The 144,179-nt window shown below is 45.0% G+C and overlaps 2 protein-coding genes across 7 annotated transcripts in view; both read right to left on the minus strand.

The window, feature by feature from the left end:
• The window catches only part of FRMD4A (FERM domain containing 4A), a 407,020-nt gene extending 382,251 nt beyond the window's left edge, over positions 1-24,769 (minus strand). For 3 of the 5 annotated variants that reach the window (XM_077935685.1, XM_028745665.2, XM_077935682.1), the window contains exons 1-2: positions 24,488-24,769; positions 23,887-24,024 (exon numbers count right to left, since the gene is read on the minus strand). In XM_077935685.1, the coding sequence (XP_077791811.1) occupies positions 23,887-24,024; positions 24,488-24,754 (405 nt within the window). In that variant the 5' untranslated portion in view covers positions 24,755-24,769. Of the gene's footprint in view, positions 1-23,886; positions 24,025-24,487 lie in introns of those variants that run through there. The other 2 variants (XM_077935684.1, XM_077935683.1) reach the window with 1 other exon arrangement.
• Positions 24,770-57,503: 32,734 nt separating this feature from the next.
• On the minus strand, positions 57,504-112,503 carry FAM107B (family with sequence similarity 107 member B). Of its 2 annotated transcripts, XM_077935689.1 has the most exons (5): positions 112,370-112,466; positions 109,951-110,049; positions 76,124-76,307; positions 63,264-63,417; positions 57,504-61,997 (listed from the first exon to the last, which is right to left on the minus strand). In XM_077935689.1, exons 3-5 carry the CDS (start codon positions 76,249-76,251, stop codon positions 61,881-61,883), a joined length of 399 nt encoding a protein of 132 aa, XP_077791815.1. In that variant the 5' UTR covers positions 76,252-76,307; positions 109,951-110,049; positions 112,370-112,466; the 3' UTR covers positions 57,504-61,880. The 2 variants fall into 2 exon arrangements, with proteins under 2 accessions (XP_077791815.1, XP_077791814.1); XM_077935688.1 differs by lacking the exon at positions 109,951-110,049 and having other exon boundaries at positions 112,370-112,503.
• Between the last annotated feature and the right edge of the window lie 31,676 nt (positions 112,504-144,179).

Raw genomic sequence — 144,179 nt, forward strand, 5'->3', positions numbered from 1 at the left:
CAGACAATGTCAGGTAGAGCCAGCTCATTCTAGTTTAGTCCCCATCCTCCTCCCTGCTGAGATAGGATAGCCATCTTCAAATCTCTCAAGGGCTGTCCCATGGAAAGTGGAGCAAGCTTGTTTCCTCCTACTCTGGAGCAGAGGGCCGAAACCAGTGGCTTCAAGTTACAAGAAAGGAGATTCCGACTCAACATCAGGAAGAACTTTCTGACAGTAAGGGCTGCTTGACAGTGGAATGATCTCCCTCAGGAGACAGAGGCTGGATGGCCATCTGTCAAGTATGATCTAGTTGAGATTCTTGCCTTGCAGGGGATTGGACTAAATGACCCTTGGGGTCCCTTCCAACTCAAATTCTGATTCTATAAGTTCTCCAAGGGGCAACATCCACAGAAAGCCCAAAAGTCTTCTGTTCTGTCAACTCCTTGTTCCTTTCATTTCCTGTGTTTTAAACATCCTAAAACCTCTCTCTGTACAGACCACTTCTACTCTGCTGGCAGTAGCTCTCCATCTACTAAAAAATGAGACCCCTATCCTGCTCCAGGCCACATCCCACTACAATAGGAAAGGCACGGGGGAAAGTGATGACTGTGCACAACTTGGGCATGGCTGGGAATGAACGTTAGGAGGTCAACCTTAATTAAACAGGCAGGTTTTAAGGAGGGATTTGAAGGAAATGAGAGGGGGGAAGGCTTCACCTAAGTGTTCTGGGAGAGAGACTCAGATGTGGTTTCACTGCAGAATTTACGTTACATACCATTGGCCTTCTTGGGATGAAGGTAGATCACTCCTCCCTGGAAAGCCCACCCTAACCAGCTGCAATATCAGAGAGCCAACACAGTGCCCTCCTAACGCTCTGGACTATAAAGCCCCATGCCCACACTAGCAAAACTGCCCAGTGCAGACTGAGCATGCTCAGCAGCTAAAGGATCATAGGATCATAGAATCATAGAGTTGGAAGAGACCACAAGGGCCATCGAGTCCAACCCCCTGCCAAGCAGGAAACACCATCAGAGCACTCCTGACATATGGTTGTCAAGCCTCTGCTTAAAGACCTCCAAAGAAGGAGACTCCACCACACTCCTTGGCAGCAAATTCCACTGTCAAACAGCTATTACTGTCAGGAAGTTCTTCCTAATGTTTAGGTGGAATCTTCTTTCTTGTAGTTTGGATCCATTGCTCCGTGTCCGCTTCTCTGGAGCAGCAGAAAACAACCTTTCTCCCTCCTCTATGTGACATCCTTTTATATATTTGAACATGGCTATCATATCGCCCCTTAACCTCCTCTTCTCCAGGCTAAACATGCCCAGCTCCCTTAGCCGTTCCTCATAAGGCATCGTTTCCAGGCCTTTGACCATTTTGGTTGCCCTCCTCTGGACACGTTCTAGTTTGTCAGTGTCCTTCTTGAACTGTGGTGCCCAGAACTGGACACAGTACTCCAGGTGAGGTCTGACCAGAGCAGAATACGGTGGCACTATTACTTCCCTTGATCTAGATGCTATACTCCTATTGATGCAGCCCAGAATTGCATTGGCTTTTTTAGCTGCCGCGTCACACTGTTGGCTCATGTCAAGTTTGTGGTCAACCAAGACTCTTAGATCCTTTTCACATGTACTGCTCTCAAGCCAGGTGTCCCCCATCTTGTATTTGTGCCTCTCATTTTTTTTGCCCAAGTGCAATACTTTACATTGCTTGGCATCTGCTTGTGGGGACAGAATATGGGGAAGAAGGGAAGGAATGCCCTGCCCTGGAGCAGCGCATGACTGGCACACGGAACAAGAACGCCACTGGTAGAAGGGAGGATGGGCTGCAATGTTTTGCTGCAAGTCCGACTGATCTTAATTTAAAGCCCTAAGAGATGAAATTATTCTTTAAGGTAATACTCAAAACAGAAAATTAAACCTGAGAATGCCAAACAGTAGCCTAGACCTGAACCAGTGAGAATGAAGAGAAATGCCTTCAGGCTATTTCAGCAGCAATATATTAATGTTAATTTATGTGTGTGAAACTGGAAGCGCAGGCTGAAAATTAGGACCTTTCACCAACAGATAAAAAATAGAAAGAGCCCTCTTCTCACACTGAGGGTCACTGCCTGGGCACACCCCCACCCCCCACCCCCCATTACACATGGCCAGAGGCACAAGTCCTCCTGCTCCATACGGCATTCATTTATTCTGCATGATTTTAAAAACAAATTGTATTCCTTTAAAGATGTAAGAGGAAAAACAGAATTTCCCACAGTGCAAAAGGAACCTTGTCAACTGCAGCACATACAAAATGGCAAGATATTCACCACATGGTGTATCCGTGTTCAAGCATGCACACTTAACATTCATGAACTAGAAAAAAAAACCACACACCCCCCTCTGAGCCATTTAACTTCTAGAGACCCTGGGAAGGAGTCCCAAACCTGATAAATAATGACAATTCTATAGCAACTTACACTAACCTTTATTTGACTCCACCCCAAAGTCTGCCTAAGTGACAAACTGGATCCAAAATAAGGGCAATGACTTTCCACAGAAAGGTGCTGCAAGAAAATCAGCAATATTCTCTGATCAATAAGAAGAGTTAGGACAGTTAACCGTTACTTCTCAACTGTATATAAATCCCAGTTGTCCAAACAGGCTAGAGAGAAACCTTACTCAGAGCCTTCAAAGTGACTTCAGCGATATAATTTATCACCAAATGAAATGTGGAGATCAGATTGAGGGTCTGGCTACATGTTACACGTGCAACAAGAAAAGCAGCCAGGCTCCATCCCAAGAGTCAAAGAAAGCTTGCCTTGAAATTCTCTTGTTATCCTGATCTGTTCATTTCTACTAAATAAATGCTATCCACAACCAGTGACCATGACCTGTACTATACAGGAGCTCAGATTATACCAGAACAGTTCCTGCAGATCCTATACCCAGCAGCCTGTAAATCTATCCACTGCAGGTCTTGTTTTCCTCAGGCCGGAATGTGATCATCTGATATTCCATTGACCTTCACTTTCTGCAACAAGGCTGCTTTTATCCTGCTTCAAAAGAAAATCATACTTGAATGGATGGTTCATTTGAAGCATTTGCAGCTGTGAACACTAACCAAAGGCTGTGTTTATTAGTTGAATTAGCATCAGATATAAGACTTTCACTTTATGCCTCCATCAGAAAGTGTCTTGAGGTGGGTCACAGACTCTTTTAAGCTTCCAAGTGGCTCCGTCACATTGGATATAAAAAAAAAATCATGTCCGTCACCCCCCACCCACCCAAGAGATGACACCCAGCTGACCTGGGAAACACTCAGAGCTCAAGGGAGGAGCTGTGGAGAGATAGGAGATATATGTTGTCTTGACAGACATGTCTAGCTTTTAATCACAGTGAATTATTTTGCCAGGACACTCTAATCAAAGTGAAAACTGTTTTTCAAGTCTATGCAAGTCACACAAGCCATGATAACAGCTGCAATTATTTGGAAGCTCAGGAATGCAATTTCTGACTGCATCCTGCATCACTGACAACAGGCAATGCCACATTTTTAAAATCACACCATACATACATACATACATACATACATACATACATACATACATTTCCATCTTCACAGTTACATCAGCTTGAATACCGAAAAGTTCTATTGAACCCAATGTAAATGAGTTTATTGAGCTGAACAATTTAGAAAAAAAGGTTTCTCTGACAGCTCAAAATATTTACACGAAATAGTGTGCAATAGGGTCAAATCTGCGTTGATAAAAGTACCAAAAAAATTGCATTGTTCCCATTGGCTCCAAGTTCACACAACTGATTGAATTGTGGATTAAGTGAGTTACACTAATGATACATTAAATCAACTCGTTTGTGCTGGGGATTACAGTGAGGCAATGAAACAACGAGGACAAGGCCATTGTTCACGGTTGCACATGAAGCAAAACATGAATGGCAAAGGCATGCAGAGCCCACCTCAAAACTATCACAGTGGTTCTCAAACTTTTTCCCTGGGTCACACTTTCAGAATAAAAAATTGCTTGCACCACATCAAATTTTTAATTGATAAAAAAATACATTGGATTTATAACAGAAGTCTGGAGTGCAGCCCCTAAGGCCTTGTGCACCTCCTTCCAGCAACTCCTGCAGCCAAACATCTTGCTCTGCTTTCCTTTGGACTACATGGGGGGGGGCATGTCGTCTGGGCAGCCCAGGACCTCCAGACACACTGTCCAGGCTCGGGCCCCAAGGAGGTCACTTCTGCATTTTAGTTGTCGAATTGCTTGGTTCAAAAGCTGCACATTAGGGAGGTTCTCATTAACATGCAAACTGAACAGAATTCCTCTCCCATCCCTAGGTCCACATACAGGGCTTGGCTTTCCTGTTAAAAGGACTGGGTAGCAGGGAGTGGGAAAGGCCTCTGGCTGAGACCTTGGAGAGCTGCTGCCACTCAAGGGGGGCGGCTTGGGGTCAGAGGAACCACCCAGTAGGTGTTTCCCTATTACATAAGTGACAAGAGCTCTGCCCTCCCTTTTGCCTGGTGAACTGGCTTTGCCACCAAGATGCAGTGACATCAGAGAGTCTGCCAGGCAATGTTACGAGGCCTTCAACAAATATTTTACAAAATGCAATCTTTACTATACAACATCCTCGGCAAACAACAGAGGAAGGGAACGAGAAAGCCTCCAGTTTGCATCAGATTACTTTATCCTGCTCACTGTGGGGTGGGAGGCTGTTCCCCGATGACTTTGACTCCCTGTTCCATTTCCTGCACTAGCAAATGCTTTGAACATTCCTTCCAGAAGCACTTTGTTTGAGGACATAATGCAAATGGGTGAGGAGGGGAGGAATACCCTGGAGTTTCCATAAATGGCACAGCATAAATAAGGCATGAGCAAACAAGCTTGTCTGAAAATGCGATGCTACTACAAAAGGGGGAGGGAGAAGCTCCCTTTCCACAAATGTTGTGGCCTCTACTGGAAGTCTTAGGGAATAGTGTCAGAGACGTATTTGGAGCCAAGGTATTTGAAGGGGTGCTGCTTCTCCAAATCCCACAGGTCTGCTGGGAGTAGCTAAAAATATCCAGCATAGCTAGCATGCAAGTGGGATTATTTGTATGTGCTTTTCACCCCAACAGCTAAAACGATGTTGTATAAATCATAATGAAATAACAGGATTTCAAGTTTTAAAATTGGTTTCATTTATTAATGTTAAGATTGAAACAGATTAAGTGAAATGTGAGGACACTCAATCAGAAAGACTGAACAAGGGCATCTCTCTTGTTACGTTTAAGAGACTTCTGAAACACCTGAGTAACACAGAGTTCATTTTTAACAGTCACAGGCTGTGTAAAGGTGAACAGATAGCAAGTCTGTCTTCACTGTCAGAGTTCAAGCCTGGAACAATTTCCCCCCTTTTTTAATAGAGTGGGACAAAAAAAGAGTGAGAATAAAAAAATGAAAAATACTGTTACATTACCATATATTAATATACAGATGTAGATACAGTGGTACCTCGGGTTAAGAATATACCATATTTTTTGCTCTATAAGACTCACTTTTTCCCTCCTAAAAAGTAAGGGGAAATGTGTGTGCGTCTTATGGAGTGAATGCAGACTGGGCAGCTATCTCAGAAGCCAGAACAGCGAGAGGGATTGCTGCTTTCACTGCGCAGCAATCCCTCTTGCTGTTCTGGCTTCTGAGATTCAGAATATTTTTTTTTCTTGTTTTTCTCCTCCAAAAACTAGGTGCGTCTTGTGGTCTGGTGCATCTTATAGAGCGAAAAATACGGCAATCCGTTCTGGAGGTCTGTTCTTAACCTGAAACTGTTCTTAACCTGAAGCACCACTTTAGCTAATGGGGCCTCCATTGCTGCTGCGCCATCCTGAAGCAAAGTTCATATAAGCAAAGGTAATATTTCTGGGTTAGCGGAGTCTGTAACCTGAAGCGTATGTAACCCGAGGTACCACTGTATTCTTGTTATCCTAATACAAATATAATTGTCAATAACCTAATATATTATTCTTTGCAAACTCATTCCAAAAATCATTGTATTTATCCAAAGAAAGTCTGTGTCTACAAACTGTCCATTCATATGTTGCCAATGTTGTCATGTTGTCAAGCCATTGATTAAGAGGAATCAGATCTCGATTCTTCCAATTCCAGGCTACCATGTTCCATCCTGGAAGATAAGGACACTAGATGTAACAGGAGCTCTGTTTAGATGCTGAGCCCAAAAGCGCCAAGTGGGACAAAATATTGGGGGGCGGGGAGCTCAGCATGCCACATTCCTTCCCAGCCGGGGAGGTCGGGATGGCAGGCGCCAAGACAAGCGCAGTGAGCGAAGGCAGATGGTGGTGGTGGCGGCAGCATGGCAAGGGCAGTCACTCTGCCTGCCTTCTTCCCTCCCCCAGCTGAGCGCCCACCTCTCCTATGCTAGAGCTGAATGTGGCGGCCGCAGGGCTCCCATGGCTGGTGGCTCTGCCTCCTCCTCCTCCTCTTGGCGCCACTGCTGGTGGGAGGCTGCTTCAAGCCTCCTTCCCTCCATGGCAGGAGGAGGAGGAGGAGCCGCCAGCCACTGGAGATGCACCACGGTCGATTCTGCACTTCGCCTCCACGTTTTTTGGACATGGGGGAGAGGCCTCTTTCCCCAAAATGCAGGGGGCCCAAAAGGCCTTGGCCCCCAGGAGCTGGCACCCCTGGCTCAGATGCACTTTGTTCTTTAATTTAAATGTTATGTATTTTGCACCTTCTATAGATCTTGGGGCCTTCGTAGAAAAATGAAGTAGATCCAACAAGCGAAAAGTTTGACTGTTCCGGGTTTATGGGGAAGAGCTTCCTCAAAGCCCTTGCATGGCGACTCTTTTTTTTCATTTTTAAAGAAAGAAAACACTTTAGAAAATAGCTGCTAGTCCTACAGGCACAAACAGTTAATTTGCAGTTTGTGCTTTATAAGATTTGCAAGTGGGAATATAATTAGCATAGCCTGGAACACCTCTTAGAGTCTCCTTCTGTACACATAAATAAACCAAATGAGTGTGTCTTACTGGACTCTAATTCCATAAATAAAACTGGAAGGCAGGACGATAACAGGAGAGGGGAAGGTATAAGGACCACCAAAGCCCGATTCTGATCTCCCCCCGCCAGATGGAGCAGGCCGTGGGGAGACATAAAGTTTCCTGCCTCTTCCATATTTATGGCTCTTGCTCATCATGGCTCTGGCCCTCTCAAGCGTATGAAGTGAGGAAAGAAGAGAGAGGGAAATGAGGCGATTGCTTTCGGAAGGCAATGCTTAAGAAGAGGAACCATATGGTTTTGAGCTGGCTCCGTTGTGGAAGCCAGGAGACTAATAATCCCAGGGTTTATTGGACTTGGCAAAAAGGCACCCAGTGGCACCACTTCTTTCATTCACTGCCAAAAGAAGCCCTCTATGGCGGGAAGCTGCATAGTGAACAGCAGTTGCTTCGTGGGGCATATTGAATTCACGTCTGCCAAGAGCAATGGGAAGATTGTCAATTTGCAATTCAAATTGCCACACCGTCTTCCCTTCATCAGCTCCAATACGGTGAGAAGGCTTTGTCTAGTTTTGCAATGGACTCCCATCTTCTAATAAACTTTCACTCTTGGTTGAACACAACTGCCAATAGTGTTGTGCCAAAATTTTCTACCACTCCCCTCCAGACCATTCTCTATTAACAGGAAAAGAAATTGCAACTGAAAATTTTCAAAGGGGAGAGAAAACTTTGGTTAAATTCTCATGGGTTGGTGGTAGAAATCATTTCATGTGCATACTTAAATTTCAAGGTGGGCCAAGGGGTGTTTGTGTCCTTTCTTACATTCGACAAATCATCTCTCTGGTGGTCTGCACTCTGCAGCCTTCACAAGAGCCTGTACTTCCTGAAAAACTCGTGATGACCTTCCAGATGTTGAACTACAACTCCCATTATCCATTTGGCCATGCTGATAGGAATTGGAGTCCAGCAACATCTGGAGGGCCACAACATACCCTCCAACATTTCTCCGATGAAAAAAGGGGCATCCTAAGGAAAAGTGGGACATTCTGGGATGAAATCAAAAACTGGGACTGTCCCAGGAAAATAGGGACACTTGGAGGGTGTGCCACAAGTTCCCATCCCTGGGTGAAGATAATGAGCATGAGCACACACTCACAGATATTACCAGCTTTAGGGCATAATCTGATTAATGATTATCATATCTCAACTTTAAATACTGAGTAGGAATTCCTAGTCAAGGGAGCTGAATTCACCATACCATTTGTATTTTGAGTCTGCTATTTTCAAATGTTGGCAATATCACTACATTTTGCATTATGGATACATGGGGGGAGGGGGAGAGATCAGAATCTTTAGGGTTTATGTTTCAATAAGCATAGAGTTAGATGGAAAGCATTGGATTCATATCTGTTGATATTTATTTGGTCTAAGTCAAGTTGCTGCATTACTGAAAAGCAACTAGATAGATAATGCGCATTCTTACAGCCAAGGATCCCTGCTCTGTTAATGGAACTGCACATCATTTCCAGTGGCTCTAGGTTTCTGGGGAAGCCAGCAAGAGGTAATGGCACATATGTGCAAAATTTAATTATTTCGGATAAATTTTGTATTTTACTACTTTAAATTATCAGTCTGCACAGAACAAGTGATAAAAGCCAGAGTTTGAAAATAAGTATGTACATGCAAAAAATACAGTATATGAGACGGTATATTGTACAGGTGGAAATGGCACAAAGACACCTGTCATTGCCCACATTCTGCCATGAGCCCTGGCCCCTGCTTATGGGCTAATGATACACAGCCATCCTCCCCAAGTCTCACTTCTCTGAATTTTGCAGTGCAGTTTTTGTACAGTCAAGTAACGTGTACAAAAATGCATATGGTAGGGGGACGTGCATAAGAATATATATATTAGTGAAAATAGCATATAAAATGCACTGTATTAGGGGAAATTACTCTGCAAAAAAATGTATACATTTGACAAAATTACACACAAAAATATATTTATTAGGAAAAATCAAACTAAAATGCTGATGAATTTTCATGAGCATTTTTTTTAAAATGCAAATTGCTGTACAAATGTGAAGATTTGAATTTAAGATAGATAAAATGAGAAACGCTGAGAACTGAAAAGGACAGATCCATCCATCCTTTGTTGGGGTTCCCTTTTGCGTGCACACTTACTTAGGTATGCTGCTCCATTAATGTGTGAAACAGCCTATCATTAATTAATGGCTAAGGAAGCCAATGAGGGGGGCAGTGAGCCATACAGGACAAACAGTTATAGTTGTCTTGTATTGCCTTGCCACTGTTTTATTTCCTTAAATATATATATATATCTAGGACAACTTGCGGAATTTACCACAAATGGTTTCCAGCACCTCTTGACACTCCCTAATGAGAATGAAGGAATTGGATTGTATTTTGCAGATCTCCAGTCCAAGCTATAATCAATAAAGATTGATTTCAACTTGCCATGTCTTCATTACTTTAGCCACAGATGTATTAAGTTCTACAAATAGTTCTGGATATTATCCACCAGCTTAATAAGTTGCTGCAAGTGTCCTATTCATTTCTTTCCTTATTCATCTTCATCATAACAGTACAAGGAGAATTTTGCCATAGTTCTCTTTCTGCCGCTCTTTCCAGAAATATTGATTCCAGGAAATAAATGGAGGAAGACTTAAAGGAATCAACTTCATTGGTTTTAGTAATGTATATGGGGTTATATGACCAGAGCTGCTGGTTTTTTTTTAATAGCTAAAGGCATGCAATGAACAAGAAACCCTGTCATGAAATGATTAACAGGGCAATCCTATACATACTCAGAAGTGGGTCCCATTTAGCCCCGTGGGGCTTACTCCCAGGGGAGCGTCATTGGATTCAACCTAAGTGGCCTTGGGCACACTCTCAATCCCCTTGAGTGATACGATCTCCCCTTGACCCATGTCAAGGCCTCCTTCTCCTCAGGGCAATGCCCCATTGCCAGCAATTGCTTGTTTACTTTAGTTTATTACAGAATATATTTCTATCCTGCCTTTCCAGACCCTCAAAGTATCTATCAAAAGAAAGAAGAAGATCGTAAAATAATTAAGAACAGAACAAACAAGCAAAGCCCAGAGCAAAATAATAAAAATACAAAATACAAAACACCAATGAGAGGTATTACAAATCAATTTTAAAGTAATCAAATGCCTCAGGAAAACAATTAGATTTCCATCGATCACTGAGAGGGTATGAAACCAGGGGCACATCTCTTCGGAGGGCATTTTATATATCTGAAAAGTGAGAAAACATATCTGGTTCGGAGCTTTTGTTCACAAAATCCAACTGGGAATGCCAGCAGTCACCAATTTTGGGATACTCTATTATTTATTTTCTATCTATTCACCTCACCCTTCCATCCATTTGGGTTTCCAAGACAGCTCACAAAAAAATCAAACAATAACATAAATTAGGGAGATGAATTTGCCGTGAGTCCTGGAGGCAGGGGCGGAGGAAGGGGGCGGTGGGGGTGGTCCGCCCTGGGTGTCATCACTGGGGGGTTGGCATTTGGCGCGCTGCCCGCCCGCGACTCCCAAGCCTACCCCGAGCCGTCAGGGGAAGGGGCGGAGCTGCGCCGCCTTGCCGCTGGCCTTCCCCCCTTCCCCCTTCGTTTTGACAGCTCAAGGGAGGCTTGGGAGTCGCAGGGGGGCGGTGTGCCATTGCCCCCCACTCCTGGGCTGCTTCTGGGGTGGAAGCCTCCTCCAGGCTCTCAAAAGGAGGAGGGAAGAGAGGAAGGCTACTGGCAAAGTGGTGTGGCTCCCTCCCCTCCCCCCCAAGAAGCAGCCCACCATGAGCAGCTCATTCTGCCCCCATGGGTGTCTCACCCCTGGGATGCTTGCCCCGCCCCATGGCCCCACCCCCCGGGTGCACAGCATGTGCGCCGCTCCAGGTGCCAGAGCAGCTAGCTCTGCCTCTGCCTGGAGGATCAGCTCCCTGCCTTGCAGGCCCGGACTGACTCCAGCTACAAAAAGCTGAAGTGGCTGAATAGGGGAGGATCTTTGCGGGATGCTATTGCTGTTTTTATTTATTTGATTAAATACTTGTATTCTGCTTTTCCAACAACAATGTTGAGCTCAAAGAGGCTCATAGACATAACAGCAGAATTTAAAAATTAGGAAACATGACAATCACTATGATCATATAAAAAGCACAACAGCACATAAATAAGGCAAAAAAAGTCATCAAATTAATACATATTCAAACTTGTAGTGATTTAAAATACAAAAAATAGCTGCTGATAACCAGCCTCATGGCAGCTGACAGTCTTCCACACATGCCCATCAAATGAGGCTCAAACGCACTTTACAGTGGTGCCTCGCAAGACGAAATTAATTCGTTCCGCAAGTTTTTTCTTCTTGCGAGTTTTTCGTCTTGCGAAGCACGGTTTCCCATAGGAATGCATTGAAAATCAATTAATGCGTTCCTATGGAAACCGACTTCAGACCAAGTCCGGGGACAGGGCTTTTCTTCCCACCCCCAGCATTAAAAAAAAAACCCCAGGACAGCGGAGACTTCTCCGCTGTCCGGGGTGATCTTAAAATGCTGGCGGGCGGCAGCGAAGTCTCCGCTGCCGCCCGCCAGCATTTAAAAAAACCCCGGGACAGCGGAAGACTTCTCCGCTGTCCGGGGCGATTTAAAAGCCCCCGGGAAGGCAGGCAGGGGGGAGCAAAGACTTTTGCCCCCCGCCGGCCTTCAGAAGAAGGCCGGCGGGGGGCGAAAGTCTTTGCTCCCCCCCGCCTGCCTTCAAAAGCCGTCCGGGATAGCGGAGAAACAAAGGCTGACGGCGGGAGGAGGTCTCTCCGCCCCGCCGCCAGCCTTCGGAGGAGGTCCGAGGACAGTGGGGAAGACGCGCTGCGCTTCCCCGCTGTCCCGGAGATTTCCCTATGGGCTTTCGTCTTGCGAAGGAAGCCCATAGGGAAATTCGTTTTGCGAAGCGCCTCCAAAACGGAAAACCCTTTCGTCTAGCGGGTTTTCCGTCTTGCGAGGCGTTCGTCTTGCGGGGCACCACTGTAAATTAAATCTGTCTAGCACACCTGTTTCCAAATCCAGTAATGGACAGGATGGTGCACAGCAGGCAGAGAAGTGCCCTCAGCAATGCCCAGCGTGGAAGGAATTTGAGAAAGTGTCCCTATTTCCATTTGCAAAGTAAATGGAACCTCGGGTGGTACCTCGGGTTACATACGCTTCAGGTTACAGACTCCACTAACCCAGAAATAGTACCTCGGGTTAAGAACTTTGCTTCAGGATGAGAACAGAAATCGTGCTCCGGCGGCGCAGCAGCAGCAGGAGGCCCCATTAGCTAAAGTGGTGCTTCAGGTTTAGAACAGTTTCAGGTTAAGAACGGACCTCCGGAATGAATTAAGTACTTAACCCGAGGTACCACTGTATTGGGGAATATGAAAGTGTCAAACCACCTATGCCACGTCATGGATCCATTGTAACCCAACCTCTTCACCTTCCAGTGCATTGTGGTTGCCTTCAGGCTATCGCTATTTTGTGGGAGGGAATCAAGCACATACTGGAAATTTAAGTTTGCACAATTAAAGGTGTCAGGGGTTCAGGAGCAGAGGGACAGGATAGGGAGGAATTAGAGACCGAGGGGGAGGAATCCGAGGGAGAGGTCAGTGATGATAGCCATCCGAGGTCTCTAAGTCTCTCCAGCGAATCAGAGGATTCACAGAAAGGGGCTCCCGTGGTCAGAGCTAGGGGGTTGCCAGAGGGAACACCTCAGGAAGGAGGGGCCAGAGGGGACTCAGAGAGCAGCAGCTGGAAATCGGGACCAGCTTCCCCACCGGAGAGCAGTAAGGGGGAGGAGTCCCAAGCATCGGCAGCAGGCAGCTTTCCGTCAGCGGAAGGACATGAGTCAGGGTTAGCCACGCCTGCATCAGAGAGCGAGGTAACGGTCAAAAGGAAGGTCAGGGGCAGCGCGCGCGCGCCAAGTTCAAATGTACAAGAGGGGGGCGCAATGAGCAGCCCGGAGAGGGAGCCGGGTCCCAAAGCCCGCCGAAGAGAGGGGGAGGAGTCCGAAGGGTCCGCTTCCGAGGCGTCCAGGAAGGAAGGCACCCAGGGGAGTAGTAGGACCCAGAGGCGAAAGGAGAAACGTAGAAGGTGGAGTAAGGCTAGAGTCTTAAACTGGTGTACAGGGGGCGGAGACTCAGACGAGGCTTCGCTGGTCTAGGGTCTAGACGTAGAGACGCACGCTAGTGCCTGAAAATGGAAACTAAATGTCAATAAAGACTTCTGTACAGTTCTAATGGCTAGCGTTGGTCTTCTGTGAGCTGGGACCTGGAGGCCGTCTCTGACAAAAGGTGATTTAGATTAACTACCAAGGCCGAGTGACAGAAAGGAAACAGGCCGTATCAAGGAATAGTTTGATTAAAAACAATCAATAATATTCAAAAGGGTCCAAGCAGGCAGGCAGGGGGCACTGGCAATCTGGGGCTATATAAATGGGAAAGACTGGGCTGCCAAAAGGCACACCAGGCCTCGCTCGCGTGTTCTGCAGCTGGGAGACAGACTGAATTATCAGGACATGCTTGGGCTTTCAAAGCAAATGCAATAACACTGCCAAGCATTGCAATCCACAGCTCACTGACCCCTGACTAGAGAGAGGTTTGCATGATCCCTTCAAGCGTATAGTAATCATCTGCCCCTGATTCTGTGGGATGGGCAAGTCACCAAAGGCTGCCTAGAAAAAGGAATAGCGTGACGACTCTGGGCATGTACATGCAGTTTTTGTTTCTAAACACAGGCCACCCTCTCGTAACCTGTGGACACTGCGTTGTTGGCTAACAGGGAAGGCGGCTTCAGGCTCCCCATCCCATGATAAAGGAGTGACGCACAAACCTTCACTCTATGGCCTCTCCACCTTCTCTAATGCATGCAGTTCAGTCTGGTTTCCCCAACACCTCAGATATCTGAGCTCTGCCTTTAGAAGTGAAGAATCAAAAGTCCTGATTTGGAAATCTGTGGTCTGGGCAGCTGCTGTACCATCAATGGCTAGTCTACTTAGCTAGTTGCCCCACACAGGCGGGTGGCGCTGTGATCTAAACCACAGAGCCTAGGGCTTGCCAATCAGAAGGTTGGGGGTTCGAATCCCCACGACGGGGTGAGCTCCCGTTGCTCGGTCCCTGCTCCTGCCAACCTAGCAGTTCGAAAGCACGTCAAAAGTGCAAGTAGATATATAGGTACTGCTCCAGCGGGAAGGTAAACGGTGTTTCCATGTGCTGCTCTGGTTTCACCAGAAGCGGCTTAGTCATGCTGGCCACATGACCCAGAAGCTGTCTGCGGACGAACGCCGGCTCCCTCAGCCAGTAAAGTGAGATGAGCGCCGCAACCCCAGAGTCATTCGCGACTGGACTTAACTGCCAGGGGTCCTTTACCTTTTTTTTACAGTAACACACCAGAACCAAAATAGCTTTAGAAAACAAACCAAGTGGTCCTTAAATTCCTATCTCACAAGTAACAGGTGTGAGAGAGCAGAGGGAGGGAACTTTCACTGGTTGGTGATGAAGTTTTAGTAGAGTTTAAAAACAATTAATTGTACCTAAATGCTGTTTATATCATTGCAGCCAAGTGACCACCAAAGCCGCCCTGACCCGCCATGTTCCATAATGCTAGGAAAGGTAGCAATTCTGTGTACAAAGACTATGCAAAGCGATGACTTAGATGCACACTGAGACTTACGATGTATACGGTACATAAAATTCAGCCTTCCCTTTTTGCAAAAAAGCAAGTGCAGCTCTGCAATGACTATCAATTGTGCATCTGCTGCATCGCTGAGGCAGATGGCGCATGGATGGCGCTCCCTTCCTAAGGGTTACAATTGACACCAGCCATTGAAATGGGAACGGTGTCACCTAAAAATATCAGCTGAGGGGGAGGAATCAGCTGTCCTATCATCTTCCTCTTTTTTGAAAGGCATACACCATTGCCTTGCCAATAATGATCTCACTATTTCACATCCCATCTGAACCCCAACCTGCTGTCATAAACTGCAGGAGAAATGCTAATTGACTGAAAGAAGGAAGGACTCAAGGGCTGGGCTTTGTCATATTATTTCCAAAGATGATGTAATGTTGCATTAATAGGAATAATCACTGCCACCAATCCTCAAATAAAGCTAACTCTTCATTAATAAACACACACTGCCAGTAGTCCTGCACATTAAAACAGAGAGGGTGGTGAATAGCTGCCCTGGGTGCCCATGGCAACATATTCCATATAGGAGCCACTAAGATGTCCTTGATGAGTCCCTTCCTTTAGAGCTAATGGTACAAAGGTAATGGTCCAAAGCATTGTTTTTAGTCAGCCTGTGATTAATTAGAAAATGCATTGGGCTTTGACCATTAAGGCTTCATTTGTTCATGTTAATCAAAATCAGGGAAGGAGATTCAGGCTCAATTATTCCAAGGCTGTGTCCTTGTTCCTGCTTTAATATATTAGCTACAACACACATTTCAAACAGGTACTAGTCCAAACATATGTTCTACAACAGTTTCTCATTATATTTTCACAAATTATGAGGAGCAAAATCCAAGGAGCTGCAGGAATAATACAGCTTGGTGGGTTAAAAAAAGAGTTTATATCATTTTTTAAAGAAATATCTCTGGGTAGGCAATTTCTAGTAATAATTTCCCCCAGGTGGGGCTTTCTAGTGTGAAATGTTATAGACAGTAAAAGGTAGCGAATCCATTATAAAAGGAAAATATGAAAAAACACCCAATGCTTTTCTTTTTATTGAACAATTCAATATACTTCATAGGAACACAGAAAGCTGCCTGGTACCAAGTCTGTCTAGTGGTTCATTTAGCTAGACTAGAAATGGGTCTGGGGTCCTAGGAAGAGGTTTTTCTCACCATCTGCTACTTGACTATTTAATTGGAGATGCCAGAGACTGGACCTGGAACCTTTTGCATGAAAAACATCTGCTCTACCACTGAACTTCCATCCCACCTGCAAAGGTGTGCCCCTCTTTTCCCCCTGCAGGACTTGGTCTAAGTCAAAGATGGGGAATTTGTAGCCTTCCAGGTGCCACGGAACTCCATCTCCCATCAGCCCCCACCTGCATAGCCAATGTCAAGGTGATGATGGGAGTTGTAGTCCCACAACACAGGAAGGCCCCTCGATTAGAGGGTGTGCAGCCATGGGGCGCTGACTCACAGAGAGCATGACACCTCTGGATCAGCCTGGCCTACCTGCTGTGAGGCCAGGCAAAAACAAAAAGGCCACAGAGCAGGACCTTTTCCTTCCACAGCATTCGCAGATGTAGCTCCTCAGGGACCCTGGGACAGAGAATACCCTCTCCCAGACCAGATTCCGCCTCAGTACTGTTGGCACTTTTAGGCAGGAGCCATCTCCAGCCACCCCCAGAGACATCAAGGCTTGAACTATTCCAACCTGGGACCTGTTGGGTGTGAAGCACGTGCTCCGACACTGAGCCCTTCCCCAGATAGCAGCATGAAAATCCGTCCAAAGACTTGGGATCATGAGAGGTGAATTTTAAAAGGAGGCCACAGAATCAGGAGATGGGGATCTATTACTCATATACAAAGCCAAGGGCAACTGTTGAAGACGTGAGCAGATCACCCCAAACAGCAGGATTTTAACTCACTGGGCCATCAGTGAACACCTTTATACTCTGAACAACTTTCATCCAATAAATACCAATTAAAAGGCACATTAACCTCTGGCAGTCTAGAGGTCAGGCCTCTCGGATCTCATTCTGCCAGAATGCTGCAATGCTGTCGCAACCAAGCCCAACTGACCTAACTTACAGTGCCATTCAATACCCTTTGATCAATACACGCTTTTTTATTTGAAAAGCCTTCAAAAGGGCTTTATGTGGGCAGATAAAATGAAGCCAAGGAACCAGGCTTCCAATTGCGAGTCATTCCCATCAGCGTTTTGTATTCTAACCACATGAGAAATTCAATAGCCCCTCTGCAATGAAGCTGCAAATACAAGAGCAGCCTAAACACACCATTCAGGTGTCAACCAGCTGATGATATAAGAGAGTAGCTTGTGTTATTGTAGCTGGTCTGATTTCCCATCGCCAAGACTGAAGCGATGCTGCTTATCTCCTGTAATCTGAGCAATATATTATAGCTCTCAAGTGGGGCGCCAGTGCTGGCCTGCGCATGCTTTCGGCTATGAAGTCTGCATAACTGGACTATGAAATGTGCCCATCCTATTTGTCTGACATTTCCAGGATTCAGAACATGACAGCACATTGTTTCCTTTTCAGTTCCATGCCATCTATATTGTGGCAACAGGAGAAAGAAAAACCTTTACGCATCTGTCTGGCACCCACAGTATACATCTAAAACACTATTATGGCACTTGGACAGTCACAGCTTCCCTCAGAGTGTCCCAGCATCTGCTGAGTGTCACTTGCCTGAAGTCACATGGGGAGAAAGACAAAAGGGGTCATTTGGGGGCTTCAGCAAAGTACTATATTTCAGCCCCATAAGCATATTATCTTCAGCAAGTCAAATAATGCACTTTCATTTTCTACAAAATGGCACACACTCACAGGAGTTGTTCACCTAGGATCCCATCTCAGCCCACAAGGTTGTATCTGATATGCAAAGTGGCAAGCCATGCTTTCCTCTACCTTCCCTCCATGCTTCAAGGCAAACAATCAAGAACTTCCAGAGGTGGACCAGTGTGAAACAGTAACTGAGCAAGTTGGGTTTAATTATGGCAGACCAGATTCAAATCCCTGCTCAGGCCTGAGGGTCTTTAGGTGGCCTTGGGCAAGTTGCCCTTTCTGGGATTGATTGGTTTTAAAGGAGGGGTGTTGTGAGGTTAATACATGACTCAATGTGTGTGTCCCAGAGTTCTCAGTGGCAACAGGCTCCCAAAATAGTAGGGCAGATAAAGCAGGGAAGGTGCTCTACCATGCTGTGGCAGTGCCATCCCAGCCGCAGGTATAAACTAGGGCAGGTGTTCTAGATCAATGGGTGGCCAATAAGGTGCCCTCCATATGTTGTGGGCTATAACCCCCATCCCTGCCTAGGGCTGATGGACACTGTCGCCCATAACATCTGGAAGGCACCACATGAGCTACATCGACTCTGGACACGGAGCAGCCATTGTTCTAAGCAGCTTGTGTGCACGCCAAAGCCATTTTGCTTCAAAAAGGGAAAATGCTGTTGTGTGTCAACTGATATGTGTTGTTGTTGCAATAAATATAGCAATGCTAAAGTATAAAAATATAGCTGCAGCAGATGCTCTTCTTCAGATGCAGAGCCCTTGTGCCATTTAGTATGGGAATAGATTCAGGAGCCCCGCTGAGTCAGGCCAAAGAGCCACCCAGACAAGCATCTGGTCCTCATGGGTCAGAGCAGACGCCTCTCAAGCAGGATCCGCAAACAGGACAGCAGCCACAGCCGCACTCTTCCCACTGGCCCTTCCCAGCAAGTGAGAAGCACCCGGCCCCTGACAGGGGAGGGAGAAGATAAACAGATCCTCCGCGATTTGGTCTACATCCGCTGTGAAAGCCATCCAGGTTGGTAGCAATCCCTGCATTGAGAGGAATCTGAATCTTACCTAGAATCTTAGCACACCAGCAACAAGCTAACAAACCTCTCAGACTGCAATCAGAAAGAGAAGCCAAAGGAAGCCCCAAACCGACTAAGGAAGGGTGGGTGGAAAAGGACCTCTTCCAGACTCCCTGGAGCATGCAAGCGCCACCCATGGGAGAAAGCACCTTTCTCTTGCTCAGCCCTTCCCAATCCATATTCCCAGCATTCCTTCCCTTTAGCCAAGAAAAACAGCCGGGGCGGGGCTATGCAGATAAGGGGGAGGGGGAGTCCCAAAGGGAGCTGGATTAGCACTCATTTAAATGTGCATCTCTACTTTCTCCCATATAAGTGAATGGTTGCTGTTTGTTCCTGTGGAGGAAAGAGAGGGGCACTGGGGCAGACTGGGGCAGACCCTGCCATAGACCCACCCAGACCCTGGGGGATGCCACTCTCACTGGCAAGAATTTACCCAGCAAGGGATGATGGCAGAGGTCCTTGCAATATTAGGGCACATTGAATTTTTCAGCTTTCCAATTCCCAGAATGAGGGGTGCTAAAAAGTTGTAACGTGACTTGGGAATTCAAAATATATTTGGGTTAAATCAATATAATTTAGTTTTGCTTGGTAAGTAAAAGGTGTGTAAAATTGCATAGAAATCATTACAAATGGTTGCCAAATGTTTCCAGTTGTTTGTCTGTATTACACAGGCGGAGGAAGGGGGTGTGGTCACCCCGGGTGTCATCCCTGAGGGAGGGTTACATTGCTGCACCGCCCCCCTGGGATGCTCGCCCCGCCCCAGGGGCACCAAAGCAGCTATCTCCACCTCTGTTGTATTATGTGACATTTTCAGAAAGTAAAATTACAATTTTGGGGTTTTCCAAAGGCAGTTTATGTGCTTCTTCATCAAACGTAGACTTACCAAGCTAAATGCTGCCCAGTCGCAAAAATAATAGCAGACAGGAATTCCTCACACCCAAAAACAATTTTTTTAAGATCCCCTCACTGTAGAAATTTGCAAAAATTAAGTTTCATTCCCTAAAATGACACGCCCTGTTACAATATGCAAGGCGACTGCAGGTTGTCTCTGTGTTGGGTTGCCTTTGATAAGGGTCCAGAAGCACCAGTCAGCAACCTGGTCAAGACTGGCCGCCACACTCTGCCTTGTCAGCTGCACCATCTTCCAGTCTATTTCTGGGCTGGTTTTAACCTTTAAAACCCCAGACACCTTGGAGACTGCTTATATGAAGGATCACTCCCTTCCGCCTGTGCTGGTTCTGGACGCAAAGGTCACTGCCCAAGGTGCTTCTCCCAGTGCCACCCCCAAGTGAGACTTCATGGGCAGAGAAGACTGACTAGCACCTAGGCTGTGTTCCCCCTAAGTCCAGCAAAACTTTTAGTTTATTCACCCTGGCTTTTTATGGGACCTTTCAAGGACTTAAAAAGATTTGAAGCTCTGCTTGGTTTTATTTTGAAATGTTAAGACGTGAGTCTGATGTTGCTGATCTTTCCTTGCTGCAATATGTTTCATTGCAATTGCATTTTTAATTGCTCATATTGCATTTCAATCATTTCTCTGTATGCCACCCAGAAAATGCCAGCTATGCGGTGGTACAGAAACACAGTTCATAAAATGAATACAGCCTTCCCTTCGCAAGAACACCACAATGATGAGCATTTTGCTAGTTGCTAAGTAATGTCTCCCATGACATGAATTGCCCATTTTGTTATTAAAAGCCATCTTCCTAGACCTTTCCCTTGGGCCAGGAATATAATATCCGTATTGCAGGAGTCTGGGAGTATAAAGAGATTCTATTAGTGAATCTCACTGCTAAATGAATTATGGAAACATTGTAAAGAGAAAACTATTTAGAGAAGTGTTGGAATGAGATGGGAACTAGGAAGATAAATAGACAATTTTGCTCAGTTTTTACAGCGCATTGGAAAGGAGTCAGGGGCAAAAGGAAAAGAGTTAGGCAGGATTTCCTCTTCGCTGAAATGTGCATGCCTTTCATAATGCTCATGTAATTATCAGTAGTAAGTGCTCATCCCAGCTAAACACGTTTCCAAAGAAGAAAGTCATACTGAGTTCAATGGGACTTGCTTCCTAGTAAATATGATTTGTATTGGAGGCCTTAGGGTCAGTCCACAAATGCATATTCATCACTTGGTGACTAGCTAAGCTACCAAAGGTCAAATACCACTTTCACAATATGGTCACATTGGGTACAAAAGGCAACAATTCCAAATATAGTGGTACCTCGGGTTACAGACACTTCAGGTTACATATGCTTCAGGTTACAGACTCCACTAACCCAGAAATAGTACCTCGGGTTAAGAACTTTGCCTCAGGATTAGAACAGAAATCGTGTTCTGGTGGTGCGGCGGCAGCGGGAGGCCCCAGTATCTAAAGTGGTACCTCAGGTTAAGAACAGTTTCAGGTTAAGAACAGACCTCCAGAATGAATTAAGTACGTAACCAGAGGTACCACTGTATGTGTTAATTAGCTGACCAACTGCTTAGAGGTTTCGTTATCATCCAGTGGTATACAAATTTTGTATGTATGTTTGTGGGAGGGAGGGAGGGAGGAATCAGGCTAGAGGACCCATCCAGTCCAGCACCCTGTTCTCTCAGGGGCCAACCAGATGCCTGTGGAAATCCAGGGAGCAGGAAAACACCAGAATCTCTGTTCTGCCTTTGACTGTTTCTTGGAAATGGCTCCCTTCCCCACTAGAGGAGTTAATGCAATAATCTCAAGCCATTATCACCAATCTGCTACTGTAGAAAAGTTATGGTATAGCTACTTATTTTATTTTGTAAAATTTATATACTTGTAAAAAAACACACACCCTCAAACCAGTTTATAAAGAGATAAAATAATTAAAAGAGAAAAATTCACAACTATACTTTAAAACCTACAAAAATTAAAATACTAAGACTTCAGCTTTCTAAGCATTTGGGCAGACTTGTCTATTAAGAATGTTTTCAGCCGGGGCCAAAAAGAGTCCAGTCAAGGTCCTTGTTGAAGCTCTAATGGTCACTGACTGTGTCTTTGCTTCTCTTTGCCACTTAGCTTCCACCTCCATAGCTTTCTCACTTATATGCCTGCCAAAGACGGCTTGAGTCTAGGAAAGCCTCTACCATACTAGATGTGTTGGTGTTTAAGGCGCCACCACACCCTCCTCTTGGTTTGTGCTTTTCTATGGAGTCACTGGAGTCCAGTGAGCTTAAAATAGCTTGAATGCTGGTTCTGCAGTGGAGCTTGGCTGTGGATCAGGCAGCTCAAGAAGAGAAGGAACTGAGAATGACTTAACACTTCTACACTCATTTCAATTCATATTCCTTGAAGGACAGGCTCACGTCAACAGCACAATCTCTACTACTGCTACTACTAAAGGTGCAACCAGTAAAACTATGCTATACTACACCAACCACTGAAGACGAAAGCGGCGGGTCAGTAAACTGCACACTCATTTGCCTAAGCTATGCACAAAGGCATCCCACATTGTCTGGGTAGTCTTTCAAGGGCACAACTCAGCTATCCAATTAGTTCAACATATACAATAAACAATAATTGGGGAAGTGATTGTGGGAGACGGGCAAAAGACAGACCAGCCCCTCCAGGCGGGGTTTTATGGCAGGTGTATTTATTGGCATTAAGGGTGTCTATACCATCCTGCTTTCGTCTGTTTAGTTAGTTTGCTTCTACAGCATTACTGTTCGGAGGGGCTAAAGTGCAATAAAATGGGACAGAAATAAACCATAACACTTGTGGTATAATAAGTTATGGGGGGTTCAGCAGAAAGTTAGGGATCCTCATTGACTGAAAAGGAAGCAGTGTGACTGTCCCCAAACCTTCACAGGCACAAGCAGTGATGGAAGTCGGGTCACCTGTGATTGCCCGCAAAGCATCATGAATACCAATCACCTTGAACGTGCAACAGGAAGGCCATTTGGAGAGGCCCACAGATGTCTTACTTGTACAGCAATTGCATCCATCCCAGCTCCCTTGTCCCCCCATCACTGAGACTGAGGCCCAAGCCCCTGCTCCTCCAAGCATCATCTGAAGTGCATTGCAAACCATTCTTGCCATTACTGGGTTTTGCACTGGCAGAGAGGGCGCCTTCTGCAGATTTAAACAGGCCAAGCCCAGAAGGCAACCATTTAAAGAACCATGGAAAACACTGAGAAAGAAACACACTGCTGGCTGCTTGTTATGACAGCCGCTGATAAATATAAAGACAAACCATCAGTAAATTTAATAGAGTATTTAGTAATGGACATAAAAGTTGTTCTTCTCCGCTTGACCTTTGCTAACCACTCAAAGTGCCAGGAGGCCATTAGTCTACGGCTGCAAATGCCAAGTTCCAGGAGACCATTTCTAGCACCATCAGAAAGCAGAGATCAATATGTATATACTGCCATTTGCAACCCTCTCCATCCCCTGCAAAGGGAGAGGTGGGAAGGAGGATTAATTCAACGCTTGGAAAAGCTCAGGACTGAAATGATTCCGGATGGCAAAAAAAGAGTGAAAGATGCAAAAGAAATGTATAATCTGGGGAATTCAAGCCCACGGGCTTTGTTTTAATAAAAGCAAATGAACAGAAAGTCACATCCTTCCAGGATTCAGCCTCCTTGGCAGAACTTTGAGGAGTAGGTCAGTAGGTCGACGTGTTGTGGGCAGTGCCTGAAACCCACACCCTACCCATCCCCCCCCCGAGATAGGCAGGTCTTGCATGGTCATTAGGTGCTCCATGCAGCCCCCGAGATGGCATCCTCTGGGTGCTAACACCATCATCTGCGAAAGGCACTCTGAATTGTCATTGGGGACACATAGGGAGGCAGGCAAGGGCACAGGTCCAGGGGTTCACTTCCTGAATGATGCAGAGATTCAGGAGCTGTTCTAAGAAACACAAACAACTGCATGCTAACTTGTTGTGACATGCAGGCTGTTATCATGATCATTACAGTTTATCTACATTTGATGGCAGTTCCCTCCCTGCTCTAACCTACCAGGAGCACCTTAACCAGAAGACAACAGGAGACAAATATTTTTTAAAATAATAATAATAACAACAGGGCCACAAAAAGATGACATCTGTAAATTTGAAGTTCATTCTAAATTGTGATCATTAGCGTTGAGTGGGGTGGCCATAGAAAAGAAGAAAAAACACCTTCCTTGTCCATTTTGTTAAAAAAGCACAACAGCCAGCCCTCCCCACCACTGCCAGCAGCACCACCACCACCAGCAGCAGCACAATACCAATATAATCCATCAATTCCTTGACATGATCTTCACCCTCGATCCACCTCAAGCTCAACATCCCCTTAAACCACTCACCATCAACAAGCTGAGAGCAGATTCCGGAGCTCGCTGCGTAGCCATCGCCTTGTCGTCTTGCATATAAATCCTCCCCTGGATTCGGTCGGCTCTTGGCCCTCTGTCAAGGGCAAAGCATCCGCTGGCCCCTCCTGCAGCCTGGAAACATCCAAAATCAAGCTCAGGGAGAAAATGCTCTGATTTGAGTTCTTTTACCCAAAAAACAAAATCTGCAGGGTTGAAACAAGCTTCAGCTAGGCCAAACTTTACACTCAAGGGAGAGAGAGAGAGAAGAGGAGATGCAGTCAGGAATCTGGCTAGAGAGACGAAAGATCAGATTGGAATCTGCAGGATGGTTAAAAAGGAGGTGCAAACGGCAACAGCAACATGACATTCATCCTAACACAAACCTTACGGCAACAAGTTAAAAATACAGGAATGCTGCAAAGCCCCCCCCCCCACCTCTGCATGAGGAATAATATCAATTGCTTTTAACTGTCAAGAGAATAATCTGCACTGTGGTTCAAGCTTCTACAGCCCAGATTTTGTATTATTCTAGTCTTCCACACCCCCCCTCACAATACTGCAGAAACAATGCAAAAAGATAATAATCACAACATACCGCTTGCAAAACAAATGGTCTTCTCTCTTCCTCAAAGCAGTGTGCTTCCCTAGTTAGAAAGCAGCCGTCTGCATAATCCAGACATGAGGAATGACTGAGCAAAAGCAAGGCGAGCCAGCACTCTAGAGCAACAATTACCTTTATTATATTTGAATGGCAACTAGGATATGCGATGACCCTTTTCACCTTACTGAAAGGGGGGGCTATTTCTCCTTGTCTCCAAATGGACTCAGCTCCCCATGGAGCTAACACACTTACAAGAAACATGTAATTACACAGCCTGCCCTGTTAGCGTTCTGATCACGCCGGCTTCCCTGCATGCCTGCTGCAGAAAGGCTTCCTGTTCTCCTCCGACTCCTCTGCTTCCATAGAGGGGTCTGGTGAGGGGTCTGGTCCCCTGCGATGCTCAGGTGGTCGTCAAAAGGCTAGAGATTCTGGGGGCAGGAGACCATTAAGGGACAACGATTAATTAGCCCAGATAATGAGCTCCTTGTTTAAAGAATAGATGTAAAAGGGAGAGCAGCACGGGAATCTAAATAAAGCTCCTTGCTTTCGAAAGCCACTCCACTGGTTTTCATTTCAATTATTTATCTAAAGATCCCTTGGGCCAAGTGGATTATCTCAGGGAAATTCTCGTGAGACGCATCTGCTTGTACATGACTGTGGCAAAACCCACACATCCTCATTAGCTTCTCTACATGTAGAAAGAATCAGGTGAGCATCAGCTTTATGCTGTCAGATCATTGGTCCATCTCGCCTGCCACCATCTCCTGCTGGGAACTTCTGCACACAAAACATGTGTCCTGTCACAAAGCTATGACTTTAGTGTGTCCATGAAACGGACTTTTTGGATGGGGCCAAACTGATGGATGGGGTCGAAGCAGACTCAACATTTGGCGAGGGAGAAGCAGGTAAGACTGGTGGGGAGCAGTTGGCCCTGCTTCTTACCATGTGTTGAATTACACATCTGCAATGTGTGTCCACACATACGTATGACAGCTGGGCTCCATGCAATTGCCAACTGCTTTTTCAGTCACATGGAGTCCTATCATTGCCACACATGTGCTTCTACATGTAAATCCATGTTGCAGCACAGGTGAAGCATTCATTCATTCTGCACATGGAGTAAAGGTCTGAGAACTGGGGAAAGGACTACAGTATAGTTCTTCCTACATTCAGATGATGTGTGGAAGTTGGATCAAGATGTGTGATGCTGTTGCCACTGTCCATGTGTTCATTCCATATGGAATCATATGAATGGGGCTAGATTTGTCTCTCTCTCTTCCACACCCACCAGTGCACACAAACCAACACAAGCCACACATTCATTTCCTCCAGAGGCAGATTTAGGGCAGAGCAACCAGATCTGCCACATTGGATGCGCCATAGGGCACCACAACTATGATGTAGTGAATTCAGCGGAACAGAAAGCAATATGCAGGGGGTGCCAAATTTTGGGCTTGGACAGGGCATCACTGAAATTTGAAAGACCAAAGTCTGCCCCTGCTTCCCCTGTAAGAGTAAGCCGACAATCCAATACACCAGTGGTTTTCAACCAGTGTGCTGTGACACCCAGGGGTGCCTAGAATGATGGTCGGGGGGCCGTGGGCAAGACTGGCCTTTGTCCCTCTTTCTCCTCCTCCCTCCTCTGATGCCCTCTTGTATCTCTGCCCCCCAAAGGCTTGCACAGCTGTTTGTTGCAGCAGCCCTGGCTACAAGTTACCCAGGCGAATTGTGTCTCTGGGGCTGGCCAGGGGGTGCTGGTTGCCAGGAGCTGAAGCGGCCTTGGAGTAGGCAAACAAGTGGGCGAGGGAGCCCAGTCCACCAGTCCACCAGTCCTTGCTGTTGGGAATGGACAGACAAGTCCCAGTTCCCTGTGGGGCAGTGTGAGGAGGCATTTCTTTGGGGGGTGGGGGGACAGCTTAGAGACCAGGGGCAGCGGCAGTGGCTGCCTGGAGGACTCCCAAGGAGAGGGGAGAGGAGAGGAGGCTGAGGGAACATTGCACAAGGGAGGGTGTTCGAAAAAGGGTGAGAGGCTGCCAGCTCTGCAGGCAAGGGGTGACATAACTGGGGTGACGCAGAAAGAATGTACTTGGTCAGGGGAGGCACGGACTCAAAAAGGTTGAAAACCTCTGCAATACACCCTCATTTAGAATTAAAGTTTGGACAAAGCCCTGGTCAACCTCTGGTCCAGGTGGTTGACATAATAACTCCAATGCATCTTCTCTCTCCTGATGGAGCCATGTCGGTGCCTTGTTCCCTGGAAATGACCTCTCAGTGGCCTGTTGTGACCAATTTTTCTAAGCACATTGTGAATAAATTCACTTGCATTCATCCCAGTTTGGATGGTCTTAACTGTGGGCAAGTACTTGTCCTTGTGTTATGGATACTTTTCGATTTTTACAGCCCAAGAATGTGGACAAGATCCTTGGAGCCAATTACCTCCAAGCTCAGCCCTTGCTCTTCCAGGATTAACAATGAAATCAGCCCTGGAGACCAGCTGTGGAAACATTTTTGTGTTCCTTTAGACGTGTAGCTGTTACACTGCTGTTCCAAAAACCTGTTTCCTGGAAAATTATACTTTGCAATTTAACACTCTGATTTTGCTCTATTTTCCTGTCTATTTTGACTATCTATGGGGCAGTGGTTCCTTTAAACAAAAAATAAATGCTGACAATTCTTGTTTGGAAACTGGTCTTTCTTTATTTCAAGAGCCATAATTCTGCAAGAGGTGCCTTTCCAAGGTCAACTTGGGCATGGGAAATCACGGCTGTGTCATTTTTATAACAGAGTTTATTGGTCTGTAGGAAAATATTTAAATCCCTATAAATCCAAAACTGAATTGTAACATAAAACTGGCTAAGAAGGGTGTTGGTAAGCTAGTGAGTAGAGAGAGAGAGGAAAAATAGTGTAGAAGGTTTATGGCTAGGCTCTAAGCACATCATAGCTGTTAATCACATGGCCATCTCACTGCTAATTAATTGCCACATGATCGCTTACTGACTTAAAGGCTTTTTATAGGGTAACAGAATAAAGCAGACCAACAATTTCAGAGATTTAATTAACAAGGAGGGAATTTAGTTCCCTTTGTTAGACTGGTCAGAGACAGAATGTGTCTTTCTTTGCTCAGCTGGTTTGGGGGAAAACTGGGCTTCCTTAGTACGTAGAATGGAATTTGCCCAGTTCTTACTGGAAATTCTAAACTTGGTCATAGGGTAGAGGAAAGAAAAGAAACTTTTCTTCCTCTTAGGTGTCTCTATCAATACAAACAGCAGTACAAGAAGAACTGTGATTATTATTTTTCTCACCACAAAAAATGGGGACTTGCTCAAGACAGGGGTTATCTTTCCCACAATGAAAGGCATTTGCCACCCTGTAAGTGTTAAATTCACATACCAGGAAAAATAGTACTAGTTCCAATGACTGTTACTGTGAGGAGGTCACACTGTTTTAATTGTTTGCATTGCGTATACATGCTCTGCACAGAAGGCAGATGGGACAAAAGTGATGTTTTCTGTTTCATGGTCCATTGGGCTCCTGGTTTGCTAGCTCTTTTGCCTCTGAGTCAGTGTGTGTGTTCACTGCGAACTTGAGCCCCCCCCCCAACCAGAGGCCCTCCCTTTGCAGAAGATTCTGCTGGACCCAAGCCCCTTCCCTGATGCAAATGTGCTTGGAGCAATGGCCATTGTGCTCCTGGAGGGTAGGCATCTCTCTTGCAAGCCTCTCTCTCTTGGAATCTCAGGCCCAGAGTCAAATGTGGTCCTCCAGGCCCTGCCATCTGGCCCTCAGGACTCTCCCTGACCATGCCCCATTCCTCACACCAACCTTCTCCAAGCCTTCTTTGTGTGTGTTTGCCTGGTAGGCAATGTCCTTTAACTGTGATAATGACTCTTGGATGAAGTCTGGAGTGTACAGAGACTCTACGCTACAAAGGCTCATAGATTCATAGGATTTTAGAGTTGAAAGGGATCCCAAGGGTCATCTAGTCCAACCCCCTGCAATGCAGGAATCTCAGCTAAAGCATCCCTGATAGATGGCCATCCAACCCCTGCTTTAGAGCCCACAACCTTCTGAGCATCTCCTCAATTCCAGGTCGTTTATAAAGATGTTTTATAACTCCCCCCACCCCCAGATAACGAGGAACCATTAGTGAACACCTTTTGTCAATCTGCTGCAAATGCACCTAACAGTTACCTCATCCAGCCCACATTTTCCAGCTGCATCAGAAGAATATCATGGTGGGCTTTCTCTAATGCCCTCCTGAAATAAATATACACTACACCCACAACATTCCCCTGATCCACCAAGCATGTAACCCCATTAAAAAAAGGAAGGAGATTTGACTGGCATGACTTGTTTTTGAGAAACCCCTGCTGGTAATCACAGCATCCTTTCCTAAGTGCTCACAGACTGACTATTGAATAATCTGTTCTAGGACTTTTCCTGGTATTGATGTCAAACTCACTGGTCAGTAGTTACCTGGCTCTTCCTCCCCTCCCCCCTTTTGAAGATGGGGACAACCTTTGCCCGTCTCCAGGGACCTCACCTGTTCTTCAAGAATTCTCAGAGACCATAGACAAGGGCTCTGATATCACACCCACAAGCTCCTTTAGTGGCCTTGGGTGCAGCTTATCCAGGCCTGGAGATTTGATTTCAATGAAATTAGCCTGGTGTTCCCTTATTACTTCTATTCCTATTTTGGGCTGCAGTTCCCTCCTTGCGGCGTTTGTTCCATTATCATCCAGTTTGGATTTGCTTTCCTTTTAGGTAAAGACAGAGGTAAAGTAGGTACTGAGCAATTCTGTCTTCTCTCTGTCACCCAATAGCATTTCTCCATCGTCTCCATGCTTGTTCTTCTTGCTTTGAATCTAGTGAGGGAGAAGGGCCTCTGGGGTGAAAATGTTTTCCCATCCCTGGTTTAGAGCAAGGATTGCCAACATGGAACCCTCCAGCTGCTGAGGGACCACACATTCCAGTTTCCCTGATCACTTGTCACACTGGCATGAGCTGGTGGGACTTAAGAGTCCATATCATCTGGTGGACACCCCATTGGCCAGCCCTAGTCTCATGTTCCTTGCATGAGCCCATTCACCTCTGCCACATTGGTTTTAAGTATGGTTTATCCACACAAACCAGGATCATAAACTGAGGTTTGAAATTGTTTGGGCCAACTGACTAGTTTCGATATAACAGCAAATTGAGTAGCCAAAGGGGGAAGCAAGTGTCAAATACTTCCAACCTTCTCCTTGTGGCCACACCAGAGGGGAGGAAGGAGTAAAGTCATAGAACTATAGAGTTGGGAGGTCACCTAGTGCCACCCCCTGCATTGCAGGAATCACAGCTCAAAGATCCAATCAACCCTGAGGCTCCTCCTTGTAGCATTACTCCATCATTCAGTGGTTTGTCCAACAGCAGTTATGCAACTGAAGACAACACTTCAGTACATCTGATGAAATGAGCTGCATTTCATGAACATGCATTCCACTATAAATCTGTTATACATGAAGGTTCCACTGAATTTCCTGTCTGTTTTTGCTATGAAAGATGAGCAGAGCCACAAGTTCTTAAATTTGTGATTGTGAAACATCAGCTGTGCACAATGCAATTGTATAAACAGCAGTGACAGAAGAATGTTATTTTACTCATGTTTTCATTCCTCTTATGGTTGAATGGACAAGGATTTACATGCTTCCTTGCAATAATGTTTACTCAATCCTAGCAACACTATTTTAAAAAAAACCATGACTGAAAAACAACAAACATGTAGCATAGAGCTTCATGCCATGGAATCAATCACTTCAAAGGGATTTGTTTTTCTACTGAGCAATTTGTAATTATTTGAAACTTCTCTGTGCTGAACTGTTACATAGGGTACCTGCTGTACTTTAAATATGAAAGGGCCTGAAATTTGCTTTAGAACATTTCCCCCAACAACGATGCTCAGAGCAACATACAATAATTAAAACATTCCAACAAACATTGATTGGGGGATTGCAAAACTTCTAGAACCCAATTGACATAAAAATAACAACACCCACAGCATCTACAATTAAAACAGCAGCACCACAGTGAGTTTGCTCTGCCCAGGTAGTCTTAACTCTATGTGGAAAGGCATTCCGTGATGCATCCCATGTCTGAAAAGGTTCTGTTCTACTAGACTTCGTTTCCTGAGCAGCAGACACAAGGAGCTAACTTGTGTTTGGCAATCTAAACTAAGGGGACGAGAAGGTACTTACAGGAGAAGATGCTTCCTAGGCCTGGCCTAAACACCCACCCACCATAGGCCCAGTGCTTCTTCCTCAAGGCTTCAGCAGCCCAATTAAAGGCTGCCCTCTTCAAAACGTTCCTTTCCCCCAGTGTTGCTCTCAAAGGCCACATTAGAGCTTACTCCAACTGGGCGGTCATCACCCCTCACCCAACAAGACTATCTACCACCAACTGCCAAGGTGAAAGGAACAGAAGAATGAGAGACAGCAAAGACAAGCCTGCCGCTCCTTGACAGCTCCCTTCACACCTCTGCAAAGCCAACTGATGTGCTCATATATTTGTCTTATTATGATTTTATTACTGTATTTTGATTTCTGCTTATGAGCTGGAGTTGGGTGTCCAGGTTCCTGCCCAGATTGTAGCAACATAGACTCTTAACATCTCTTTGTTAAAGCAGAGAAGTGATATGGGCTCAGTAACCATTCAAGAGCCACAGCTGCCACTGCACTCAAGCTAGATGACAGGAAATGTGAGGCTGGCCAGGAAAGAAACAGCCGTCCAAGATTAGGGCAAGGTCAGAAGTGCACAGAAGCAAAGGAGCTGTCCCAACAAGTTGGCAAGCCCATATACCAAGCTTTTACATACAGGACAAGGCTAGCTTATTCATAAGGCTTGTGTGCCTTCTGAGACCATCTAGCCTGCAGATGCTCACTGCATCAGGGAGGCTACATCTGCTCCCAGCACTGCTGGGAGCACTGGTGGGTCCCAGGTGTCATGGATTAGTTGGACATTGGTTGGGAGGAACCAGCTGGAAAGCCCCCAAAGGTGCCTCAGTCTCTCCTGTGGTAGCTTTTAAGCAGAGGCTGGATATATATTTCTTGCATTGGCAGGGGTTCCTTCCAGCTCTCCGAATCCACTCTCCTGAGGAATACCAGTTCAGCTACCAACCAAAAAGCAAGAGAACTGATTAAGGGCTGTAGCTCAGTAGCACAGCACAATATTTGCACACAGAAAATCCCACATTAAATCTCCATCTCCCAATAGGGCTGGGAAAGACCTGTCTGTGAATCCCCAGTCAGCTGGTGTACATACGGGTTGCCAACACAGTGCCCTCCAGATGTGCTGCAGTACAACTCCCAGTAGCCTCAGCCAGCCAGGCAAATGGAGAGGGGTGATGGGAGACCACAACTTCTGGAGAGAACCATATCGACCATACCTGGTGTAAACAGTCTTGTTGTAATGTGAATAGTAGCTTAAACTGCACAGGGCTTGTCCCCATGTCTGGATGTTCTGAGATTAGGGTGCCAGGTGCACTGGGTTACCATAGCAACACCAGTGAAGTCAAGTATAGGACTTGCAGAATCCCTCACCCTCCCATTGGTTCAGAAAAACATGCCTATGTTTATAATAGGGGTATAAGAGTTTCCAAGGCAATGCTTTCATTATGCCTGGTCCTGACCTGTATGCTGTCAGAATCTGTGAGAGTCGGGAAAGTGGCTGTGGGTTTTACAGCAGTGTAAGCTAGCATAGAATCATAGAATTGTAGAGTTGGAAGGGGCCCTGAGGATCATCTGGTCCAACCCCCTACAAGGCAAAAATAGGCAGCTGTCCCATATGGGGACTGAACCTGCAACCTTGGCATTATCCGCACCAGGCTCTCACCAACTGAGCATGGTGTTTGCATTAACGGATCTCTCCGTATATATGTATCATTATTCCAAAGATGAGAAGAACTGCATCTAGTACACAGTACTGTTTAGCTTTGCCTCGTGTCTCCCCCCTTCACTGGGGACTCTGCTGGGGACAGGAAATCCCTAAAGACTCTGTTGGGGCTCCAGATACTCCGCAGCCACATCGCACTGGCAGAAGTGTGCTGAAGGGCCAACCCACTTTCACAAGTCCCTGACAGACGACACAGCGCTAGATGCAAGACTGGTCTGACTCCATTTAAGCAACATTCATGAAGGAACCCACTCTGAGGAGGGCGGCAGCGGCATTTGCTCACCCCCCCACCCCCCAGACTCTCCTCAAAGGGGCCATCATGGAAAACTAGTTGGTGACCAGGATAATAAATATGGTTTTTTCTTTATTGATTTCTTCCGTTCCTGAGCATTCGGGAAAAGCATAAAGCTATTCACACCCAGCTGTTCCGATTCATAATATATTCCAGGCAACTAGGTCATTCTTGCCATCTAAATATAGTTTAAAAGAATAATTATATTGAAAAGCGGGCAAAGTGCTTTGTTGGCAGGATGCCATCTATACGGAAGCATGTATGAATTAATTAGTATAAATCATCCTCCAAGTGATTGCACGATGTTTACACCATTTCCTGTACTCTGCAGAGGGCTCACGCGAAAGATGGAGGCAACCACTGAGGTTTGTGGAAGGAACACATTAACACTCAGACATAAACAGAGGGACTGATCATTTGTGCTCTGAAAAAACGAACTGATGCTAAGATCAAAATAATTTCCAAGACATCTACTGTGTTTTACATATTTTAGCAGGCAACTGGGCATTTAAACAATGATTCTCCTATAAGGGCAGCTTTATGGCTAAAGTAGTGTCCGGAAAACACCTGTCCCTCAGGTAAAATTCGCCTTCAAAAGGGCTGCCAGTTGGACCTGTCCTCTTTTGTGTCTATGCCTGTTCCCTTTTCATAGCACACAGAGCTATTGTCGAAAGGCAGCATGGTGTAGTGGCTAGAGACCCTCTGGATCCTGCTGGACTCCAACTCCTGGTGTTAGATCAGGGGCCATTGGAGGGGGCAGACGAGAGTTGGGAGTCCAACTACATCTGGACAGGGATGCCAACATCATCTCCTGGGCCTGGTACACTATGGACGTGAATGAGGCCTCCTGCAATTGCTGTTTTGTGCAGAGTGTAGACTAACTTAGCCCAGCCTACCTACTGGAGTGTTGCAAGGATAAAAGGAGGGAAGGGAGGATCCCACACACCACCTTGCGCTCCTGAGTGGAAAAACAAAGATACAAACCATATACCATAGGCAAAGAAAAAGAAGTATGCACAAAAACAGAGAAGCAGCCCCTCTTGCTTTAACGGCAACATTTTGTAGTTTCATATGTGCCAAAGCCAAAAAAAAAAAAAGTTTGCTAACCCTGATAAGGAGGTGTGTGGGGGGGGGGGGGAGGTTGCTTCTTGTTAGTTAAGCATGTGCAGCTTTTTTTCAACATTTGTGTCTGGACCACCAACTCTCAGCCAAGTCTACCTCACAGGGATGTTGTGAATATAAAAGGAGGGAGGGGAAGACAATGGACACAGCCTGGAGCTCCTGGGAGGCAAAGCAAGACACAACTACAGTGGTACCTCATTCCGGAGGTCCGTTCTTAACCTGAAACTGTTCTTAACCTGAAGCACCACTTTAGCTAATGGGGCCTCCCACTGCCGCCACGCGATTTCTGTTCTCATCCTGAAGCAAAGTTCTTAACCTGAGGTACTATTTCTGGGTTAGCTGAGTCTGTAACCTGAAGCGTCTGTAACCTGAAGCGTATGTAAGCCGAGGTACCACTGTATACAACAAGCAACAAATACTCTAAACATGTGCTTCACAACTCTCAGTAAAGCACACACACACACACAAACATTTTGCCAAACTTAATAAACAAAAAAGTAACCTTGCTTTATAGGGAATTTTAACTTGCTGCAGTTGTAAGCTATTTGATGATTTCATAGTTTTATTTGCTGATTCATTTTGTGTTTTGGTTTTATGGATACTATATTATGTGTGTATCCATAAAGCCAAAAAGCAAATATATAGTATTTTGTAATACACACACACACAAATATACTATATATATAATATAGTATTTATTATAAATCCATAAAGCCAAAGTACAAATCACCATATAACACACACACACACACACACACACACACACACACGCACACCTCAATGCTGACCAGCAGCCCAGAAGCGGCTGGGTGGCAGACAGGGAAAATGGAGGAGTGAGAGGGGGACACAGACACAGCAGTTTCACATATTTCTCTCATTTATGCCAAGGGAATTCCTTACAGGTAAAACATACCCAAGCGAGCCAGTTGGGGCACGCAAGGCAGCCTGTCCTCTGCGCAGCATCTGGCTAGCAGGGCCAAGCCCCTTCTGCCATCCCAGCTGAGGCTGCTCAGCATTCCTTCCTCTGTTGCTGAGCAAGGGCATTTAAATGACGGAGCCTCCTTAGCAAAAGCAGCTGCTCCATCTCTGCAGCCAAAGAAGCTTGCCTTGTTTTGCTCTAACCTTCTCTATAAATCTCCGACTGACTTACTCTTTTTTAATGGAAAGCTAAGAGTGTGCATCCCCTGCTGGCAAGGGGTCCCCATACATGTGGAACCACTGTGCCCCTTGCTGGCAGCCCTGCCTCTGGTGAGGGCATCACTCTGGCTACCCCAGGGCTTGAGAAACCTGGTTCAAATCTCAACTAAGCCATGAAGCTTACCTGGTGACCCTGAGCCAATCACTCTCTCTCTCAGACTATGCTCCACATGGCTGTCCCAAGAAAGAAAGAAAGAAAGAAAGAAAGAAAGAAAGAAAGAAAGAAAGAAAGAAAGAAAGAAAGAAAGAAAGAAGAGTCTGCAACTCAACATTTGTCAGGAGGAGGAAAGGGAATAAGAAGGAAGTCTGAGCAACTCATTCTTTTGGTTGGGGCTGAGGTCTAAACTGGCACCTTGATCCAAAAATATGAACTGGGCCATTTATTTTTGTTCAGCAAGATTTATATCATGCTTGTTAAAAAATAGCAAACCTCTAAGCCTCATTGCTGACTGTTTTTAAGGAAAGGGCCAGCCTGGTGCTGTTATGTTTTCATTGCGATTATCTGTGTCCTTAAAAGATCTTTCTTTCTTTCTTTCTTTCTTTCTTTCTTTCTTTCTTTCTTTCTTTCTTTCTGCCTCTTTTAATTTTATTAGTGTTTAATTGCTTTTTAATGGATTTCTGTGGAAATGGCAGGATATAAATAAATACTGTATAATAATAATACTGTTAAATGGTCTAAAATATTCATTAAAATATTAGAATTCAAAACAGTAAAAATGGGGGCGGGGCACGAGGCTATGGAGCGGAAGTCCCATTGCGCAGGCGGAAGTCTTTGCCTTAATGGGCCAACTTGACACAGCCTACTAATATCTGCCTCTGAATCTCCCAAGCTAATGCAGAATAGAAGCAAAGGCATTTCTGAATGCATTTCCCAGCTTTGAAGGGGTTTTAACAGAAGCCTGTGACCTTTCAGAGTACTTGGCTGAAGCAAACTGAAATGGCTGCCTTTTAACGTCAGTTCAAATAGCTCTTTCTGGATGGAATAATGATAATTTCCTCCAAAATGTCAGATTCACTTAAATCAGTTTAGTACCAAGGCTGGAATTAGGATTCCATTCATCTGTGGCACAGGTCCTATTTAGTTAATACATATGGTGTTGTGTTTGCCATAAGCAATGCTAAATGCGGCCCTTTTTTCCTGGCATTCCAGCGGACGGATGATGAAAATATCATATATTTATTCTACCTGTCAAACACATTTTTAAATATCATGCCCAGAGCTGGGTCTTATCAAATGTTTGCACAGAGCTCAATTAATAAAAATAATATCTGAGCAGACTATGAAATGATGCTGTTATTAAATTTATTTTAGGACTTTAATTTACCACAAAGCACAAAGTTATTCCTCTGGGACCAAAGCCCCTGCTGTAGTAGTCAGATATAATTTTAAAACGAATGCCAACCTCTGTGAAGAATTTAAGACATGTGAAATGTATTGGAGAATGTACATTATGGGATTCTGTGAACTTCCTCAAACTGGTGTGTGATGCTGCACATTTTAGAGCAAAAGGCACCTTGGCGTATTTGAACATGAACATATGTCGAAGGAGAACCACTGTGGTGACTAGGGAGACCCGGGTTCAGATGCGCCTTCATGCATGTGACTCACAGCTGGCGGACCTTGATCTAGTCATGACAACAAGGTTCAGAGGCAATGGGACGCCCACAGAAGCAACCCACATTTTCTGTGATCTGAATAAAGATGGAAGGTTCTCTGGTGAAGAACAGGAGAACGCATATTTTATTATCACAACATCTTGCAGATACCACATAAAAACGAGTGGGGGGAAAGGGTGGCTACTCCTGAGCACAGAGTTGGTATGGAAGCATTCACAGGAGTGGGAAGAGAAGGCAAGGGTGGAATGGCTGGAAAAGTAAGAGTGAAGGCAAAGCGATATAAAAAAAGTAGAGAACACCCTCTCATTGCCTGGCTAGGTCACTTCTAGGTTCACCTTGAGAAGCTATTTTAAAATGTCCCCAAGGATGAACGTGAGAGAAACCCATAGAAATCAAGGGGGAAATCCAAGATTTTAATGTAACCGAGAATTGGATGCCTGTATCTCTTCATGCCTGCCATCTCTCTCCCAAATTTAGTGCCATGACCAGGCCTGAAGCCAGACTGGAATGGATCCTAGGAATGGGTCATCTACAGGCCCCAGAATTATCTGACGGCAGAAATGTGCTTCAAATATCCTTTATTTTTTTTATTTTTTTTTATTTTTTTGTATTAAACCTTTATTTTTATTCCAACGATTAAAACCATATGTACATCATCCATAAAAAACAAAACAGAAAAAAAATAACAAACAAAACCGGAATCAGATTCCATAATGTTTAGGTACTAAATCATTATACAGATCTGTTACGTTATTTGACTTCCCATCACCACGACGTGAGCTGTAACTAAGTAATATATTCAGCAGTGTCTTTTACTAATCGTTATATCAACCTCGCAGTTTTTATATTGTACCTACTGTGATTTTGATGTTTCCTAAAACCGTCTCCATATATGAGAGAAATTTATTCCAATCGCTAATAAATTTGGTGTTTTTCTGTTGCCTGATCTTCTGTGTCATCATTGCTAGGTCAATATATTCAATGAACTTGTTCTGCCAATCTCTGATTGTTGGGATGTTAGGTGTTTTCCAATTTTGGGCTAACAGTATCCTGGCGGCTACCGTAGCATACTGAAATAGGGTTTGGTCATCTTTCTTAATTTCGTCCCCCACCATTCCTAGAAGGAATGCCTCGGGCTTTTTAGGGAAGGTGTACTTTAGGATCTTTTTTAGTTCATCATAGACAGAGCCCCAGAACCTTTTTACTTCCTCGCAGGTCCACCACATGTGGTGGAAGTCTCCCTCTTTCTTCTTACACTTCCAGCAGGTCTTATCCCCGGTCTTATACATTTTTGCTAATTTTGTTGGGGTGATGTACCAGCGGTACATCATCTTTTCCATGTTCTCTCGGAGTCCGACACAAGCTGAAAATTTCATGTCCTTGTTCCATAGTTTTATCCATCTTTCATAGTCTAGGGGGTAACCTAGGTCTATAGCCCACTTAATCATAACCTCTTTGACCTCCTCGTCCATCGTATCCCAGTCTAATAGTTGGTTATACATTTTGGTTAAGAGTTTGGTCTTCCCTTCAATTATTTCTAGCTGAAATTTAGACTTGTTCTTACTCATTCCCACTTTTTTATGTTCATTCCATAAGGAATTAATTTGGTGGAATTGTAGCCACCCCGTTAGTTTATCTTTTAATTCTTCGTAGGGCCTAATTTCCCATCCTTTATCAGATCTTATCAAAAGATCAGCATATGTCCACCTTTTACCTTCCATGTTTAGTTTCTTAATTGTTAGGATGTCAATGGGTGACAGCCACCATGGGGTGTCCTTTTCTACCAATCTCTTACATCTATTCCATACTTCTAGCAGCGCCCCTCTTATAATGTGATTGGAGAATCCTTTATGTACTCTCCCCTTATCGTGCCATAAGTATGCATGCCACCCGAATCTGGCATTAAAGCCCTCCAAGTCCAGTAGGTCGGTGTTATCCAAAACTATCCATTCTTTAATCCAGCAGAGGCACGAGGCCTCGTAGTATAATTGCAAATTCGGGACCGCAAACCCTCCTCTTTCTCTTCTGTCAGTGAGCAGCTTGTATTTAATTCTGGCCCTTTTGCCCTGCCAGATGAATCTAGACAGGGTCCTCTGCCAGTCCTTGAACATTGTTGTGCCCCTGACGCTTCAAATATCCTTTAAAGGTATCGTGCATACACAGCCGGTACAGTATGGAAAGAGGGCGCACTCCCCACAGCAGCATTCATTTATGCCAGTTCCACTTGTGTAAACCCTGCATGCCAACAAGAAAGGGCATGCTGGTACCTCTGGCTGGGGTTATAAGTTCAATGATGCATTAAATAAAAACACACATTGAAAATATGTGTATTATGGATCCAAGCATGGCATGTATTTCAGGTTCTGAAATACTGTTTCATGGAAGAGGAACGCTCATTCTGTGTGTGCTGGAAAACCTTCAGAAATCCCTGTGTATCTTGAAAACATTGCAAGTAGTTAAAAATTTGCTATCAGTTTAAACAAACAGTCTCGTTTATATTTCCTTATGATAGAGTCTGTTGATTGGCTTGGAGAGTTGAAGGTGTGCTCAGAGACTCCATGAAGACAGGGAGGCCCTAGCAATCTGTCAGTGCTTGGATTCCAGAGGTCACCTTCGGGTTTTTATCAGCATTGCGTCAATGCCTGTCCTTCCTCAACAGATTCAGGATGCACTTCTTATAACACCCTCCTCTTGGACCCATAGCCTAGGCTAGGCTAACATGAAAAATTGCTCTAGGCTCCTGAGCTGCAAACAGCCAATCTCTTAGGCTGGTGGCAAAAGTGGTGCAATTATAATAGTCTTACATTTTCCTGTTAAGAAAACTTTTTATAATGGAAACTCATTTTTCAAACATTTGTGTAAGAAAAGAAAAGCACAGAAGGAAGGCTAGAGTGTTAGTGTATCACTCTAGTGGGATTTAGTTTTGGATTTTAATTACACTGTACAAACAGGATACTGCCCCATAAGAATTCCTGACCAGAATGACACATCAATATCTCTCTCTGGAAGACTTTTAGCCAAGAGCTTGTTATTCACAAACAAGATTAACAGATACCCATCACCTGCGAGACAGCCCGAGTCCCCTTGATTGTTACAGGCAAGAATTGTTGATCCACCTGCTAATGCTAATGCTGTTATAAATGGCACAACTCTATTGCAGGGGAATCCTAACTTTTCTACTGGCATACTGCTTCAGGTTTGTGAGACACTAGACCTTCCCTGCTCAAGCAGTGACCCACCAAACTATAACACAGATCACAGGTCCTGTGCACAGTGCCCTCAGCCCGTCAGAACCTTTGCCAACACCCTTGTTTTGGCCATCGCAGGCAGGCAGCCCCATCGTCCACCCCCATCATTCAGCCCGGACATGGGGGTCCAGCTCTGAGGGCCTTCTGGCAGTTCCCTCCCTGCAAGAAGTGAGGTTACAGGGAACCCAGGCAGAGGGCCTTCTCAGTGGTGGCGCCTTCCCTGTCAGATGTCAAGGAAATAAACAACTACCCGACTTCTAGAAGACATCTGAAGGCAGCCCTGTTTAGGGAAGTTTTTAATGTTTGAAGTTTTATTCTGTCTTTAATGTTCTGTTGAAATCCACCCAGAGTGGCTGGGGAAACCCAGCCAGATGGGTGGGGTAGAAATAATAAATTATTATTATTATTATTATTATTATTATTATTATTATTATTATTATTATTATTAATCCAGGGGGCTTCCACACATAACTGCCAGGCTTTGTCTGCAGTGGTGGCCACGAGAAAGGAGTGAGGACCAGAGATCAGTGGCAGAGCATCTGCTCTGCATGCAGAAGAGTTCAATCTTGAGGCAGGACAAGGAGAGAATCTCTGTCTGAAACTCTGCCAGGGGTCCCCAACCTGTTTGGGACTTTGGGGTTTTTCAGTGAGTGCTGTGGGCACCATTCTGTCTAGACACTTCTGGCAGAATTAACCTCACTCTTGAAAAGTGTGTAAGAGTGGAAAGATGAAGTGGAGATCTGGCGTGGGGGCAGGGGAAACATGCTGGATATTGCATGCCTGACCATAGCATGGCTGGGCTTTGTAAACTTACTTGCTTAGATTGGAGGGAACCTGCAAGGAATTTCATACTTAGACCTGCAAGCCTTCCCAAAACATTTCTGAAAATAAGTTAATAAGGCAAAATTAACATCTTTCCTTCTGTAGAAAGGGTTTTTTTGCCACAAGACAGTGGAAAAATACAGAGTTTGGAGATCTGGCACAAATTTTCTTGGAATATGGGCAGGAGGGGAGGAAGGTGTCTTGTTTGCAGCCTAAAGAGGACAGGGGACACTCCCCCCCCCAAAGGACAGTCCCATTTTTGAAGGGACGGGTGGCAACCCCACCCACTGCAAACATCACATCTGGGGAGGTTAACTCTGAATATGTTTCGGAGGTGGATAAATAATTTGAAGTGACCACAAGAGTTTATTAGGTTTGCAAATGTACCCCTAGGCTCAGAAACACTGAGGACCCCTGGTGCAGACAATGCTGACCCAGAGGGACATGAGAAGAATCCTGCTGGTTCGAGCTAAAAGCCCATACAGTCTATCATCCTCTTCTTCCAGTGGCCAAAGTGGCTGACTTTGGGCTCTCAAATTTCACCATCGCTTCATTCTACAGCATTGTTGTGGCACCTCCTGCAGCGCAAGGCCCAGGGCAGCAGCAGCAGCAGCAGCAGTGCTACCCTAAAACCGCCTCTGATCTATCAAAAGTCCACCAGCAGGACTTGGGTACCACAGCACTCTCCCCTCTTGATTCTGGCATTCAGAAGACCCTATACGACCGTGAAGGTAGCCATCATGGTCTGACCAGTGATGTGACTTTGTAGGGTGTCATTTCATGGCAGCACATGGGGTGGGAGGAGGATGCTTCTGCATAGCAACCCTGCCCAGCATACAGTGGGCAGGTGTCTCCCCAGAACAATGCTTTAGGTAAGTACAAAACTCTCAGCATCAGTCACATTCATTAGAGGTTTATCAGCTGCCAAAACAGACAGCCTTCATTAACTATCCTTTGGCATTTGGGAATGGAAACACTTGTAAGCTCTGCAGTGGCAAATTGCTTTGACCAAATTAGTAACATTAAGAGCGATCTACCTCTCTGCGCTTCTGGTAAAGTCATGTCTATGTTAACAATCTCAAAATATATTCATAAATAAAATCTGCTCATCAATCCTGTTTTAGCATGTTCACTAGATTGCCGGTAGCAATGATTAGAAATGATCTCTATGGAAGCTAAACCAAAGTTTCAGGGAAAATATCTCTGCCTATATTAAGGACTGCTTAAGGTTGAATAACCCTAATTGTATGCTTAGAAATGGTTTTTAATCCCCCCCCCAAAAGTCTTCTATAAATAAATGCTGTATAAATTGGTACCTGAGAGTTTCTTTTCCAGGACAGTAACTGTATTTTAATAAGCAGCATGCAGAAAGATTCAGCAACAAGGAACCAGCATTCTGATGTCAGCATGGAAAAACTTTAATATTTTGAAGCAAAAAAGAAAAACAAGAAAAGAATAGATAAAATAATAGGGAATTAAACCAAGTGAGGGAAAACCAGAAAAGTTTTTAACAGTATGCCAAAATGCCCATAAAGCAGGGAACCAATTGGGCTTCCTTGAGGAGGGAGTCCCATGTCCAGGCCTCCCTCCCAGCCTGACTTGGGACGTCTCTGGGATGCAGAGCAGGAAGCAGCTGGGCATTAGCAAGCAGCAGCAGCAGCCTGTGCTCAGCTCAGAAGCACCTCGGTATCAATGTGCTTGCTTGGCATGCTTTCAGCAACAACATTCAAAGAGTTCTCTCCAGCCCATAATGCTCAGTCGTGTGGCCTGATAATGTTTCATGTGCATTGGTCTTTGTGATCCAGTGAAGTGTAGTTTGCTTGGTATCCCATTCAAGAATGGAGAAGCCTCGGGTCCTGACTTGGACATTTTGACCGTTTCTTTGTTCAGGCAGCAGGAATGTCTTTTGTAAATTACATACCAGTTTGCCCACAGTCTGTTTGGGACTGGAAGCTCCTTGGGATCTGTGTTGCTTTTGTAACTCCATAAAATGCCAGGCACAGTGACAGCATGGGAATAATGTTAACCCCCCCTCCCAAGTAAGGTTGGATTTCCTTAAGATTCAAACAAGAGTATATAGGATGATGGTATTAAAAAACTTTGCTATGTTTTAGAAATCACTAGCCATGAATGCACATAATTTAATAAGGACTAAAATAATCATCCAAATAACATTTCAAAGGGAAATTAAGCAAACTTAAAATAGGGCTACGTATAAAGACATCAGTTAGGTTGAAGTTTTGGGCACTACTTTCATCTTCCATAAAATGATCCGATAGCGACCTTCTGCCTCTGGACAGGCTTGTATTGTTAAACTACTGAGCACTAGATACAGTCAATAAGCCTGGAAGCCATCAGTTCTGATAGAAAGGAAAGGAATGCAGCGTCTTGTGTTGCAGAAGGAGAGCTGCATCTGTGCCTGCCATTGCCTGTCCACCTCCAGCTCTGGCCTTGGTTCCGAAGTATTTATCAGAAAGCAAGCTAATACCAGAATCCATCATGACATTCATTTCGCAAGCTTGGTGAGAAAAAATGCCTGCTTAAAGAAATAAGCTTTATTATATTGCTGCAAAGTCAGGACAAAAACACATGTGCCGCTACACAGCTGGACTTCCAGATTCTTCTCAGAACAAGGCAATGGCAATACAGTGGTACCTCGGGTTACAGACGCTTCAGGTTACAGACTCTGCTAACCCAGAAAAGGTACCTTGGGTTAAGAACTTTGCTTCAGGATGAGAACAGAAATTGTGTGGCAGCGGGAGGCCCATTAGCTAAAGTGGTACCTCAGGCTAAGAACAGTTTCAGGTTAAGAATGGACCTCCAGAACGAATTAAGTTCTTAACCTGAGGTACCACTGTATGCAGACGCTGAGAAAATAGCAGCGCACCATCTACTGGCTGGAGGCGCTACAAACTAATTCACAATATCTTGACATCCAACGCAACAAGAAATGGGGAAGTCTGCTACAGTCTGCTTTGAATCAGTTTGCCTATGCAAACAAATCAGATTTCCCTAGAGAAAACATCCTTACACAGAGACATAAAACAATGATCCCAGATTCCTGATACTTCACCTTTGTCCCTTAAAAGGTTCAGCTTTAACGTGTGAATGAATAAGTATTAGCCACTCTCATGCTATTTCTCTCTCTGTGAGGGTCTTTATAGCAGGGGTTTTCAACTTGTACTACAGCTCCCATCATGCCTGATCACGGACCATGGGGGGGTTGAGGGGAGTTGGAAGTCCAACAGCCTCTGGAGGGAACCACATCAGTTGTCAACCCCACTTTATGGTACTCATAACTGCACACTGAGCACCTGCATGCTCTGACGCCCAAGGATGCTCGGGAATTGCTAAGTGAAGCCTTTTGAGTCCAGAGCAGAGAGAGAGGGTGGGGAAACTGCTGTTCAGGTGTGCTGAGCCCTCTCTGAAGCTGGTAGACCCTGGGCCAGCGTTCACTTTGGCAAGAGGGCAGTCTTCAAAGGAGCTGTACCTTTGAGAAGACAGGACTCTTGTGCCCTTACTAGAAGACAACATTTTACTTCTCCATGTTATTTACTGCAATTAGGCCCCAATTCCTGCAAGGAGCCCAAGGTAGCTTACATGGTGCTTCCCGCTCCCTTTTATCCTCACAACAATCCTGTGAGGGAGATCAGGCTGAGAGGTAAGTGGCCAGCGCAAAGTCCTCAGATCAGCTTCACAAATCACAGTGGGGGGGGGGGATGAATCTGGACTCCCCAGTCCTATTCTGATGCTCTAACCACTATACTACACAGACTCCCAGTTTAGGAGGCTGGAGCTGGAAAAATTGTGTCAGCTGCAGGGGTCTTTTTCTGCACAATTGCTATAAGGTGAAGAAGTCCTGCTCCTGGATTCCTTATAAATCAAGATAGTTGGTGCTGGAGAGTAGCTTTGAGGTCTGGGCTGTGTGCATCATGTCTTGCTATTTTTACTAGGTATGTGCAAGTGCTGTAGTAGACACACACACACACACACACACACACACACACACACTTAGACCTATTCAAACTTGGATGATTTAGGCAAATAAGAGATGGTTATGAATAAACCCTGAGTCTATGAATTAACCTAATTCCTGCAATGCCTCACATCAAAGCAGAAATAATAAAGAGAAAATACACCCGCTCTAAATTAACTTTCAAGTTTAATGCAATGTTCAGAATTTAGTATTTGTTCTTTGAAGCTTTTTTTCTGCAAAGTCATGGAGAAAAAGGTCGCGTGAAGCAAGGCAAGCAACTTGTGAGAACTAAGGACTTGATTGCAAGGGCCAAGAAGCTGATTGTCTCTCTTTGGCATTATCTTCCCCTCCTGCCCCCCCCCCCCACCGCTGCTTTTGGTTCTTGGCTTTTGGGGAACTTCGAAGTTAATTGCTTAATCTGTCTTTTCAGTGGTATTTGTGCCTATGTCTAAACACTTTATTGAATAAGGATGAACTTATGACTATTATGAAAATTTAGCACATATTCTCATGCTTTGCCTCAAACCAATTACATTAAGGCAATGCTGGGGTAAAAAAAATCCTAAAAGTGTGCCTCCCAAATCATGAATGTGAGAGATACCACGGGTAATTTTCAAAAGGCTGATGAAGAAACATCTTGGCAGGAGGGCGTTGCCCTGCTTGGCTTGCATGAACTCAGTGACCATGATGATGATGATTTATGAAATTTGTAAACCGCCTTTCATCCCTAGATCTCAGGGTGGTTTACAGCAGGGGTCAGCAAACTTTTTCAGCAGGGGGTCCACTGTCCCTCAGAGCTTGTGGGGGGCCGGACTATATTTTGAAGCGTGTGTGTGTGTGTGAACGAATTCCTATGCCCCACAAATAACCCAGAGGTGCATTTTAAATAAAAGGACACATTCTACTCATGTAAAAACATGCTGATTCCCAGATCATCCGCGGGCTCGATTTAGAAGGCGACTGGGCCAGATCCAGCCCCTGGGCCTTTGTTTGCCTACCCATGGTTTACAACAGGGATGTCCAAAGTCTGTTTCGGGGGCCTAAGCTGGCCTACCGGTTGGTTCAATCTGGCCCTTTAGTTCAATCCTTAAAAAAGCTCTACAACATTGGGGTAAAATTATAAAAAAAAAAGCTCAACAACTTCAGTCCTAAAACAAGATCAACAACTTTGGTCAGGCCTTTGGTCAGCCCTTGCAGCCCTTCATCAAATCTGACCCTCTTTGAAAAAAGTTTGGACACCCCTGGTTTACAAGATACAGATTCAAAAATGATATAATCAGGTTGTGCCATCATCTAAGTTTTAGCAATCATTCAGGCGTAACCACCATAGTTGTTTGACCAAATTTTATGGCCAAAGCCCTGCTGAGACCTGGAAGGGAGATTTGCTCTCTTAGATCTAAGTGGAGACAGATGACAAATGCTCAGGTGATCTGTATAAATGTGCAACACCATGAAGGATAGCAGGAGGCAGCGCAGGGTTCAGGGCAGTGCGGGAAGTTCTCTTACACAGGGCGCCTAGTGGGGGGTGGGGGGCAAAATAAAAATAAAAATGCCTCCATTTATACTGGCACCTACTCAATGTTCGGTCCTGGTCAGACAGGCAACTATGACGTAGTGCACATGAGAGCATGCGCAGAAGGCCTTCCGTTCTGTGCATGCCCTCAAGTGCTCTATGTCATGGTTGCAGCAACTCAATCACCCGTCTGACCAGGCCCTTCTGAAAGTTAGGACCAGCGGAGGAAAGGAGAGGGGAGCAGGGAGCTGCTGTGAGGACGTGGATCATGATTCTGCCACCGGCCAAATGCAGATGGCGCTTTGATAGCTGCGTCACACGTCTCAACTCAGAAAGCAGCATTCCGGAATCACTACCACTTGTACCCAAAGGGTGCCATCTTACCAAAGTCTGTGCTGCTGGAGGTGGAGTTAAGGTGTTCTCTTCCGTCCTCTTCTGCTAGGTTCAGTATCATCTGGGATTATGTGCAGGTTGTAGCTGGGGATCAGGGATCGAAGAGCAGGGAACTGTTGCACAATACTTGCCTACGTACAGTCTGTCTTAATATGTTTAGAAGAAAGTTCTATCATGTTAATACAATTGATATTTGAATAAAATAAAGAAGTGACAAGTGCTCCATTACCCCAGTTCCTTTCACTCCTCGTCAGTAACACGAGGAGACAATGTAGACCACAGTAAGAACAGAGGAAGCTGCCCCGTAGAGTCCGACCCTTCTCTAGACACTGACTGGCAGCAGCTCTCCAGGGTTTCAGGCAGGGCTCTCCCCAGCCCACTTGGAGACGGTGGGGGCTACAACTGGGAGCTATTGCATGCAGAGGCGGGGGGGGGGGCTGTGGCCCCGGGCACAATTTTGTGAGGGGGCACAAAAGGCTCCTCCACAGCAGGCTGCTTCATTGGAGCCTGGCTCCATGTGAGGAGCTGCACCTTGGCTGTGGCTCCGCCCCAGGACAGGCCTGACCCAGGGCAGGAGAGCCGGTGGCAACACTGCTGCCCACCCTCCTTGGCCACAGGGCACCTTGCGCCTGGCTGCAGCAGCTCTGCCACCGAGTCAGGTCTGGGTCACGGTGGCAGAGAGCATACCTTCTCGGTCGCAGGAGTGAGCTCACCCTAACCATGAACATTCAAGTATGTCCCTGGTCATCACAGGTCTCTCCTGTTAGAACGACCCAAGATACAAAAGGAATTTAATCCATTCCCACATTTCATTCAAGAAGTTTTTCATGTTTGACATTTTATTATGTTTTTATATGTGCTGGAAGCAGCCCAGAGTGGCTAGGGAAATAAATAATAAAAGTATTATTATTATTATTATTATTATTATTATTATTATTTCCAACCACCATGTTATAATTTCACATTTCACCCACCAGAGACACTTCAAGAAGTGAATTTTTGCATGCTCTTTCTAACCAGACCCAGACATACACAGTTGTGTCTAGTTCTGTCACAGAAATCTGAAATTGGTTGCCAGGATGCAGGCTGGCATTTCCCCCCGCTCCCTTCCTGACCTGTTTCAACAGCCCCGGCTGCCAGACATCCTTCTTTACAGACAACTGCCTTTCTTTGAAAGGCTCCCAGTTTAAAAGCTAAGAGAACTGTGCAAAGGGAGAACAGTGGCCTTGAAGTTGCCCACCAACACTTTTCACCTGTGCAAGGCTTAGCAGGCACACAGGTCCCCAGAGTAGTCCTCCTTAGGTAGATTTCTAAATGAGGTTAATGCTGTCTAAATTTGTGGAGCACAAGCGAATCTGTTAAGCAAATCTTCTTGTGGCAGTACAACTTTTTTCGAGGGGGGTGATACGCAGGTGCTCATCTTAACTAAGGAAGTTACAGGCTCCTGATTCCTCTCTCTCTTTCTCACCAACTTCCTCACACATCTCAAGGCTGCAAGGCTGCAAGAAACTCAACTGCAAAAATAAAGCTTGTGAATTGGGTCACAATAAATTGATTTCCATGCACTTTTCCAATAACAGAATGGGGTATTTTTGTTCAGTCTTACAGATATGTTTTATTTCCCTCCCTTCAACTGTATCCGATTAATCACACTTTTCTCAGGACTGTGGCCTGAGAGGTACATTTCAACATATATGTTACCTCCATTTATTGAAATATGTGATCATCCCATTCAGTGTCTCCTATGCTATTCAGATAAATCAGGTTATGCTACGTAAGATAGTGTGGAAACAGGAAAGCCCACACTCAGAAAATCTGAATTCAATCCTAGCATGGAGCAAAATCTGAAAGCTCAGAAGCATGTTGCTGAAAGACTAAGCATCACCACCTGTGCTTTAATATTAAAACAATAAACATAACTTTATCAAGGCTATGCCTTGGATAGACTGTGTTTGTCTATGACAAATTATCAATTAGAGCAAATGTGCTTCCATTATTAATTGAAATATGCTCTCAAGCTGTTAAATCTCACAGTCCACTGATCACGCTTGACCTACATCTGGAGATGGATGCAGAGGAATAGAATTCCCCCCGTCCCTGCGGTCCTTCTAATGAGGGGGTGAGTCATGTCCTTCTTCTTCAGCAGATTGGCAGTCCCTGCAAATTCCCACTTGTGCATTTGTGTCTTTGAGCTCAGTTGGCAGCTCAGCACAAGTTGCTATTGGAATCCCTGCGTGACGTGGGGGAAAGAGGAGAAGGGGGATGTTTGGGTTTCATGTGGGCTCCTCAGGAAGCGCCTGAGGATACTGTACGAGATGTTCCTTCCCTTATTATTTTAGTAAGCGTGACAAAGAAAGAGAACATCCATGAGCAGGAGCACTGTAGCTTCAGGTATTAGGTACTGGGGGTGAGGAATAATACCAGGTGATGGTAATCACATCCCTGCACCATCGACCTCACAGTACAGAAGGGCTGCAATATGAAGTGTGCTCACTCAATATATTTATATTTATATTTTAAAATAAACTTTTAAATTGTGATCGTTCCTCAGAAATTTTGGGCATATGCACGTGTACATTTAAAGAATCATCCAAGTCATATTTTGTTCACCAAGCAACCCTAGTTTAGAGCAACACACGCTGGCCATAAGAGAACGTCACCAGCAAAAACGGGGCAGAGTTTTCTGGTGTCTTACCTACCTCTGAAACACAGGACTTCGGTCAAACAAGAAAGTGAAATAATCATATCCTCATCCAACTGCAAGAGGAAAAATGAAAACACTGTTTTATTGTTTCTGTCTTGTGGCAGCAAGTGCCAATTAAGTGTGCGTAACTCTGCTCTGAATTGTGCCCAATATCTGTGTGGGTAGAATGGAAGATTAGAGTGAGAAACCACTGGACTTTTTTACAACCTGCATATTGTGGCCAGGGTGCAGTTACCATAGTGACCAAAAAAATGACAAGATTGCAAAAAAATAAAAATATCAAGCTGTCATACTCTGCCTCAAGGATCAACACACTGGCTCAACAGACCACGTCGCACACAAGACCACGGTTAGTCAGCTAAGCTTTCATTTCCCAAACCAATATAGTAATATGGTACATAATGGAAATCACAGAATTATAGCAACATTGTAGAGCTGGAAGGGACCCAAGGGCCATCTAGTCCAACCCCCCGCAATGCAGGAATAAGGATTTTCTGCCTTGTTGAAGAAAACAACCAGGTATCCAAGAAAACACAGTTCTGATCCAAGATATCTCACCACATCATCTAGTTTCGACCCTTTTCAGTGTGATTATTTGTAATATGGTTTTAACAACAAAATCCTCAATTTCTACTGAAGTGTCATGATAGTATGACTATTTCTGCAGAAGGGCTTGGGGATATTTTGGTTCCCAGGGCAGAAAATCCACACAGCACTCCCACCAATCTGGGCTGGCTGGAGACATTTTGCCGCTTGAGGCAAAACAGAAAATGGCGCCTGTCCTCTTGCCTCCTTCTCCACGGCCTCCTGAGGCAACTGGCACCCTGAAGGTTGTGGGGGAGAAGCAGGGGGAGGCGGAGGCAGCAGCATGGCTCTTCCCAGGTGGCAGCCACAGGCGACAAGCACAGGAGCCAGTGGGCGATGCGCTCCTCGGGAGTCTGAATCCGCCTCCCCTCCCTGCCGTCCCCACAACCTGCCACCTGAGGGAACAGCCTTACCGAGGCTAATGGGCCAGCCAGCCTTGTCACTAGGCAACACGGTCACAATCCACACTTGAGGGCAAGCCATATTTAAATGAAGAGGATAGCAGTTCCTGATCATTTCAGCAGAGCTTGTGAAGGAAAAGAAGACCATGGATGGTGCTCCCCACAGGTCACATTTCTCTCTTTCGCTTTGCCTCTCTTAAAATGGCAAGCCACTCTTGCTGCCTGCACTGGAAATCTTACAAGGCCTGCGCCTGGACTTCTGCTACTTGCAAGAATTTTTTTGAAAAATAAGCCTGCATTTCAAATATCTGGCCAAAGTTTGCACATACACAGAGGGGTGTTTGTGTGTTTGTGTTTTGAGCATAGAACACATTAAAGCGCACCCACTGAGCACAAAGAAGACACGGCATATCAAGGCAAGCCTTTGGAGAATTCTTTCCACCTTGAAACCCGCCTCTAGCAGCAGCTAATCTTGGAAACAGCTGAAGGTCCAAAATGCTAGATAACTCTGAAGCTGATGCACATCTGACAGCTTCCAGCTCTCCTACGGAGGAAGACCGTTTAGAAATGACAAATGCAGGAAGGGGGTCGGAAGAGAGTGACAGCCGCACTTTACAGGTAAAGGGAAATCATAGCTCTCATCTCTGCTTCATTTCACATCTCTTCAGGCACGAGATCTACTGCAATTTCTTCCTGCTTCTTCCTTTCCTTTCCTTTCCCTTCTCTTCCCTTCACCACCTCCTTTCCTCCATTCCATCTGTTCTAAAATATGCCACAAACCATAACTTTCAAAAAATCAGCATCAAACATTTTTCATAGCAAATGTGAACTAGGCAGGTCTAAGATATTCCTCTAATACAACATTCTGGAGATTTCTTCAAAGAGAGAGAGGCAGGGACAGAGAAAATAGAGATCCACTCAAAAATAATGCAGCTTGGCAGCTCTGATGATCTAAACCTGCAGAAGTTGTATCCTCAGATTCTTCTTTTATCTTTGTAACTAGGTTTTTCCCTTCCTGTCAATTAGGACCCTTCCTCTCTTACACTCCCACACACATTTTCAGATTATCACAGCAGGTCGGATCTAAGAGGGGCAGTCAGGTAATTTAAACTGAATGATATAGCTGGTTGCAGAGACTCAGACGCGTCCCTTATTATACATCGCTTGGAGAGGGAGCATTCTCTCTCACTGTGGCGAGACGATCCATGCTGACTTAGGGCTCATTAAAGCTGGAGGAATTGTTTGATCGTCCTTCAAAAGCACACCCAATTCTCCCAACTCAAATGCTGTGTTTTTATGGTCCAAAGAAAGCTGTTTCAGTATGCTTAATGTAGTTTTCCTGTTGGGTTTCCCCAAAGGTGGGTCTTTTGCTGTGTTTAATAAAATGAAACCATCAGTTACAAAAAGACTCCTGACTTTCCTCTGGAGGTGGGAAGGGAACGTATTTCCCCCCTGAATTTATTTATTGATTTTTGCCAAGGAAGAAACATCCCTGGGTAGTGTAGCTCTGTTACAGACCTAACCCTGCACCCTCCCTTTTAATCGATTTGCAGCAGGAAGAAGGTTTCCAAGCGTGTGAACCTAGAGGACTTAACACTGGCATCCTTTGGGCACATCAACCATTTGGAAAAGGGTCACAGGCTCTGCTGACAATCACCAAAATGGATGAAGGGGAGCCCTCAGCCAACCCACTTTTGGCAACCATTACTAGGCAGACAGGTAATGCCCACAGACCTCAAGTCCACCATAGCCTCTTCCTTAATATGGCAGTGGTGGATGAGAAATAAAAGGGGTGAAGAATCATGGCAGTGGGAGTCTCCTCATAAGCCTATTGGCAGACCTTTCTCTCCCTTACACCCTGTTTTTAAAATGATATTTTCCCACCCTAGTGCAGCCCCCCAGACAACAAATCCAAGTCCATGCCTAGGGATGGGCAATCTTGCAATCTTGCTTTCTCTCAATTTCAAATTTTACCAATCTTAATTTTTTTGCACTTCCAGAGTTAACATTAAAAACAAACAAACAAACAAAAACCTCCTCATGCTAACTTAAGGATCATTAAAGCTGAAGGAATTGTTGATCATCTTTCAAGGCACCATCAAACCATCTTAGGGACTCCACTCCGGATTTGTGTAGGGTTTACTCCTTATCCTTTTCTTCTCCAGAAGATACCCTGCAAGAAAATGGAGCTTTAGGCTCAGAGTTTTCCTTCTCCTAGATGGGCTCCCTTCCCAGGTTGATGAGCCCCATCTGCCCCTCACGTCCCTCTACAGCAGGTGCAGAAACCGCCTTCTTGATCCCTGGTCCCACTCTTGGTCTTGTTCACTCAATCCACCGGAGGCTGTCTTCACGTGCAGCGGAAGTCCCTCAGTCACCAAGGGCTTGAGACCAAATACACCCTGCAGAGATTTCTAACTTCCACACTAAGATGCCTGAAGAACTGGAAGCATCCACCGCAAAGCCTAGAGCATAGAGCACGTTATTTCAGCCTGCTAGGCTTCTTGGATACAAAACTTTAAAAAGTGCAATTTCACAAACACACCCAACACTCTCCAGCTTACATACATCCCAGGGGGAAGGGAGTGAGGAATACTACTAGTTTCCCCTTGATGATTCCAGAATAATATTATAAAGAAGCCAGAACCCTCTGGGAAAATATTGGTTTATATCTTACAACTTTTATAGGTTTATCCTACTGAAATATTGATTCAGGATGATAGTGTTATTTTAATTCCCAGTTCATTTTGATTCACCCATCATTTTCACAGGCTCCAGTAATGAGGTGGCTTTTGGCTTTTTAGGTTTTTCAGAGGGGGCGCTACTTTCCTCCTCTTGTGTTGTCTTTTAGACTGAATGGAGACAAATGAACAAAAAATGTCAAAATGTAACTCAGGGATTTCCACACATCCTGTTGCCACGGCGACTTCTGGAGAAGTTGGGATGCCTCACAAGAAACCTATCTTTTAAAAAGAGAGACTTGGTTTCACTCCTTGTTTGCAAGTAGGGATGAGCAAAGCCAACTTGCCGTCCGTGACACTTTCGAAAGTGTTAGTTCATCGATCATTGTGCTCCCGTTTCTGCAATAATCTGTCATTTTTAAAATAAAAAATGCATGAAAACATGTGTACAGTAGTACCTTCGTTTAAGAACAGCTTAGTTTATGAACAACTTGGATTAAGAATGCTGCAAACCCGGAAGTAGATGTTTTGGTTTGTGAACTTTGCCTTGGAAGCAGAACATGTTTCGCTTCCTGTTGAGTGTGTTCCATTTGTAAATTGAGTCTCCTGCTGCTATGGGAAAGCACGCCTTAGTTTAAGAATGCTTTGGTTTAAGAACAGACTTCTGGAACGGATTAAGTTCTTAAACCAAGGTACCACTGTATTGGAATATATTCTTTCCCCAAATATGCATTTTTTTCGGAGCTGAGAATTCCATTGCGATATGCAGAGAAGTACAAAATCCAAAACTCTCTGATCTGCTATTCATCCAGGAGTCATGGACCAGGTCAGTTCATCTGGTAATTCAAGGTCACATTCCTCAAGCATCCTTCATTGTGACTGCTTCAAGGCGGCTAGCTGGCCACCAGATGGATCTTGGTCTCATCCAACAAAGCAATCCTTTTGTTCTCGACTTGTGCTTGTTGTTTGTGACTAGAACTGGCTTCCACACAATGAGCTCTCTGTGCGCTCCCATGGCTAAATGTCCACATGGGCTGGCTAAAGTGACTACAGCTGCTAAATGCACTGCACTGGCAGCCAATGTGATGCCCACCAGATGTTCTGGACCACAACTCCCAGGAATCTCTGCCTGCAGTTAATAATCAGGGATGATGTTGAGCTGTAGAACATCTGGGGAGTACCATTTTGGCTATCACTAATGGAGAACTCTTAAAATAAATGATACTTCCTTTACTGAACTGTTTACGAATGGTTCCATTTTTGCCTGAAGTATTTATTAATTTCATTTGTCAATCACTTCCCATGAAACATCCCAAATTGATTTAACAATAAAAGCATCAATGTATGTACTCTCATAGAAGTGTGCATGACCAGCCACATGAAGTCAGATCAATTTTCTATCAGTAACCTAAGTATAATTACAGCAGAGAAGCTGAATTAGAAGCCTAAGGCTATCAAAACATTAGGTACTGCCGTTTATAATATTTTCCATAAGAGATATATAAACACGACCAACTTAACCCTGACAGGTGCCCAGCCATCTCAGAATCAGGCCCTGCCATGCTGCCTTAAAAGATGCCATGAAGGCCGTATTGTTCTGCAGCTAGGGCAAGCTTTTTAAAACATGAACACAAAACCAGAGGATCTTTTTTTTAGTGGAAAGGTCAGTGTATAAACAATGGCTAAGAGAGCCCATCCATAACAACATTGCTATCAAAATAATTTACTAGAATGGGAGAAATGCACTCCAAAATATCACTTGCAATCTCCTCCTGGGATTTTGTCCCTCTGGCAGAAGCAAGGCTAAGACCTGATGTGCCGTCATCCACCCTTCTGAGATACGGTGGCAGTTTCACCCAAATAGAGGATCTATTTGAAGGTCATGCTTTGCTGGTAGGCATGAAGTTAATTTTTTCTTTCTTTCAAAAAGTCCTGCTACTTAGAAAGAAATGGTCACACTTTCGCATTTTAGCTCCTGTGGCTGTTGCCTTTTCATTGTCATGTCTCGGCTTGTTTCTTTTACGTCTGCATGAAGCAGCAGCAGCAGCAGGCCGGGCGGCAGCATCTCTGCAAGACCTCTTGCTCTTGCTTGACGCTTCATGAACCAGGGGGCTAGATGGCCAGGGCCAGCCCAAGGCATTGGGACACCTGAGGTGAACCACAAAATGCTCCCCCCCACCCCACCAGGGAAGAAGCGGGGAGTGAAGATCTACATCAGGAACAAGGTGGGAATAAAGAGCTACCTTGGGAACAAGGGGGCCATTGCGGGTGGGAAACGGGCCCCTCTGCATCATGCTGGGTAGGTGCAGAGCCCAGGAGACACCAGGGGGCAGCCTCTGCCATTTCCTCCCTTGGGGTGGGAGGAGATAGCAGCACCTATGATGCGCTGAGAGGCTGCTGCAGAGGGGGCACTGGAAGGGGGGCTGTGGAGAAGACAGCAGAGCTGGCCTCCAAGGAACACGATGCAGCCATTGCTGCCATCACTGAAACTGAAGCAGCAGCAGGTGAGGCATTCCTTGGACTACACCATCCTTCTTAAAACTGGGTGGTCTGCCCAGAAGGAAAGCAGGATGCACAGGAAGCAGCAGGGGGGAAAGGCCTCAACTAGAGCCAGGGCCTTCTCGGCTGCGGCTCCAATCTGGTGGAATGCTCTGTCACAAGAGACTAGGGCTCTGCGGGACCTGACATCTTTCCGCAGGGCCTGCAAGACAGAGCTGTTCCACCAGGCATTTGGTCAGGGCGCAGCCTGACTCCCTCCCTCGGCAATCTTCGCGGAGCTCTGGCCCAAAGGGCGGGATATAAATAAAATTTTTATTATTTTTATTATTATTATTATTATTATTATTATTATTATTATTATTATTATTATTATTTCCTCAGAGGAATAAAGCTGAGGCTGCAACAAGGCCAGGGAAGGTCCCACGTTGGGTTGGGGGGAGGCCAGCAAGGCACTAGAATGGAAGAGGAGTCACTAAGGGAGTGCCAGCAACAGGGCATACCCATTTAGTCATGTAGTCACGTGGAAGGGATCAGGCAAGGAAAACCATGCCAGTCGTCATTCATCCCCTCCCAATCAGGTCCCAATGAAGCCAGTCCCCCCAACATGGTTCCAGTGGTCTTTTGTGAGGAGTGATGGGAGCTCAGAAAGCGCATTTCTCCTGTAACAGAAAAGCCAGAGCCTCGTTGGCAGCAGAAGTTCTCAGATGCTCTCCTTCAAGTGCACCAATCAAATGGAAGACAGCCAACCAAATTTGGAGTCCTGTTTCCTGCTACAGGAGGGGAAGGAATAGGCAAGAACAGTTCCAGGCCCCCATCTGCAAACTGACAACCCTTTTACCCGTTGCTTGGCAACTGAAGATAACCAGTTGCGTGATGAACACACTTAGCATTGTGAAATATTTCATGTCATTTGAAAATACTGGCTATGGACAAAATAAGACTCTCCCCCTCAATGGACAATTCAGGCCATCAGAATTCAGGGCTAAAACTAGGGGGGCCTCAAACTATGCAGAAGCTGCCAGTCTTAAAAGCTGTGCAGGAACTGTTGGAAGCAAAACACTGTTCCTTTGAAAGCTAGCAATCCCTGCACCACTGCATTATTTCTTAAAGGGCAGCACTGAAATGTTGTTAAAGGCAACTTGATAATAGCAAGTACACTTTCCTGGATTCTGGCTTACCTAGTAAATTTTAACCACAAGCAAAGCAGATTTTTGGAGGTGGCCTGGGTGCCATCTTAAGTTGTAGCTGGGCTTTCCCTGTAAACCTTCATCTAAATTGCCATGCACAACTGGAAATGGATACCCTTGAGGGTTTTAATTTTCTTGTCAGCACTAGATGTATTATACTAAAAGAAGGAAAACCTCAAGGAAACAAATATACTAGAAGTTTCCCTACTCTGCTTAGGGGGACAGCTTTCTTTACACAAATGCAAGCTGCTGCAGGGTAGTCAAGACTGAGGGTTTCACAACAAAATATCATGCTTGGAGCAAAGTTAGCTTTTTGAATATGTCCTAGGAAACCATGATATGGTTTATATAAAGGCAGGGCTGACAACTCAGACCTTTTGTGTCCAATGGTTCAGCATCTTCCTAGCCTTACAAGAACTGAACTTCACTTTTAGGAGCAACATGAATGCTTCATTCTTATGGCTGCAGATAAGCACATCTCACCTGAACCAAGTGCATTCAGCTGACCACTGGGGTGTCAGAGGACACAGACAGAATCCGCAGCTCAGCACTGTATTATTTGCTGAGAGATGGCAGAAGAGAAACAAACGTCATTTAAGACTCCACTATCCAGAGTAAAAAAAATCTTTGCTCCAGACTTATAAATGCAAGGAAGTTGGGAGATTGGCCTCTGCAAAACTAATTTTATCAGTCAATTACACCTTGTATGTGTATAGCCATGGAAGGAATTTGAAAGGTCAGTCAATGTGACCTTGGTATTATTCCCTGCAAGAGGCAAAATTCAATGTGAAGTGACTAAAGAAGAGCGTTGAATGCAGCGGAGACCAAGGTCACACACCCACACAATTGCATATTCCAAGCATGTAGAAGATTTTTATTAAGTATTAACTTTGGTTCTAAGAATTCCATCCTCAATTCTGTAACACTTTGTTAAAAACCAATAGGCAAGAGCAAATACAAAAAATATTAAATTACGAAAACAAATCCCATTAAGGCTCCCTTTTTAATATTTATATATGTACACACAGAAACAAATGGAGACATAAAAGAGACTAACTCCACTCCAAGAGAAGGGAGGTAATATTAATTTGCTATCTTAACTTGCTAAAAATAAAGCAGGTTTTAAAAGCATTCATCAGTTAAAAGCATTCATCAGTTGTAAAAAGAGTCCGGCATTTTCAAACCAAGGTAGCACAACTGAAAATATTAAGCAGATTGAAGATTTAGGACAAGGTAGAAAGGTGAACAGATTCTCAGTTGTGAAAGCTGTTAATTCAGCTCCACAAATTAAGGAAAAACAAAATGGGAAAAAGTTCAAGCAATTTGACAGCATTTGTCAGGTCACTGGTCCGTCATACCAACACATAACAAGATTCTGGATTCCTACACAAAAAGTCTGGCAGACTTCTGATATGGGCTCAAGCAGGTTCACATTCTACTAGTAGTTTAGCAGTATTACTCTCCCCCTCCCCGAAGATTACTACATAGGTGCCGTATCTACAAAGCAGGGCTGGTCCCCTCAAGCACTATAGGAAACGTCTCTCCTTACCTCAGAAGGCAGCTGAGCCCACCATCCACAAGGACCTGGGACCAGAGAGGTTCCTCTGTGCATTCAGCTAAAGGTCTGACTCAGAGCTCAGTGATGGAGCAGGGCAGCAATAAACCTGCCAGGACATTTGAGAAGCCAAGCAGGGTCTGGTCTGGTTTCAAACTGGATAGGGAACCATGTGTTGAGATTCCTGCATTTCAGGAGGCTGTACTAGATGAGCCTTGGCCTCCTGTCCTACAATGCTATGATCTTAGGGCTTCTCTCTATCACGTTCAGAGGGCTTTGGGCCAAAATGCATCTGTCTCATTTTGGAATCATTACTCCCAAGTTGTTGTGAACACCTTGATTTACCTATTGAGCCAGAAGCTTGCAATGGAACTGGACTCTCGAAGTCTTCCTAATTATCTATTAAAAAAGCCAACCTGAGAAACATGCAGCAGCTACCTGGAGCGTTAAGGAGGCTCTCCTGGGAGATGGGGGCGTCCTTCCCGCGTGCTTCTCAGTTTCTGTGGCGAAAGAGGCAGAAATGCCAAGGACAAAGAGAACTGCAGCTTCTCATGAGGAAGAGGAGGCACCAAAGAACAAAAGGAGGCAGAACAATGAGGAAAACGGAAACGGGGGTGGGGGTGGAAAACAGCCCCTGGAAAAGGCGGAGCAGAAGGGCTACCTTTGTGCACCGCTGTGGTCTTGGCAGCAGGAGGGGGGGTGAAGACCCTGCCATGGGGGGCAGAACCCCCCCCCCGAACAGAACCCCTGCAGGCGCCCCCTGCTGCCAGAATATAAGCAGCACCAGAATTGGCGCTCATTTCTGGTAAAATCTTGCCAGAGCGCCCCCCCCCAACAAGGGAGGAAAAACAGGGAGTGGAGGAGAGGAAGCCGAAGCGAAGAGATTGCCTTTGTAAGCTGCTGGCGGCTTTGGGAGCAGACGGAGGTGGGAGCGATGGCAGCTTGAGCACAAGGTGAAGAAAAAGGAGGCGAAATTGCGTAGACATAAGGAGGAAGGAAATGCAGGAGAAAAGGCAAGCGGGAGAAGGAGGAAGGTCAGGGAGCAGCATCAGTTGGAGCTACACAGGGAGACATTTCACATGCAGGCATCTTTTTTTCAGTTACGGTTATTTTTTAAAGTTCTTAAAAGCCAATAAATATAGATTTTTAAAAAATAAAATAAAAGCATTAAGGCAGGTTTTTCTGGGTGCTCCTCCCACCCCAACGGCAGTAGAGAAAGTTAGGCTAAGGCAGGGGAAATCAGTGGCAAAGCCGACGCAGTGCAACTACATGGGCTGTGACCTCTTTTGAGATTAGGAATGTCCACAACTTCCATCTACGTACTAATGAGAAGGAATGAAATCAAGGCAGCTACTGGGCATTTAGGAGCCTGCTTTGCAAAAGCAGCCCAAGATGCCACTGCTTCTAAAATAAAGACCCCAGATTTGGCCAACATTAAGCAACCCAATAGCACTGCTTTATTAATGGGTTTCATATTAGGGACATCCACACTCTCTTCCAAAAATGTTAGTCCAAGCCAATGATAAATAAGCCATGTCAGGATTTAAATTAGAAGTAAATTAAATCTTGGCAAAACTTATTTATCATTGACTTGGATTTATAATGCGATTTTATTCTCTGAAGAGCTGCTTGGGCCCTGACAACTTGAAAAGCTTTATGCCAAAGGCAAGGCTGCTCTTTGTCAACATTTGGTCCCCAGGAACCAGTCCTGAAATTGTTTTTCCAATTTCCAGCGCCTGCAGCAATGACAGAACACATCACTTTCACAAGCTGGTATTGGTATCAAACGCTTTTTGCTTGGATATAATTGCAAAAGAAAGATTCATTTTGCTCAGCTTGCCAGAACAAGCCGATGGACATGATCCTCATCTAATGTAGATGTAAGCAGCTGTTGAATTGCAGCTACTGACACATGTATGATCTGAACCTATCTTGAGAATCTTTCCAACAACCATTTTGGCCTTTGCTGAAATGCCAGACTGTGTTGAAAACTAAAAACATGTCTAAGGGCCATATCCAGATTGGAGCATCATGGGCTATCCTGTACACTGGGCCTCATGCCCAGTGATTTTGAATGTAGTTGTAAAAGCTGCTAAACCTAGCTGGAAGAGATGGATAGAAATCTAGGAAAAATAATAAATTGGCATTTTCCATTTAAATGGCTTCCCCTCTTACCCCCCTGACAATATATAGTTTTGCATCTGGTCTTCAGTGGTTTTCCATCAATTGAACAGGGAAATGAACCACAGAAATCAAGCTTTCCAAAAGATAAAAATAAAAATGGCCAGCTGGGTCATGCGTCCAGAAAAAATATATATGCCTCCTGGTGGTAAGTGGGTCGGGGGTTGTAAGCTATCTGGAAGTAAGTCCCAATGAGCTCAGTGGAACTTACTTCAAAATAGACATGTATAGGACTGCATGGGCAGGTATGGAACTCATAATGATTTCAAGCTCCTAGATATTCTACCCTGTAGTCAAGCTCTGAGAAGCAGTTGCAAGTGTTTGTACCTGCAGAGCCATTTGAGAATGTAGGAATAGCCTGCTGGAGCAGCCCAATGGCCCATCGAGTCCAGCATCCTGGGGCCAATCAGATGCCTGCGGGATTTGTTTTCAAACTGCCCAAAGCACAAAGAACCCAAAAAACAACTAATTCAGCTCCAAAAGGCCTGTGAGAGTTCAAGCATGTCCAGTTTGTTTTAGATTTTGTGTTCTTCTTTGAAGAGCAGCATGCTGTTCCGCAAAGTGGTCCACAAACTGTTTTTCAAAGTCCACGCAGCACAACGGGGACTGCTGCCAAGAGAACATAGGCCACCCCACCCCCTGCAGCGTAGGGCTGGATCTAGTATGCTGTTCTTTAGACCACCGTGAAGGAAAGAACAAACAAACAAAAGGCCAGCGGCAATTTAGACATGGCCAAGTGCACATCGCACAGGAAGAACAACATGGTAAAAGCAGCATGGCTGCTTAGCAAGGTTGGAGGAGGAGAAAACCAGCCACTCATCCGTGAGCATTCCAGCGCCACGAATGCGCGGTGGGCCAGAAAGGCGCAGGCGACCAACACCCTTAAACTGCTCAATGGCAGAAGAAGACATTAAGTTCTTTCCTATAACTCATTTCTTACAGATTCCCTCATGGCAATAAGAAACACCTTGGCCCACACACAAGTAGCAGGACAAAAGAACTCCAACTTCAAGTCTAAAGGAACGTCTATTTACATTAAAGACTGTGGAGCGGGGAGGGGGGGGCGTCATTTCTGAAGGAGGGTTTCCACACAAAATGTGACAAGGAGTGGTTTAAGAACACTTTGCTCTTCTGCATAGCAGAACTTCACAAAGTGGGAAATACAAAAAAAATAATAACACACACTAGCCTGAGATGCCCACTAAGCTCGGATCAGGAATAAGCAAGCAATGTCAACAACTCAAATCTGTTTCCCTCCCGGGGTTAACTACTTTAAATTGACAACAGGTTTCTTGTTTATCCTCTGATCTCCACATTATTATTGGCGAGTTTTATCTGGTGTGCAATCATTCATCTGCACATGTTCCAGACGTTGACCTCCACGTACGAGCTCATTTTCCACCCAGATTCAGGGCAACTGGGTGAGAGATCCTGCAGTCGCCTCTCCGCAGCAGCCACTGGGGAAATGGCTTCAAGTCTGAAAGGGCCCTTCTTCTAGGAGTCGTGAGCTTCCGCAGCTTCTTGCGCCGTCCTCCTCAAATTGCCTTTCACTTTTACAAATTCAGGTGCATTCTCTTGCTCCTCCTGGATCTTCTGCTTTTCAAGTTCAAGCTTAAAACAAAAAGAGATCAATTTTAAAAAAGAAGGAAGAAATGATCAGAGTGGCATTTCTCAAAATATGAATTGTAAGCAGCGAGCGTAACCAGATTCAGCACTTTGTTAATGTGCAGGGCGCAGCCTCAATGGCAGCATACATGCGCAAGGAGGATCTGGGTCTATTTCACTACCTGGTCCCTCACTTCCAACTTTCCAGGGTCACCCTGAGAGAATGAGAACACATTCCCTGATCATCTTGCCTGATCGATATTTACAACACTTCTCTTCCATGAATCTTCTCCTATAATTTTTAAACCTAGTATTACCAATTGTTTTCAAAAGTCAGCTGTGGAACTAACAATCACATTTTCTTTTTATATTTTGAAAGAGTTTCCAGCACATTCTGTGGTACTGAATTCATTAATCTGATCTAGATAATTTTATTATTTTATCTTTTTTATAAACCGCTTTGAGGTTTTGGTATATAATTTTTAATGAAATCTATAATAAAGAGAGGACGCGGGTGGCGCTGTGAGTTAAACCACAGAGCCTAGGACTTGCCGATCAGAAGGTCGGTAGTTCGAATCCCCGCAATGGGGTGAGCGCCTGTTGCTTGGTCCCTGCTCCTGCCAACCTAGCAGTTTGAAAGCACGTCAAAGTGCAAGTAGATAAATAGGTACCGCTCCAGCGGGAAGGTAAACGGCGTTTCTGTGTGCTGCTCTGGTTCGCCAGAAGTGGCTTAGTCATGCTGGCCACATGACCCGGAAGCTGTACGCCGGCTCCCTCGGCCAGTAAAGCGAGATGAGCGCCACAACCCCAGAGTCGGTCACGACTGGACCTAATGGTCAGGGGTCCCTTTACCTTTACAGTGGTGCCTCGCAAGACGAAATTAATTCGTTCCACGAGTTTTGTTGTCTTGCAATTTTTTTCGTCTTGCGAAGCACGGTGTCGGGAAAGTTTTGGAAAAGCTTCAAAAATCACCAAAGTCTTTAAAAACCTCAAAAAAGGCTACCACACCGCGTTCTATGGGTTGCTCCTCGAAGTCAAGTCGCAACTGTATTAGCGGTGTTAAAAAAAAGGAAACAAACTTGCAAGACGTTTCTTTCTTGCGAAGCAAGCCCATAGGGAAAATCGTCTAGCGAAGCAGCTCAAAAAACCAAAAACCCTTTCGTCTAGCGAGTTCTTTGTCTTGCGAGGCATTCGTCTTGCGAGGTACCACTGTATAATAAAGAGAAGAGAAGCTCCTCGAGTCTACTCTATACCATTTCCCTGCCCTCTTACCTGTTCTAATTTCTGTTGTCGTTTAAGTAGCTCTATTTCCAGGTCCGATCTCTTCTTTTGTGCCTCCTCCTCCTTCTGTTGCTTGATAACTTGGTCTCTTTTTCGTCTTTCCATCACCTTTTGCAGCTCCGGCTTATTCTGAGGAGCAAGACCCCTATCAAAAGAAGGGAGAGGGTTCTGCGTTGAGTTACTTATTGACATGACATATTCCCATTATATTAGAGGACAGCCATCTGGTGAGAAATCAGGCGATCATATACATTTATTTGACTAAATCAGCACAAATCTTCATATGAATAGTTTTAAGAAATTGTTTGTTTCCAGATAACATGCACACATTTGTAACATGCAGAGCCTTAGAAAAAGCAATCCTGCCCAAGAAAATAACCTGCAACCAGCACCAGTAAGTACTTTTTAAAAAATTGTCTGCAACAGGATGTTTTTGTAAATAGGTTTATTTGGGAGTACCTTTTGAATGAAAAATGTTTTTAGATCAATCCAACTGATTGACTAAATGTTGCAGCCATGTGGGGGTGCTCTCCATTTGACTGTATCATCTTAGCTAAGCTGTTCAAATTTGAGATCAGTTTCCCTAGCTAGGATACGGATAATCACAACAAAGATGTTTGGAGACATGAAACTTTGATGATGATGATGATAATTTTATTTATACCCCGCCCTTCTCGGTCCAAAAACCGGGCTCAGGGCGGCTAACAACAAATTTAAAACACATTAAAACACTTAATTATAAAAGCAGCATAAAATACAATATAAAAACATGAATAACAATAAAATTCAAAAATCAATTAGATAATCCCCAGGCTAGCTGGCTGAATTGGTCCTACTTGGGCCAGCGAGGAGGCCAGGGGAGAATTAGCTGTGGGGTCTCTGAGCGGGTGATCTTCATAAAAGGGGAGGGGGAGGGAAGAGAAGGGAAATAAAAGATCAGGCTGAATTCTAATTAAAGGCCAGGCGGATAGCTCTGTCTTACAGGGCCGATGGAAGGAGGTTAAATCCTGAAGGGCCCTAGTCTCCTGGGACAGAGCAGTCCACCAGGTCTTTTCAAACGATAAAATACTGGTTCCATTTCCCTCTTGCTCTCAAATTCCCAAGTTAAGCCATTACATGCTCCCTATGAGAAAAGATATTACTGATCTTCAGGCAACAGAAACGTGGAGCCCAATTCAGTCCTTGGAGACATGTTTAGCTCATTCTCTTGATTTCACACCAAGAACATTGGGGAGCAAATTGGTGAAGGAAGGCATCATCCAGCTTCCTCTCCCCACCCCCCCAGGCAGCAAAAGCCTGGCTTCGTGGGGCTGCTTTGCTCAACAAAGTGAGCTTGGAGGGAGTTGTGGGCATAATGCCCACCGAGTCTTCCCTCGCCACAACATCGGGACCAATCCTGAGAGATGACGCCACTTTGTGCTTTTCTCTGGGGAAGACTGGAAGCACACGACACAATGACCCGATTACAGATGGTGTGGAAGGGGAGGCAAGGACTGTGACGCAGGCACCCCACTCCCCCCGCCCACCACTTCACTCATGAAGCGAGTTCCACCGTTATTTCTCCCTGCAGTCTGAAACAGGGTCCTATCATCTGAATTATTCAGCCTTCCTGGAAGAGGGATGGGAAATTTCCTTCATGAAAATAAAACATTTAAGCCAAGAAGAAAAAAATCTAAGCTAAAAAAAGATGAGTCCTTGTGGCCTTCACTTCACTGCTATTTTTATCATTTACCTTGAAGAATATATGGCCTCTTCAAAATATACTGTAGTTGTTTGGCACATTAACTTTAGCACCAGATACTGAGCACATTTTCACAAAGCCTCCTCCTTTGCCTGTTTCTAAAGGAGCTTTTTTAATCCGCTTCAAGGTATGGAACCATCTGTAGAAGAACAGCCCACTTTTCCCAAATTTTTCCTCAAATCATCTGAAAGCCAAATTGCTACTTGAGATATTTTAAGTCCACGAAAGACTTGATATATTATGCATTGTTCAATTTCTGTATATTATGCTTCTGGCAAGATGAAATATTTAGCAAGAGTAAAAATACCATTTTACTAGATTTCGTAATATATATCTTACAGCTTGTTAACATATTTAAACCTCCATCACTCTTTACCCATTTCATCATTTTTGTTTATAATGCAAAAGATCCCAGTGACAAGAACTCTGTGCTCCCACCTTCAACTCATGTGATGGGAGGAAGGAAGGAAGGAAGGAAGGAAGGAAGGAAGGAAGGAAGGAAGGAATCAAGGCTGCATTCAGATGTCGGGTTTAATGCCTTAGTTGTGCTGGTTGTAGTGCTAGAACTTCTGGTTTCTAACATTTCTTTTGGACTGTGGTATTTTGTTTGCTTTGGATTTTCTTGGCTTACAAAGGTACATACATCATCTCTGTTTTCATAAAGTCCTTTCTACAGATCAGTCATATTCAATGTGAGACTTTGATGTTGCATACAGTAAAAAGAGAAAAGAGGTGGGGAGAGAGAGCGAGGGGGGCTAGTAAACTTTCATTCTTTTACATAATGTATGTGTGAGGTTTTTGAGAACTGCGGCTTTTCGATCAATATACTGCCAAGTTGTGCTAAATTTTAAATGGCAGGAAATATCTGTATGCTACTATACTGCCCCAAATTTCATCAACACGAAACTCTCACCATTTCCCAAGTTAACAGGGCTGCAACAGCATTTTTTCTAGATTCCTAGAAGTGGCTTTGATGTTGTGTGAAAGATCACATAAAATGAGAAAATGAACAAGTAAGGAAATATTGTGAAGATGCAATAAAGCCCAAGATACAAAATCCTCATGGGCTTCCATGGCACACTTAATGCATACAGTATGTGAGGAAAGGACGCATTTTGAGTAATATTTTAAGCAAAGAGAGGAGGGGAAAGAGGCACTTCTCATGACAATAACCTACAGAAGAAGAAGAAGAAGAGTTTGGATTTGATATCCCGCCTTTCACTCCCCTTCAGGAGTCTCAAAGCGGCTAACATTCTCCTTTCCCTTCCTCCCCCACAACAAACACTCTGTGAGGTGAGTGGGGCTGAGAGACTTCAGAGAAGTGTGACTGGCCCAAGGTCACCCAGCAGCTGCAGGTGGAGGAGCGGAGACGCGAACCCGGTTCCCCAGATTACGAGTCCACCGCTCTTAACCACTACTCCACACTGGCTAGGTTACTCTAGCGCAGAGATTCAGACCGTGACTCCCTGGAAGCTTATCATTAATTAGAAGAACTGAAACAACAGGTTAGTTCCCCCACCCCAAATATAAATGACTTCCACTATTATAAATCACTTCCACTATCACCCTGTATCACATAGTTTCAGAGAAGTGCTGGATTTCTTCTGGGCAAAAGCGACAGTGATGAGACAACGCCTCAAATATCTGGCCAGTAGTGCAGTCCAACCGAGCATGCATCACAGAATGCGCCCTCTTAACACCCATAATAGTTCCATGTCCAATTCTCAAAAGCCAATGTGAAATTTAAAGATTACTGCTCTGGTAGAAATAGTTTTTGAACAACGGCTTATGACTGAATCTTCATAACGTTTATGCATTTTTCCTATTTCAGCGGCTCTGTCAACGAGCAGAACGCATTTGGAGTTTGTCAACGTTTTCTGTAAAGGCAGAAGCGTGCACCCTAATGATCTTCAAAATCCTCACTTCCTTGAGTTTTGGGGAGGGAAAGAGTTTATTTAGGCAGCAAAAGACAGCAACATCACTACCTTTCAAAAAAGAAGAGGCAAGTATTTTACAGAAATATAAACAAAGAGTGTCATCATTAGAGACACTCTGAAAACCAAAATTACTAGGCAAAAATAATAAGGGGTTATAGTGCACGATCTATTTTACCTATGCTTGGCAGGGGGTTGGACTCGATGGCCCTTGTGGTCTCTTCCAACTCTATGATTCTATGATTCTATATGGACTTAGGAAATAGGTCACTAAACCTCCGCTACAAGAAAACCCTTGATGTGGTTTTTTGCTTCACTGATGCCATTTACATACTGATGCACATTTACTCTAATGTATGTAATTATATGTTGCTTTCCAGGCAACCCTAAAAAAAAACCAGCTAAAAACATTGTGACAATAAGAATGAATAAAAGCTGTATAAATAAGATAATGAAGTCAATCAGCTGGCCGGCCGGGGGGGGGGGGGGGCAGCACAGGACTGACTCTTCTCCCCTCCAGCCTGGATGGTCCTTCAGTAAGTAGTTCTGTTGGGAAAGGCCTTATGGGTGCTGGCGTTCTCTTATAATCTTACCTACAGTATTATGGCCAGAGGTTATGGCCAGAAGATCAGACTACATCCCAATTCCAAAGAAGGGCAGTGCCCAAAAATGCTCCAACTACCACACAATTGCGCTCACTTCACACGCTAGCAAGGTTATGCTTAAAATTCGACAAGGCAGGCTTAAGCAGTATGTGGACCGAGAACTCCCAGAAGTTCAAGCTGGATTTCGAAGGGGCAAAGGAACCAGAAACCAAATTGCAAACATGCGCTGGATTATGGAGAAAGGCTGGACTGGATAAATCCCAAACCGGAATTAAGATTGCCGGAAGAAATTCACATTTGACTGTGTCGACCATAGCAAACTATCGCAAGTTCTTAAAGAAATGGGAGTGCCTGCTCACCTCATCTGTCTCCTGAGAAATCTCTATGGGACAAGAAGCTAGTTAGAACTGGATATGGAATAACTGATTGGTTCAAAATTGGAAAAGAAGTATGACAAGGCTGTATATTGTCTCCCTGCTTATTTAACATATATGCAGAATTCATCATGCGAAAGGCTGGACTGGATGAATCCCAAACCGGAATTAAGATTGCCGGAAGAAGTATCAACCACCTCAGATATGCAGATGAGACAACCTTGATGGCAGAAAGTGAGGAGGAATTAAAGAAACTTTTAATGAAGGTGAAAGAGGAGAGTGCAAAATATGGTCTGAAGCTCAACATCAAAAAAACCTAAGATCATGGCCACTGGTCCCCTCACCTCCTGGCAAATAGAAGGGGAAGAAATGGAAGCAGTGAGAGATTTTACTTTCTTGGGCTCCATGATCACTGTAGATGGTGACAGCAGCCGCGAAATTAAAAGACGCCTGCTTCTTGGGAGAAAAGCAATGACAAACCTAGACAGCATCTTAAAAAGCAGAGACATCACCTTGCCAACAAAGGTCCATATAGTTAAAGCTATGGTTTTCCCAGTAGTGATGTATGGAAGTGAGAGCTGGACCATAAAGGCTGATTGCCAAAGAATTGATGCTTTTGAATTATGGTGCTGGAGGAGACTCTTGAGAGTCCCCTGGACTGCAAGAAGATCCAACCTATCCATTCTGAAGGAAATCAGCCCTGAGTGCTCACTGGAAGGACAGATCCTGAAGCTGAGGCTCCAATACTTTGGCCACCTCATGAGAAGTGAAGACTCCCTGGAAAAGACCCTGATGTTGGGAAAGATGGAGGGCACAAAAAGAAGGGGACGACAGAGGACGAGATGGTGGGACAGTGTTCTCAAAGCAACTAACATGAGTTTGACCAAACTGCGGGAGGCAGTGAAAGACAGGAGTGCCTGGCGTGCTCTGGTCCATGGGGTCACGAAGAGTCAGACACGACTAAACGACTAAACAACAACACAGTATTATATTTTATTTTCCACTATGATAGAAGCTAGGTGATTTGACTAACTTCTGATCTTCCATGATATTTTGGGAAACCAATGCTATGTAATCCTGTTCTGAAAAGCCAGCCTTATGAGTGGTTCTGGTAGCGCAATCCCTAATGTGTGGCCTCCCTGAGTCCCGGAAGCCCAAGAGCAGCCTTCCTGAGCCAAGTGGCATCTCTGCAAGAGTAGCCAACTCCCAGAGCTTCAAAGTCAGTTTGTAGAGAGGAAGATGCTTGTTCCACCCGGGGTGCTTGTCACTAGGTGGTGCTCAAGGGCAGCTTCAGAGACGCGTGAACTAGTACAGCCATTCTGGGAAGGCATCGTATTCGTGGAAATAAGTACCGTATTTTTCGCACCATAGGGCGCACCGGACCATAGGGCGCACCCAGTTTTTAGGGGGGGGGAATCAAGAAAAAAATCTTTTTTTCCCCCCCAGCCCCAAAGAGCAGCGTACAGGGTGCGCACAACCTCTCCCTGCCGGAGGGGTTGCCCGCGGCTATGGAGCAAGCCAAGCTTTGGCTTCCCTTTTAGCCCCATGCAGCCTCTCCTTGCCGGGAGACGCTGTGCAGGGCTAAAGAAGCCATAGCCCCGTGCAGCCTCTCCTTGCGGAGGGGTTGCGCGCAGCTATGGAAGAAGGCAAGTCAGCGAGCGGGATGGATCCCGCTCGCTGTTTTGCCTTTGGCTTTAGCCCCGCGCAGCCTCTCCTTGCCGGGAGATGCTGCCCGGGGCTTTCCTAGCTTTTCTGGGAGGTGCGGGAATTCCCCCACCTCCCGCAAAACCGACAGAAGCCGTGCGCACTTTAAAAGGGCTGGACGGCTTCTCCTGGCTTTCCTGGGAGGTGGGAGAAGGGACTGAGGTGGAAAAGCCCGCAAGAGCGCACGGAGCTTGTGTGCAGCTCTTGGGGGCTTTTCCTGCCTGCCTCCCCCCTGCATTCACTCCATAGGACGCACACACATTTTCCCTTGCTTTTTAGGAGGGAAAAAGTGCGTCCTATGGTGCGAAAAATACGGTAATATTGCAAATCAGAAAGTACTGTGCAATCCAAGTTTGGGTTCGTTAACTATTTTTAAGGAAGATCTCCTTGCTTTACTACATTAAGGAATTATTTCTGACAATTTGAGCTGTCAGAAGTGTGGAACGGACTCCCTTGGCCCATGGTGGACTCTCCCTCCTTGGAGGTTTTGAAGCAGAGGTTGGAGGGCCATCTGTCATGTTTGATCTATTTGAGATTCCTGCATCGCAGAGGGTTGGACTAGATGACCCCCGGGGTTCCTTCCAACGCTAAAATTCTATGATTCAACGATTCCAGACTTTTCTTCTGGCAATTAGTTACAGCACAGAATTGGAAAGGACTTGAACATCTGAATATCACACGATGGTGACAGAATGTTTGGACAACTGCCCTATCCAAAAAACAAACGAAGAGGCTACATGCCTTGAATAATATATCTGATGTGGACAATTTTTTTAAGCTTGGTACTCCTTCCTAAAATACTCAAATGAGCATCCTGATGACTGTTATCCATCAACCATTTTGTTTATATGTTGTTAAAAACTAATAAAAATTTATTATAAAAAACACTCCATAGAGCAGCCCATTTTCCCTTTAAAATAAAAATCAAGAATTAAAAAAGGAAGCCTAGTACCAGAAGTCTGCAATGTGCTTCTCCACAAACTGCTATTTCAATGAAAACTAGGGGAAATCTAGAATTACATACTCTGCTGTTAATAAGAAAAATGGAAGCACTGAAGAGAGATTTACTGTGTAATTGGATGTCTTTGTATGGGAAAACAAAAGTCTCCGGATTACTTAAAGGACTTTATGCTATTATGTGGATGCAGTTCAGTTCCACCTGAATCTGCTTTGAAACTGAATGAAAACTGAATTTAAAATAGTTTCCCTAGGTCTTTAATAAAAAAATTCCAAGGTGGTAGTTTGGCTTTGATGCTTAATCCCGTTAATTAAAGTAGGGCATAACTCACTGCCAACTTTCTCTTACTATATTGGCACTGAAAAGAGTGTACTTTTCAGACTCCTTTGAATAATACTTTTGTGTGTTAAAATAAGGCTTTTAAGAGAGTTTTAGCCAAAGGAGATAAAAAGATTTGCCCAACTTGACAAATTGTGTGGTACAGACAGAAAGATAAAATGTCACACTGGCCATGAAGATTAATAGGCAAAAATCTACTTGTTCTGGCTATCACAGTCATCACTCAGACTTTTATCCCCTTCCTTGCTTTATTATAAATTATAAAGGAACATGCTATTAACATTCACATCACAAACAAAGGGGGGAAATAAGTTGTCTTTTTATGATCAAGTACCGTATTTTTCTCTCTATTACACGCAGATTTTTTCTCCTAAAAAGGAAGGGGAAATGTCTGTGCGTGTTATGGAGCGAATGTGGGGGGGGGGGTCCCTGGAGCCGATTAGGGGAGCGCAGGAACAAAAATCAGCAAAAATCAAAGCGCGTTGTGTCGGAGAAGGGAAACCTGAAAAGAGGAAGTGGTTGCTTTCCTGCATTCTGCCTCAGGGTCTTACTGCCCACCCTCCTCTGTTTCGTTGCTGTGTTTGCTCAAACGGAACAAAGAGCAGGCAAATCCCCTCCCCTCCAGGCAAGCAGAGGGGAAAGCAGAGGTCTTTCCTTTTAATTCCTCTCCGTGCTCCTCGCAGGCAGCCAGAAAACATGCAGGAGGAGAGAGAAAGCTGGCTTCGGTTTGTGGAAACTTTTGCCTTTTTTTCTCCCTCCCGTTAAATCCCTCTCCTGCTTTCTTAGCCAGCTGCTTCTCTGCACACCGCTCTCTTGTCCCTTCTGTGTTTTTCCTTCACTCCCCACTTAAAATGTAGTTACAAAGCATGGATCCACATGGATCCTCAGGATCTTTGCATTGGGCCACCCCAAATTCACCATCAGATCACATAGCAGCCTGCCCCCCTAAAATCACACACCCACTGTTGCCTGGGGCTGCAATGGTGCAAAAACGTGGTTAAAAAGCATGGATCCACATGGATCCTCAGGATCTTTGCATTGGGCCACCCCAAATTCACCATCAGATCACATAGCAGCCTGCCCCCCCCAAATCACACACCCACTGTTGCCTGGGGCTGCAATGGTGCAAAAATGTGGTTAAAAAGCATGGATCCACATGGATCCTCAGGATCTTTGCATTGGGCCACCCCAAATTCACCATCAGATCACATAGCAGCCTGCCCCCAAAAAATCACACACCCACTGTTGCCTGGGGCTGCAATGGTGCAAAAACGTGGTTAAAAAGCATGGATCCACATGGATCCTCAGGATCTTTGCATTGGGCCACCCCAAATTCACCATCAGATCACATAGCAGCCTGCCCCCCAAAAATCACACACCCACTGTTGCCTGGGGCTGCAATGGTGCAAAAATGTGGTTAAAAAGCATGGATCCACATGGATCCTCAGGATCTTTGCATTGGGCCACCCCAAATTCACCATCAGATCACATAGCAGCCTGCCCCCCAAAAATCACACACCCACTGTTGCCTGGGGCTGCAATGGTGCAAAAACGTGGTTAAAAAGCATGGATCCACATGGATCCTCAGGATCTTTGCATTGAGCTACCCCAAATTCACCATCAGATCACATGTCTGTGGCCACAGCATGAAGCACAAAAATGATACATCCACTGTTTCATTCAGAATTTTTTTCCTTGTTTTCCTCCTCTAAAAACGATGTGCGTGTTATGGTCAGGTGCGTGTTATAGAGCGAAAAATACGGTACTTTAGAACGGCGTTTCCGTGTGCTGCTCTGGTTCGCCAGAAGCGGCTTAGTCCTGCTGGCCACATGACCCAGAAGCTGCACACTGGCTCCCTCGGCCAATAAAGCGAGATGAGTGCAGCAACCCCAGAGTTGGCCACGACTGGACCTAATGGTCAGGGGTCCCTTTACCTTTTACTTTAGAACAACAGAAATGTGCCCCATGGAAAAATTAGTGCTGCTTTATAATAGGAAATCCATGATTTCTGTCTTCCACTTCTGTGTCAACTTGATCACTCTTTAGGAAGAACTACTAGTGGCTGGGTAGATCTGAATTCAAGGCCGGCAACATACTGGATGCAAAATTAGGGCAGAAAGGGAACACTTTGCATTCCTCCCCCTTGCCCTGTGAACCTGCGCTTAAACAACTGTGGAGAGGGGTTCACTAGGGAGACCTTGGACCCTATTTTCCAGGAAAGGTGTCAGGCTTTGATGGGCCCTCCCAGAGGCAGAAGGAGCCAGTTCCCTCCTTTGTAACAGAAGTTGAAGTCCATGAAAATGTGGGGGGGGCAGGTGGCATCTGATACAGGCAATGACCGCTTTGTGCGTGTTCAAAGCAAGTGCATCACTGCAGCCCGGAACTAAGACCCGGGAGGCCAGGATGCTGGTTCCCATTTGACTGTGAAACTCACTGGGTTCAGCCAGTCACAGCCTCTCAACCTAACTTACTACACAGAGTTGTTGTGAAGATAAAATGGAGGGGGGGGGGACTGTGTACACCACCTTGAGCTCCTTGGAGGAAAGGCGGAATATAAATGTAACAAGCACAGCAACAACACCACTTCAACCCCAGGTGACAAGCTAGATCCACTGTGGAGACAGGCGAGACAGCAGGCCCTGTGGAAGAAGGCCCTGGCGCAGAAGAAGCAATAAGGAAGGAATGTGGAAAGAGGGATCAGCTCCAAGAACCAAGAGCTTCTCAGACGAGATGTGGCTTCCAAAACTACTTTGGCTGTCTTTCCCCAGATTTCCTTTAGGGTTTGTGTGAACAGGTCCACTCTGAAGCACCTAAACTTCCACTGGAGAGTTAAAAAGCCATCCCAGTCTGCAGCTCACTCGACCAGTAACAGCTGCTGAGGGCTCAGTCAGTGTGAGGTGTCCAGGTCTCCTTGAATGCTCACCTGTCGTTCTCCCAGGTTAGGAGCTGGGGAGAGAGGGCCGCCTTGCCATTTGGGGGGCCCTCATGGTGGGGGGGGGCGTTCAGATCAGGGAAAGATTTCCTTTAACTTGACATTTTAGAACAGGCAGATAGACACCAGAAGATTGCCATCTTCATTCTGAACTGCAGGATACAAATGCAAGATTACAAGACTAAATCAGATTTGATCCAGAATGTTGAAAAATACAGTCAGTGTCCTCTCCCAGCAAACAACAGTTTGCCTTTGGCTAACTCTTCAAAACACATTGTTTTGAGAGTCCCCTGGACTGCAAGAAGATAATTCTGAAGGAAGTCAGCCCTGAGTGCTCACTGGAAGGACAGATCCTGAAGCTTTGGCCATCTCACGAGAAGAGAAGACTCCCTGGAAAAGACCCTGATGTTTGGAAAGATGGAGAGCACAAGGAGAGGGCACAACAGAGGACGAGATGGTTGGACAGTGTTCTCGAAGCTACCAACATGAGTTTGACCAAACTGAGGGAGGCAGTGGAAGACAGGAGTGACTGACGTGCTCTGGTCCAGGGGGTCACGAAGAGTCGGACACGACTAAATGACTAAACAACAACAACTGTTCAAAAAGAAAAACACTCTTTTTGTTTCCTGTTTTAAATAGTCCTACCAAACAAAGTCCTATCAAATTCCACAAGCAAAATGTTGAGGGTCTCTCTATAATAAGCATACACTTTCTGCAGACTGAACAGAATTTCAAAGGTCTTGCTATTGATTTTCTCACCATGCGACAACTGAGATGATGTTTAGAAGAATATCAGTTTCATGAACGGTCAACAGCCTGACAAGTATGGATGCTACAGAAGTAAACTTTATTAAAGAAGCTTAACTTGGAGGTAAGGTCACAGTACGCCCCATGAAACTAAATTATAAAGACATAAAAGGAAGGATCAGACAGCATAGAACTTCATGGATTTGTCTCATTTCATCTTCTCTGCAATATGCTTCTTTGATTAAGGGGGGTTGAGAGTTACTGCTCCTACTGCACATTGGACCAATCTTCTTCCCTTGAAAATACTCTCATAGTTCTTTTTAGATTAATGCTATAAATACAGTATGATTTATGCCAAAGAAGTCTCTCCTATTTTTCCAAAGAATGACTCCCTGACTGTATGAGATATTCAGAAAGCCCACGACTTGCACACTTAGCTTGTGCAAATTCAGCTTTATGTGTGTGGCAAAAAGTTTTCAAAAATTAAAAGGGGGTGAGGTTCTGGGGGAAATGACTTTGGTAAACCCACCCACCATGGAACTGAATGGGTTCTGACTGTGTGCGATTTTGGATTTAGGTGCGATCCATGGAACGTGACCCCTGTGTAAGTTGCAGGCCTACTGGACCCGTATTCCAGGGCACGTTCAAAGATGCAGCAAAATGTGCACTGTTCTGAACTTTGCTATAGTGAAGAGGACAAACGCCATAGGTTTGCCTTAAGGCCATCTCTGGCTTAGACAAGAGGAGTGGCGATTGCCCAGGATCCTCCTCCCATGTCTGTCCAAGGGAGCTGAAGTGCCAAGGAGCTGCTCCGTCATACTGGGCCACTTTGAAATGTTCAGATAGGGAACTCCCCCAAGCAAAGGGGACCAAGAGATTGTCGGCAGAGTCAAGGCGAGGAAGTGAGAGAGATGGAACTGCCTCACGGGTGGCGACAGGATCTTCATGATGCCATGGAGTTGTAGCCGTGGTGCTGCATGCAACCTGTGCTTATGTCAAGTGGCTTACGTTTCCTCCTTACGAAGGAACCCAAATTTGGGTATGTCGTGCCACCTGGCACTTCTCAAGGCTCAGGGAAGTGGAGTGCACATAACTGTATGACATAGCTGCACCCAAGTTTTGTACAGTTTATTGCACGGTTTTATGTCTTATTGCAAGCCGCTTTGGTATTTTTCTGTGAAATAGTAGGGTAGTACACACACATGCTCAACTAACATGCCTGCCAAACCAATAGTTCACCCCAAAGATGAGCCGTGGGGAGATTGAGAGCGGGCCTCACTCAGGCTCGTCCTCCCCTCCCCAATACAACTCCTTTGTGCAGCCACAAACATTCGTGGGTCTGTATTGAAGGAAGAAGCCTAAATATACTGTGCCCCCAATGGCAGTTGTAGTTCAAATTAAGAATTAGCTGAAAGGGCACAAGGACAGTTGCTAATTTCCAGGATTAAGGTGCCTGTTCATTCGTGACTGGAAATCAAAGTTCTGTTAGCTACAGAATTTACCACCTTATTTCTTACCTTTTCTGATTCATGCGGAGCTCTCTATGAAGATCTTGATGATTCCGGGATGATTTCACAGGATTAATTAGTTTCTGGGGTCTAATTAGCTCAGGATTGTCTTCATCTATGTAATCTGGTTCAGCCATTATATTTCTGGGAATGAGAGAAGGCTCTCTGGATTCAGAATCCTCACTTGAGTTATCTGTAAGGCACAGAAAACATCCTTGGCTCAATCCATTTTATTTAGCAACAAGAAAAGGTGAATCAAATATCCTCTCATATGGGTAGGGCTGCCACCCGGCCTATTAACTAGTTGAGCTTTTAAAAGGATTAATTTATTCAATAGGGAACAAATGGCAGAGGATTATGCTGGGGACTTTCTCTTGGAATTCTTCCTCAAGACCAGGGAGCCCGGGGAGAAGCCGCTTCCCCACAGAAAATGCTATGGACTTTGCAGCAATCCTGAGCCCTGGGCACTTGGTGGGTATGCCACCACAGGAACTGTTTATGTTTCCTATAAGCTTCTTCCAAAACCCTGTATTGCTTTCAGAGGCCTGCGGGTATTTACGGCGTGAGGCAAGTAGGAGACCCCAAGCCATTTGGCTCATTTGGGAGCAGAGAGGCGAGATGACAGAGCAGAGGCTGTCTATCACTGAACGAAGTACGTGGCTGCCGTATGTGCACCTCTATCCCTTGCAAACCTTAAGAGGCGTCCCTTGGCCACCTTGCACCCTTGGCAAGGAGCTGCATCAGCCGCTGCCGCCACCCCGTCCCTTGGGCCCATGGCAACTGCCAGCTCTGTCTTTCTTTGCAATTTTTGCTCACATACCCAGCCTGTGCCCTTGGTGGGGGCCAACCGGGCCAACCCCGAGGTACAACTCTGCAAACCCGGAGAACAAAGGGCCCTTAACACCATTATTATCTCCATATGAACCAACCTGGCCCCTGTGATGCTCATCTGAGGCCCTTCTTCGTGTGCCTCCTCCAGGTGAGGTCCAGAAGGTGGCAACATGAGAACGGGCCTTTTCTGTAGTGGCTCCCCGTTTGTGGAAGGATCTCTCTAGGGAGGTTCACCTGGTGCCTCCATTATATATATATTTTAGGTGCCGAGCGAAAACGCTGCTCTTCAACCAGGCCTTGGGCTGATTCACATCCTATACCCTTTGAAATGTGTCGGGGGGGGGGGGTTATTGGTTTGTTTTTGTTTCTGTTTTTATTATGCAGTTTGCGTTTTTATCTTGTACTTTTATGCTGTGAACCACCCTGAGATCTTCAGATGAAGGGTGGCATGCAAATTTAATAAATAATAATTTTATTTTAGCTTGTGTATATACTAATATAATCTCAAAGCAATGTTTTTACATTTCTTACATTGGCTCTCTCTTGAAATAGAATCAACATCTTTCCTAAAATGCATCTGACCAAAACACCATGAAAGAAACATTAATAAAATAAAATGGAGGACATTTTACTATTCAGGACTCCATACTATGCAGGAGTTGGAGCAGAGGGGTTCATGCCACTGCGAGCAGCAAAACACAGCCGTCGCAGGGAGAATCCCTGGCCCACCCCGCTAAAAAAATCTCAGCCAGCAAGAGCGGGAAAAGGGGCCCCCGAGACTTTGGAGAGCTCCTGCGAGAGTCACCAGAGACACTATTTTGCTAGATGGCCCAATAATCTGATTCGCTAGAAGGCAGCATCAGGGGTTCCTAGGCTCTTTTACCATACTTCAAGTTATAAACATCCCAAAACAAGTTGCATACTTCCTTTTGTACCTTTTGCTCCCTCAGACTGCAAACCAATGTTATAAAGTGTAAGCAGCCTTGTGTGCTTTGGCACAAAGGGAACTATATGCACAGACTAAGTGAACAGAGAATAAATAAGCTGATTCAGAAGAACATCCCTGTGGGATCAGGCCAGGGGCCCATCTAGTTCGGCATCCTGTTCTCACAGTGGCCGACTAGACGCCTGGGGGCAGCTGCAAACAGCATCCGCTCCTGCAGACAGAAACAATTAAAGGCCCCAACAATCAAAAACAACCGGGAAATAGAGACATAGCTCTTTTATTTTCCACTTTTATTTTACCACACGGTTCCCAAGGATAATATTTCTACGCCAGAGCAGAACTTAGTAGGATGTCATCTTGTAGCCTTTGAAGAAGCATGAGTTTTCAATTATCTTTTTGAGTCCTCTGGAGTTTAACAAGTCAGCCCTCACCTCCTCTGAGTAAAAGTAGTACCAAATAGTGCAAACACTTTACTCCAAACATCCCAGAGATGCATCTTTGAAATTTGGAAAAAATACAGTGGTATCTCGGGTTACAGATGCTTCAGGTTACGGACTCCACTAACCCAGAAATAGTACCTCAGGTTAAGAACTCTGATTCAGGATGAGAACAGAAATTGCGTGGCGGCAGCAGGAGGCCCCATTAGCTAAAGTGGTGCTTCAGGTTAAGAACAGTTTCAGGTTAAGAACGGACCTCTGGAACGAATTAAGTTCTTAACCCGAGGTACCACTGTACTTAGTTGCCCCATGATATTCCAACTCCCTTAATTCTATGCTTCTTGAATTCTGTCCATTACTTGAAAATTTTTCTTGTTGGAATAAGCATGTGGGACTCATTTCGAAAGGTAAACATTTTACAGTACAAGAGTCTCTCAGAGACAAGCTAAAGAAGTTTTTAAAAGAACTAGCACCACTCCTGACTCTCAGTTATGTGTACTGGGAAGTTTAGAGTTTCAGACATTTCACCATAAAATAACACAATTCATAGTAACTCACCAAAGCAGAAAAACTACAGCCACAGTTAAGCCAAGACAGCTGGGTGTGGTTTCATTTTTGGTTATTTAAGGAATGTAAATATCAGAGAACCATCAGCCCAGTTTAATTATTAAGCTAGAAATATGCCTCTTTCCATGTTAAAGGGCTTGCAGAACCTCCGCTCATTGAGCCCAATACAAAAGTCTGTAACATTTTAGGAGATTTTGGGTGAGATCCAATGTAATCCTAAGAGAGCCTCCACTCATGCAACAAGGATTCCTCTCCTGCTGTAGTTCTTCCATGCACCCCCCCCCAAAAAAAAAATATCTGCCCCATTGCACAGGAGGATTTCTATTGAGCCAAAGGCACCAGATTTATTGGCCGTCTCCCTCCGTTCTGCTTAAGGCGGCTTGTCAATAGGACAAATACGGCAAATGAAGAAAATTCTGACATAAATGCTTCTCCCCTATGCAGACCTAGAGCCACTGGCTGAGAGACTGAGCTATAAATTATGACATCTGACTTGCGGAGGGAGAAGACATCTCAGGGAGGTTGGATCTTACCACATCCGAGAACCTCTCCCTAACCCACTTTACAGGGTCGCAACAAGGTTTAAAAGATAAGGCAGAATTGTGAACACTCCAAAGCAACAAACACCAAGACAGAGAATGCACAGAACCAGAAGTAGAGAACATGCAAATAATTTACATTCTCTTTCCATATTTTTGATAAAAGAATCTGAAGCAACGACTAGTGAGCTCCCACACAGCGCTCTCTCTCATGGTAGAGATACGATTATTTATACTGTGAGCGTGCAAAGATGTGTAAGTCACTTTAGCCTCACTGGTGCTTTTCCTTTTCCCAACATCAGAAATTCCTTCTTGCACTTTGTAAGCCTCATGCACTCTTGTGTCCCAACTGTATAGGGAGTAAGCTAATTGTCAGAGGGACAAGGGGCCATGTGCAGGAGTAGCTGATCATGCGCCCATTAAAACACCCTTTGTTGCATGTGCTGGACTGTTAGCGTGCCGTAGCAATGCCACAAGTCAAGCAACAGAGGTTTCCATTGAGTCTGCAAGGCACTGGGCTGCACCAGCCTGTTGTAGTTCTTTTAAATCGCCCAGTCTCTGCACAAACATTTGCTGTTAATTACTGTTTACCTTTTCTTGTCTATAGCAGGAGGCTTTTCTCACAAATCCACTCAACTCCGTGTAGAATTAATGGGGGAAACTAAGGTGAACTTTACGAGCTTGGCAAGAGACATGCAATTAGGCCAGCCATGCCCAAAATATAAAACCAGAGGATTATCCCGGAATGTGACTGGTGGCAAGCATGGTCAGTTGGGTGCCCTGTTAGATCCCGGAAACGTGGCAAGAGTTACTCCAGCAGTTAATGGAGCCATTAATTACGGCCGTGCAGGCTGGGAAGCCCCGAGCTTAATTCACACAGGCTGGGAAGGCAGAGGGAGCTTATCTCATTGGCGGGGGAGTCTCTTCGTTGCACCTGTCTTCTTACTTAGAAATATATTTCTTCAGTGGGTCTCAGGTACTAAAGCAACAAATGCACTAATCACCCCATGTAAAAGATTTAAAATCCTGCAAAGCCTTTCCTGGGAAAGACCAATGATATGGGTGAAATGTTTTCCCACGCTTTATTTTTCTGCAAAAAATAACAACCATTTCATAACTTTATTAGTAACAATGAATGGGTGCCCATTGAAAATACAGTATTAGGCAAACACAGCAACTTCCCAGTTTTCAGCTTTGCTAAAAGTCAGGGCAAGGGCTGCAGCTCAGCGGAAGGAGGTCTGCTTTGCAAGGTTCCACGGCTGGCATCTCCAGGGAGGGACTCTGTATAATTCAGTTTCCTGTGTAAAATAAACCTGCCAAATTAGATCACTCTTCTAGACCATCATAACTTTCCCCAATGAGAACTCAATCTTTAATTCAAATTACCTTAATTTGCATAGGAAAATTTCCCACAAAGTGCACATCACTGGGAAATATAAAAGAGAAGCTACCTCAAACAATTCTGCAAAAGCTTCTCAGGACCATATATGTTAGAGAAGCTCACTCCCTAGTTTTGAGACACGGGCTGTGAGAGACTCTGGTGCTGTTTTCCACTTAACTGCAGCATTTCAATGGGGAGTCAGTTTTCCTCCTCCAACATTCACTGCAGGACCTTTACTTGTGCAGAAGCTAACAGATAAGAATAAATTGCTTGGGATTCCCCAATTTTCCCCCTTGCAAGCTGCCCTGCTCAGGCTGAGGCCAAAAAGACAGGTGGGTCCATCACAAAGAAAGCTCAACCACGGTTCAAGCTGAGATAGCTCAATTTTCTCAGGGGTAGCTGAGTGAGAAATCCTCAGGGAAAGCAATGAGGTGTCTTTCACAGACCTTCCCTAAAGGCCTTCTAAGCCAGGTTCCCCAATCTGGTGCCCTTGAGATGTTTTCGACTGCAGCTCCCCACCAGGTTGGGCAAGAAGGCTGGTCTAAACAATGAAGCTTATTTAAAATTTATTTCTGTGTCAACTTTTCCAGGCGAAGAGGTGAGCGGAGGCCACAAACCTCTCACCTCCCTATGCTTGCCCACTCAATTCACTTAGCCATCTCATTCACCTGCCTCTTGCTCTGGTCACCTGCCAGTTCACTTGGAGTCAGAGCAAACTGTGCCTCTGAGCACGTACAGACTGCTTTGCTCTTACAAGGCCAGTAAAGTCATGCTTGTTTTCTTTAAAGTCGAAACATAAAAGATTCAAGAGGCAGCGTTAGAGGGAAGCAATTTTAACTGTGTTAAGTTTTGTGAAGAGTAAATTGCTCCCCAGCTCGTTTCTGCAAATGGTCTGTAGCCTGGGGACTGGGGGGTCAGTTAGGAATCTTAAGTCAAGTGAGGAAGGCCATGGCTGAAAGAGTGCTTTATCAATTGTAATTGTTTTATTGGTAATTTGTTAATTATTTCATATGATCTATGCTGCATTTGTGATGTTCTGTTCTGGTTTATGATGTTATTGTTATTTACTGTATTGCTTTGGGATTGAATTGAATGAAATACAGCATAGAAAAAGAATAAATCAAAGAGGAAGAGGTCTTGCTGGGATTGGGGTTGAAACTGAACCTCTTATTCAGGGTCCACATAACTGGGATCAAGCCCTGGACCCAAGATCCTAAATTAACTACAGTATGATAACAGTTCTTTCTAAAAAAATATGAGCGATTATAAAAATGCGTCCCTAAGTAAATAGCCATGCGACAAGCACCGTCAAGATCGCTTATGAAACTTGAAACCATGCATAACAGGAGGACTGGAAGAGGAAGGAAACACAAACAGCATTACGCATCTCCAAATGATAGTCTCCTGTTCCCAAAAATTAATCAGAAATTCATTAACATGCAGATGAACATTACATCTGTAGAGAATGTGCTCTCTCTCTCTTGTAGCTTGTTTACTTCAGAATTTTACCACTGAAAAGATGTTCCGTAATGCATCCATGGAATTATTCTGGGTACTTTTAAGATTAGAACTAGTATGGGTTAAGTTATCAGGCTATGGCACAACAGCATCTTTAAACACAAATACAAAGCTTTTTGGAAGCCAGAAGTATCTAGTCAAACAGTGTCACCCAGTGGTAACTGAAGCAGAAAATGCATTTAAACACGGAAAAAGAAACACACACCCCAACACGGTTACCATTTTACCTGGATCTGACCAAATGTGAACATCAAGGAATTCTTGCTCCAGTTTATGAAATCCAGTTTCCGTCTATCCCTGCAAGCCCAGAGTCAAAACGAGCAGACAGACATGCCCTTCCTCCCCTCCATTGACCTCCTGCTCGCTTGAGAAAGTTAAGCCCCCCCCCCCCAGCGCAGACAGAGGGGGGGGCTGCCCTCCTTCGCCTACTTCTCCGGAGAGAAGTGGCCACTCTCGTCTCCCCCCCCCCCGTCCCAGTGCAACATGCAGCAGACTAGAGGGGGGCCAGGTGTGCCCATTACGAAAAAGAAAAGGCAGAAGTAGCACAGCCTCCCCTGGGCCCCCCAGGTGCAGGGTGCTTGGTCTGCCTTGGTCTAGAGGGGAGCCAGCGGCAGCCTGAGCAATGGATGGAGCAGGGTGCAGATCTCACTGGCAAATTTGGGCTGGCAGTGCAGCTGCAGGGTGTATGGAATATCGCCATTTCATACCATATTCATAACATTTCTGCTGTTAATATGCATAGAGGACAGCAGTTTGAATATGAAGTCTTTAATGCGTCTGCATTGTGTAAGTGCTTTAAACGTCTATTATCCAGGGTTCCCAACTTCCGAGTGGGAAGGCTGTTGATACAGGCTGGTACAGCCTTCCTATCCTATTGTCTGCTGCTCATTCGTAAAAGCTGGGCAGACTATGTGGACCACTGTGCTGCGAGAGAACAAGATTTATAATTGTGCTGGGGGGTGTGTGTTAAAAACCCTTTCCCCCCTAAGCTGGTTACAACTTTTGTTGACTCATGCAATCTGTTCGGAAGGACTTTGTATCTCCCAGCACTGATTAGCCAATGCTTATAGCATCACAAGTCACTTCCTATCATTTCCCATTTTTAAGCTCTAAGTCTGGCTCACCCAAACAGGAAAGAAAACGGGTGTCTCCATTTCAGGTACATTTGGAGTACCCTAACCATACCAAGGGACGCGGGTGGCGACCTTGCCGATCGTATGGTCGGCGGTTCGAATCCCCGCGGCGGGGTGAGCTCCAGTCGTTCGGTCCCAGCTCCTGCCCACCTAGCAGTTCGAAAGCACCCCCAAGTGCAAGTAGATAAATAGGTACCACTTTATAGCGGGAAGGTAAATGGCGTTTCCATGTGCTGCGCTGGTGCTGGGTCGCCAGAGCAGCTTCGTCACGCTGGCCACGTGACCCGGAAGTGTCTCCGGACAGCGCTGGCCCCCGGCCTCTTAAGTGAGATGGGCGCACAACCCTAGAGTCGGACACGACTGGCCCGTACGGGCAGGGGTACCTTTGCCTTTACCTTTTAACCATACCAAAAAGATGACCCTGTGAGGTGTAAAGTCTTTAAGAACACAGTCTATTTTATATATTGAATGGTTTCCTATTTAATGAAGACATTAAGTGCAGAGAAAGATAGGCATTTCTTCTAGCTTCTTGTCTGTCAGACTTGGATATGTATACACTCAAATGGAATCCATTCCAGAAGTCCATTTGACTTTCAAAAACATTCGGAAACCAAGGCACGGCTTCCAATTGGCTGCAGGAGCTTCCTGCACTCAATCAGAAGCCGCATCAGCCGAGTTGGACGTTGGGGTTCCAAAGAACGTTCGCAAACAAGAACACTCACTTCCGGGTTTGCAGTGTTAGGGAGCTGAAATGTTCCGAGTCACAAGGTGTTCGCAAACCAAGGTACAGCTGTATACCAAATTTACTCAAATCTAATGCTCACCTTTTTTGGCCAAATTATGTTGCGAAAATTAAGGTGCATATTAGATTTGATGGCACATTTACATTCACCAGCAAATGCTTTTTTTGGTTTCAAGGTTCTGAAAATTGAGGTGCGCATTAGATTTGATGGTGCATGAGACTCGAATAAATACTCTGACCTTGTACCATCTTAATCCTAGTTTATAACTGTCAATATTCCCAAAGAATACTGGGGGTTGTGATAGGCAAGGTAAATTCTAAGCACTCTCACTAAACCTCACTTGATCTCCACTCACCTCTCTCCAAACCAAAATTCCTGAAAGCCACTCATGAGCTTCTGGGGTCTCTGCATGTCCCCAGCATTACTGACTTTAGGTTAAACGCAAACTGTGTTTAGGAAAGCTTAGCCGCATATGCTAGTAGGCAAAAGATCACAAATAATATTTATTAAAATATTTGTTTCCTGCTTTTCCACTCAAACATGACCCGCAGAGCAGTTCAGAAAAGAGAACACAATTGAAACAATAAGCCACAACAAACATGAGCGCAATAATCCTCAAGTGCATGGGAGCAGAAAGTATCCAGTGCCCGTGATGCTCCAATAACTTGTGTCCAATACAACGCCAAGTATAAATACACATTTGCTTTTAAAAAAGCAGAGCAAAAAACAGTCTGCCCTATTTTACGTTTTCCTGCAGTCTAATTATTATGAATAGCCTTCAATTTTTTTTCAAATGAAACGGCCAATCGCTGGATGTACTACTTCATTATAGAATTTGTGGGCTGCTTGCTAAGCCCTGCATGCATTTTGTAGCAGAGACAGAGCACTCAGGGAAAATGTATACTTTGCCTAGAGGCTGGTAGCATTAGTTGCTCATAAACCATTTGACCCAAAACTGACAAAATGCTTACAGCTAACTACAAATGCTGTTGCAAGATATACAGAAGGACCTCTGCTTTTTATTAGTATTTTATTTAAATATAATTGTCTAAAAGGAACTTGATATAGGAGGAAACACATTTAGATAGTTCAAGGATAAAGCTGTTGGCCACATTCACACAGAATGCTAAAGACAGCTTGTTTTAACTATGGTTTGCTCAACAGACGAGAAAACAAGTCATGCCTTGTTTCTCCAAAGCTGCTCTTGTCTTGTCTCACCTGCTCGTCTTGCTCCTTTGCAGCTTGGCAAGCACCTGTGGTGGGGTGGCCAAACAAGTCATGGTTTGCAAGCCAAAAACAAACCATACCTTCACATTTGCCGAGTTTCCAAACCATGGCTTAACAGCAACGTGCCACCTCCCTGGGCCTTTTAACTCAGCGTAGCAGCTGAGCCAAGGTTTAGCTTATCATATTGCTGGAAAATGGAATCTCTTCCTTAACTACGATCTGAAGCCAAGGTTTATTCTTAACTTAGCTGTCATGCCATGCTAAGAAGCCTTGGGTAGAGCAAGGTAGGTGCAATCTGAAGGTGTCAGGCAGTCTTGGTAAGCCATATTTTGCCCGAACTAGGCCAGTATAGTTTATCAGCATAAAACTACTTCCTATGTCAGCCACACCTGAGCCAGGTGCTCTTGCTATTCTGTTAGCTCCAAAGTGGTATGAGAAGCAGGAAGACAACAACAGCCCCTACTCTCAAAACAGCGGTAGTCAAATCTGAGAATCCTACAGAGCGGACTGGAACACAAGCAAGAAAACCCAGCATATATCTTCCTGTATTCTTGTTGTTGGCATCTGTTTGTCTTAAGGGACAATGGAGTGTGTCTCAAGGGGTGAAGTCAAACCGTTGCTTCAGCAGCACTGAAGTGTCTTCCCTGGGGCACAAGCCTGGGCAGCGTGTCTGGAAGTTCTGGGAAGCCCAGACAACAGGACCCTCCTCTCGGCCTCACTGATGCGGTCCAAAGGAAAGCAGAGCAATACATTTGGCACCTGCTTGGCTGCAGGAACTGCTGGAAGGAGGCACACAAGGTGCCATCCAACTGTCTTATGGACTCCACTCCAGATCCCTGCAGGGCTTACTCCTGGAGCCTTTTCTTCTTCTCCCCACTCCTCAAGGCAGTGGATCAGAGTTTTCCTTCTCCTAGATGGGCTGCCTTCACAGGCGGACAAGCCCCATCTGCCCCTCACTTCTCTCTACAGCACGTGCAGAAACCACCTTCTTGACTGGTCTTGTCCCCTCAATCTGCCAGAGACTGTCTTCCCATGCACTGAGTCCCTAACTCACTGAGGGTTTGAGACCTATCGGCTACCCTCACTTGGTTTAGTTGGCCAGTTGAAACTGTTTCCCAGAGTGTGGCCACTGTCACATGCTGACAGCTTCCAGGAGTCACAGGTGAGAACTGAGTGCAGGGTGGGGACCAAAGGTAGACAAACTACCCCAGAATAAGCATGATGTGTTCCCCACCAGAGGCTCCAACCCTCCCCTAAGACCCCACACTCCCCGTATTCCTGTCTACACTTGCTAAAACCCTACCAATGTCCTTAGAGTAGTCAAACAAGAACTGCACCTGTGAACTGGCCACTTCAGAAGCAGGTCCCATCCTGGGTATCCAGAGCTTCAAGAGAAATACATGGCTTCCATATTGTTCATGTGAATTCAGTTTTGCTATTCCAGTGATACACATCAGGAAGGGCTTGGCCTTCTAGCAGATTCCCGGAAAACAAACAGGTTCCCCTTTCTTAGCCTCCGTAGAACTGACAGTTGGTCTACATTTCTTAAGTTCCAACCACCACAATTGTTTGCAACTCCCCACAATTATTTTACAACTTCCTTGGCTTCTTAGCCAATAGAAGGTCTTTCCAGCACTAAGCATGGTTGCGAAACACACAGACAAAACACATTAATATAATCATTTATAAGCTGCTTTCCCTCCCATTGCACACTAAGCCCAAAGCAACATAAAATGAAACTTAAAATGTACCCATAGGGTTAAAAATGTTGTGCTTCAGTTAAACTTTAGTGTAGCAACATGCATTGGCTGCTTAGATAATTGAAGTTTCCACACTAAGCAAAAAAGCCCCAAAGAAACCCAAAAATGATGCTGATTTTTCATACACAAAAACCCCATTTCGTAATAATATCCTGGCAAGCAGCTTAGTTGAACCACCCCCACTGCGAGGCTGCTGCCTCCACCACCACCTGCGATGCAAGCAAAATAAACAATTCTGGCTCACCTGACAGGATTTGTTAAAATGTGGCATTTGTAAAGTGTGCATTTCCGTGCAAAGAGCATTTCACACAAATGCCACATTTGAGTTTAGGAAGGTTTCAGTAGGAGAAAACCTAGACTTACCTATTCCCTGAGAGCTGACACTCTTTTTAAGGGGCGTTAAAAGGGAGGGAGGAAACACCCTGTGCTAGACATCTGATCGCCTGCCTTTCCCTTGCCGCGCTTTGCATAACTTCCCTGCTTTGTGAGGTGCCCTCTGCATTAGGCTGCCCTATTTGACTTTTTCTCCCAATGAGAGCAGGTGGTTTAATCAAATCTTGTTTTGCCATACGCCTCCTTGCACATCAGGGGAACAGGCAAACGCAATTCAGAGCAGGCACAGGCAACCTCGGCCCTCCGGATGTTTTGGGACTACAACTCCCACCATCCCTCACCACTGGTCCTGTTAGCTAGGGATGATGGGAGTAGTAGGCCAAGAACATTTGGGGGGGGGGAGTTTGCCTATGCCTGATTCAGAGGATCTCTCCCTGCATTTGTGGTGAGTCCTGATATTGCCGAAACAGCATCAGCCACCCTCATGCTAGGCAGGGTCCCAAGATTTGCAGATCTGCCAAAAAACATAAACTTTAAAAAGCTAAGTGAGGGGGCACCCCAAGAATAGCCCAACGAGGACTGAGCATGCTCAGTAGCCACAGATTGCTGACTGACAGCTGAGGTTTGGGGGGGCGGAAAGCTGCATAAGAGAGGGAGGGTTTTTTTAGTAACCAGCCATGACAGACGGCTCAAAACCTGAGCAAGGAACATGCCACACGGCAAAACTTTGTGACTAGTTGCGAGCAATGTGAAACAGTTACCCTGTATTAATTAGCATTGTCATAAGTGCTTCACAACTGTCCTCAAGACACACTATTAGGGTGGGTTCAATTTTTCAACTTCCAAAAATGAGAGGTGCTTAAAAAGTTGTAACGTGACCTGAGAATTCAAAGGTATTTGCGCTAAATTACTATACTGTAATTAAGTTTTGCTAGGTAAGTAAAATGTGTGTAAAATTGCACTGAAATCATTAAAAATGATTGCCTTGTGGTTATATTATTATTATTATTATTATTATTATTATTATTATTATTATTATTATTATTTAGCATTATTTAGCATTATTTAGCATTACCTGACATTTTCAGAAGGTAAAAATAAAAATATTTGGTGTTTTCCAAAAGAAGTTTATGTGCTTCTTCATCAAATGTAGAACTACCAAGCTAAATGTTGTCCAATCATTGCCAAGGAGTGTGGTGGAGTCTCCGTCTTTGGAGGTCTTTAAGCAAAGGCTTGACAACCATATGTCAGGAGTGCTCTGATGGTGTTTCCTGCTTGGCAGGGGGTTGGACTCGATGGCCCTTGTGGTCTCTTCCAACTCTATGATTCTATGATTCAATCACAAAAATAACAGCCCACTTGAACTCCTCACCCAAAAACATATTTTTAAGACTGAAGAAATTTGCAAGAATTAAGTTCCACCTCCTAGTCGTGGGTCCTCCTCCTCCTCCTCTAGGTATTGTTGGTGGGATGCAGAATGGGGACTTGAAGAGGACAAAGAGCAGAAGGGGCTTCTACTTCTCTTCAAGGTGAGGAATTCCTCAGCTTCTTTAGTGAGCTCAGAACCACCATGTCTGCAGTTCAAATGTCTCAGGTGGCTTTCAAGAAGGCAGCATTTGTGCGCTTTGTCTCCTTTGCCCACCCTGGAACTTTCCTAAGGCGCTTTGGAGAGATGCGTTGTTGTAACACAGACACTTTGCATCCTGTTCTGACGCTGACTAAGCCTGTGAAGGCTGCCCATCGCAGAAGTGACTAAGAGGGAGCAAACCTGTTTCCCAACCTAAAGTCACAGGGTTGGTCATGCCTCGCTCAAGTAAAAAGGGTTTGAAGGGCAAAGAGGACAGGGCAGGGCACGTCCCGGGTTGTAATCTTGGCATCCCAAGAGCACTAAAGAAAAAGGGCTCTGTTTGGGCGACAGACGTTGTTGCATCCAAACCTCAGGCTCACACTGGCTTGGGTAGGCTGCTGGCTTGTGCCATTCCTCCCCCTCTGCTCCCCTCCACACTTCTATTTAATCTGTAATTTCCTCTTCTTTGTTACTTAGATCTGTACCGGAAAACTATGGTTTGTGCTTGCCCTCCAAACCAGTGTGCAAGCCTGAGGCCTGGATGCAAGCATGTCTCTCCCACAATTGGTGCAGATGTAATAAAGTAATAATGAAGAGGAAGTAACCCATTGAATTGAAGTGTGGAGGGGAGCGGGGGGGGGGGCACAAGCCTGCGACACAGTCCCTGTTCCTTAACCCACAGTTCCGAGGATTCAGAATGCTACCTCTGAACCGACCCACTGTCTCATCATTATCCAGAAAGGAGCTGGAAACAGGCAGAAGCACAATGCAAACTGAAAGTTAAGAGGAGCCACGGTAGAAGAAGGTTAAAGGTTTCCAGAGTTCTAAAAGAACTACTGGAAACAAAGGTGTCAGGACACATTTACGGCTGTTAAAATATGACACTTTCTGGACGCTTTGCAAAATAAGCAACACTTTATTCTTCTCTAAAATTAACTTCATCAGAACACCTTTCATTTCATTCATATGAAATATCTGAAAAAAGGCACACTTAGGGATATTTTATCACCTTCCTAATGAATTAAATACCATTATTTTTTGTGTTGAACTGTACATATTCTGATCACAGTAAATTTAAAGTTTAATGGATTTAAAATCTCCAGCATTCTCGATGGAGAAAACTCTGAATTACCTGGAAACACGTTTGCTTTCTGATATCCTCTGTAGCCGTAGCATCTGTACGGGAAAGATTACAAACACACAGCAAGGAGCATTTCTAATTACTTTAGCCCTTTATGAACCACTGACATGTAAAGTATCTGCAGAGGCTAATGGGGAAATTCTTTCTGAACCATCTCAGGAGATGCTCAACCGATGACGGGGCAGAGCTTTCACAGGCTGGAACTTTTCCAGCTTTGATGGCTTAAAATTCACTGGCAAAAGAGTTCCCACAGTCAGATGTCCCTGGAGGTTTGTGGGTTCCAATGTCTCCATGGCACAATCCTTCCCTTTCTTACCAGGAAATAAGACCACCGCACCAACGTTTGCTGCTGACCTTTGTATTGGGTCGTGGCTGCTCATATCACTCTCATACCACGGAAAACAGAAATAGCCCTTTCTCCCTCCCGAGGGCACATGGGACCTCTCAACATGAGTGTGCAGTCTTTTTGTGTGCATCTTTTTGTCCAGACGTGAGCGGATGCATTGCAGTTGCTGGGGAACGCAGGAGGGGAGAGTTGTGAGAACGGGAGGCTGGCCTAGGGGAGCCTTTGGCTGGGTCCAGCAGGGCTCTCCTTCGGAGCCTGAGGCATTATGGCCCCAAAAGGTTTTTGCACTAGGTCTTCCTCGGGAACCATTAAAGGCAAATAATTTAATTGCTAATCATCCACAACAGCTACTAGATTGCGCCCCCTTCCAAATGTTACATTAAAAGGATTTCAGACCTTCATCAAGTGAACAATTCCAGGATGGGATACATAAAACCCATTTCCCAATTCTGGCCCTTTTAAGATGAAAAACAGAACCAAGATGAAAAACAGAACCAAGATGAAAAACAGAACCAATTTCCTTCCAGTTTAGAAAAACCTCCTGGCACTGAGGTCACCTTTGCTCAGGCTGGTGCCCATTTGCAGCCTTGTTTTTACGCTAACCCAAAATCTACAGGAAAGACTCTGTGAACAGAGCGGAGTGTTGAGCTCAACTTTCAGAAGGCAGATTAGTCCATTTGAAGGTGCTGACCTTGCCAGTACTCAAGGGAAGAGAGACAACTCACTCGATGGTTGGCTTATAAACTGAACATATTAGCAGACTCCACCGAAAAGTGCAACGCCCAAAGCGATGGCTCACACATCCAAGCAACACAAAAACATCAGGTACGAAACAGGCACATGTGATCCGTATGTTTTTGTGTTGTCTCAACTTTGGTTAACCAACTTTGGTTAGCCTACAGCTCAGGGCCCAAAACTCTGCTCTGCTCATTCAGGCGGTCTGCAGCATGACTGTAAAAATGCAATTAAAAACCAGACAGCATCTAGAGCAGTGCATTACAACTGTTACAACAGACAGAAAAATCATGAAATGCTCCACCAAGACCTCAGCAATTTGCAGTTGGTCAAGCAACAGTGGTGTTGTGGAGCTCCTGACCTAAAAGCAATAAAGAAACAAAATTAGTGTGCCTATACATTGGGAATGAACCTTAAAAAATCTAATTGTTCTTGGGCTCTGAAAACCAACATGGATTTGAATGAGTCCAAACATTTATTCCTGTCTCCTCACATAGTCCCCATTACACTTAGAAATGAACTGAAATCCATCTCTTTCCATCACCAACTTTACGTAGCCTTGTATCAGCTGAAAGGTCTTTAATTCAATACTAGCTGCCTCTCTTTAGTATAATTAGACTATTTTGGAATGAACAAAAAAAGTATGTGGAATAAAGCAGCTCCACTTTATACATGTTGACACCCTACAGGGCATGCAATAAAAATGCGCTCGCTCTTGCTCTCTCTTAAACCCCTTCCCCCTCCTTCACATAAATAAATGCAACCATAACTTCCCAAGCGCAGGTTTTCTGTACATGCAGGTTACTTTTGCAATGTTACACACATACTACAAGACTCCTTGAACTCAATGAGGCTTACTTCTGACCAACTATTTTAGAATTGCGCTGTGAGAAACTCATAAGCATCAAATCTTAACTTGGGATGGCTAGATCGGCCGATTACGGGAAAAGACAAGATGGCAATGCTGGAGCAACCATTCCTTCCTCCGTGCATCTGGGACCCCATTCAGAGTTCATGGATGAAACAACGGAACAGCTCAGCTTGGCCACGCCTGTGCCCTTATCTGCTTTACTGCCCTGACTATCTTTTGACATGTAGTTTTTAAAATCCAAAAGATGGAAGCTGCATGCATAACACTTCACATGAACTTAATTAGGTTTCTTATTCACTTATCAAGCAAATGCTTTTCAATAGCACTACAGGGCAGCAATTATTCAGGAAGTCATTCTCTATCAGGTCTAAACAAAATAAAAAAATTCCTTCCGGTAGCACCTTAGAGAGCAACTAAGTTTGTCAATGGTATGAGCTTTCGTGTGCATGCACACTTCTTCAGAATAATATCTGAAGAAGCAGAAGATCAGAAGAAGCTTTCTGAAGAATTGTGCATGCACATGAAAGCTCATACCAATGACAAACTTAGTTGGTCTCTAAGGTGCTACTGAAAGGAATTTTTTAAATTTTGTTTCGACTACAGCAGACCAACACAGCTACCTACCTGTAACTAGATCTATCAGGTCTGTGCAGCAAAGCAAGAAGATTAGCCTAAAAATAGAGAGCAAGTTGAAGACAGAGGGTTATATCTAACAGCCATTGCCCAGCTGGAAACAAGGCAATTTGTCTTTCCTGCTGTAGCCTTCCTAATCCTAGGTTGAGGGACCCTCCAGAGCAGATGGGGAGTGGAGGAGAACAACCAAAAATTGCTTCCTTCTCCATTCCACCAATTAAAGCCCCATCATCATCTGAGTGACACCCCAAGATAGAAGCCAGATCCTCCCCATCTTCCTTCTCAGTGTCCGTAGTGTGTTACTTGCCAGAAAGCAGCCATAAACATCCAATCTGGCTGCTTATCTTCTCATCTTATCGGCTCACCCAGTAGTTAATTTGTGTGTTTATAGAGTGTTTACAGAATCAGAAAAGTTTCTGAAGAGCTTCAGAAACCACCTTAAGGCAAAAGCCTGCTAAGCCGCTAATAGCGCTAAGCCGCTAATGGGCTTGCTTCGCAAGACGAAAAAACCGCAAGACGAAGAGACTCGCGGAACGGATTCTTTTCGTCTTGCGAGGCACCACTGTAACTAGTTCATGGGCTTGTAACAAATGAAATAAAACTATTATAGTCTAGACAGTAAATGAACTTTACTGAAGTCTAGGTTTTCGGATGAAAGGGTGTAGGCAGATAAGGAATCCCACACTAGATCATATTTGAGGCGGGGGCATTTAACCAATTTAACCAATGCCAGATTTTTAAATCCATCCTCATTCTGCCACCTCCTCCTTACAACCAGGTTTAACTTTTCTGTACTCAGAATATTATTCCAATAAAAATTCAATAGGTAAGACCTATGTCTTTCTGTTGGATCTCAAGATTAACACAGAGTAGCTCAAATTATTGCTTGCAACGTGCTAGAGTACAAAAAGAAAAGGAAAACAAATGCTCACCAAAATAAGCAATCCTACCCCACTTACCTGGGAGTAAAGCCAACTGAATTCAAGTAGGACTTACTTCTGAGTGGATGTTGTTACTCAGTGATTGCAAGCAGCAATTCACCAGGGACTTTGTTGCAATAAGAGACAACAATGCCCAGTGTCATCTTAGTGGGCACTTTGATGCAGAGACCTCTCTGACTTATAACAGCTCCAGAAACCTCTGATCCGGGTCTCCCAGTCAAAGGGAGAGGCTGCCTTGAAAGCCAAGTGTTCCTTTCATCCTGTCTGGAATAGGGGTGAATGGAAGTACATGAGGCAGCAAGATTCACCCAGGGGAATTATTTATCTCTGGGAAGAACATGAACAGACGCAGAATGCAAGTCCTTCACAAATACTCAGGAGAAAAACATACATCACACATTCCTTAGAAGAAAGACACACAAAATGGGCATTTCCAAATGATTTTCCAAATGATTTCTTATCATGCAAAAGGTACATTCAAGAATGGGCGAAGTACAAGGTTAACACTGTGCACGTGAAGGAAGGCGAATAGAGAGAATGATCAGGGGATCAGGATTGCAGCTGCAAGCCTACACTGCACCAGTAGTGTGTCTGCCTGCACATGCGCACTCACACACTCTGAGCACAAGTGGATTCCTGAGAAAAGAGCACTGGCTCATGTAATGTGGCCCAGAAGGCACTTTATTTCACTGTGAGTACATTACACAAAAATCAATAGTGATGTGGTTCAACAGCCAAAGAGTGCGGAGAACAAAAAGGTCAAGACAGGCAGGAAAGGAGACTGATGACTTCCCCAGGGAGAGGAGAAGGTTGTCCCTCTCTCGTGGCCTCCCCATAATCCTCCACCAACAATGAGACACTAAAGGGTTTCTCACCCAGACAGACTCATAAGGATGTTTAAGGTATCTTGGGCCTAGGTGGTCCGACACCTTGCTATGGCCCGGCTCACACATGCTAGACCATAGACCATGGTTTGCTTGACAAACTATGTGGTAGCCATGCGTTGTCCCATGGATGATCAAACAAACTATAGCTTGTTTCCCAAAGTTTGGTTTGTTTTCCATCTAGTCTTATAGTTTCTTGAGCGTCCAGAGTAGGCTGGTCAAACTAGCCATCACGAAGAATGGCTGCTGGATTCACATGTAGTGCTAAGCCATAGTTCAGACAAAACCAATGGTGATAAATCAGCAACAAATGGCAGCATCTGATTTTGTTTTGTTGGCAGCGGAAAAACCCAGTTAAGCTGCCTGGACAAGTTCACACATAGCACTAAGTCACTGGGTTCTACTGGCAGAGAGACTACGTCTTGTTCAGGCATGTTGAGAAGGAAGTGGGAGAACACCCAACCATTTTCACAAGGCACAAAGGCTTGTGAAAATACAGCTACAGTCAAGGCTTTCAGCTAACAGGCAAGGACTTTTCTGTCCACTTTTTAAAAGGGCATTTCTTTGCACCACTTAACTTTGTCACGCTTCATGATTTCTGTTGTAATGTTCTATTTTCTTTGAATTTTCCATTAGTCAAGTGCTGGGCTGCATCCATTCAATTTCAGTGCCAGAAAATCAGGTCAAAGGAATATGAATTATTTACATACGAACACTTAAAATAAGCATAACTTAAATATATCTAACAGCATAGGGCACTCAGTCCGTTCTGCAGCCCCATAAGCTGAAGAATAAAGTATTTCCAATGGCCCCAATGCCTTCTCCTATATCCTCCACACAAATATATTCAGTTAAGTCTTGTGGAAAATACAATCCTTCCAATACACATAAAATCCAGAACTGCAAAAAAAATTAATTATTCTGTTCTTTGAATGGGATTTACTCTGAAGACCAGTGGAGAAGAGGAGAGAGGAGCATGCCCACTCGACAATCCATCCTGGAATTTCTCCAGACAATCCATTATTGCTGGTCTTTCAGTAGACCTTGATCTGTGTTTACAAACAGGCTGCAACACGCCCAAAGCAACAGATCATACCAGTGTAGGCCAGCATGCTTTGGGTGCTTTCGCCTCGGTCTGCCGATCTATGGAACAGGCCACAGCACGGGAGAGGCAGGAAGAAGGTCCACAGTAGACCTGCAGGCCCTCCTGCTCCTGTATAGGAGTGCAAGCCCCAACCCAACCTGCCTGGGCTAGTTAATGCTGCAAGCTGATCACCCAGACTGTAGTCTCATGATCCCAAAAGCAAAGTCACTTGAAAGGAGAGTTCTGGTCTAGAACTCCTCTTTCAATTAACATCAGGACAAGTTGTGTGTAAACTGTATGAACTACAGCACTTCACAACTAAGCCTTGAAGACTGGTTCCAACAGATGCTTCTGTTAATCCACCATTCAACAGATGATGGAAGGGAATGTGCAAATTATTTGAATGGACAAGTGTCCCCAATTTTTAGCCAGCCTTTGCAGCCAGCCCAAGATCTCCGCTCACGGACACTCGCCTGACAGCACACTGAGCTTCAAAGCTGCTGAGACTGACCAGACACTGATACTGTGGGAAGGAGCTGGTCCTCCTGCCTGGCTTCCATGGGGGCAGAGAGGCTCCTTCCTACTCAACTAAGCTTCATGCCCTCCAGGGAGAAAGAGATGCTAAGTCAGGGCAACCTTGGTGAACGGATCTGTGGCTCTTCAGGTGATAAGACTGATGGCCTGCAATTGACATTTGAGGTGATTTGAGATACATGAAACTTTGACAATGCAGTCCAGGGGTGACAACCAAGTGTGGATCCTTCCAATATAGGGCTGGTGTGTGAGAGAGAGACATGTCTTTTTCCTTTCACACACTTGGGAAACATTAAATTCTGCAAGCCCACCTCTTGCCAGGACAATGCAATTTCCCCTGGTTTAAAAAATAATAACCAAGAGAATGAAGTCTACATCACAGACACCCCCAATTTTGGTCTGTTACTTCCCAGCAGGGCACACCACAGCTGGGGGTTTGATTTTTAAGTGATCCCTACTGTTGGACCTCAGGAGTAATAAGAAATGCCCTGCTCCCCCTCCCCCCCCCAATATATGTCTCTTTGGCAATTTCCTTCCACCTTCAACCAAGAGGGAGCACAAGCACCTTTTGTGTTTTAAGAGGGCTGTGCACATATCTAAACACAAAACTCTCTCCTCTCTGAGCACCCTGCTTTGTGTGACACACACACACACACACACACCCTCCTCCTCCTCCTCTTGTTTTGACAGGGAAACCACCACATTTGTTTCCTGTTTCTCAGAGCCAAGCAGAAGCGGCCCAGAATTTCCTTACCATCTATGCGACTGTTGATCTATGTATAATTCTTGAAGGTGGGTCAATTAATGTTATCTTGCCATTGTGGCTTATTTCTTTATTTCCTTTCTAGGCTGGGGAACGCTTCAGCAGCAAGAAAAACAATCTAGTGCAACGGTTTGCACAAAAAGGAAAGCAGAAAAAAGGAACATTTGCCATGCCAGCAGACAGACAGCAGCAGTTACCGGAGGACTCCAGGAGGTGCTGCAAAACATGCAGTTGACAATGGAACTAGAGGAGGAAGGAGTCCCTCCACCCCATGCTGACCTAAGACGTTTCCCACCACACTTGTAACACAGTTCACAATCCCACCCACACTCCTCAGGCTGCATCTCAGCGACCTTGTCTCACACAGCTGGTCAGGCCAAGGTATCTCCCTCCCTCTTCCCCAGTGAGGGCAACACAAGCTTGGGTCAGCATTCCTCGGTCCTTTTGCTTGTGGGGGCAGAATCATAGAATTGCAGAGTTGGAAGGGACCGCAAGGGTCATCTAGTCCAACCCTCTGCACTGCAGGAAACTTTTGCCCAACATGGGGGGGAAAGAGGGGCCCAATAAATAAGAGTTTGAACATGATGCTCCATTCTTAGGGTGGGAGTGGAAGAAGTCACAGTCCAAGCCAAGGTTTAAAACACTACAGGAAGTCAAGGTGCCATTCAAAGTATGCAGCTAGGCAAATCTCCAGGCCCGGATGGGCTTACCTCCAAATATTATAAGACTCTGAAGGACTACTTGATACAACCTTTGTTGGAGGTATGCAACCAGATTATGGATGGGAAGAGGGCACCAGAAACGTGGAAGGAAGCTTTCATCACATTGATACCTAAGTCAGAATCTGAAAAGACCCAGCTCAAGAACTACCGTCCCATCTCACTCCTGAATGTGGATTACAAAATATTTGCAGACATTTTGGCAAGTAGACTTAAAAAGGTCCTAAATGAAGTAATTCACAAGGACCAAGCAGGCTTTCTCCCTTGGTAGACATTTATACGAAAACACTAGAAACATTATTGACATTTTGGAACTCTTGCAAACTAACCTTAATACAAGAGCAGTGTTAATTTTTATTGATGCGGAGAAGGCCTTTGACAACATTTCTTGGATGTTTATGAAAAAAAATTTGGAAGGGATGGGAGTGGGACGGGGGTTTGAGAATGGAATAGAGGCAATTTACTCAGAGCAAAAAGCTAAACTGATAGTTAATAATGTGGTGACAGAAGAGTTTAAAATTGAAAAAGGAACACGACAAGGGTGCCCTCTATCCCCTCTTTTATTTATATCAGTCCTGGAGGTGTTGCTGAACATGATTAGGGAGGACCGGTTGGTACAAGGGATAGAGGTCGGAGTGAAACAATACAAATTGAAAGCTTTTGCAGATGACTTAGTTTTGACATTACAGGAGCCAGAACCCAGTACAAAAAGAGTGTTAGAACTTATAGCAGAGTTTGGTCGGGTTGCGGGATTTAAGTTGAACAAACAAAAAACTAAGGTTTTGACCAAAAATTTGACATCTACAGAAACAGAGGGGTTCCAGAGAGAAACAGAATTAAGTGTGGTTAAAAAAGTGAAATACCTAGGGATTTATTTGTCTTCCAAAAACTTGAATTTATTTAAAGATAATTATGAAAAATGTTGGTTGGAAATTAAAAAGGACTTAGAAATTTGGTCAAGATTGAAACTTTCCTTGTTGGGTAGAATTGCAGCTATAAAAATGAATGTATTGCCGAAAATGTTATTTTTATTCCAAACCCTACAGATCGTGGACAGAGTGGAATGCTTCGGAAAATGGCAGAAGGATATATCTAAGTTTGTCTGGCAGGGCAAAAAGCCCCGAATAAAGTTTAAAATACTAACTGACTCGAAAGAAAGAGGGGGGTTTGCCCTGCCGGACTTGAGGCTATATTATGAATCTGCAGCCTTCTGCTGGTTGAAAGATTGGTTTTTGTTAGAAAACACTGATGTCCTAGATCTGGAAGGCTTTGATAATGCTTTTGGCTGGTACGACAAGGTTAAAGTTCATAAATTGTTCAAAAACCATATTGTGAGAAAAGCAATTTTTGCAGTCTGGATGAAATACAAAGACTTATTAGAGAGTAAAACCCCGAGGTAGCTATCACCGATGGAGGCCAAGGCTCGAAAAAGGCCCAATATGGAGGCCCAATGGCCGAAATATTGGGAAATAATTGAAAAAATTGGAGACAATTGGAAGCTGCAGAGCCAGGACAAACTAAAAAATAAGGTGCGAGACTGGTTACATTATGCTCAAATTCAAGAGGTTTTTAAAATGGATAAAAAAGTTGGTTTCCAAGTGGAAAAATCGAAATTGGAGACAGAACTATTAGAACCAAAAACTAAGATACTATCGAGAATGTATAACTTGCTGCTTAAGTGGAACACACAGGATGAGACAGTTAAATCTGCCATGATAAAATGGGCACAGGATGTGGGACATAACATTATGTTTGAAGACTGGGAAAGGTTATGGAACACCGGAATAAAATTCACGGCATGTAGTGCCCTGAAAGAAAACATTATGAAAATGATATACCGGTGGTACATGACCCCAGTCAAGCTAGCTAAGATATTTCACCTGTCTGACAATAAATGTTGGAAATGTAAGGAGGCAGAAGGGACATTTTTTCATCTCTGGTGGACCTGCCCAAAAGTGAAGGCCTTCTGGGAAATGATTTACAATGAATTGAAAAAGGTATTTAGGTATACCTTTCCTAAGAAACCAGAGGCCTTCCTGCTGGGCATGGTAGACCAGAAAGTGTCAAAGAAAGATAGAACTTTGTTTATGTATGCTAGCACAGCAGCAAGAATACTCATCGCAAAGAACTGGAAGACACAAGATTTACCCACGTTGGAGGAATGGCAGACACAGTTGATGGACTACATGGAACTAGCTGAAATGACCGGCAGAATCCGAGATTTGGATGAAGAATCAGTTCAGGGGGATTGGAAAAAATTCAAAGACTATTTGCAAAAATATTATAAGTTGTATGAATCTTAAGATAGTGCATGTTATTGGAAATGTTATGCTTTAGCAAATATGATTAAGCAAATGGTAAAATAAGTCACAAATGAGAAAAGATGATAAGTGAACCAAACATATTATGTTTATTTTAAAGATACCAAAATTGAGATACAACATATTGAATACGGAGACATAATAATTGAAAGTTGTAACAAGGTTTGAAATAAGGTAACAAATTGCTGATATTGTTATTACAAAGAACGCAGATTTGGAAGGTGTGGGGAAGTCAAATGGGGATTTACGGAAAGTGGAATGTTTATATATCTATAACTTTATTAAGGTTTTTTTCCTTTTCTTTTGTTTAAAAAAAAAATCAAAAAAGTGTTTCTTGTATTTGGTTCCTCCTGTACTATTTGGAATGTACAAAATTACGAAAAGAAACGCAATAAATTTTTTTTTTTAAAATAAAAAATAAAACACTACAGGAAGTCCTGCCTCCTCCACAAGAGTGTATCTGCAGTACTTTGCCTTATCACCAATCCCAGGAAGCTAGCTACGGTCTGCCCACCACCAGGTAGCCCAATTCCCTCATTTCTTGACCATTAATTCCTGCAAACTCTTCTTGTTTCATCTCTCCTCTAATCTGGCAGCAAAGCAAAAACACACACAAAACAGGAAGATCAATCTAAAGGTAAAGATTTATATATTTCAGGCATATTTGATTGCTGAGTTTGGAATACAATCATTAAGGATCATCTGCACTTGGTGTTTGGGACAGAGCAAGGACTCATCCTCCTCACTCTGCCTCCCTGAATGAGCGAGTGTCTCTGCCTTGGTGCCAAGGACTCAACTGTTCCAGTTCTCATCATAAACGTGTCCATAGCTTCAACTTGTTCACTGGGCACAGGAAAAGCACATCACAAGAGTGCAGATAGAGCTTCACTCTTTGTTAGCTGGCATTCGTGCACAACTCAAGGTGGTGGCTCCCGCCTTTATATTTCAAAAAATGGCTTTAGGCCTTGGTTGACCAGGTGGGGTAACCCCTCATAAGACATTCTTTGCCCCATACACTTGGAGCGGGTCTCCTAACTTGCCCTAGTACCTCAATTTGCAGAGGTCGCCGTGATGTCGACAAAGAGCCAAGGCCTCTCTGTGATGGGATCTCTTCTTGGAAACTCTTCATTAGGCACCTTCATTGCTAGTTTTTAGCCACATAGACAAGCCAGATTGCTAGAAAGGTTTATTTCACTGCAAAGCCCATCATGTGACTGTTGATATTATTGTAGACTTCATTGTTTTATGGTTGTCAATGTTGATGTTATTATAGACTTTGTTATTTTATGACTATCAATATTTCAATTTTTATGCTGCAAGTCTCCTTCGGGACCTGTAATAATTGGCCAAACAGCAGGATGTAAGCTATCAAAACAGATATGATGCTTACATATTTGGAGAGTTGGACAAACAATGATCTAGTAAGTCTGCAGCTTAGGCGCAATTAACTTGTGTGCAATCAGCTTTACATGCTTGGCAATAAAAAATATAAAAAATTTAAGGGGAGGCAGTCCAGAAAAAAGGCATTGGCAATCCCACCCAATGTGTTTTGACTACACGCAATTTTGACTTCAGGTGCAATCCCCGGAACATAACCCCTGTGGAAGTTGAGCAGTGCGCAGGCTTTCTGAAGACGCAAGCACTTCGCTGTAACCCTGAGAATGCCTCTCAGCAACATAAGACGCTGCCTTAACCCAAGTCAGACCCACCGCTCCATCTAGCCGAGTTTTCTACAGCAACGGGCAGAGCTCTCCAGGCTTCCCGACAGAGAGTCTTTCCCAGCCCCACTTGGAGATGCTGGGGCCTGAACCACGGTCCTGCATGCTAAAAGCTCCACCACTGAGCTGTGGTCCTTCCTTAACACAGAGCTATTTGCATTTTTAAAATTAAATTCTACTCAATGCATCACTAAGGTTTTTGTGGATTTTCTGCACTCAACAATGCCAAGCAACACCATTCATATTTTTGAGACACAATGGAGTGTGCCTCCAGGGGTGAAGCCAAACCTCTGCGTTAGCAGTGCCAAAGTGACCTCCCCAGGGCGCAAGCCTGGGTATTGTGCCTGGAGGTCCTGGGCAGCCCAGACGATACAATCCCTCTCTCTTTTGGCCTCACTGATGTGATCCAAAGGTAAGCAGAGCAAGGCATTCGACACCAGCTTTGCTGCAGGAGTTGCCAGAAAGAGGCGTACAAGGCGCCATCTAACCATATTGAGGACCCCACCCCAGATTTGTGTAGGGTTTACTCCTGAGCCTTTTCTTCTCCTGAACTTATCTGGCAAGGCAGTGGCGCTTTAGGGTCAGAGTTTTCCTTCCCATTGGCAAGCCTCACCTGCCCTTCACTTCCCTCTACAGCATGTGCAGAAACTGCCTTCTTGAGTACACAAGAACTGGTCTCGTCCATTCCATCCTCCGGAGTCTGTCTTCTCCTAAGAAAATCTAAAAATATATTGGATGGATGGCACTGCCTGGACTATTTGAACTGCCAAACTCATTTAGCAGCCCTCCTATGTGTATTGAATTGCTCAAGGTTGCAAAGAGGAGATTGTTCACCACTACTATTTCACACACATTTTGTGTTTTTAACATCTATCAGGTATACTGGGCACGTCAACTGGGAGTTTGGAAGCCAGATTAGTTGGTTCTCAATGTCTATCTCTCTGCACTGTAATGGAAATTCTTACATCACAAGTGAAGAATTCCCCATTCACCTCACAACAGCTTTGCATACCAATATACTGTTGGCTGTACGAAGGTGTTCCGGTTTCTCCAGGCCACACCCAACCCGAGAGTATTCTGCTCTCTGAAGGGCTCTGCTGTACTTACTTGCAAAGGCCCTGGAAGGCAAGGGTCTCCTGAGCACAGGAAAACTGCACCACAGCTTTAGCCTTGCTTTTCCTTTGCCAGCAAACTTCCTCTAAATACACCTGCTGAATGTATTTGTTCATTTCAGCCTTAAGGCTTCTTTATTCCTATTTATTAGCCCTCCCTTCACAGCAAGATCCCAGGGCAAGTTAAAAACCCACAAACAATCAAACGTATTAATATTACTGATCGGTCATTTACTGCCATAGTTTTAAGCAGCTGTATTTCTACCATTTTACAAAAAGGAACAAGAAAGGCTGTGACTGAGGATACTTGTGCTAGCTTTTAAAAACATATCTAAAAACTATTGCATTAAAAACGACACCAATATTTGAATACCAGACAAATGCAGGTGGTGCCATGGTCTAATCCACTGAGTCTCTCAGGCTTGCTGATCAGAAGGTCAGCAGTTTGAATCCCTGCGAAGGGGTGAGTTCCTGTTGTTGTGTCCCCGCTCCTGCCAACCCAGCAAGTAGATAAATAGGAACTGCTGCGACAGGAAGGTAAACGGTGTTTCTGTGTGCTCTGGCTTCCGTCATGGTGTTCTGTTGCACCAGAAGCATTTTGTCTTGCTGACCGCATGACCTGGAAAGCTGTCTGTGGACAAACGTCGGCTCCCTCGGCCTGAAAGCGAGATGAGCGCTACAACCCCATAGTCTCCTTTGACTGGACTTAACCATCCAGGGGTCCTTTACCTTTAAGCTTTACAAGTCCTTTTGCTTTCAAGAGCTCTTGGCTCCACTGGGCTTCTTGTGCCGCCTTTAGACTCCAAACTTCTGGGCACAAATGGGATAGTTATCAAATGTAGGAAGCAAGCAGAACTCAGACTCTTTAATGTGGGGAAATGTTAACTCATCTCAACTTCCAAGCTGGTCCCAATGTTGGACCTTTAAAGAAATTTAATTTAATTTAATTTAATTTTGAAAAGGGAGAACCTTTTCTGGAGTTACGAAATACCTGTCTTGGAGTGGTGTGAGAGTGTTAAGTACATATATTATCAGCCTACTTTCATGTTCATTTTCTCCTAAAATTTTGTTGATAGCATGGGTGATAGACAGATTCTGTCCAAATCTTTAGAGGGCAAAGTAAGTCTTGATATCCTGCAATTTTTCTTCCAAGATAAAATTTCTCCACACACCACACTCCAAGAGCTGAATAAGGTAATCACACAATTTCTCCCTTGTTTTGTTTTTTTGGTGGGGGGAGGCAGAGAAGGGAAGAGGCGACGACCACCATCATTTAGTATGATGCAGACAAGCTGCAATGAGGTTTGGGCTCCTGTGCTCCCCTCCCCTTCATCTCTCTGCATAGGATCCCAGCAGCTTTGGTTAACCACAGTGAAGGATCTGGTCAACATGCTAAACTGTGGTTAACATTAACTTTGATTTTTCCAAGCAGGACAGCTTCATAACCCATGAATTGAAGTTGGCTTGTTCAAAACAAACCATAGTTCAGATAAACTACAGTTTACGGTTAGGTTAACACAGCAAGCTTCAATCTAAACTAGAAAGCCAAGCCTATGAACTTCTCGCAACTGTGCTGAGAAAGAGAGAAACATAGGAGTCCGAGGCTCACCGCAGCCCAGTCACATGCCACTAAACTAGGGTCTAGCAATTATTATTTGGGGGGGGGGGTCAGCATTCAGTCAATCCCCTTTTGACATCAGCAGCTGCTAAACAGCGACCCCAAGCTTCAACTCAGCCTTATTTGCATGCTTGGCGAACAATACTTTAAGGTGGGGTTTCTCAGATTTCCTTACCCCAGAGTCTTCTCGAAAGGATAAAAAACTACTGAGGCCCACAAAATGTTGACACAGGACATCCCATTTTAGGCAGATTTTGTTTCAGAGGGCAAAGACTTTTCTTTATCTCTCTGTATCTCCTTGCTGCTCTCTGCAAACTGCCTGTTTCTTCCATCCCTCCTCCCTTTCCACCCCCGTCTTCCTCCTAGTCGGAAGCCTATGCCAAGGAGGCCATTACATGATACACAGCTGATTAATTTCTTTTTTCATTCCCGCATTTAGATGCACAAGAGAAAATCAATAAAAGAAAGCCCAATAGCCAATTTGATTAATCCCTCCCTTACTCCCAAGTTTATTATCAGTAAAACGACGAACCATCTCTCTCTTTCTAAATTTCCTTCCTGCATCTTATCTTCCTCACAGAAGGGAGGAGATGCTTTCTGGCTCAGCAGAGGGCCTGGCAGGAGGGGAGGAAGACCACAGCATTTGGGGCGGGCGGGCAGGAACTTCTCCTTTTCCTCTCCTTCAAGATCTGTCACAACTCTCCAGCCTCCCTCCTTTCCTCACTCAGGTGGCTAAATTTCCTCACTTCCTCTCCCCCACCCCACCCCGTTTTTTGCTTGCTGCAGCCTCACTCTCGCCTCTTCCTCTTACCAAATCCCCCGTCCCACAAGTGCCTCTGCAGGGAGCTGCTGGCGGCCTCAGTCCAAGCAAAACACTGCGGCATGACCTGGGCGGTGTGGCTCATGCCCAGAGGCGTCCCCTCTTGCCCCTTTCCTCCACTGCAGAATTCCCCATGCCCACGACTCCCATCCACCTGCAGCCTCTAGACTGGATAGCAGGCAGCAGGAATCTTCTCCATGGCAAGTACTCTGTTCTAAGCCCTCCAGCTACCAGCACTTGACAAAGGGTTACTGGCTCTGCAGGGTTCACTAGAGCAGTGTTTCCCAACCTTGTGCCTCCAGCTGTTTTTGGCCTACAATTCCCATCATCCCTTGCCACTGGTCTTGCTAGTCAGGGATGATGGGAGTTGTAGGCCAAAAACATCTGGAGGCACAAGGTTGGGAAACACTGCACTAGAGTAAGACGGATGGAGGCCACCTTTCATGGAGTATTGCTACCACAATGCACTGGACTCCCCCCAAGAACAGTATTGATCAGAAAAGGAATGACTAGATTTTCCCACTGAAATTACAGGCACCAACAGGCTACCATGGCAATGCTATAGCAACCTGATTGTGGTTACCTGGAACAATGATTATGCAGACATGTTTCTAAAGGTGTGCCTAAAATCCGCTGGTTTTGCATAACTGGGTCTTGAAATTCTTCAGCAGAGAGGGCAAATTGGCCCCAGAGCCTTATCTGATGTGACAGCCAGCAACCCAGTTTCTCCCTGTTGATGATACCCGATGTTAAAGAACAGACAAGCCCAAACCAAGCTCTTTGGGAGGCCTGGATTGAAGACCTGGGACAACAGCAAAATAGGCAGAGACAAAACAACTAAGAGAATAAACCTAACCTACAGAAGACTCTCTCCACTACCTTCTAAAACACACTGAGAAGAATGCGTCGTCATGCTGTTTTCCATCTTAACTGTGCCTACCTAGAAGGAAGTCAAGAGAACATGTGGGATACTCAGGTTTTACTTTACTGAGAAGTGAAGTCAACACTGGAATTCAAGTTTCCTCTCTCTGATGATAATAGGAAGGAAGTCCTGGGCATATGAATTTTATTTATTACATTCCTAGTCCAGCTTCCTTCCAAGGGTCTCAAGGCAGTGCCTGTAGGACCCACACAATGTTATCCTGACGGTCACCTTGCCAGAGAGGGTGAGCCAGGTCCTCTCTCTCAGCCCACAGTTCGAACAGAGAACTTCATGGCCGAACGTGTCGTCCCAGGCCTGGTCAGAAACTCTGACCACTACACCAAGCCGCTATCATGTCTTTCCACCATGCTTGTGCCACACACAATATATGGGCCAAGTGGAACATCTTCATCAAAGATCTCAGGGTGATTCACAGAATAAAAAACTGCCCCTCTGAAGGCTCCATTAGTCTCGTCTGTTTGGTGGCAGAAGCCACCTTGTTGTTTGTAAACATTTTGTTGTTTAGTCGTTTAGTCGTGTCCGACTCTTCGTGACCCCATGGACCAGAGCACGCCAGGCACTTCTGTCTTCCTTGTAAACATTAGCTGCCCCAAAATGGAGGAAAACAAAAACAAAAAGGTGGCCATGGAGAGACTTCTTTTCCCCAGTTTTATCATGTATTGATTTAGTATTTACCCCTGAACTTTCCTTCTGTCTTCAAAGCCAAGACACAGCTCACGGACCCGACGTCACCTGGCTTACCTAAGAGCCTCCATCCTCTGCCTCCTGCCACCAAATGTCGAAGGAGGGTCTCACTGGCCTACTTTTCAGGGCTGGAATAAGCACTAGCGAGAATCAACTGTGGGTCCAAATTCAGGGAGTAAATGACTCCCAAGCTAAGATTGCTTTCCATGTTTGAAGAGGACACAGAAGAGACAAAAAGAGCTTGCGTTTTTTATGCAGCAAGATTGCTTATTACACAATTTGGAAAAACTCTACAGATGCCATAGACAGCTGGTACAGGAAGCTCTGGAAGAGGGCAGCAGAGAAACTTACCCACCAGATGCACATGATCAAAGGCCAGTGAAACCAGATAACACATTCCCGTTTGTAATGACTTTATCGCTTACACTGTGAAAAATACTAAAAACAAGTTCCACCACCATCACTTAAAAATTATGTTTCAGTTTGGAAATGTTTAATATTGGGAAAGGTCCCAAACAACTTATGAAGACGGGTTAATGTGCATCAGTTGATATTTGTGGAACCTGCATCATAACTGGCCAATCTTGGCTACATTGAGAGGGGACTAAAAGAGGCTCGTCTTTCCAAACAAACAAACAAAATGCATTTTGCTGTGGAATTGTTCCCCATTTATAGTTTTTTACTGTAGTCCTTAATAAAAAGGAATGCAAAGAGCACTACCTAAACACAGAACTATTTCATAAAACTAGTCACTGCAAAATAATCTCAATTGCAGCAATTGAGAGTTCAGTGTCTTTGTGGTTGCAATCTGCCTGCAGGGCAGCAAGAGCACAGGCTGTCAGGAGGAGATGGACGGAGGCTGACAAGATAAAGATCAATGTAACTTTTTAATGTGCTGAGCTTTTTGGGGTGAACCTCTTCCAACCTAGTTTGTTTGGTGCCTATTCTATCACTCCCAAAACACCTGCATTTCTAAGCATTCTGTGAGCTCAGGACCATGAGCCCCATGTGGTCACTCTGTACCAGCAGACGCCTGTCTTGACACCCTGCCTTCAATAATGTGATTTTTATTAATTTTCAGCAGAACAAAGGACAGTAAGCAAATATGAGGTCACACGGCTATTATACAGAAAGGGCACTCTATGAATGGATGGCTGTGTCATTCCCATCGTTTAGACCAAAACCAAACCTTCTAACTGAAGGAGTGGACTTCAGTGGTGACACAGAGACCCATGCATCATCCCGCATCTGCTGGCACAGAATGACTGCCATACTTATAAAACCAGTGCCTTTAGCCAGAACCAAGGCCTGGTACTCACTGCAGGTGTGCGGGTGTGTGGGTGTGCCTGTGTTTGCACGCTACGGCTGGGGGCGGGGGCTCACATTCAAAAGGAAAACAGCTGGAACGTTAAATGCTAGCATGTTGGGGACCAGGATGGAGAACCTTCTCCCTGGTTTGCAGCTATGCAGGGTATTTTTGAATAGAGATATTCTTCTGGATCAGGCCAAGGGACCATTCTAGAGACACCTGCTCATCTCCCCATGGCCAACCAGGCGCCCATGGAAAGCCCACAGGCAGGACTGGGAGGCAATGGAGTTCTTCCTACCTGTGATTCTCAGCATGCTGCCTGACAGGGGAGCTACTCCATAGCCTTATCCTCCGTGGAAGGGAGTCTGAAGTGGTGCAGCCCAGGTCAAGGCTTGCTGCCTTAAGGAGAATTGCACCAAGGAGTTTATTTATTTGTGGAAGAGTTGTAGGCAGGAAGGAAGAAGCAACAAGCTGGCAGGGGGAGGGGCAGGGGCACAGCCAGCATTCGTGACAGGGGGGCAGAACCCAGCTGTCTGAAACACGATTGGTCAGTTAGTTAAGTGTTTTTGTTTGTTTACTTGACAGGGGGAGCAGCTGCCCCGCCAAGGGACTTAATTTAAAAGTGTGTGTGTGTGTAATTTGTATACTGCCCTTCATCTGAAGATCTCAGGACAGCATAAAAATACAAGATAAAACACAAAATACATAATAAAAACAAGAACAAAAGCAAAACAAAACAATGCCCCATCATGGCAGCCACTTTGTTCTACGAGGAAGGAATAAAGGCATGCAGTGGGGGACACCATAAATTTGCTGCCTACCCATCGTGACTCCAGCCATCAAGAATCAAACATGCTCCTATAGTCACAGTCCCATCCCAAGCCAAGAACATCTTGTCCAAAACTGTGCTTTTTCATAACAGCTTCCAAGCAAACCTCATTTTGAGGTCAACCTCTGCAGATTTGCAGTCAGTGTCCAAGGAGAGCTGAATCAGGGCAAGAAGGAGAAATCTTGGATTGAGGAGACCCCGGCACAAATTCCCATCTCTGCCATGAAGCTCAGAGGGATGTGTTTGGCCCCTTCCCTCTTAACTGGGGGGAACCCGCAAGCAGGACCCGTGGTTTCCAGCACCTGGGATTCAGGACGGGAGGAAGAGCAGAGCCAGCCTGCTCTGCAAGATTCCTGGCATGCCATTCTTGAGTTCATTGGCTAAAGTCAGGGTGCAAAATGCAACACATAATTTGGCCCACAAGCCTCCTTTCTTTGCCCAGCTGCTGCTTCACTAAGAAACTTGATTTCCTTTCAAAGGTCCTTCTTTTCCTGCCTTTGTTGACCATCCTCTCTTTTGCTGTGGCTGCGCAAGGTACACTGAACCCGGCTCTGTAAGACAATACTGCTCTCTGACTCCTCTGCCAAGCGCTGGACACCTTATATGCATGATACTAAAAATAAAAACAGAAGAAACACACCTTCACCTAAGTCAGCCCAACTATTCCAAGGGCAGATTAGACAGTGTGCACATAGAGGAAAAACTATATATTGACAAATATTTAATAGTCACTTCAGACAATTTTAGGCTGTCACGCAAACGGCTTGCCACAAAATGCTCACTTCTCAGCATGGCCAAAAGTATTAGGAACAGCAACAAACAGGTTGCATTTTGCTCTTTTGAACTTACCAGTGCAACAGGTGTTGCTGCAGGCAAAGCCCTCTAGAGTTAGTGGCTCCTGAAGCAGCGAAAATACTCAGGATGAACCCATGTTAACCAGCTCCAGCTCTTGTCAGTTAGGAAGGAAGAGGCACAGTTAAAAGTTACAAGAAGTCAGAGGGGGTGGGAGATCAAGAAGATTCAATGGGCCAATCAAGTGACTGCACATCACAATTTTAACCTCCTGCAAGACCCCAACTGAAAGAGAAGCACAGGAGTTTCCCCTTTGGGTTGGTTGCTTCCAACTTGGCTCCACGTCTGCTGCAGTTCCCTTCCTTGTGGCCCAGCAGCTGCTTCTACCAACCTTCCTTTGCATTCTTTAAATGCCCCCAGGCAAAGGCGGCCTGGGGGTGTAAGTGCCACCAAAGTACTCAAATACTTTAGATAAACCCACAATAGCAATAGTGGAATTCCCAGGCCCAGCAAGTGAAGCAGCTAACATCACTTCTTGGAGAAGAGAGACAGACCCAGACAGAAATGATCCTTATTGCTTTGGTTTTTACAGAGAAGGGTTGAGGGGACTTCCAAAGAGAAACAAACGGTACGTAAGATACTTGCAAGAATTTACATGATTACTCATGATTTAAAACCACATTTTCTGGTTTTGAGAAGCGAGACAACTAGGTATGGGGAGGCGTGACAGATTTATAAAATTACAGATTTATAAAATTAGTGGTTTGGAGAAAAAAGCTTTCCCCTCCCTTCTCAGTTGTAGAACTCCTACTCCCCTCAATAAAGTTTACTGGAAGCGGGTTCAGAAATTGCAAAAGAAGAGTTTCCTCTTCACAAAACTAATTTATGGGAAACACTGCAAAGGAGACGTGCGCAGAAAAGTTTTTTTAAGCAGATTTGAGGAACGTGGAGCGGGGGGGCAGGTCTAGTAAGGGACAAGCAGCCACCTTGGCCCAGTGGTGCCTCTAAGTTCAGGGCCATCTGAATACCAGATAGGAGAGATCACTACTATCATGTCTTGCTTGCAAGTGCCCAGACAACACACCTGGCTGCTGGAGACGGAATGAGGGAGTGGATGAACAGACCCCTGATACCCTCTGGCAGCATCAACAAGACTCGGCTCCAAACCTTGTGAAGCAACACTTGCAAGTCACTGATTACATTTAAAGGCTTAATGCCCTTCTTCTGGCATCAGAGGCCATACAGAATGAGAGGACTGTGGAGCTGAAAGGGACCCTGAGGCTCATCTAGCCCAACCCCCCCCCCCAATGCAGGAATCTGCAGCTGTCTTGTCCAGGGATTGAACCTGCAACCTTGGTGCTATCAGCCCCTGCTCTTCCCAAGGGAGCTGAGTTGGCCTCCAATATCGCTGGGCTCCAACTCTCATCCCCCTGACAATGGGCTATGAGGTCTGGGGAAGATGGGAGTTGGAGTTCAGCGTCATCTGGGAAGAAGGCAACAGAATTCGTTATCTGCCATTACAGTTCAGTTTGGGGTGTGTACAGTTTATGCGAAAGTTTCTCTCTCTCACATACAGTCCTTCTAAGTCCCATACGCAGAGGTAGCATTCCCTGCAACGTTGCCGAAAGCTCAGGCCCCAGAGCGGTACCCCATGTGCAAGAACATCTGCAGCCACTTTGGACACGGAGGCTGGAATTAAACGCTTCTTCCCCACACCAACTGGCAAGCTCCGAAATAGGTACAAAAAGGAAAAAGCGCACACGCGCACATCGCGATTCGCATCGGGCTTGAGCCCAAACCGCTGCTATGTGAATTAAAACAAAACCCCCGTCAATTGAATTGAGGAAGGCCATGCCTGCGGAGCCAAGTCGCCTTCCTGCACAAGTCCGGGGGAAGGGGCCGCACTCTGCCCCGCTCGCGGGCCGCCGTCGCCGAGAAGCGTCGCCCATCGAAGGGCCTAAGCGCCTCGCGGCCCCCGCCCCACTCACAAAGGGACCAGGCGCGCCCCAGACCCGCCAAGGGGGCGCGCCGGGAAGCGCCGAAAGTGGCCCGGAAAGGGCCAAGGGGAGCCGGGGAGCCGCAGCCAGAGGCAGCCCAGGAGCCCTGTGAAGCCCGACAGCGAAGAGGCGCCACTCGGGGGGAGAAAGAAGGAAGGAAGGAGAAAGCTCCGCGGAGGGAGGTTGGGCAAAGCAGCCGCCGCCAGACTCTGAAGCGACCTCCGCTCTCCCAGCCCGTCCCACTCCGGAGCGCAGGGGGGTCTCCGCGGGGCTCCCCTGAGCCTCCCTCGGCGGACAAAGCCGCGGCCGGGCGCCCCGAGGAGGACAAAGGCGAGGAGGAAGCAGGAGCCCCTCGAGCCCCGGCGGCGCAGCGGGGATGGAGAGCGGCTCCTCGGCCGCCCTCGCTTCGGGGGAACCTCGGCGTCCGGCGCGCCCCCTCCGCCCGCACGTGCCCCGCGCGCCCGCCCCCAAGCCCTCACCTCGGGGCGCGCTCTCCTCCGGCCGGAGCCCCGTCGGGGCGCCAAGGCGGGTCTGGCTCCGCGCGCCGGCTCCTTCCCGCGCTCGCTCGCTCGCTCGTCCGTCCCTCGCTCCTCGCTCGCTCGGCGCCCGGGCTCGCCTTGCAGGCGCCGCGGGGCGGATCCCGCCGGCGCGCGGGCTGCTGACTCACGGGCCGCGGCTCCGCCCCGCTCCGAGGGGCGCTGCCGCCGCCGCCGCTTTGTGTCTCGGCCCCTCCGCCCGCCGCCGCCTTTGTTGTTTCGGTCGCGCGAGAAGCGCGGTGGCGGCGGCGTCTCGGGCGGACCGTCGGGCAGGAAGGCGCCCCGAATCGGGCTGCTTTCCGCGCCCGCGCGCGAGTTCCGCGCGAGTCTCCCTGCCAACGAGCTTCCGCGGTGGCCGAAAAGGAGCCCGGCGGCGCCCACTGCCGGAAGAGCGAGGCCCGCTGCCTTCTGCCCGCCGTCGGTGGGAGCTGCGCCGCGCGGAGACCCGGCCGCCCTCGGCGCGCCTCCCCGGCAAGAGGCCGGCGGACCCGGAGCCCCAGGAGGGGGCCGTCGCTGTCGGCCGGCCGAGATTGGAGAAGAAGCCTCTCCTAGCAAAGTGGAAAGTCAAAAGGATTCTTCTCCCTCCCCAATTAAGCCTTTAAAGGAAACATTTCCCCCCCAAATGCAAACGTTATTCATTAATAAAGCCTCTAACCTAGTTTTCCTTCCACAAATGCCTTGGGTGGTTTTGCAGGAATACATGAGCGCAATTACAAATAAAGATTAGAGGTGGAGCAACGTGCCAGCTCTGAAATCTGCCTGCTATTCAACCGTGGCTTTGAATCCTATTTTTATCAGAGGTTTCTATAAATTCCCCTTAAGGAAAACATCCACTTTGCTGATGTTTCAGCAGATTCTGCCCCTGGTTTTAGATGGGCTCTGTGGGCATTCCTTCTCATTGCATCTGTGAAGATGGCGTTGTCAAAGGCATTCCCCCAATATATGCTTTATTGCCGCATTACAAAATAAGATTGGTTGGTACATGGAACAAGACATTTGCCGTACTTCTTACTTGATTGCACTTTTTTACAATCAAGAAGTTTAAGGCAAGTGATGGGTTCCGTTTATGTACATAAATGTGGCAAATTTTGAGAATCCTGTTCAGGTAAAACATCTGTAGAACTTAAGCACACAGCAATATCTAATTAGAAACAACAGCCTGAGATCTTAGCTGTATCAGATCTTCCTTGTATATTTATGCTCTGAACTGCCATGAGATTCTTGTATGAAGGGCAGTATGCAAATTTAATAAATAAATTGAAATGGAAATGTGAGATGAAAAGGGACATTATTTTGTGTGAACCTTCCAACCAGTTAAAAATAAACCAGGTTAACAATTTGGCTTCAATTTGTTGATGTTGTTACACTGTTTAATCTTTTGTAAGTCACTTTGAGGTTTTTACATTCAAATGGCGTATGTATATTTTATAATAAACAAACCACGTTATTTTGCACCAAGTTAACATGAGCTAAGAAAACACCAGTCATTTTACTCTCTGGGGGGCATCCAGGGGGTGGGGAATATTGTCTTGGTCTTCCTGTTTATAACACTAGTACCTCAGTTTAAGAACAGCCCTGTTTACGAACTCTGCAAAACAGGAAGTAGTGTTCAGGTTTGCAAACATTACCTGGGTCTAAGAATGGAATCTGAACGGTGGAAGGGCACCGGAGGCGGGAGGCCTCATTAGGGAAAGCGCACCTCGGTTTAAGAACGGTTTCGGTTTAAGAACGGACTTCAGGAACGGATTAAGTTTGTAAACCGAGGTACCATTGTACTTCTGTCTTGTTTTCTAACATTCCTTTCACGCCACAGCACCTGCTGTGGAACAGTGCCTCTTGGGCCAATACACTGGCATGACACTTTAAATGTCATTCAGGCACATGCATGTGGTGTGACATAACTGAAGAAAGGCCCTGCTCTGCTCTGCCTGCCCCGGTCTCCTGCACAACCCTTCTCTCTCACACACACAAAAGGGTGCTTAAGATGCTTACCAAAGAGGTGATGCCTGGATATTTTATGTGAGTGGGTGATGCACAGAAATACTTTTATGAAGGATAAATAAAATAAAAACCCTGGGGACACTGTCACCCCCTGCGGAAGGGCGCAGGAGCAAGTACGCTGGCCGTTCCAGGTGGAAGCCTCTTGGTGCCTGCTGCTGCTGCTCCTGCATCATGGGGTGGCCTCTTGCAGGGTCTGCACACACCAGGTGCCACTTTGATCTCCAACAGGTGTAGGAGCTAAGGGAGGTGCAGGGAGAGCAACAAGGGATGGTAACAAGGTGCCTTTAAAGCACATTCGAAGCACATTCTTCCCATCAATGGATTCTGGGCACGGTCCTTCGTTAAGGGTTGCTCAGAAGTGTAGCTCTGTGAAGGGCAAACTACAGTACCCAGAATTCTTTGAGGGAAGGAATGTGCTTTAGTGTGTACACAGCTCTCGTCTCTGGACTTGTAGGTGTTGAAAGGGAACCCTGGAACATTATTTCACAGGCCGTTCTTTGTCTGCCTCCTCCATGAGAGGTCCAGAAGGCAGCATCACGAGAATGGGCCTTTTCAGCGGTGGCTTCCCGTTTGTCGGATGCTCTCCCCGGGGAGGCATGCCTGGTGCTTTCATTAGACACCTTTAGGCACCAGGCAAAAATGTTCCCCTTAAAGCAGGCCTTGGGCTGATGATCATCCAATGTCCTTTTAAATGTGTTTGTGTGATAGGGGGCGGTTATTGGTTTGCTTTGTTTTTGTTCTTGTATTTATTATGTAATTTGTGTTTTTATTTTGTATTTTTATGGTGTCATGTGAATTGTCATGTGAAGAACAGTATACAAATTTTAATGAAAATTATTATTATTATTATTATTATTATTATTATTATTATTATTATATCTGGGATTTTTCATTTGTTCCTCAGATGATAGATCTGTTAGAAATCCCAAATTCCTGGTGTCCCTTTCATATTAGCTTCATTCCAAATGCTCTTGGCCAGACGTCTCGCTCTCTCCCCTTGTGTGTCCCCAGTTGGTGCTCCTTACAAAGACCTGGTGCTGCCTTTAAATTATCTGTAGCTCAGCTACCGACTGCCCATTTCACAGCTGAGGATTGTGGTGAATTATGTATCTTCCGTCTAAAAGCATCAGCTACACCCTCATTATAAAACCTGACCTAATCCTGCATGCCACGTGCAATTATCTAAGATTACAATTGAAAACATGGCCTCCCCAGTGAGCATGAAGAAGATAAAGTACTCCTAAGTATGGTAAACATGAATGCTCAGGAGTAAGACCAAGATTGCATGTGTTGTCCAGCTGAACAATACATCATTACCATTCCAATTAATGTAATCTTACTGTGTCGTGGCAGCAATCTTTTTTTCTGTGCTTACATTAGTGCTGAACATAACTAACAATTCCTGCTGCCAAGAACTGAGCATTCAGAAAATACATCAATAACTGTGATGTCAGTGGAAGGAAATGCACTTAGGTAGATTTCTCTGATTCATAACTTCCAAGGGTGAGATAAAAAAAGAGCATACTTTCCAACAGGAAGAAATAAAAGTTGCTTGACATGGTATAAAAATTACAACAAATGTATTTCATTTATAAGGGCAGGGTGCATCATGGGTGGTAGAAAGTGATAGCCTCTTTGACATCACTGCACTTTCACTGCACGGGAATTTATAGAAAATATTGGATGTCAAGAAGAGATGAAAGTATATCATTTGACAGAGAGAGTGCATTGGACCGGCTGATTACTAGGTCACTGAAAAAGAGGGTGAACAAGTTCGTTTTCTAAAGCCTTCCACTATAGCACCAAGAAAGTCAGCAACACTAACGGGATTTCAAGGCATTCTTACAGCCTCATTTCCATTTGCAGCTCTTTGTAGGAATGCTCAAGGATTTTGCTGGGTTCACATTTTGTAAGCAAACTCACACTGCTGGAGACCACAGGAGGGGACGGCGCTCTTGCCCTCGAGTCCTGCGTATCGGCTTCCCACAGGACTATGGCTGGCCACTGTGAGAACAGCAAGGCAGACAAAGTGGGCCAGTGGCCTCATCCAGCAGACCCTTCTTACGCTCTTATGCTCCCATGCTAATTTGTGGAATCGAACTCTGTTGCTGTTTTTGGTTCTCAGCTCAAAAAGCAGAGGAAAAATGTGTATTTTAGGGTAAAATGCATTCAAAAATGTGTGATACATTCAAAGACAATGTGCAATAAAAATAAACTGCAGACTGAAGCAGAAATGGGATGGAATTGACTTATGAACAGATGCAAAACTGACATGGACCAGAAACAGAACAATCCATCCATTCTGTTTATGACCAGATAACATCAACTAGAAACAAATAAAATATTTTACGTACTCTAATCAGCATCAGCATCAACAACTTCATCATACATGATTCTTTCAACCATGTACACTGAGTACTAGCAGTTTTCTGAAGCATAGTTAAGCTTCTTAAACCATTTCCATTAGCAAGAAATGCAAAGGGAGTTTGTGTCTTCTGAGAGAGTTAATTGCCTCTGGCAAAAAAACCCAACAAACAAACCACACTGCCATTAGCACAAAGTTTATGAGAATTTAATTGCATGATGTGCCGAAATGGTGAGATATTGCAGACATCAATGTAAATGTCTAACTTGGAAGTATTCATGAAGGTTTGCAGCAATATACATAGCAAACCTTGGCAGACATTTTAGGTCCGTTTTAGTTTGGTGAACCTTTCCTCTGAATTCTGCTATGCGTTTATCCCATTTATATTCTTTATTTATATTCCATATTCATTTATATTTGGTGTATATAAGAGACAATTATAAAACCTTGAAGACACTGGCAGGGTTAGAATAACTCTAACAGCATATGACAAAACAGTAACAAATAGAATAAAAGGTAAAGGTAAAGGTACCCCTGCCCGTACGGGCCAGTCTTGACAGACTCTAGGGTTGTGCGCCCATCTCACTCAAGAGGCCAGGGGCCAGCGCTGTCCGCAGACACTTCCGGGTCACGTGGCCAGCGTGACAAAGCTGCATCTGGCGAGCCAGCGCAGCACACGGAAGCGCCGTTTACCTTCCTGCCAGTAAGCGGTCCCTATTTATCTACTTGCACCCGGGGGTGCTTTCGAACTGCTAGGTTGGCAGGCGCTGGGACCGAGCAACGGGAGCGCACCCCGCCGCGGGGATTCGAACCGCCGACCTTTCGATCGGCAAGCCCTAGGCGCTGAGGCTTTTACCCACAGCGCCACCCGCGTCCCTAACAAATAGAATACGCGATGTTAAAAAATATATGATACTTACCAAAGGGATGGAGGGAAGTCTGAAGCTCGGCAGAGCTAAAGGTATATGTGGGATGTATAGATGCATAATGAATGTATGTTTAATGAAAATTAATAAAAATTTATTGATTATATTCTTTCCTCTCAGGGGCACATCCTGTGCTCTCTCTCCCAGCAACCCTGTGAGGCGGGTAGACAGAGAGAGTGACTTGCAATGGACTCAGCCATCCAAACCCTGCTCTCCACATTGGAGCATGCTTCTGTCGGCCCTGGGTTCATTGGTGGCCTGTAAGCTCCATCTGGATAGTCCTTGAAAAAGGCGTGGAACAGTCAAGAATATCTTTGCATGGCCCTGTACTTATTCCCCTCTCCAGTTACCAGACATTTAGGCAATTTTGACCAGGGTCAGATTTTTCAAATAGGTTAACAAGGCCATGGCCTAAGAGATTTGTCTGCAATGGCCAATCTGTTCTTTCTAACTTATGGCTTTTTTTCTTTTCTTTTTTCTTTACAAACGAAGTAACAGTCAACATTGTCTATGCTTGCCTTCTTTAATGATGAAAGTCAGGCACAGGGCTATGAAAAGCTCTGGAGAGAGCAGCCTTTTGGCCACAGTGGAAAACTTTGCTTTCATGAGAGTAATATATAAACCTCAGTTAATCACAAAGAGAAATGGAAACAAAAAGCTTCCTGCTTGCGTTTCCTGGAAGGCCTGTGGTTACTGCAATCATTTGCTCTGTGCAGGCCCTGCATAATGGCCGGGGTGGGGGGTGGGACTAGCCATAAATTAATACAGCTTACAGAAGAAGCCCACTTGTGGCGGTATTGTGATCAAACTCAAGTTAAAATGCCTCTATGGTAACCTAATACACTGATTTTCAAACCGTGTTTGACAGCCCAGGTGTTACTGAGGGGTTTCTCAACAGGGAGATAACTAATTGTCAAACTCCTCTGAAAAGCAGCCTGCTCACAATATCACACCTCTTTTCCCCCTGTGGTGTGCAGCGCAGGAGATTGCTGGGTGTGTTTCTGTTCAAGCAGAGTAAGTTATCCCAGAAGCCAGGCAGCTACATCCCCCACAAACTGAGAAGACCCCCTAAAATATGCCCCAGAATCCCCTGCAACTGCCTGGCCTTCTGTGGCAGCCATGTGGAGGGGAGCTCTTCGGACCACAACTCGCTGTGAGCTTCCCCGAAAGGAAAAGATTTGAAAAATACTCAAGTCATACCCTTGTTTACACGTTCTTGGCAAAATGGTCCTTTAAGGCATAGCTGTCAACTTTCGGATTTGAAAATAAGGGATCAGCAGCCTCCCCTGTCCCAGGACAGTCTATGGGATATCTAACAATCCGGGATAGCAGTGGGAAGCAGCGGGAAATGGCGCTGGAATAAGGGAATTTCCCGCAAAAAAAGTGAAGGTTGACAGCTATGCTTTAAGGGGGGTTATAATACTAAATATATAGCGGGCTTTTTTTCAGCCAGAACTCGCTGGAACTCAGTTCTGGCACCTCTCAAGTGGGTGCCATTGGCATTCTAAGAGAACAAGGGTTCCAGAAAAAAGAGGTTCCAGTACATCTTTTTCTAGAAAAATAGCACTAAATATTATATATTTATATAAAAATGGGGGAGGACAACGGCTAAACTTGGAGTTGAAAATATTTGTGCACCATGTGCACACAATAAGGCGTTTGTTTTTAATGTTTTGCCGCAGAAAATGTTTCTGCTTTGTTGTAAAGAGGGCAGGCTGCAAGAAACCTTTAAAGGGCTTCACAGTGCCTACAGCATAGGAAGAAGACCCGCAGCCAAGGACACAGAGGGCCCTCATCCACGCGCCTTTACGCCAAGAGCTTGGGGGTGACTGCTGACACCCCATGATGGCTGCTGAGCTACCTGCCTGGGCCCCAATCTGTTTCCGGATTCAGACCCAAGTTGCTGTTTCCATAGGGGCCACTGAGAATTCATTGTGGACTCGTGTTTCTCATATCTGCATTTTTTTCACATCACCATCATCCTCATCAAAATATCACACACCCCCAATTCAAATTCACCATTTCTGCTGTGAATATTTTTTAATCTATAGAAAAATAGATTCTGCTGTTTTATAATCTATAGAATTTTCCAGTAAAACTGGATTAAATGGGAAAATAAAATGAGACAGCATTTTATTGATGGTGTTGTGCACAATGAGTCCCGAATGGACTGTCATGTGCAAACACCCTATATGAGTGGGGAGGTCTCAATGTGCATCAGTGTACATGGACTAGCCATTTTGTTTGAAATTTTGTTGGAGAGATCCTTCTGGACCCCTTCCCAAGTTTCAGTTTGGGATCAAGAAGAAATTTGGTTCAGTTTGTTTTCAAAGGTAAACTTAACCAATTCATTCTTTCTGAATCAGTGTGCAAACCAAAACACAGCCATTCTTTTTATATTCACATTTCTCTTAATTTTGGCAATATAGCTTCCTAACCCAGTAATATGCACAAAAATGCATATACTAAAGTACACCTAAAAATGCATATATTAGGGGAAATCACATTGCAAAAATGTGTTATCTTAGGAAAAATTGCATTAGAAATGTGTGTATTAGGTGAAATTAGCATTTAAATGCTGTCAAATTTTCATGAAGACTTAAAAAAAAAATCACAAATGGATGCAGAAATGTGGAGAACTGACCTTAAGATTAGAAAAATTAGAAACTGAGAAAGAAACTGTCAGATTCGCCCATTGCTAATCCTAGTACAGATCCTTGGGGGAACCCACTGATTTCCCTGTATTGTGAAAATTGTCCCTTTATTCCTGCTCTCTGCTTCCTGTGACTGATCCTTAAGAAAACCTGTCCTCTTATCCCAGAACTGCTGAGTTGACTCAGAAGCCCTGGATGAGGAATTTTTTGAAAGTCCAAGAATGTTGATCTGAGAAACAGCCACAAAACACGGGTTTCCTGGCAAACTACAGCACATCTGAAAAGATGTTTTTGCTCTACTGTCTATTTTTGGACATGCACAAAAAAGGGGTTGGAATAAGGCCTGGAATAAAACTGGTGCAGAGTGATCCAAACATTTGGCCCAGTTCAGTTGAGAGCCAGTGTGGTGTAGTGGTTAAGAGCGGTAGTCTCGTAATCTGGGGAACCGGGTTCGCGTCTCCGCTCCTCCACATGCAGCTGCTGGGTGAACTTGGGCCAGTCACACTTCTCTGAAGTCTCTCAGCCCCACTCACCTCACAGAGTGTTTGTTGTGGGGGAGGAAGGGAAAGGAGAATGTTAGCCGCTTTGAGACTCCTTCGGGTAGTGATAAAGCGGGGTATCAAATCCAAACTCTTCTTCTTCTTCACCCTGCAAATATCTGCAGCCACTGCTTATGAAGGCCGGCAACATCAAGCCTACCGTGTGAGAATCCCTTTCAGACAAGCACAGTGCCTGGAGACAGACAGACAGCTTGTGCATCCATAGCAGTGAGCAGAGGAAGAGTGACTGCCGGGCGGAGCGCTGAGAGGAGAAACGCCCTGGTGCATCTGCAGCAGCACAACCGGATGCCTTCATCTGCCCCAGCTGCAACAAAACAGGTCTCTCCCCTGTGGGTCTCTCCAGCCACAGCAAGCACTATGACTTCACCCCCAAAGGCACACTCCTCCACCGTCTCCCGAGGCACATGGATGCCAACAAGCCACTCCTTAGCATATGCATGTGCCTGCACACATGTTGGGAAACACCACTGTGAAACAGGCTGTGCTCTGTTGCAATCGGTAGCCATGCCCAGTACTGCGGTGGTGCTTCTTCCAACTGGAGTGAATAGACAACCAGTGTGGCGATGGCTGTTTTGGCAGCAGCCCACTGCACACCAATAATGCCTCATCGTGACCGCAGTATGCATGCACATGGACAAAGGTCTCTATGAACGGGTCGTGATCTGGGATATAGGTGCCTCACGGACCACACGTATCATAAGCAAACACCTAAAAATAGCTGCACTGTAAATCTACTGATGTGGTTCCAATTGCAGGAAACAGGATGTAGCACTCAGGTTTGGGAATCATGGGAATGTGCTGAAATGGAGGGGGAAAGAGGGAGAGGAGAAAGGGTGGACGCGGAGGCAGTTTGTACATCTGCAGCAGCAGGAGGTGGAGGAGGAGGGTCACCCAGAGGGCTGTAGCAACTCCAGCTTTGCAACAAAGGTGCCAGGGTTTCGGGGGCACGTGGGAAGAGAAGAAAACAGAGGGCTAAATACAGTATTAGTGAAACAGAGAAGTAAAAACATTGTGGAATAATATCTGAGACAGGCTCCCACAGACTAGTTCCTACTAATTAGAAACAGTTTGAGGAAGGGGCGAGGGGAGGCGAGGGGGGAGCCCTGCCTGAATGAAGTCCTGCACATGGCAATATGCCCACAAGGGACGGAGAGAAACAGGATTCATGTGCTCAAGATGGGATGTAGGGTTGCTTATCCTTCTTTCTTTCTTTCTTTCTTTCTTTCTTTCTTTCTTTCTTTCTTTCTTTCTCTTTCTTTCTTTCTTTCTTTCTTTCTTTCTCTCTTTCTCTCTTTCTCTCTTTCTCTCTTTCTCTCTTTCTTTCTTGAAATCACAGAGCAAAAGGCCAATGTCTGCTGGGCCCAGAAGTGTAACCAGTGTGTTAAGGGCACAGTGAAACACAACAGGCCGTGTGGCATGCGAAAGAGAGAAACGGGGCATTAAGGGCTTCTGAACAACTTGGGAGGGGAGAGAATCATTTCCATCAGGAAACCATTCCAAAGCACAGGGGTCTCAAAACAGCAGATTCCGGCCGCTTGATCTCTGCAGAATGATGTGAGCTTGCCAAAGGGAGCAGCTGCCTGCCTGCTGTGTGATTTGGTGTCAGTGAAGCCACAGACTTAAATTGCCCCCAACAGCTCTGCAGGGGTCGGAGACACGAGCAAAGAGCTTTCCACCTGATCCTATAAACTGGCCTGACTCTGCAGCCCAAACCATTGGCCTGGCCTGAGGTGCTACCATCTCCTGGTACTTCAGACTCCCAGCTCACACCTGCCGTCTCACAACTTGATTTATTTCACATACTGGATTCCAGGTCTTGACTGTGATTGGAGTTTCACTGTGATCTCTCTCTCTCTCTCTCTCTAAGCATCTGTGGCCTTGGTGTTAAATTAGGAACATACTCAAATATGAAGGAGTATTCATTCAACCTCTGCCATTTCCATATTCACTGGGAACAAACAGGGTGGTTGCAGAATATATACAGAGGCTGGTTGCATTAAAGGTTAATTAAAAGTAACAAGAGTTCAGTGCATCATTTCTACTTGCACCAACCCCCCAGGTTCACAGAGTCTTTGTTTCTGCTATTTAATGCTCCTGGCATTGTACAGACAGAAAAAGTGCTTTCCCCACCTCAAGCACAAACACATAGACCGTCTGATGGAGGAGAGACGGCATAAGAAGATGACCTTAACAAACGGGCAGCTTTGTACAGGAGCGCATTGTTGTGGGATAATAATGCGTATGAAGCACTTAGGGGAAAGTGCTGTATAAATACCATTATTTCTATTTGATTGTGGTTTTATTTGACTTGCATTCAGAGCGCTTGAAAACAAATGCAAGGATCCAAAGTATTTGACCGCTCCAGATCCTGAGGGTTACAGTGCTCTGGGGTTTAACATGCACCTCTGAAGTTACGGCTGGAAAGTGGGACAGCCGCTCCGTTACAGTTCCCTCTTTGATCAAGAGACTGGACCTTTCCCTCTGGTGGGGTAAAGAGCAGGCTGGCATTTGCCCTGCACTTGGAGCTTGTTGCTGTTTACCAGAGCCAATGGCCAAACAAGGCCAGGTCCAGGAGGTTTGTGGCCGGTTCTCCTCTCCCTTTTATATTTCTTTTAAAAGAGGGACCAAATGGTATAAGGAGGACTACGGCATGGCCAGAGGGTTTCCCTAAGCCTTTCCCCTGAGCTATTTCCCCTGCCCACCAACTTCTATTCACCCCATCAGGGAATGCATTCAGAGCTCAGGTGGCCTGGTTCCCACTGAGAGAACACAAGGAGAACTCAACTCCCAGGCACGTCAAGGCTATTTTTAAAAAGAAATGTACAGTGGAAAGTTAAACTATTAAATTTGCTGCTGCGCAATGTGGGGTTGGTCACCAATTCAGCAGGCTATGAAAGGAGTTGAGGCAAATCGGTAGAGGATAAGACTGTCCATGGCTCCTGGATCAGAGGCAGTTGGCTTCTGCAGATGAGTTCCTGGTGAACATCCATGGGAAAAGGCCCTTTTTGGCACCCAGTGAAAACATTTTTTGTCCCTCAGACTTTTAAATTGTGTTTTAAGTTAGGGCTTTTATGGTATCTCTGTTGAGTTTTTGTTTGTTGTGGTTTTTGAATATTGTATATTGTATTTTAATATTGTTTTGTTATAAACCACCCAATAATTATTTATTAATATTTATTAATTTAATAATATGGGTGTATTATTGGTGGGGGACACAACATGTTCCTTCTGGGGTAGTTCATCCACCTTGAGTCCCCATCCTGCACTCAGTTCTCACCTGTGGCTCCTAGACGCTGTCAGCATGAGACGGCGGCTACGCAAGGGGAACGACTTCGACTGGCTGAGGGGAGCCGATGGGCATCAAACTCTTGGTGCAGAGCTAAATTTAGGGCAGAATGACAGCCCCCCCCCCCCAGGTTACTAAACTGTGGTTTGTTCAGATTCTGGTTATCCGTGAATCCTGCCCAGCTGGAGGATATAACACTACGCCATGGTTTAATAAATGTTCAACAGCCACAGGGTGTGAAAAGTCAACCACTGTATCCTATTCTCTAGGTTTGCATTAGACATACAAAAATAAAATTAGCAAATGGTAATGAAGAAGTGAGAGGAGGCACACATATGAAAGATATTTCAGTGACTATGCAGATCAAATAAAAAAATCAATTCTTTTCTGGGGGACATGACCTCACTGTACTTATGCCCCAGATTATAAATCATTATCAGAGCTACAAAGCTTTTATTGCCTGCCTTACACTTCATTAATCAGTTACAGGATGTTCTCTCCAGCAAAGAAGGATAAGATTTTGAGTCATACTTGAATTTTCCAAAGACTTGCCAGGCCACTTTAATTAAAAAGGAGTTTCAGAGTCACATTATAATCCAAAAATCTGCAGAAATTTAATTTAGGAATCTGACTAGCTGTGCATAGTCTTCTCCCACACACCACCCCAGGTTGGGCTGCAGTGGGTAGAGCACTGAAATGTCAGGATGAAAGCCATCAATAAAGTAAGTGCAGTGGTTAGCAATTGCTAAACAAAGATAGGTTGGAACCCAAGACTATTTCCTTCTCGGTGCTGCCAGCAGTAGCCACCAGACATTTCTTGTTTGACAAACACTGCCTTTCTTTACCCACAGAGCAAGCAGCACCCAGAGCTCCAACATTTTAGAGTTTGGGTTAGGTTGTGTAGGGGAAACGAATTTAACAAATTTTAAATTTAATGAAATATGTTGACAAACTTCATCAATGCACTGGATCAGAGAAGAGTTTCTAATGTTAAATCTCCATTTACCAACTGACAGTGTAATCCACTTCTCCACTCCCTAGCCCAGCCTGCTGGCCCCCTTCTTGGGCTCTAACACTTATTGGGGTCCCAATTTCACCACCCCAATCCTGCTAAGACCCTCTCTGGGGTCATACAGCTCCAGCCCCCAAAGCTCCTTCCAGTCCTCTTCAGGATCTGACCATGACGTCTCCATGGGACTCATGACAGGAGCAAACAACATGCCTCACCTAAGGAAAAGGGGCAATGGCTGCCACTTTCAACGGGCCTGGTGGCAAAAGTTCAAAAATGATTGTAGGCCTACAAAGCTGATCAACAACCAACACAGCTACTTCGTGACACATTCCCATGATTCCAGAGGCATTTGGCAAGTGCAGTTCCATTTTGCACGGCGTCCAAAATACATTTCTCAGGTAAATGTTAAAAGACAGTGCAAATCTCTTGGCTACACTTACCACAAAGCATTCTCCTCTCTGTCTCAAAATGTGCATTACTCAATCAGCTCTTAAGGCATCTACCACTGCCTGGCATTTGCCCTTCTGTGATCTGGCTCAATATAGCCAGGGACACAAGGCATCCTCTAAAAATAGCCTTGGGGCAGATTTCATTGAGCCTGGAGCACAAAGACTTCTAAACACTGAGAACCAAATTGTGGCTGGTTCATATGATCATTTTATTATGGCAAAATGTGCTTTATCGGGGCCATTAGCAAGCCTGGAACTTCAAATTGATTTACCATACCCCAGATCCCAAGCCAATCCACGAGGAACCAGCAACCCTCCATAAGGATTCTAAAGTCTTTCCTCGGAAGTTGGCCTCTTTGACTTCAAGGAAACATACTCTGAGGGACCTGTTGATACATGCATATGAATCCCTTGTGGACTGCAGCATCTAGTGATGACTTGTCTGTTTGCAGGAGCCATCACAGTTCAGTCACCAGAGGCGGAATTTTCCTATTGCCCAACACCGACTTAAATACAAAACTTTCCAACAAAGGCAAGTCTATACATTCTGCTAAAAGTCACTAAGAGACGTGCTGCCAGAAGTTTTCAATTCCATTTTTTATTAACCACTGTTCAGCATGCATGTCCAGACACTAAAGGTAAAGGGACCCCTGACCATTAGGTCCAGTCGTGACCGACTCTGGGGTTGGGGCGCTCATCTCGCTTTCTTGGCCGAGGGAGCCGGTGTACAGCTTCTGGGTCATGCGGCTAGCATGACTAAGCCGCTTCTGGCGAACCAGAGCAGTGCACGGAAACACCGTTTACCTTCCCGCCGGAACTGTACCTATTTATCTACTTGCACTTTGATGTGCTTTTGAACTGCTAGGTGGGCACGAGCTGGGACCGAGCAACGGGAGCTCACCCCATCGCGGGGATTCGAACCGCCAACCTTCTGATCAGCAAGGCCTAGGCTCTGTGGTTTAACCCACAGCACCACCCGCGTCCCCCGCCATCCGCGTCCCTAAACTGCAGTTAATCTTAACCATGGTTTGTTGAAACAAGCCAACTTCTTAAGCTATGGTTTGAAATTGGTTTGTTTCAAGCAACCACAGTTAAGATTAAGCACAGTTTGTCAGGTTTAAACAAGACAACGAGCTACAGATAATATAAACCAGAAGCAAAAGCTTCCTAAATTCTTTTTATAGCCACACTGAGCACATGGGGGAGAGAAGAAGGGTCTCCTTGGCTCATTCTTGTAACACTAAACTGGGATTTAGTTTTACATTTGAACCAGCCCAATATTTGTCTCATGAAACAATCTAGCTTCTATTAGCCGACTGCACAGGCAGTTGTTCACAACTCTTACAGGAAACAAGTACTATCTTAAGGGACCCTGAGAGTAGCACTTACACAGGGAAGGCAGGCTGTTGCTTTGTATGGTTGTCAGGAAAAGAATAGTAAAGGCTACTTAATGCACCTTACCTATTAAGAGCCCATTGTCAGATGCCGTCAAATCTGAATCCATTTGTGATTCCACTTGCTTTCCGTCTTGATTTTCCTGCTAAGTTGCATCCACCCAAGGATAACAAGGAAAGGGGGTTGGGAGAGAAAGAAGAAAACAGTAAATTAACAGAATGGTTGGACAACAAGAAACAGAATAGTTAAAAACCAGGCGCACACTAGAACTTCAGTGGAGTAAATTGTACCTGCCTTCAAAATTTAAAGTAATTCAGTTTTTGTTTTTTTAATGTGAAGCTTTTAAAGACTGTTACCAATAAGGAAGAGCGGGTTTGAAAAATGAATCAATCATTAATGTTTTAAAAACCTGAAATACACTTTTTACTAATTTCAGAAACAATCAGAAACAGCAGTGGGGAAGGAACGAACTGTGGTATGTTTTCACGGTAAAATGAAGGGTAGTGTCCTCTTAAATATCTGTCATTTTATTTGTTACAGACTTACTTAAAAGTAATGAAAACTACTTCAATAATCTCACGGAACTAGTCTGAACTTGTAATTCTTATATTTGATTGATTAATTGATCTGCTTTTACCTTTTATTATTTTTACTTTTGTACACTATATGTTTCACAGAGAACCCCACAGTTATGGAGTGACTCATAAATGCAGCAGAAAGAAAGACAAGCTGAGCCATTAGCCTTTGAAATTGCTACAGAAGATGCCAGTGGTGAAGAAACAAAAGAGAGATTTGTGAGACTTCCTAAAGGGCTTCTGCAGAGTAGAATCAGCTAGTAGACCCAATTTGAGTCACATGACTCAGTTTGATTATTATTATTATTGCATATATTTCAACACTCCTAAAGTTTGAAAGTCAGTAGCACAGATGTTGTAAAGGTGTGGTGATTTGTCATGGAACAACCCCTTGAAGAAGATAACCCAGGTTACCCAGACCTTGTCGCTGGTTGCAAAGGGGCCTCCATGAGTGTTCAATTTTGTGCAGATATGTATTGGACAGCACAGCAAGTTACATAGAATCATAGAATCATAGAGTTGGAATAGACCACAAGGGCCATCGAGTCCAACCCCCTGCCAAGCAGGAAACACCATCAGAGCACTCCTGACATATGGTTGTCAAGCCTCTGCTTAAAGACCTCCAAAGAAGGAGACTCCACCACACTCCTTGGCAGCAAATTCCACTGTCAAACAGCTCTTACTGTCAGGAAGTTCTTCCTAATGTTTAGGTGGAATCTTCTTTCTTGTAGTTTGGATCCATTGCTCCGTGTCCGCTTCTCTGGAGCAGCAGAAAACAACCTTTTCCCCTCCTCTATTACACTACAGTTACACTACAGTTGCTTACATATGACCTGTTTATTGAGCATCCAGCCTTATTTGTTGGCACAAAGTTTGTGGGCTGGTTATGCAACATTCACTGTTTATTGATTAGTGAACGCTCCTTTTTATTTGTTTGCAAGATTGTATGATGTCTCATCAAGCAATTGTTATTACACACTTCCTAGTGAATTTCCCCCTCTCTTCACTTACCACAAAAAATGTTATTGGGTTTGAAAGTGAGTTTAGTTCTGAAATATCTCAGGAACAACTTTAATTGTGCAACTTGCATTTCCTAGCACGTGACTGAATTCCTCTCACAAACTAGCAACAGTCTGGAAGCAACATTAGTTAGTATACATCTGAAAATTAGGAAACTGCCTGTCTTTGTAGCCACATTCTCATCCTGCTCTGAATAAAAATATTTCTAGCTCCACCCCACCACCACCACACTGATCTCTTCCATACTTAAGCAAAATAAAAACAACAATGTAAATTGCTTCCACATGGCTCCCTTGAAAACTCAAGTGTGCAGTTGCTGCAAATCCCTTCAGTGTTGATCATTATTCAGCTTCGTGGGCTATACAGAGCTTGTGCTCTTAACTCTTCAGTGTTGTGAGAATGGCTTTGCACATCATGCAAAGGTAGGAAGAATGCCTTGTGTTGGTCTTTCTTGCCAGCCTCCTTACCCAGGAATTGTAGAAAGAGGAAGAAGTGCAGCTCCTTTGCACCTTATATTTTGGTTGTTCCAAATAATATAACAAATCTGCCCTCCAACTTCGTATCTAGAAAGAAAGCAGGATGTGCAACCAGAAAATGTTCTACAGTTCGAGGGACAATTAAGTAGTATTGCAGTGCTTCCGTCTCTAGTATGCGGTGTTCGGGGATGGGTGGTAACTCTGGTGGGGGACACGTCATGCTCCTTCTGGGGTAGTTTGTCCATCGTTTGTCCCCATCCTGCACTCAGCTCTCCTGTGGCTCCTAGAAGCTGTCAGCATGTGAAAGCAACCACACCCCAGGAACGGCTTTGACTGGGTGACTAAACCAGGTGAGGGGAGCTGAGTGAGTTAGGGACTCACTGCATGAAAAGACTGTCCCCACCCGATTGAGTAGACAAGACCAAGGATGGGTCCAAAGGTCCAACATGTTGTAGAGGGAAGTGAGGGACAGATCTACCAGCTCCATCTGGTACGCAGGCTGAGACCCTCCCTGCCCGTGGGCTGTCTTGCTAGAGTAGTCCATGCTCTAGTTATCTCCTGCTTGGACTACTGCAATGCACTCTACGTGGGGCTACCTTTGAAGGTGACCCAGAAGGTGCCGTGCCTGACATTCCGCCAACTCCACTTGCGGATGTTCCACCCACAACAGCAGATCCAGGGGACTTGGTTTCAATGCCACCTAGGGTCGCGCCACAGCCTCAGCAAGAAGCGGGCGGCCCCCCGGACCTTGGTCCCAGTCCCCGGCAGTCTGGCAGAGTTTCCAAGTGCCCAACTTATTTAAAGGACTATGTTATTGGACATGTAACACTGTCGGTCTAATGGAAGTAGGTGAAATGTAACCAATATGCTTTTGTGCCTAACTGAACCATTACGTGTAGTGCTGTATATAAGGAAACCATTACGATTGTAACTAACGCCTTATCTCGGTGGGGAGGGGTGTTATGTACTGAAGTTCTCACCCTGGGCCAGCAGGGGGATACTGTAGATAGTTTTCACTCAGGTCCACATATGCAAATAAGGGATTGAAAGTGACATTCAGTGATTGGATAGTTGCAGAAAATGGTTACTGTTGCGTTGTAGTGGAGCTCTATATAAGCAGGCTGGCTGAACCCTTCAGTTCAGTTCTGTTCTGGCCTGTGAATAAACAAGACCTGTTTGAAGAATCGCTGTGTTGTCTGATATGTTCACCCACAACTTAACAACATCCCAGGTCAACAATTTTCTTGGGAAGAAAAACATGCTATAGCGCTGCTGTTCTTAGATCGGATCACTGGGAACACAAAGCAGACCAGCTTCCCGCTGCAGAGAGACAGGCACATATTTTATATTTAGTATTTTTTTCAAGCTTATTTCACATGTCATTCATTTCCTTTGGGGAGGAAATGTGATGTCAATGGAAATCCTTTGTAGAGTTGAAGAGAAGAATATTCAAACCAAACTGAAGAGGAGCAATTTCAACGGATAGCTAGACACTTTATTATTTTTATGAAGAATGTTATTTGGGAATGTGGCTATAAAATCCCGACAACTTCCTTCTCACCAAATGCTTCCTATATGAAAAGTCCTTCGAGCATGGAGAATTCACTGTGATTGTGGGAAGCCTGTTGAATGTGGCACAAAACTCCACTCAAGCTGACTCTTGTCCATCTGTTCCACCTAACTGAATTTTATTCTACAACACTATTTCATTAGAAACCATACTAAGTGTTTCACTGCACAATCCTATGTGTGTCTACTTAAAAGACAGCCCCATTGACTTCTATGGGACTTTCTTCCAGGAAAGTATAAGAATGTAAGAGCTGTTTGACAGTGGAAAGGGGATGGACTGTCCATCATTGGAGGTTTCTAAGCAGAGGTTGGATGGCTGTCTGTCATGGATGCTTTAGCTGATATTCCTGCATTGCAGGGGGTTGGACTAGATGACGCCTGGGGTCCCTTCCCACTCTACAATTCTATGATAAGCGTCTGCTGCATCAGGCCAAAGACCCATCTAGCACAACATCCTCACACTAACCAACCAGACATCTATGGGAAGCCTGCAAGCAGCACTGGGGCATAAGAGCCCTCTTCTCCCCACCTGGAATTCCCACCTTGGCAACATTCTGCAGCAACAAGAGCAGCTCTGATCTTTCCCTCCCAGAAACCCCTTTCCCTGAAACAAGGGCTGGCTGCTGCCAATTGGGGCTGGCAGAGCAGAAGGCCAGGAGGCCAAGCGTTGGTGGAGACGGAGCCAACAAGAGGCAGAGCCCACTAATTCTGGTTTCGTCCTCATCCTCGTCCCTGTTGAGTCCTACAAAGGCAACACTGCGGCAAAGGAGCCACTCCAGGGACTTGTCGTGAACAGAGGACAGATTTGGGTTGGTGGGGCACTACCCCCATTCCCCCAAATGAATCAGCTGCCACTGCACAAAGCACAACTTCCACCCTGTATTTATCCTGCCGCACCAGGCTAAGGAGCAGTGTCTAAATCAGGAGGGGCATGTGGGAGGGAGGTGGCGGGTTTTAGCTGCGTGGGCTGTTCCTAGGCACACCTTTCCTTTCTCAGGTAAAAGACTGTGCACATACTAATCTGAACAGCTGCACAGGGTATTCTGTGGTCCTCTTCCAGGACGGGTCTATCACCTCCCTCCCTCTCGCCAGGATGGGCGTGGGAAATCTTTCCTGGGTCCCCCAGATGCCCCTTTCCTGAACTCCCCCCTTTTCTTCTCCCTCAGTGGAAGCATGGACCAATACAGTGCTTGCTGTCCATACAACTTGTGTTCTGGGCTTGTGCGTTCAGCCTCTGGGGCTGAACTGGAGCTGGGAGTGATTGGCATTTGGAGCTGAACTGTGTTGCTTCTATAGATCAGCAAAGTCTCCACCCTTCCTGGCAGGACTCTGCACTGCAGAGAGTTGTACCAGGAGCTTCACCCTTGGTGCCCCCTCCCTGTCCCTGGGGAGATGATGGAAGAAATATCCTGGGCATTTCAGCCGCCTCCCTGCAGAACTATGCCCCAGTTATGGTCCCCTCCAGACATCCTTTGGATGGTGCATTCATGACTAGTTGCGTTCATTGTGGTATCAGGGCAGTGATACACAACCCTGCTTTCAATGCTGTTTGTGCCTGCAAAGTTTTTGTGGTGAACAATTAAACAGACTGTGGAATGATAGTCTTGCTCCTTAGGAAATACGGACTTATGCTTCAATAAACCACACACATCCTTGTGACTTTCTGTTGTTCTAGATGAGAAAAATGGAAACACAAAATAGATACATGGGGGAAGTAGATACAGCTGCAGTCTGTCTCCCTGTTTGTCAGTAACAGCAAGGAAACTATGATTAACTTGACCTCTGACTTCCTGAGGGATTCACTGCTCACATATGTCTTGCACTTCAACAATGATGAAGCCTACCCCATGATCTCTGCTCCTAGACCAGCCTTTTCTGTACTGAGGCTCCAAGATAGGCTGTTCTGCTGGGGTTGGGGGACCGTGGTCAGACAGATATTGCTGGACCATGACTCCCACAATGGGCATCAGGCCCCTTGGCAGACCAACTCTGCCTTTCAAAGAAGTCTGCAAACATGACATGAAGGTTGGCAGCATCAACCTTGCCATGTGGGAACCCCTTGCAAATGACCCCAGTGCCTGGAGACAGGCAGGCAGATTGTGCACCCACAGCAGTGACCAGAGGAGGAATGACCGCTGGGAGGAGCGCAGAGAGAAGACATGCCCTGGTGCATCTGCAGCAGCACAACTGGACACCTTCCTCCGCCCTGGCTGCAAGAAAACATGTCTCTCTCATATCAGTCTCCACACCCACAGAAGGCACTATAACCTCCCCACAGTTTGACACTCCTCCACTGTCTCCCTGGACAGACAGATGCCAATAACTCCCATCATGTCCGACTATTGGTGATGTTGGAAATTGCTGGTCAGTTCACAATCTACATGCCATTCCTAGGCTTTCCCAATAGCAAAGCTATTCACACAAACTCACATTTTCAGAGGATCCTAAATAATCTGATGTTTTTGCTGACTCTCTAGGACCTGTTTTCAAACAGGCATCTAACAGACAGTGAACATAAAGCCAAACAAGGTATCTAAATGCTGCCTTTTCCCTTAAAGATCTAACCCACATAGATGTGGCAGCTGAACCCACTGCCTGTGGCCTCATGAATGTTAAACATTTGCATGGTGCAGAGTAGAGTGTTTAAAGAATTACAGCAAATAATAGGGCTAGGAGAATGCACACATCCTTTAATTTTGGCTCCCTTCCTTTGATTAAAGCTCCTTGGCACAGAGCAGCCGCTGCATTAATCTGCTGGGAGTTCATCTCCAGTTATTCATCAAGCGCCCATGATGCCAGACAATGATTTGTTACGGGTTTCTATTACAGCAAAACGACATCAAGAGAGAACGTACAGCAGACCTACAGAGATGCTCTTGCTTCACAACTTGTTCTCTTTCTTTCTTTTTCCAAATGACCCTGCCAACAGTTTTATCTCCCAAGATGTAAAAGGCCTTTGACTTGAATGTGTTTCAGTGTGATTTAAGCAGGTGTTGCAAGAAGAAAATCTGGACCAACAATGGAGATTGCTTTCCCAGCCAGGCTTATTTGCAAGAAAGCAATTCATCTGCACCATGTGCTTATGCCCCTTTGGCTGCTACAAAGCTAAGCAAAACACGGCTGGAAAGGGAAGGCGTTTGGGTGACCATGATTTGAAAGCCCATTTATCAAGGGGGGCAGATGGAAGGCTCCATCTGCACTGTGACCTCAAGGCATCCTGGAAACTGTAGCTTATTCTGGGTACTCTGAGTTGTTAGGAGACCCCTAGTTCCCTCACAGAGCGACAGTTCCCTGCAAAAAGGGACTGGTTGTTAAACTGCTCTGCCGTTGTAGCTCTGTGGGGTTCCTAACAACTTTCAGCACCCAGAACAAGCCACAGTTCCCAAAATTCTTTGGGGGGGGGGGAGACATGGCTGTTTAAAGTGGTATAGCACTGCTTTAAAATTAATGTTCAGATGGGACCAAAGAAGAGGTTGAAGATGACACCAGGTCTGGACTGCAGATTTTTTATTTACTTACCTATAATTACTACTTATCATTTATATAGTTTATACATTTTCACATATGCTGAACTTTTTTTAAAAAAGAGAGTCCCTGCCCAGCCATTTTACGATATCATAGGAGAAGGAGAAGAAGGAGAAAAAGAGAGATGGGGGAGGGGTCAGGGAAACACACCAACAGCTGCTCTCTCTGTCCCAAAGGCATTCCAGGGGGTGAAACACATACAGATTTATGGAGAGACAAGAAAGACAAACAGGCATTTTAATAATAATAATAATAATAATAATAATAATAATAATAATAATATCTGTAATTTTAACATCCAAATACAACTAGCCACATTGAACATATAATTCAGAAACAGCAACCCAGATTTATTATGCCAGTTTAGTAGTCAGCTGTGCACACACCTTGTTTTTTTAATAAAAAAGCCTCAAACGGGGGGGGGGGGGGACCAGACAGTCAGGCAATTGTAAATTTGCTGGTGTGGTTTTCTGGTTTAGTATCTTTTGATTGCTCAGATTTGCCCAAAATCAGAAAACCACACAAGCAAATGTTACACACATATAGGCTAAGCTCCGAAGGCACCCTTACTACATGCTGGGAAAGAAGCAAAAGCAGTTGTTCCTTCTTCACACACACTTTTCAGATTGCTGCCCAATATATCTGGTGCAGAATTTTTTTGCATGGTTGGTTTGTCCAATTTAATGGTTTTGTGCAAATCTGAGAGATCAAAGGTGTGTGTGAGGGGGTATTGCATTCAGGAACGGAGCTGAAAAAGAAATGAAAGAAACGAGGAAGTCGTGGGCATGGAAAGGGCAGAAAGTGATGACCCGGAGGTGCACTCCGTTGTCTCTTGAGACAGATGCCAACAACATTTTTACAGTAGTTTATAGGGTGTTTACCTCTCCTCTATATTTTGTTTAACTGCCTGAGTTACTCCCAGCCCCTGTCCTAACCAGGAATGTAATTTTAGAAATCACAGATGTTTTTCCTCACCCCAGATAAGGGCCCACATCATCACTGGGAGCTGCGCACGGACGCGTAAATACCAACTATAATTTGGTAATCCAGATTGTCATTCAACACTAATCTCTTGAGAGGATCCTGGTCTTTTGCCAGAGGCCAGAAATTCTACTTTGAAGGCCAACGGGATTTTCCTCCAATGAAACAGTTGCACTGAGTGTTTTCTAACCCAAGGCATTTGCCCAGCTGAGCCCCAGTATTTATTTCTCTCCCAATAAAACCCTATTTGCCCAGGCATCTATCTTTCTCTCTACATTAACAAGTTGTGGTATTTAAACTCAGCATTTCACAGAGTATTTCTATAACTGAAGTTAAAGGTGGATAATTGCCTGGTGATGGACAGCTAGATGGGTGTTTAGGGGGCCATTCTAAATCACAATTTAAATATTTATTTATCTTACTTATTTATTGAATTTATATACCGCCCTATACCCAGAGGTCTCAGGGCGGCCAGAAGTTCAGATCTAATCACTGCCATGAACCCACCCGTGGACCCCAGGCAAGCCTCTCTCTCTCAACCTCAGCACACCAGAACAGGGGGATTTGCCTTACAGCTGCTGTAGGGATTAGAAATATGTAAAACTTCACATGTAAAGCATGTGAAACATCTTGAACACTTGGCCTGCCATATGTCCAAATTTCCTTTGAAAATGGCGTCTGGGCAGAATTTCCGGAAACTGGCTAAAACATCCCGGAAAAACCAGGCATATGGCAACCCATATTGGAAGTGTTGGGTTTTTTGCCAATTTTCCTAAAAAACAGTTTTCAAACTCCATCCGCCCCCCATAAAGCTCAACAACTATGGCCAGAAAAAAAGCTAAACAACTAAGCTAAACGGATGAAGCATTTTAGGCATTACCTAAAGTTTAACTGGAGAAAGCCTGACTTCCTTGACTGATTGCCAAAATAACACTGAGCTAACCATCAAATAGGTGAAAAGGGGGGAGGTGGGGCACATTGATACACCAACAATATTTCAATATCGAGAAACATTATTCATGTCGTGACATCACTAAAACGTGTCTATACATGTGTGAGTACATCAGTTGCGACCACGCCGCCCGCCAGTTAGCAGTAGGTATGTGTGGCGTTTTGCCCTCCTAGGTGACATCATGCTGTGTCGTAAATGAGTGTGAAGTGATTGGCAAGTGGGAACCCAAGGGGAGGAGTTAGAGTTAGAGTTAGGTTGTTAAGGAGTTACTTGGGAGTTGGAGAAGGAAGAGGGAGGATAAGTCTGTGGGTTGGTCGAGTTGTGTGGTGAGAATCAGCTAGCAGTTATTAGGAAAGGTATAGGCCGGTATAGAAACTAAGGATAAGAAAATGAGAAGAAAAATTAACTGAAACCATAAACTTGTTCATGCTTATAAAATAAACTTGATTAATTGTTTTAATGTTAACAACTGTCTGGACTCTGTGTGTACCCAAGAGAAACGGGTTGGTGGCAGCGGGAAAGTGATCATAGTGGTGGCACAGGGATCAATAGACTGTCAAACGTCCAGTGACCCTGTGTGATCGCCACAGTGTGTTTTTAGCGTGACCAACGAAAAAATTACATGAAATGTAAAAGTGTTCCAACGCTGTTTTACATCGTTTAGTTAAGATTTAAAAAGACCAAAGGTAAGTTATTCCACTCAGTAATCAGGACTTATTTTTAAATAAGTTCAGTGGTTTTATTAATAATTGTTAGTTTTTTTAAAATGTCCGTTGGGGCACTTTGATACAGGGGGCACACTGATACGTATAAAAGTGCCCCAATAGTGCCCTAATATACAGGTTTTGTGGGTGGCACTGTGGTCTAAACCCCAGAGCCTAGGACTTGCTGATCAGAAGGTCAGCGGTTCGAATCCCCGCGACGGGGTGAGCTCCTGTTGCTCGGTCCCTGCTCCTGCCAACTAGCAGTTCGAAAGCACGTCAAAGTGCAAGTAGATAAATAGGTACCACTCCAGCGGGAAGGTAAACAGCGTTTCCATGCGCTGCTCTGGTTCGCCAGAGTCATGGTTTCACTTAGTCATGCTGGCCACATGACCCGGAAAAACTGTCTGCAGACAAACGCCGGCTCCCTCGGCCTGTAAAGCGAGATGAGCGCCACAACCCCAGAGTCGTCTGCGACTGGACCTAATGGTCAGGGGCCCTTTACCTTTATACAAGTTTTATTGGGTTTAACAGAAACAAACAAAAAACTAAGAAGAAAAGATGTCATCATTCACAATCTGACTCCAGTACCAGACGGAATGAATATGTGGAATTGAGTGATGATAACGAAGAAGATTTTGAAGTTGCATCTGATCCAGAAGATGAGAATATAAATTTTGATGTTCCCAATCCTGAAAATATAAATGTTGGAGATTTCCTACTCATTAAATTGGAAAAGAAAAGAAAACTTTAGGTTACTACATGGCCAAAGTCATTTCTAAATATAATATGACCAGTTACCAAGTGTCATATCTCAGGAAAAAACCAGGATCTTGTATGTTTGTCTTCCCCATTGTAGAAGATAAGGCAAGCGTTGATTTCAAGGATGTTGTTTTGCAGTTGCCAAAACCAAATTTCTCAAAGGGCACATCTCAAACATCATCTCTTTATACTTTTTCTATTGACTTCAGTAGATATATTGTGCAATAGAAGCTAAATGTTAAGTAATTATCTTATCTTTTATAAGCATTTTGTTTAAATTACTATTTTTGACTACCTAATGTGAGTTCTTATGCTTTTTTAATATAAGTTTTAATATTAATATTAATATAGGTTTTTATTTTTTTCAGAAAACCTGCCATAAAGTCTATGATATGTGTGAAACACTGTTAGTTTTGATACATAATTTAGATTTTAAGTAACAAATTGTAAGGCTGATTATGATCTCTCACAATAAAATTTGTTTTTTTCATATATATTTTTGTAAATAATTACCATTCTCATACTTACGCTTTGTATCAAAGTGCCCCATCCACTGTACCAAAGTGCCCCATAAGTGGGGCAGAATGATACAAAACCCATTTTTTATTCCAGTCATTATATTCTCATTATATTCTAACTGTATTGGTTCTTTTGATTGCTGTTATAATATTGATTATGCCATGCATAAAGCAAATTTTTTTATTACTTGACTCATTTTGGTACATAAAATATGAGATTGAATTTTTCTGCATCAATCTGCCCCACTTCCCCCTAATCATAACTACATTCAGAAATTGGCCAGACTGGGAGGAAAGGACCATGGGTCACACAAGAAGAAATGTAATTGACCTAAGAAAAAAAGTGATTCTGGTTTGTAAAGTTCAGAAGATTTATTCCTTTTTAGAAGCTAAGCTATTCTTGTAAACTTCCCTTTGCTTGAGAACCTCAGATTCTTTTTTCCATCCCCTCTGGTCCAATTTTCCTTCGGCTTGAGCAAATACTTGGCACCCAATCAAAGCCAAAACCAGCACTGAATACTGAAAAGAATTCACTACTACCAAACAAATCTCAATCCCATTCTCTTGGAAGAACCAGGAGAACCTCTTTAAAAGGGGGTGTGAGAATGAGGAAGCAAGAATCAGGTGTCCCCTGTGCACATACTTAAAGGTAAAGGTAAAGGGGACCCCTGACTATTAGCTCCAGTCATGGCAGACTCTGGGGTTGCAGCGCTCATCTCGCTTTACTGGCCGAGGGAGCCAGCATACAGCTTCCGGGTCATGCAGCCAGCATGACTAAGCCGCTTCTGGTGAACCAGAGCAGCGCATGGAAATGCCGTTTACCTTCCCACCAGAGCGGTACCTATTTATCTACTTGCACTTTGATGTGCTTTTGAACTGCTAGGTTGGCAGGAGAAGGGACCGAGCAACAGGAGCTCACCCCATTGCGGGGATTCGAACCCCCAACCTTCTGATCGGCAAGTCCTAGGCTCTGTGGTTTAACCCACAGCGCCACCCGCATCCCTGACCACATATTTAAAAGGAGCCAAAGGCCTCCCATGGCTACATCATTCTGGGGACTCCCGTCCAGCAGACAGGACTAGTCCAAACAGCCTTCTTTCAATACTCAGGACACAGTTTTGTTTATGCATTAAAATGAGACACACACATCCATTTACTCTCAATAAGATATATATGTACTTTGCCAATCAGCTCCCAGAACAATGGGCAGGCAATGGTAGGATCCTTCAAGACTGTGTATCTGCACAGCCAGTCAGGGTTCAATGATGGAGTCTTTCTCTTTTAGCAATGGTGATAGTTCAGGTATGAACCTACACAGCTCAGTCCTCATTGGACCTCTTATTTTTATTTTATCCATTTTAAATTAGTTCCTTTTCAAATTAGGCAAGATCAACTTGTCTGTGGTCCATTCACCTGTAAACAATGTAAATAAAGCTTGCTAGCAAACACAAACTAGTACATTCACCCTTTGAAATAATAACTGTGAAGTATAATCAATCATTGCCATTAAAAGAATGTGGCCTAATATTAGGCATGGCATGCTTTTCTTTTCTTTTCTTTTCTTTTCTTTTAAAAAAATTCCCAGACAGGACCTTGGTCTGTCTTCTAGCATCCCCCAGGCCAGACTGGGAGACCTGGGAGAGGCGGCATCAGCAGGCAGGTACCTAATGGGCATCGTTCTCTTCCTCCAGCAGAGCTTGGGGCTTCTCACTTCAGCAGTCAGAGAAAGAGCTGCCTTAGCAGGTCCCTGCCTCTCCCAGCTTTACAAAGAGTGCAAGTGGCATTTTGCTAAACCTCTCTGGCATCATCCCAGGATGGTTTTACATCCATTGAAAAGAAATGGGAGGAGAAGGGCCACACAAAAGGAAGTGGGTGGCATCCCACCCGGCTTCAAACACAGCTTATATTAGAAAGGAAAACTGACCACTTGCAGCAAAATAGTGCAAAATTCCTGTTCAAGGTTCCATCAAGCCTGGACCTGGAGCTTTGCAGCACTGTTCAAGGTTTGCAGAGGGAGGAAGGCAGTTTCAGGAATAGCTCTTTTGTCAGCCCTAAATCTGACAACCACACTGCTCTGCAAGGGGTAGATTTCCAGAGAGTGGGCAGGGGAAAGTGGTCCTTTTTCTTTACCCCAGTTCCTGAAGCTCCTCCCTCCATACGCTGCAGGTAGAGGGCTTCTTCAGCTTCCGGGATACTACAAAGAACTACGGAGCAGCGTCTCAAGGTTGGAGGCGGGCGCAGGTCAGCAATCACTCACAAGGTGCCAGTGAAGTTAACACTTTTTGCAAAAAAGAGAACAGCTCAGGCCTAGTGAGCGCAGCATCTCTTCCTGGTGGAATTTGCCCCTATGAGGCAGCTGTGGGGACTAAAGGTCCACGCTTTCACACAGCTAGCTAAATTTCCTCCTCTCCCGGGTCCTTCCCAAGCAATCTGAGACTTCTTCGCCTGGTCTGTCTTTGTTCCACCCTCTTCACACCTCTGCCGGTTCTGGGAAACCAGGGTGGGGGGTGGGGAGCTGGTCACAATGGGAGGGGGAACCCCCCTGGCTTCTTCGGCAGCCTGGCTCATGGCTGCCTCTTGGCCCCAGTCCTCTCCAGCTTCTGCTTCAGCCTTGGAATCTGAACTGCTCTCTGCCACAGCGTCTTCCTGCTCTCTAAACCTAGTGACCTCTTCTGCTTCCAACTCCTCCTCTTCCCAGTCTCCTCCCTCTGACCACTCATTGTCTTTCCACCACCAGTCCCTGGGGGTTCCCTTGGGGATTCCCCAGTTGGTGCCCTTCCACCACTCCTCTGCATCCAGCCAGTCCATTAATTTAGCATGGCTCTTCCTGCTGATCTGTTTATTAAGCATTCATCCTGATTTGTTTGCAGGCAGATTAGACTGCTACTTTATGAGCATTCATTCTCATTTGTTTGCTGGCAGGTTAGATGGTGTTGCATCAAAGCAAGTGATATCCCACATTTTAGAGTACAGTTTCCTATAACAAAAAGTTCAATCTTTTGTTGTAGGGACTACCCTAAATTCCATGAACGCCATTTGGGTTTCCCAATGGGATTTCTGAAGATGTGGGTTTCACACACATGCCCTTGATTGCGATCTGGATCCTCAGATCAGGTCAACCGGAATTGCCAAAGCAGGCCCCAATTCAGATGGTATGTGTTTGTGTGTGCACAGCCCTACAGTTTAGAACCCCAGCACCACCATGTCTATCTGTCTATCATTTAAATTAACACTTCATACCTTTGATTAAGTGGACCATACTCCAAGAAACCTTTTGCCCTAATGAATTCCTTAATCTTTAAGGTGACCCCAAACTCTGATGTTTGGGAATGGTGTGTGCTTTTTGAAGGAAAGAACCCAGCAAGCAAGGGGGCTTTGAAGTAGGGAACTCTATACCTTAGAAGAAATAAGGATAGGCTGAAGTTTACATAGGATTTGAATCAGCTAGTCAACGATTTGACTGCAGATCAACAAATTTAGATACTCAGAATAAAGTTGAGTACTTCCACTTACAATTGACTTCCCTAGATACGAGATTACTCAAAGACATAATTACCAAGTTGCTATTTTATCAAATCATCAAGATGACTGAGTTTAGCATAATAAGAGGTGCACCGAGAGCATTGAAGAATTCTGTCTAACTTTATTTTGTAATTCATTATTCATTCATTACATTGTTATTTAGACTTTACACTTATAATAATTATAATGTATATTCAATTAATGTATATTCCAGCATGATTATTATATTGTATTTATATATTAGATATATACTGTATAACTGACTTTCAGAATAATGTTAACCCTTATCAGTTATTTTGCCTTTCAGAGTCTGTTCTTGAGATTATTTGTCAGTATAGTCCAAAAACTGCAGCCCAAACCATTTTTTAAAGACTGGAAAAAAAAAATCAGGAAACAAATTATCTTTCAATATTTAGCTGTGTTTGGCTCCAAAGCACTTATTATTGCCAGCTATGTCAGATCTCTTCCCACAGTACTTACAGAGGAGATGGGATGGTGAGGAGAGGATCTGTGAGGGAGTACTTAAAGAGGAGAGGATCTGTGAGGGAGCCTTCCCAGACCCGCTAAAAGAGACGGTCATTAAACCGCTTCTTAAAAAAACAACTCTAGACCCGGCCAATATGGCCAACTATCGCCCAGTCTCAAATCTACCATTCTTGGGCAAGGTGATTGAGCGTGTGGTTGCCGAACAACTCCAAGCACGCCTGGAGGATGTGGACCATTTGGATCCCTTCCAGTCAGGATTCAGGCCTCACCATGGGACTGAAACTGCCTTGGTCGCACTGGTTGATGATCTCTGGCGGGCTAGGGACAAAGGTGAGAGCTGTTTCCTAGTTCTGCTGGATCTCTCGGACACCATCGACCATAACATCCTTCTGGATCGTCTAGAGGGGCTGGGAGCTGGGGGCACTGTTATACGGTGGTTCCACTCCTTTCTCCTGGGCCATGTCCAGAAAGTGGTGTTGTGGGATGAGTGTTCAGACCCCTGGGCTCTCACTTGTGGGGTATCTCAGGGTTCCGTCCTCTCCCCCATGCTTTTTAATATCTACATGCAGCCGCTGGGAGAGATCATCAGGGGGTTTGGGCTGGGTGTTCATCAGTATGCAGATGACACTCAGCTCTACCTCTCCTTTAAATCAGAACCAGTGAAGGCGGTGAAGGTCCTGTGTGATTGTCTGGAGGCGGTTGGAGGATGGATGGCGGCTAATGGATTGAGGTTGAATCCTTTTGAGAAGCAGATTTGTTGTGCAAGACCTCCCAATGCACTATAATTGCACAACTTGAATTTGCCAGTATGTGATTGAATCCCACCTAGGGTTGCCATATGCCCGGAATTTCCTGGACATGGCTGGGATCTGGCTGTCGGAAACAGCGTCTTGGCGGAAATTGCTGAAATGTCCATGAAAATCCGAATGAATGGCAACCCATGTTGGAAATGTAGTTTTTGGTGAATTTCCTTTAAAAACTTTGGGAAAAACCAAAAATCTTTGGCCCAAAAACCCCACTTGGGAACAGCAACTGCCTGGAAGCAGTTTGTGGGGAATCCCTTGCTATGCAGCATCTTTCTGAAAAGGCAACTGTGGCTTCAACGACCTGCAAGCCATGCCTGAGGCGAAGAAGTGGCAGAGACACCTGAGAGGAGCTGTCTCGTGAGTTAATGGCAGAAGCACTTCGTGGCCCGTGGTTTCCTCTCTCTTGCCACGATTCTCAGCTTGTAAATCATTCTGAACCACATCTGCCTCTCACCATGGAGCCATTAAAAGACAGCGGCATTTCTCCTTCTGCTATACCAGGAGCAAAGGGAAAGAAAATGACCTAGGAGCAGAAACTCCCCTCTCGCCTTGTCTCTATCAAGGACTGAATATAGGTCAGATAAAATGAGAAATTATCTCAAGATCTGTCCAGGAAAATGTCACTGAAGGCATTGGAACGAGAAAAGAGAAGGCTGGAGCCAGGCTGGGGCAAATCCAACATGGAGATTGCTGGCAGCCAGCAAGCAGATGATGCCATCTGTTCACTGCATTTTCAAGGAACGGGAAAATATTTAAGGGGGGAGATAACTGGAGAGACAGACAAAGCCATATTTTGGTAAGGGGGGGGGGGGTCATTTAGTTATTAGTCAACATTATGAGACAAGAGTGTGTTTGGGTGGAAGAGAACAGCCAGTCAAATACGGTCAAGGAAATGTGCATTTGGTTGCCCAACTGCAAGCTGCTGCATTCAGATTCATCTACAGTTCATTCAGCCTAAAGCTTTGCATTGGTCAGACAACTCTGCTCTGCAGTCACCAGGCTCTGGCTTTTCATCATTCTTTGGCCCACAGACCAGGAAAACAATGTGAGGTTTCTGCATCCCATCAGGTCAAGCTTGCCAAGTTGGCTCCCCTCTTTTCCAAGATAATTCATGCATCGCCAGCTTAGCGTCAGTCTTTGTCTCACCGAAGCCCAAACCTTTGCCTCTTGAATTATAGGGCTATTAATTCCATTCTGAGGAAGTTGTGAGAG

Source organism: Podarcis muralis, chromosome 10 (genome assembly GCF_964188315.1).
Source record: "Podarcis muralis chromosome 10, rPodMur119.hap1.1, whole genome shotgun sequence".
NCBI classification, from domain to species: Eukaryota; Metazoa; Chordata; class Lepidosauria; order Squamata; family Lacertidae; genus Podarcis; species Podarcis muralis.

What these genes read in the sequence shown, in the direction of transcription:
- FAM107B (XM_077935688.1), bottom strand. Translation starts at nt 76,251, where the DNA reads ATGGCTGAACCAGATTACATAGATGAAGACAATCCTGAGCTAATTAGA. An exon ending in CTCCGCATGAATCAGAAAAG is followed by an intron (nt 63,418 to 76,123) that starts GTAAGAAATAAG and finishes TTCTTTTGATAG; the next exon opens with GGGTCTTGCTCCTCAGAATA. An exon ending in GACAACAGAAATTAGAACAG is followed by an intron (nt 61,998 to 63,263) that starts GTAAGAGGGCAG and finishes TTTTGTTTTAAG; the next exon opens with CTTGAACTTGAAAAGCAGAA.